Source organism: Nerophis ophidion, linkage group LG04, assembly GCF_033978795.1.
Source record: "Nerophis ophidion isolate RoL-2023_Sa linkage group LG04, RoL_Noph_v1.0, whole genome shotgun sequence".
NCBI classification, from domain to species: Eukaryota; Metazoa; Chordata; class Actinopteri; order Syngnathiformes; family Syngnathidae; genus Nerophis; species Nerophis ophidion.
Window position 1 is genome coordinate 52619100 of NC_084614.1, and position 127019 is coordinate 52746118.

General features: G+C 40.3%; 5 protein-coding genes across 7 annotated transcripts; 2 read left to right on the top strand and 3 right to left on the bottom strand.

Annotated features, from left to right (window-relative positions):
* Positions 1-2746: 2746 nt before the first annotated feature.
* psmg2 (proteasome (prosome, macropain) assembly chaperone 2) lies at positions 2747-13913 on the top strand. The gene is made up of 7 exons (XM_061898348.1): positions 2747-2905; positions 5493-5661; positions 5732-5790; positions 5876-5994; positions 12789-12968; positions 13023-13143; positions 13217-13913. Exons 1-7 carry the CDS (start codon positions 2849-2851, stop codon positions 13295-13297), a joined length of 786 nt encoding a protein of 261 aa, XP_061754332.1. The 5' UTR covers positions 2747-2848; the 3' UTR covers positions 13298-13913.
* On the bottom strand, positions 13687-22165 carry ptpn2b (protein tyrosine phosphatase non-receptor type 2b). Its single transcript, XM_061898338.1, has 10 exons — positions 21895-22165; positions 18990-19080; positions 18809-18909; positions 17544-17642; positions 16465-16602; positions 16186-16395; positions 15323-15481; positions 15029-15249; positions 14880-14966; positions 13687-14744 (listed from the first exon to the last, which is right to left on the bottom strand). The coding sequence occupies exons 1-10, from the start codon at positions 21949-21951 to the stop codon at positions 14720-14722; spliced, it is 1188 nt and encodes a 395-aa protein (XP_061754322.1). The 5' UTR covers positions 21952-22165; the 3' UTR covers positions 13687-14719.
* An 18268-nt stretch (positions 22166-40433) lies between these two features.
* On the top strand, positions 40434-84329 carry rnf19a (ring finger protein 19A, RBR E3 ubiquitin protein ligase). The gene is given in 10 exon segments (XM_061898296.1): positions 40434-40777; positions 68223-68948; positions 71198-71406; positions 71496-71640; positions 71765-71927; positions 71996-72110; positions 77610-77768; positions 77838-78057; positions 78129-78272; positions 81468-84329. Coding segments are annotated over 9 exon segments (2496 nt in total). The 5' UTR covers positions 40434-40777; positions 68223-68340; the 3' UTR covers positions 82201-84329.
* On the bottom strand, positions 81137-113159 carry spag1a (sperm associated antigen 1a). Of its 2 annotated transcripts, none has more exons than XM_061898332.1 (7): positions 112588-113159; positions 107456-107555; positions 107240-107392; positions 107010-107167; positions 103548-103689; positions 90323-90449; positions 81137-90238 (listed from the first exon to the last, which is right to left on the bottom strand). In XM_061898332.1, the coding sequence occupies exons 1-7, from the start codon at positions 112919-112921 to the stop codon at positions 89948-89950; spliced, it is 1305 nt and encodes a 434-aa protein (XP_061754316.1). In that variant the 5' UTR covers positions 112922-113159; the 3' UTR covers positions 81137-89947. The 2 variants fall into 2 exon arrangements, with proteins under 2 accessions (XP_061754316.1, XP_061754317.1); XM_061898333.1 differs by having other exon boundaries at positions 107456-107571; positions 112588-112823.
* A 156-nt stretch (positions 113160-113315) lies between these two features.
* On the bottom strand, positions 113316-121274 carry polr2k (RNA polymerase II, I and III subunit K). 2 transcript variants are annotated; one of them, XM_061898359.1, is made up of 4 exons: positions 121139-121274; positions 120888-120956; positions 120723-120815; positions 113316-113421 (listed from the first exon to the last, which is right to left on the bottom strand). In XM_061898359.1, exons 2-4 carry the CDS (start codon positions 120946-120948, stop codon positions 113399-113401), a joined length of 177 nt encoding a protein of 58 aa, XP_061754343.1. In that variant the 5' UTR covers positions 120949-120956; positions 121139-121274; the 3' UTR covers positions 113316-113398. The 2 variants fall into 2 exon arrangements, with proteins under 2 accessions (XP_061754343.1, XP_061754344.1); XM_061898360.1 differs by having other exon boundaries at positions 120888-120953; positions 121139-121230.
* Between the last annotated feature and the right edge of the window lie 5745 nt (positions 121275-127019).

The following is a 127019-nucleotide window of genomic DNA, read 5'->3' on the forward strand; positions in this document are numbered from 1 at the left end:
AAATGATCAAAAATTTAGGTAGCATCGGCAAAGAAGTGGTCTTGAAATTATATAATAGGATATATGAAGAAGGAAAATTACCAGATGAGTGGAAAACAGCTGTAATAATTCCAATATGCAAGCCAGGGAAAGATCCGGAAGAGGCAGGAAATTATAGGCCGATAGCATTGACCTCAAATTTGGGCAAAGTAATGGAAAAAATGATTAATGAAAGATTAATATATTATTTAGAGTCAAAAGAAATTATAAAAAACTACCAAAGTGGTTTTCGCAAAGCAAGAAGAACAAATGACCCAACAGTGCAGCTGGAAGAGGAAATTAGAAAGGGACAAATAAATAAAGAAAGTATAATTGCGGTATTTTTTGACATAGAGAAAGCGTATGATATGTTGTGGAAACAGGGGTTGCTGATGAAACTAAATAGGATTGGGATTAGAGGAAGAATGTACAGATGGATAAAAGACTTTTTAACAAGTAGAACATTATTAGTAAAAATAGAGAATGAATATAGCAGAGAATACAAAGTGGAAAATGGGATCCCACAAGGGAGTATAATAAGTCCAGTACTATTTTCCATCATGATAAATGAAGTTTTTAGTGAAGTGGAAGGGTTAGTGGAGGTGGCATTGTTTGCTGATGATGGAGTGATGTGGAAGAGAGGTAGAAATACAAATCATATAGAAAAGAAGATTCAAAAAGCGGTAAATAATGTTCAAGACTGGCGGACGGCTTGGGGTTTAAGATTCTCTGTTGGAAAGACAAAAGTCATAAATTTTACGAAGAGGAAAGTACAAAACAAGCTCCAAATAAAACTCTATGGAGAAAACATAGAAGAGGTACAAGTATTTAAATATTTAGGAATATGGTTTGATAAAAATATTAACTGGTCAACCCACATCAGCAAGATAGTGGAGAAAAGTAAAAAGGTGTTAAATATAATGAGGGCTTTAAGGGGTAAAGATTGGGGGGCTGATAGGTTGACATTGAAAACAATATATATCACTTTAATTCGATTTGTTATCGACTACGGATGCATTATTTATCGATCTGCTTCAAAAACTCTACTTGAGGAAATAGACCGGATCCAGTCGCAGGCGTTAAGATTATGTTGTGGAGCTACTAAATCTACTCCAGTGGCAGCATTACAAGTAGAAATGAATGAAAAACCTTTGGACATGAAGAGAGATCAACTCTCAGCAGTGTATTGGGCAAACTTAAAAGGATCCAAGCAAGGACATCCAACCCGTCAAGTGCTAATAAACTGCCAAGAAAAAGGGAAGAAAAAAATAAATAGTTTTGGGTGGATAATAGGAGATATATGTAAAAAAACACAAATTGACAATATTAAAGTGAGCCCTACAGTACCAATTCCTGCAATACCACCGTGGATGTATGAAAACCCAAAGGTAGACATGCAGTTACTGAAGAATAGACATTTAAATAGTTACCAAATAGAACAACGGATTGAGGAAATGTTTTTTGATAATATTATGATATACACAGATGCATCAAAAACTTTAAATAGTAAAGTAGGAGCTGCTGCAGTTATCCCACAGAGAAATATAGTGTTGAATAAAAGAATTAGTGATAAACTATCGGTTTTTACGGGGGAATTGGTAGCAATTTATATGGCAGTTAACTGGATAGAGGAAAACAAAGCTAGGAAAGTAGTCGTGTGCTCGGACTCCAGCAGTGCATTGACGAGCATAAAAAACATAACATCAGAAACAAGACTAGATATAGTTTATGAAATAGTTCAGGCAATCTACAGAATAAATAAAGCGGGAGGTGTGGTAACATTTCTCTGGGTTCCTGCTCATGTAGGAGTTGAGGGAAATGAGTTAGCTGATAGGTACGCAAAACAAGCAACCACTAAAACAGAAGTAAACATGGAGATTAAGCACAGTAAAGAAGAAGTGAAGAGCATAATTAAGATAGAACACAATAAAAAGTGGCAGGATAATTGGAATAAGGAAACAAAAGGTAGAGAGTTTTACAAAGTCCAGAGGAAAGTAGGTGTAATGAGAGGAGGGGGTAGAAATAGGAAAGAAGAAGACATTATTACTAGAATGAGATTAGGCCATACATATCTAAATAGTTCACTAAAATTGATAGGCAAACATACTACAGGGCTGTGTGATTTTTGCCACCAGATAGAAAATGTTGACCATGTCTTAATACAATGTAGGAAATATAATAGAGAAAGAGAAATACTGGAAAATAAGTTAGCAAAAGAAAATATTAGGTTAGAAGTGGGAGGTATATTAGGATTGCATTAAGAAAACATAGGATATAAAGCAATATACACATATTTAAAAAACACTGGGTTAAGTAAAAGAATATAGAGTAGGGATCCACCTCGGTCCACACTCCATTACAGTAGGTGGCGGTAATGCACACCAGAAGGTTGCTTGCCAACCGCCATAAAAATAAAAGAAGAAGAAGAAGAAGCTCAAATATGTGCCTGGTTGAAATCGTTGAGCTTTTGACATTTTAAAAGGTATCCTCGAAAGTGAACCCAATATATTTGATCTTATTGTTTCATTATTTGTATAAACTTTAGTCTGGCACGTTCAGGTATACAGTCCGGATGAGTCGATGCCTGAACTGGAATGATTCTAATCAATGTTCACAATTTCTGTCAAAAGTTTTACAAAAGGGTGGAGGGAATAAACCAACCATTTATTTGCTATTTCATGTTATTCTTTGTTATAAATATATTTTTAATCAGGCACATTCTAGCCTTTAATGACAATGAGTCGACGCCGGGATTTAATAGGACCCCAGCGCCTGCATGAAAACAGAAGAGAAAGTTCTGAGATTGTAGCGTTTTATAACTCAATAAATCATGTTTATCTCTTCACAAAGTTCCGCACCTGTATTTAAAGATGTGACACTCATAATGGTGAGTTTAATATTAGCCTTGTGTTCGTGTCTGCTTGGTAGGAAATACAGTTGGTCGATTGAAACTTTTATCAGTAGTTTTCCCAGTTCAGTACATATTTCTTACAATTGACCACTAAATGGTAAGTTGTTGTAAGCAAAATACCAATGGTGCGAAAATTGTGCAACCGCATTTTGCAAATTTAATGTCAAATCCCCAATCTGAATGTGAGTGTGAATGTTGTCTGTCTATCTGTGTTGGCCCTGCGATTAGGTGGCGACTTGTCCAGGGTGTACACCACCTTCCGCCCGATTGTAGCTGAGATATGCGCCAGCGACTCCCGCGATCCCTAAAGGGAATAAGCGGTAGTAAATGGATGGATAGATAATATCAAATCGAATAAGCGGTAGGAAATGGATGGATAATGTCAAGTCAAATCAAATCAAATGTTTATTGGATTCATCGCTATACAGTGTACATCCACGACTAAACTACTGACTAAACTACTAGCAGGTGTGGATTCAGGCCGGGTGGCCTATTTCAAGTCCCAGGTAACCCTACATTATTATATTTTATAAACAGTAAACCAAGTTGTGGTAGTAGTTTAGTCAGTAGTTCTGTCGTGGATGTACACTGTATAGTGATGAATCCGATAAACATTTTATTTGAATTGATTTTATTTGACATTAAATTTGCAAAATGCGGTTGTGCATTTTGGAAATTGCGCGCCATTGGTATTGTGCTTACAACAACCCGAAAAAGTTTTTCAACTTGTTTAATTAGGGGTCCACGTTAATCAATTCATGGTAATTATGTTAACATGTGAAGAATAGTAATATAAATGTAACATGCCCCCAAAAAGCTAATTTATTTAACGTAACAAATAAACTAATTTTTGGGACCTCGGTAATCCTGTTGTAAGCACAATACCAATGATGCGCAATTTGCAAAATGCGGTTGCGCCTTTTGCAAAATTAATGTCGAATCAAATCAGATGTTTATTGGATTCATCACTATACAGTGTACATCCACAACTAAACTACTGACTAAACTACTACCAAGTGTGGATTCAGGCCGGGTGGCCTATTTCAAGTTCCAGGTAACCCTACTTTATTATATTTTATAAATAGTAAACCAAGTTGTGCTAAAAGTTTAGTCAGTAGTTCTGTCGTGGATGTACACTGTATAGTGATGAATTCAATAAACATTTGATTTGATTTGACATAAAATTCGCAAATTGCGAGCCATTGGTATTGTGCTTACAACAGTAACACCCGAATAAGTTTTTCAACTTGTTTAAGTCGGGGTCCACGTTAATGGAATTCATGGTAATTATGCCAGCATGTTAAGAATAGTAATATAAATGTAACATGCCCCAAAAAAGGTAATTTATGTAACGTACCAAATAAACTTATTTTTGGTACCTCGGTCATCCTGTTGTAAGCACAATACCAATGGCGCGCAATTTTAATGTCAAATCAAATCAAATGTTTATTGGATTCATCACTATACAGTTTACATCCACGACTTAACTACTGACTAAACTACTACCAAGTGTGGATTCAGGCCGGGTGGCCTATTTCAAATTCCAGGTAACCTTACATTATTATATTTTATAAAGAGTAAACAAAGTTGTGGTAGTAGTTTAGTCAGTAGTTTAGTCGTGGATGTACACTGTATAGTGATGAATCCAAATAACATTTGATTTGATTTGACATAAAAGTTGCAAAATGCGGTTGTGCATTTTGCAAATTGGGCGCCATTGGTGTTGTGCTTACAACAGTTTGAAATAGAATTGATTGATTGAAACTTTTATTAGTAGATTGCACAGTTTAGTACATAGTCCGTACAATTGACCACTAAATGGTAACACCCGAATAAGTTTTTCAACTTGTTTAAGTCGGGGTCCACGTTAATCAATTCATGGTTCATGGTAATTATGCCAGCATGTGAAGAATAGTAATATATGTAACATGCCCCAAAAAAGCTAATTTATTTAACGTAGCAAATAAAGTCATTTTTGGGACCTCGGTCATTGTGGGCATTTTACAAACAGAGTCGCAAAATGTTAAAAAAAATAATCCTGGTCCAATTTTGATTATTTACGATCTGTTACCAAAGGCAATGATAAATACAGTAATTTTGTTGTAAGCACAATACCAATGGCGCGCAAATTTAATGTCAAATCAAATCAAATCAAATGTTTATTGGATTCATCACTATACAGTTTACATCCACGACTAAACTACTGACTAAACTACTACCAAGTGTGGATTCAGGCCGGGTGGCCTATTTCAAGTTCCAGGTAACCCAGTTTTTCAACTTGTTTAAGTCAGGGTCCACGTTAATTAATTCATTGTAATTATGCTAGCATGTGAAGAATAGTAATATAAATGTAACATGCCCCAAAAAAGCAAATTTATATAACGTAGCAAATAAACTCATTTTTGGGACCTGGGTCACTGTGGGCATTTTACAAACAGTCGCACAATGTAAAAAAAAAAAAAAAAAAATTGTGGCCCAATTTTAATTATTTACTATCTGTAACCAAAGGCAATGATAAATACAGTAATTTTAAGCATGGGGTATCCATCTTCTCTGACTCTAGCCAGCAGTGGCTGTAGGTAATGTGGGCCAACTAGCAGTGGACCTCATCATTTCAACCTTAAATTTACGCCGAGTGGGTTACCTGCACACGGACTGCCTGATTCCCATGGCGGGGAATAACCCGTTCGCCACCTGCAAGGACCCGGAGGAGTTGCACACAGCTGCAGAAGGTACATGTGTAAAATGTACCTACATAGCTCAAATTAACTGTCACAATCTAATTTTTTTTTTTGCCAACAGTTTACACTGCATCCGATCTCAAACTGGCCGTTCTTCAGATTAGGGCCCCGATTGTGAAGGTGTGTCCACATTTCTTGCTTGACTGCTATAAGATATGTTGTTCATGCATACTGATTATGATTTTGTGGGGGTGGGGGTCTCCAGGCAAAATCCAAAAAGTTTCGTCAGCTGCTACTGTCATGGATCAAAACTAATGGTTTCTCCAAGACTATCGTTCTGTCCAGCAGCCATGACTACCAGAGGGATGACCAGCAGCTGCAAGGGTATGGCCCAATAGGAAGAGCTTATTGCATAGAAAAGAATAGATTAACTTCAACTATGTACTTCAGGGGTCACCAACGCAGTGCCCGCGGGCACCAGGTAGCCCGTAAGGACCAGATGAGTCGCCCGCTGGCCTTTTCTAAAAATAGCTCAAATAGCAGCACTTACCAGTGAGCTGCCTCTAATTTTTCAATTGTATTTATTTACTAGCAAGCTGGTCTCGCTTTGCTCGTCATTTCTAATTCCAAGAGATACAAAACTCAAATAGAATTTGAAAATCCAAGAAAATATTTTAAAGACTTGGTCTTCACTTGTTTAAATAAATTATTTTATTTTTTTACTTTGCTTCTTATAACTTTTAGAAAGACAATTTTAGAGAAAAAATACAACCTTAAAAATGATTTTAGGATTTTTAAACACATATACCTTTTTACCTTTTAAATTCCTGAGAATTTAAATCAATTTTCAAGTAAATTTATTTTTTTATTGTAAAGAATAATAAATACATTTTAATGTAATTCTTCGTTTTAGCTTCTGTTTTTTCAACGAAGAATATTTGTGAAATATTTCTTCAAACTTATGAATAGAATTTAAAAAAATTATTCTGGCGAATCTAAAAAATCTGTAGAATCAAATTTAAATCTTATTTCAAAGTCTTTTGAATTTCTTTTTAAATTTTTGTTCTGGAAAATATAGAAGAAATAATGATTTGTCTTTGTTAGAAATATAGCTTGGTCCAATTTGTTATATATTCTAACAAAGTGCAAATTGGATTTTAACCTATTTAAAACATGTCATCAAAATTCGAAAAATAATGTTTATCAGGAAAAATTCTAATGATGTTCTATAAAATATTTTCAAAAAGATTCGAATTAGCTAGTTTTTTCTCTCCTTTTTTCGGTTGAATTTTGAATTTTTAAGAGACGAAATTGAAGATAAACTATGTCTCAAAATTTATTTTTCATTTTTTTCTCCTCTTTTAAACTGTTCAGTTAAGTTTTTTTTCATCATTTATTCTCTGCAAAAAACCTGTAGAAAAAAAAATGTACGACTGAATGACATACAGAAATACCCTTTTTTTTTTTGACATTTATCTGTTTCTATATATACTTATTGGGAGAAATCATTAAGATGATCAGTGTTTCCACAAATATAAATATCATTCATTATTAACAATAACATAGAGTTAAAGGTAAATTGAGCAAATTATTTCTGGCAATTTATTTAAGTGTGTATCAAACTGGTAGCCCTTCGCATTAATCAGTACCCAAGAAGTAGCTCTTGGTTTCAAAAAGGTTGGTGACCCCTGATGTAGTTGCATAAAGCTGCACATTAAAATATTTTCTTCTGTATGACAAGACCACTCAGTTCTTTTTAAATGGGTAGTTCTTAAAGATGATAGTCAAATATCATTTGTCTAACAGAACCACAATAAGATTTTTATTGGAAAACTGCACTTTTTTAGAATTTTTGCCTATCGTTCACAATCATTACAAAAGACATGATGACGGATGGATTTTTTTAATGCATTCTAAATATTATAATAACAAACGTAAATAAAAGTATGCTTACAGCGGAGCCAAAGGGAGTTCCACTGTTTTTCCCATAAAATCCGATAAATAATTATTAAAAAAACACCAACAATACTCAATTTACATTTCGTGATTTGAATATTAACCAAGTATTAATGATAGTTATTATAAACGCTAACACAGACAAAGTATTTAGAGTAGTGACATGATCACTTCATGTGTGCCGATGTTTTACATCATCGAGTGGTCTGCTGCTTTCTCGCTTCGCTAATCTCTGTATGTATTCTAGATCATCAATCACGCGTCTTACCAGGATAGAAGGTGGCTGGTAATATAATCCGACAAATTGGAACACTTTGACCGCCACTTCGGATGTATAACTGGCGAGAACGACATGAAAAACGATTGCTCAATAATTATATCCAACTTACTTACAGTGTACAATCTATTCAAATGATATGAAACTGTTTCAATCACAAAGATTATTTATTTAACACATAAACTTTAGACTTAGGTCAAGCTTATTTGAAAAACAAGTGTATTAACTAAATACATTGGGGCAAAAAAGTATTTAGTCAGCCACCAATTGTGCAAGTTCTCCCACTTAAAATGATGACAGGTCTGTAATTTTCATCATAGGTACACTTCAACTGTGAGAGACAGAATGTTAAAAAAATACAGGAATTCACATTTTAAGAATTTTAAATAATTTATTGGTAAATCATGGTGGAAAATAAGTATTTGGTCAACCATTCAAAGCTCTCACTGATGGAAGAGGTTTTGGCTCAAAATCTCACGATACATGCCCCCGTTCATTCTTTCCTTAACACGTATTAATCGTCCTGTCCCCTTAGCAGAAAAACAGCTCCAAAGCATGATGTTTCCACCCCCATGCTTCACAGTAGGTGTGGTGTTCTTGGGATGCAACTCAGTATTCTTCTTCCTCCAAACACGACGAGTTGAGTTTATACCAAAAAGTTACATTTTGGTTTCATCTGACCACATGACATTCTTCCAATCCTTTGCTGTATCATCCATGTATCCATTTTGGTAAACTCGTCGTGTTTGGAGGAAGAAGAATACTGAGTTGCATCCCAAGAACACCAAACCTACTGTGAAGCATGGAGGTGGAAACATCATGCTTTGGGGCTGTTTTTCTGCTAAGGGGACAGGACGATTGATCCGTTTTAAGGAAAGAATGAATGGGGCCATGTATCGTGAGATTTTAAGCCAAAACCTCCTTCCATCAGTGAGCGCTTTGAATGGTTGACCAAATACTTATTCTCCACCATAATTTGCAAATAAATTCTTTAAAATTCCTACAATGTGAATTCCTAGATTTTTTTTTCACATTCTGTCCCTCACAGTTGGAAGTGTACCTATAATGAAAATTACAGACCTCTGTCATCATTTTAAGTGGGAGAACTTGCACAATCGGTGGCTGACTAAATACTTTTTTCCCCCACTGTATACTTACTGCATAAGAAGGGACTTAAATACCTGACCAAAAATAAATGTACATACAATCATGTTTTGATTAAAAGGTATATGAATTATTAATTCATATTTGACTGTCAATAAAGTTAAAATGAAAATACAGCTTTACCACTTTAGTCATAATTTTTGCGCTTGATACCGTCATTACTGCCACAAGTTGTGGTAAAGCGTATTACAACAGAGTACTGCGGCCTCTTATAGGGACCACAGCTGAGAAATAAATGTTTTTGGGTGCTCGCGGGCCAACAATGGCAGAGTCATGTATTAGGAGGGTATGGCCAAATCGGTTTTAGACAATCTCCTTAATGATTGGTTAAAAGGCACTTACATGACGACAGGGCACCATGACTACTACCAACTTTGAGCTGATGCTACAGTACGTCTTTGCGGTGCTTCCTTATTAGTTTTTCAACGTGTGAAAAATACCCTGATGTGCAGCATAGAGTTGCTCCACCCACAAGAATTGTGGAAAGCCTTTATATCACTTTCCCATTAATCCGGAAAAAAGACAAGTATGGGTAGTAAATGTTCTCCGTCAAACACTGGAGAGCCACCGATTATAGCGTCTTGTGCCGGCTTAACACATGACACAACATCTGTGTTTTGTTCAGGAGAGAACACACAGAAGCTTATACAAATAATAACATAGGAAAGTAATACATTTAACAGATGGTTTCACAAAAACAGACTATCTTTGAATCTCAGTAAAACTAGAATAATGCAATTTGGTAACAGTAGAAAAGAAAGTCAAACACATAAAAAATATTAATGGATTTTATTTATATAGCGCTTTTCTATACACTAGACCAGGGGTCGGCAACCTTTACCACTCAAAGAGCCATTTTGACCCGTTTCACAAAATAAAGAAGATAATGGGACCCACAAAACTCTTCTGAAATTTAAAATGAAATAACACAGCATAAAGAGTTGTTTTTTTTGCTTTGTGCTATGTGTAAACCAGGGGTCTTAGACACGCGGCCCACACTTTGATGAGAAAATTTAATGTTAGTGCGGCCAGCGACTTTTTTATGAATTCCGCTTGACAGCATTACACTTTTTTTTTTTATTGATTGATACTTTTATTAGTAGATTGCACAGTTCAGTACATATTCCGTACAATAGACCACTAAATGGTAACACCCCAATAAGTTTTTCAACTTGTTTAAGTCGGGGTCAGCGTCAATCAATTCATTGTAAGTCGGGGTCCACGTTAATCAATTCACTTGTCAATCCTCCCAAATTTTCCGTGAGGTTCACAAGTTCTAAAAGCAGCCATTCTCGCGAATATCTGCTGATGGTCACCCACAACTGCCTTGGACGCCTTCTACAAAATGTACAAACAGCTTGACAGTCCAGTAACATGTTGTATGTGACTTCCGCAGATACACGTACACGACTGCAAGGCATAGTTGCCACACCCCGCCCATCTCAACCGACGCACGGAGGGGGGGATTTGGTGCTAGCGGGGTGTATAATATAGCCAGGAAGAGTCATGGATGCATGGTATTGTAGGTAATTGTTGCGTTTATAATGTGTTACAGTGCAGATGTTCTCCCAAAATGTTATTCATTCTTGTTTAGTGTGAGTTCACCGTGTGGCGCATAATAGTAAGAGTGTTAAAGTTGTTTATATCACAACCTTCAGTGTAACCTGTTTGGCTGTTGACCGAGTATACCTTGCAATCTCGTGCGTATGATGATAGAAGCAGCGAAATGCATGCGTCCGGCTGGAACGCAGATAGCATGGTGTAAAGGTGGGCACAATGACATGTAGAGGACGTTAAAAGTAAAGCCATCACTGCACGCCCTCAATATTGTTGTCCGAGTGAAAATCGGAGAATGTTAGCCCCGGGTGATGTCCGGGAGAGGCACCAAAATCCGGAAACCCCCCGAAATAATCGGGGGGGTCGGCGATTATGCAGCTGAGCCACATCAGAGTGGCAAAAAACCCCTGCACTAGACAATCAAAGTGCCTACAAAGAAGTGACAACCATCATTCATTCATTCCACATTTATACTTGGTGGTGGTAAGCTACATTTTTAGCTCCAGCTGCCCTATAAATGGTTTGTCTGCATTAGTGCTTGTAACAACAACATCACTCCTCCTTGGTTAATATTCAAGTCACAAATGGAGTATTTTTGGCTCCGCTGTAAACAACACATATTTACAAGTTAGTATGCATTAAAAAAACTAAAAACATCTGTTGTCATGGCTTTCATGATTGTGAACGGTAGGGAAGATTTCAAAGGAAAGTGAAGCTCCCCTTTAGGTGCCTACTCAGTAGGTCCTAAAAATAATGATATAGAGCAGGGGTCACCAACGCGGTGCCCGCGGCGGGCACCAGGTAGCCTTTAAGGACCAGATGAAAATAGCTCAAATAGCAGCACTTACCAGTGAGCTGCCTCTATTTTTTAAAATTGTATTTATTTACTAGCAAGCTGGTCTCGCTTAGCTCGATGTTTTTAATTCTAAGAAAGACAAAACTCAAATACAATTTGAAAATCCAAGAAAATATTTTAAAGACTTGGTCTTCACTTGTTTAAATAAATTCATTTATTTTTTTACTTTGCTTCTTCTAACTTTCAGAAAGACATTTTAGAGAGAAAAAATACAACCTTAAAAATTATTTTAGGATTTTTAAACACATATACCTTTTAAATTTCTTCCTCTTCTTTCATGACGATTTAAATCAATGTTCAAGTATTTTTTTATTGTAAAAAATAATAAATACATTTTAATTCAATGCTTGATTTTAGCTTGTTTTTTCGACGAATATTTGTGAAATATTTCTTCAAACTTATTATGCTTCAAATTCAAAAAAAAAAATTCTGTTAAATCTAGAAAATCTGTAGAATCAAATTTAAATCTTATTTCAAAGTCTTTTGAATGTCTTTTAAAAAAAATTGTTCTGGAAAATCTAGAAGAAATAATGATTTGTCTGTTAGAAATATTGCTTGGTCCAATTTGTTATATATTCTAACAAAGTGCAGATTGTATTTTAACCTATTTAAAACATGTCATCAAAATTCTAAAAATCTGGAAAAATTACTAATGATGTGGAAAAATTACTAATGTGCCATAAATTATTTTTTTTTTCAAAAAGATTCAAATTAGCTAGTTTTCCTCCATTTTTTTCAGTAGAATTTTTACTTTTAAAGAGTCAAAATTGAAGATAAACTGTGTTTCAAAATTAAATTGTCTTTTTTTGTTGTTTTCTCCTCTTTTAAACCGTTCAATTAAGTGTTTTTTCATCATTTGTTCTCTGCAAAAAACCTCCCGTAAAAGAGAAAAAAATGTACGACGGATTGACACACAGAAATACCCATTTTTTATATCTATGTATAGATTTATTTATTAAAGGTAAATTGAGCAAATTGGCTATTTCTGGCAATTTATTTAAGTGTGTGTCAAACTGGTAGCCCTTCGCATTAATCAGTACCCAAGAAGTAGCACATGGTTTCATAAAGGTTGGTGACCGCTGATAGAGGATATTTGAACAGCATTGTTATGCAGTAGCAGAACCACTGTTTTTATTATGACAATCTGTTTTTTTAAGAATCTGCTGCCAAACTTTGATCAGGACTTGTGGGCCTGTGATGTTATTCCTGGGCCGGATTTGACCCACGGGTCGACGTTTATTATGACAATCTGTTTTTTTAAGAATCTGCTGCCAAATTTTGATCAGGACTTGTGGGCCTGTGATGTTATTCCTGGGCCGGATTTGACCCACGGGTCGACGTTTACAAGTAGTGTGTGTTGTGTTTTAGAACTCCTTTGAGGTACTTGATCACTCCGAGCCTCATGAAAGAGAGTGCAGATGCCCTGAAGGAACTGGGCTGGAAGGAGATGGAAAGGGTGCCAGATAATCAAGGTCGTTCAGACGCCAACACGGAGCCGCAAATTTTTGTCCCCGGTGGGGGTATCACCAAAGGGCTTTACACGGACAGGTAAGTATTTTTAAAGTTGACGGAGATTGTGTGACTGATGTTGTGGTTGTACAGTTGCGCTATGGAGTTCCCGCTGGCCGTGCTGCTCATCTTCTGTTCAGAGGGAGACAACATCCCCGATGCCTTCACGCTCCTCAATCACCTCAATGACTGGCTTCACCTGCTGGACAGCCCTGTAAGCTACGCACCTGCAAGCCCATGAGTGACACCTGCATTTACAAATACTTTGTGATGTCTACCTCTTTTAGAAGCAAGATGCCAATAAATGGAAGATCCCAACATCCTGGAGTCTCCTCTTTGGGGGTGGCATCCCCCCTGCACTCTTCTGAAAAATCGTATGACATTACCCGCCGCTTTGTCATTGAAACATGATGACATGCAGGAACTGACTGTTTTGTGTTTCCATTGGTGGGCGGGGGAAGAGAGCAAAGCTTGTGTGAATTTTTGAGTATTTCCCTGTTGGACATCATTCAGCCCGACTAACTGAAAATGTTTGGCCGGGTGCCATGCGGTGTTCCCAGCATTCCCCCCTGTGTAACAGGACTCTAGCAACAATACGCTGACTAACATTTTTATTGAAAAAAGACTGGCGGGAAAAGTAAAAAATATTTCCTCAAAAACTATAAAGCATTAAAATAACTTTGCTCAAGCACAGGTTTAATCAGAGGCTAACTAAATACCAGTTTTATTAGAAGAAAAAACACCAGATTTTCCAAAATAAGAAATTGTCATCAAATTTTATTCTTGTGTAACAATACTTTTGTTTTTGAGTTGAACAAAAAAAATATATATACACGCCACTGACTTTTGCCGCATCGCTGTGGAAAACTTCAAGTACTCTTATAAAAAATAGAAACATTTTCATTTCCACCCCTGGAAAAATACTCATTTGTAAAACAGCAATGCATAGCAATTGTTTCAGTCTGTATAAATGTAGTAAAACTACGCTGGTGTCTGCTTGAGTAATGTCTGTATGTGTTAACAGTTTGGAGAGTGATGATAAGGAAGTGTGCTGAAGAGCTAAAACCTAATTTTGGATGGATGAGGAACGCTTGTGGAAGTGAGGCCAGCTCGTGTTTTCTGCCGATGTTTTGCTGCCGGCGTTGCCCTTGAATGTAACTTTGGTTGGCATAGAGAGCCGAAGTCAAGAATCGATGGTTTTTGCTCTGGAAGAGACAAAAAAATCACAAGTACCAGATCAGACCAAACGACGCCTCACAGATCTTACATAAAACAAGCATTCAACTAGAAGTGTATACCTGGAGATGACCACAACATATCCCGTTTGCCCAAAGCATTCCATTGAGTACAGTTGTGTTACCTAGTGGAGAGGGTGCTAATTACACCTTCAATCAAAACCTTTTCACAGGCCTGCTTCTCCATCATGGAGATTGCACCCTCTTGTGGCCTAGCGCCTAAAGCATGTGAACAAACTTTTCAGACCACCTCAAGTGAACAAGATAGATGACTTGATAGCCAATGCAAAAAATAATACAGGGGTGGGGCAAAAGCAATCCAATGTAGGTAAAGATATGAGCGCACGTGCATTTCAGCTATCATAAATAAGTATGCAGCCCTGCTCTTACACACCACACACTCATGCCGGAGTGCGTAAAAAAAAAACAAAGTCAAACTGTTGCCTGTAAACTCAGAAAAAACCAACACAGCAGACACACCGCAAATTTGACGTAGTAGACACCGGTGGCTTGAGTATATAAAGTGTGGGGGAGGGGTTGCATACATACGCCGGGTCATGTGCAGCAAATGCAGCCCAAACTGTTCAAGAAGAGAACAGCAGATTGAGCATGGTGATGATGGGAGGACCGACTCGCCTGTGATAAACGGGTCTCGACAAAAATGACGATCCCATTTTTGTTTTCAAACAAGGAGGCGCTGAGAGATCCTAATCACCTTTTCCTCTTCCTCTCGCCGTCGTTTGTCTTTTGGCCTGTTTTGACTGCGGCCGTTACATATAAGCCGTCGTCTCTGCGTCGTTTTCTACGTGAAAAAATAAATTTAAAAAAAGGTTATCGTCGCAATGTGAATGAATGCTGCAAGACCTTGTGTTCACCCACTGTGCTGTTGTGCTGTTGTCCTGATCCCTACAAGGGGACTCTGTTTGGCTCTTGCCGTCCTGCCGGTAATCTTCTTGCTCGTCGGGCGGCGGCGTCTGCTGGCTGCCGTTGCATCGCTCTGTGGGACTGTGGAGTTGAGGCTGGGTGGAGGGAGAGGAGTCAGTTGCGGGTGCCTGGTCTTCTCGGGACAACACTCGCCATTGATTCTGTGTGGAAAGATCTACAATGTAAATACAAATTACAATCTGGCTAATACAGTTTGTGTGTTTTTGTGAACACCTGCACCGTGGAGTCTCCCATGATGCTCTTGGTTCCTTCTAGCACTGCCATAAAGGAAAAGCGCAGCTGGTCAGGAGTCTGAATAAGACCCATGCGGTATTTCCTCATGTCCAGAAGAATCTTTTTTATGTCCACTGACGGCTCTTTTCTCTTGTCCATCTGCGTGGAAACAACTTTTTTATACACATCTATATATATATATCCATCCATTTTCTACCGCTTATTCCCTTTCGGGGTCGCGGGGGGCGCTGGCGCCTATCTCAGCTACAATCGGGCGGAAGGCGGGGTACACCCTGGACAAGTCGCCACCTCATCGCAGGGCCAACAAAGATAGACAGACAACATTCACACTCACATTCACACACTAGGGCCAATTTAGTGTTGCAAATCAACCTATCCCCAGGTGCATGTCTTTGGAATAAATATATATATAAATATATATATATATATACATATATATATATATATATGTATATACACGTATGTGTGTTTACATACATACATATAGATATATAACACCAGCTCAGTGGCCTTGTGGTTAGCGTGTTTGCCCTGAGACTGGGAGGTTGTGAGTTCAAACCCCGGCCAAGTCATACCAAAGACTACAAAAAATGGGACCCATTGCCTCCTTGTTTTGAAACTCGGCATCAAGGATTGGAATTGGGGGCTAAATAACCAAATGATTCCTGAGCGCGGCGCACGCTGCTGCTCACTGCTCCCCCCACCTCCCAGGGGGTGAACATGGGGATGGGTCAAATGCAGTGGACAAATTTTCACCACACCCAGTGGGACTTTAACTTTAATATGTGTGTGTATATGTTTTTTACCGGCCTATGGACAAAGTATAACAGGCAAAAACTCACCAACACCAGGCACGTGTCCACTAGCGAAAAGGTGCCAGAGCGTCCAATTCCGGCGCTGCAGTGCACCACAGCTGGCCCATGGTCCACTCCCAGTGCCCCTGACTCGCGCACCTTGAATAGAAAGTTGAGGAACGACGCAGGGGATTCTGGAACGCCAAAGTCGGGCCACGTGGTGTAATGAAAGTGGTGGATTTCTCTTTTCTCCCCCGTCTGTGACAGAACCATCACTTTTGCAACAAGCAGCATAGATATAAGACTTCATGGTGAAACTAAACCTACGTTGACATTCAGCAGCTCCAGAACTCTGGTGGTGTAGTAAGACTTGATCTCTTCTGACAACAGCGTGACCGAGAAGCGCGTGTCCTTAAAGGCCATCTCTAGGTCTTTGGCCATGGGCCAGTACTGGGCACACTTTTCCTGATGCACAAGGAAAAAAGATGCCATTAATTACTATTTTCTCCTTTATTTGCTCAAGGCAGTGTTGTCCAAAATTTTTCACGGCGGGCCGCACACTGAAAAATGAAAGCTGCGGGGGGCCATTTTGATATTTTTATTCTCAAAACCACTAGGTTTCCACTCAGTTTGGTGAATGTTAAAAGGTCAAGGGGACTCAAAAGACTCTCGGTCATTGAAGTGTTAAAAATAATAATTTATTTTTTACTCTCAACCCCTAAATATCTACATATAAAATTTGGATCTAACCGTTGTCATAATTTTTTTTTTTTTTTTATGTTTCATAACTTTTTTTCTCCACAGAAAATCCTGTTTTTAATGGCAAAAAAACAAAATTTGCAATACCCAAAACATTTTTCAAAATGGAATATTTGATGTGAAGTAACTGGAGCCTTAAATAGATAAATAATTCATAACAGCATTGCTTTTGATTCATTATTATTTTTTGTCGGGAATCAAAAAGGCCTCTTGAGCAATTTCAGATCTATCTACAAATTTTTATTTTTTGAGAAATTACAAAAAAAACTGCCTACCTGGCAGCATTGTGTTATCATAATTAGTGTGCAACATGTTCTCATTACATTACATGTGCTTGCTCTTTTATTCCAATGTTTGTTTTTTTGGTAATTTTTTTATTTTTTTACATAATTAGTTGCGATCTGCAATTGGCCTCTGGGTCGCACTTTGGACAACCTGGTTTAAGCGTTGTCCATATTATTCAAATGTTTTTTGTTTACATACAAAAAAAATAAAAAGTACATGTAGAGCTTTTTGGAGATACTTGTAAGACATAGGAGTGGCGGACAAACACAGCACATCAGCATTAAAAATACACACACATACACGTCAAGGTTCCCAGCAGGGCTGACTAAACACACTTTTAAACATATTAAATTCCAGCTTACCGAGCCTTTCTCGATGACCCTGTTGAGCATGACGATCGCTTTGGTCTTTTGCTCCCAGATCATGAGCCAGAAGTGACCACATGTATTCCTGAGGGGACCCTGAGGACAACAATAAAACTGTTGTTACTGAAGTATACTACAAATGTTGCTGGATTATGCAGACCCTTCTATGTTTTATGCTCTGATGCTCAACAAATAAGATAAACGGTTATAATTCCTTAAAGGCCTACTGAAACCCACTACTACCGACCACGCAGTCTGATAGTTTATATATCAATGATGAAATATTAACATTGCAACACATGCCAATACAGCCTTTTTAGTTTACTACATTGCAATTTTAAATTTCCCGGGAGTTTCTTGTTGAAAATGTCGCGGAATGATGACGTGTACGCGTGACGTCACGGACTGTTAGGAAATATTAGCGCTGCGCACGAACACAGCTAAAAGTCGTCTGCTTTAACGACATAATTACACAGTATTTTGGACATATGTGTTGCTGAATCTTTTGCAATTTGTTCAATTAATAATGGAGAAGTCAAAGTAGAAAGATGGAGTTCGGCAGCTTTAACCTTTAGCCACACAAACACACGGTGATTCCTTGTTTAAAATTCCCGGAGGTGAAGCTTTACTATGGATCAGAGCGGTCAAGCGAACATAGATCCCGACCAAATGTCAACCAGCAGTTTTCGGTGAGAAAATTGTGGTAAAAAGTCGCCACTTACCGGAGATCAGCTGAGCTTGTGCCGTCGACTTCCCAATGCAATCGCGTTTTTTTGTTGTTGTTTTTTTTCTAGTCCGTCGCTATCAATATCCTCAAACACGAAACTTTCATCCTCGCTCAAATGGGGAAATTGTCGTTTTCTCGGTCCGAATAGCTCTTTTTGTTGGAGGCTCCCATTAAAAACAATGTGAGGATGTAAGGAGCCCTCAACGGGTGACGTCATCCTCTGCGACTTCCGGTAAAGGCAAGGCTTTTCTGTTAGCGACCAAAAGTTGCAAACTTTATAGTCGATGTTCTCTACTAAATCCTTTCAGCAAAAATATGGCAATATTGCGAAATGATCAAGTATGACACATAGAATGGATCTGCTATCCCCGTTGATATAAGAAAATCTAATTTCAGTGGGCCTTTAAGCTATGTTGGCTATGTTTTGGCCTGTTTGGGGATTTTTATTTATGTCTACCAATGGTGTCTAACATGGTAGTGTCCTCATGCTTCTCCCAATCTGACATGCTGTCTTTTTATTATGGTCACTCCTTGCCTGAGTCAGTACATAACGTCTCTGAGCGTCTTCCATGACAACCAGGCTGGCGTTGATGTAGTCGTTGTCGGCGTTCTTCAGCTTGACTCGACTGTGATCAACTGCAAGGAAACAAGGAGACATCGAGAATCACGCTTGTTGGTTTCATGATTTTATATGCGGCATTTCAGTGAGTACCTACATGGACTGACGTCTCTGTATCGGTTGCGTATGCGATTTTCTGGATACTTTGCCACCTTGTAGGCGCACTCTTGGGACTGATTCCTGATTTCCTAAAGAAAACACAAAGTACATTAAATGATAACTAGCAATGGGTTAAAGGCCTACTGAAACCCACAACTACCGACCACGCAGTCTGAAAGTTTATACATCAATGATGAAATATTAACATTGCAACACATGCTAATACGGCCGGTTTAGTTTACTAAATTGCAATTTTAAATTTCGCGCCGAAGTATCATGCTGAAACGTCGCGGTATGATGACGCGTGCGCGTGACGTCACGGATTGTAGGGGACATTTTGTTCCAGCACCGTTCCCAGCTATAAGTCGTCTGTTTTCATCGCATTATTACACAGTAATCCGGACATCTGTGTTGCTGAATCTTTTGCAATTTCTTCAATGAATAAAGACGACGTCAAAGAAGAAAGCTGTAGGTGGGAAGCGGTGTATTGCGGCCGCCTTTAGCAACACAGACACAGCCGGAGTTTCCTTGTTTACATTCCCAAAGGTGAAGCTTTTCTATTGAACAGAGCGGTCAAGCGAACGTGGTTCCCGACCACATGTCAACCGGCAGGTTTCGGTGAGAAAATTGTGGTAATAAGACGGCTCTTACCGTAGACATGAGCGGAGCTTGCGTCGTTAATTGTGCACCTGTAAAAGAGGCAGCTTCCCTCAGAGACACTGGCGGTCACTACACCGCTGGCCACACCCCTTCGACTTTCAGGTACGACAGTATAATCTCACTACAACACTAGTAACACAATAAGAAGATAAGGGATTTTCCAGAATTATCCTAGTAAATGTGTAATAACATCTGAATCTGCCCTGCCTTTTATTTTATTTTTTAAAACATTTTCTAGTCCTTCACTCACTATCCTCATCCACAAATCTTTCATCCTCGCTCAAATTAGGGTCGGGTAATGAGTATCAAGTATCAATTGGAGCCGGGACTAACTTTCCGATTCTCCCGGAATCGGAAAGTTTTCATTTCGATTCCTAGTTTCGATACCCAGACCGCCGGCCGGAAGAAAAAAAAAATTCCGCCGACCGGAAGAAGAAGCCGCTGAATACCAACGAAGAAGCGCCCACTGCTAGAAGTGTTAGCATAGCCGAGCTTATGTAGCCGAGCGAGTCAGTCAAGTGGGCGTCGGGGGTCGAAGGTGTGGCTTTATTTTACAAAAAAAAAATTAAATATTGACGAAATGTAACACGTGCAACAGGACTGTTTCGTGCTTAGGAGGGTGACCGTTGAACATGATGAAGCACCTCCGAGTTCATGGAGTACAAATAAATGCGTCTCCTGTCTTTGACGCGCTGCGCCGACCGTCCTCCTCTGCCTCTTCCTCTGGCTCCGGCTCCGACGCCCAGTCTGGCACCTCGGTGACTGCACTGCAGTCCAAATCCGGTAAGTAAAACAATATATATGCAATAAATATTGTGTTTTGCGCCAACGTTGAGGCAGCTAACAAATTAGCCCGCGTATTTTTTCATAGACAATTTACAACCTGCTAGCCAGGCTCCGCGATGTGCTCAGCGTACTCCGTTCACCGTAGCAGCAATGGGGAAGATGTCGGTGCCAGAGGAAGGTCACTGCACACATAGTCAAAAGACTGCATCCCTTTTCAGAGGTGGAATCTCCAACATTTAGGTTAGTTAAGCAATAACGTTAGAGCTAAGCTAATTGATACTGGGCTAAACAGTAACAGCAACATTACATGTTTGTTTATGTTTGCAGGGATATGGTGAAAACTCTCAAACCAAAATACATACCACCTTCCAGGGACTACCTGGCAAACACATTGATCCTGGCATGGTACAAGAAGAATCGGAATTGAGAATCGTCAGGAATCAGAATCGAAACAAAGAATCGGAATCGTTCGAATTCAAACGATACCCAACCCTAGCTCAAATTAATGGGGAAATCATCGCTTACTCGGTCCGAATCGCTCTCGCTGCTGGTGGCCATGATTGTAAACAATGTGAGGAGCTCCACAACCCGTGACGTCACACGCTTATCGTCAGCTACTTCTGGTACAGGCAAGGGTTTTTTATTAGCGACCAAAAGTTGCGAACTTTATCGTGGATGTTCTCTACTAAACCCTTTCAGCAAAAATATGGCAATATCGCGAAATGATCAAGTATGACACATAGAATGGACCTGCTATCCCCGTTTAAATAAGAAAATCTCATTTCAATAGGCCTTTTAAGTGGTAGTAAGTATTAAATAGATAGATAGTACTTTATTGATTCCTTCAGGAGTTCCTTCAGGAAAATTAAAATTCCAGCAGCAGTGTACAGAGTTGAGATTAATTTAAAAAAAGTTAACAAAATAGAGAAATATTACAAAAAGAATAAAAACAATGGGAATAACAATATAACAGTAAAATAAGAATATAACAAGACAAAGTAGGCAGTAGTGACCATGTTATGAAAACGTATTGCACTGTTAATGTTTTGCATCCCCTGTCATCCTAATACCCCCCGTTCCCCGTCCCAGAGAGGAGTTGTACAGTCTAATGGCGTGTGGGACAAAGGAGTTCTTGAGTCCCTGGTCATTTAAATAAACACAGCATTAAGTAAACAAACTTGCTAAAAGTGTTGACTTGGTTGTGTAATTTTAGTCACATGTTTTAGGTCATATTCGCGCTAGGATATACTGAACACGACATATAAGGACGCAGCATGCGTCACAATATGCAAATGAACAAAGTTAAGAATCATAATGTATTTTTATATAAAAATTATCCACAGCATGTGATACAAACAAAAAAAGCTAAAAAAAAATATACAGCTTTACGTTAATAAATCTGCAACTATTGTCGTTTCGCTTCGTGCTAACGACGAGAGCTAGCTAACAAGACTTACCATGTACAGTTTCTGCCACCGGCCCCCGGACTCAATGTCCTCAAACTCCTGCTCCATTTTCACCGAGGCAATGCCAGCTTGGGGAACAAATTCTTAGTGTAGTTGTCCGCTAAACCTCCTATCTACCTCATAACTTTTCGCTGTTAAAAAAAAACCTTACTTGTAGGGGAATTGGGACTTCCCTGTGTGTAAAGCCTACTTTGTTAGTTGACATCTGAGGATGTGCGCGTGCGCCAAGTGGTCGTCCACGCGCTGTCAATGGCACCAAAGATCTTCAATGAACGAAGATGTCGCATAACGATATTGATTTTGCGCCACATTTGGGTGAACAAGCTTTAATCCTTAATATTTAAATCATTTATTAAAGTGTGTTATTATCTGTAATATGCTCGCGTTTGTCGTACCAATAAAGATGACGGGCTGTAAATGGTTAGCGTTGTTTATTGGTGACGTCACACAACGTCACCAAACAGTGGCAACCATTGATTGATTGAAATTTTTATTAGTAGATTGCACAGTTTAGTACATATTCCGTACAATTGACCACTAATTACGGTAACACCCGAATAAGTTAATCAATTCATGGTACATTTTGCAGCCTGTTACGGTTCGGAATAACCCGCAGCACATTCTGGAATTAAAATTAAATTTAAAAAACATTAGGAAAAAAATAAACCTGAAATGTTGATATATAATAACACAATGCTTTTCCTTGTGTCATTTTGCTTTCTCTCAAATCCGTATTTTTTTAGGATAAAAATACTGTGAGAAGACTGAGTACACTCAATAATCGGATTTGTATGAGACAGATTACAGGTGAACAAGGGGTCAAACCAAAATGCATTACCTTACTGTTTATGTGTTGACATATGACGATAATAAAGTATGTAAAGTATAGAAAATACCGTATTTCCTTGAATTGCCGCCGGGGCCCTAATTAATTTAAAACCTCTTCTCACTCCTGCGCTTACCAAAGGCATGCGGTAAAAGTAAGCATGCTCTAATTATTTTAAAACCTCTTCTCACTCCTGCGCTTACCAAAGGCATGCGGTAAAAGTAAGCATGCGCTAATTATTTTAAAACCTCTTCTCACTCCGGCACTTACCATAGGTATGCAGTAAAAATTTGAGTGTGATGTAAGCTTGGACTTTAAATCCTACTGAATAGCTCTTAATCTTCTTCCCTTTATGCGATTTCAAATTACCGGTATTGAAATCAGCCTCCTCCATTTTGAAAATGATGACAGGGGAAGTGTCACTCGTGACGTCACAAGTTTGACCAGGCGGTAATACTAAGCATGCGCTAATTATTTTGGGAAGCGAGTTTGACCCGGCAGTAATTCAAGGCAGGCGCATATTATATGCCCTGCGGCAATTCAAGGAAATACGGTAAATGTTTTTTGGGTCTACTCTAAACATATACACTCTTTAACATACTTTCCCTTCTGTCCAGTATTCATGAGTGATATACTTTACATTCTAGGCCGTATTGGCATGTGTTGCAATGTTAAGATTTCATCATTGATATATAATCAGACTGCGTGGTCGGTAGTAGTGGGTTTCAGTAGGCCTTTAACATTGCAACACATGCCAATACGGCCGTTTAAGTTTACTAAATTGCAATTTTAAATTTCCCGCAAAGTATCCTGTTAAAAACGTCGCGGAATGATGAAGCGTATGATGACGCGTGCGTGTGACGTCACCGGTTGTAGCAGACATGTTTTTCCAGCACCGGTCACGGCTAAAAGTCGTCTGCTTTAATCGCATAATGACACAGTATTCTGGACATCTGTGTTGCTGAATCTTTTGCAATTTGTTCAATTAATAATGGAGAAGTCAAAGAAGAAAAATGCAGGTGGGAAATGGTGTATTGCAGCTGCCTTTGGCAACACAAACACAGCCGGTGTTTCCTTGTTTACATTCCCGAAGGTGAAGCTTTACTATGGAACAGAGCGGTCAAGCGAACATGGTTCCCGTCCACATGTCAACCGGCAGGTTTCGGTGAGAAAATTGTGGCAATAAATCGGCTCTTACTGTAGACATGAGCGGAGCTTGCATCCTCCTGCAGCTGCGGACTGTCTTTCCTCCTCCCACCGGAGACACTGGCGGTCACCACACCCGTGGCCACACCCCTCCGACTTTCAGGTACCATATAATCTCACTAAAACACTAATAACACAATAAACAGATAAGGGATTTTCCAGAATTATCCTAGTAAATGTGTCTAATAACATCTAAATTGCTCCCACTGCCCTCGCCTATTTTTTTTTCTAGTCCTTCATTCTCACTATCCTCATCGACGAATCTTTCATCCTCGATCAAATTAATGGGGAAATAGTCGCTTTCTCAGTCCGAATCGTTCTCGCTGCTGGTGCCAATGATTATAAACAATGTGAGGATAAATAATAACTAAAACAAACTAAACAAATCTGACGTCATAACATGCTTTTTTGCCCAGGAATGAACATAAATACCTTATTTCCTTGAATTGCCACAGGGCATATAGTATGCGCCTGCCTTGAATTACTGCCGAGGCAAACTCGCTTCCCAAAATAATTAGCGCATGCTTAGTATTACCGCCTGTTCGAACTTGTGACGTCACGAGTGATACTTCCCCTGTCATCATTTTCAAAATGGAGGAGGCTGATTTCAATACCGGTAATTTGAAATCACATAACGGGAAGAAGACTAAGAGCTATTCAGTAGGATTTAAGGTCCAAGCTTACATCACACTCAAATTTTTACTGCATATCTTTGGTAAGTGCCGAAGTGAGAAGAGGTTTTAAAATAATTAGCGCATGCTTACTTTTACCGCATGCCTTTGGTAAGCGCAGGAGTGAGAAGAGGTTTTAAATGAATTAGCGCCCCGGTGGCAATTCAAGGAATCACGGTAACTACAATTAAAAAAAATTTTTTTTATATTTTTGTTTTAAGTTTATTTCTGTAAAGCTACATTTGAAAATTCACTCGGAATTAGTGGAAAGTGTATTTAGTTCCATAATTTCATTCAAAATTGTTATACATCCATAGATTGTAGATTCAGGGCCCACAAATTAAAGGATTTTAAGTATTTTGTTGTTTGTTTCACAAAACCCTCAAAAACAGTACTTAAAAAAAGTAGAATACTCATCTTGGTCCGATGACCTTGATGTCTTATTTAAATGTCAGAGTGAATTACAGAACTTAAGTTTCTACGCTCTCAACTCTCACTTTAGATATGAAATTGTGTTTGAATGAAATGGTTCGAATATTGAAACAGATTAAAAATACGACCCCGGGAAAAGACCTGGTGAGTTGAGTTGAGTTTGACTTTATTTCGAACATACAACATGATACATCGCAATTTCCAGTTTATGTATTCAACATGTTCCAAAAGGAGTAGGAAGAAGCAGAGTTTATTTAATGCGGCCCCTTTTCATTTACATAGTAGTTGCTAAAACTTTGGTTCACTTCCTGTTCTCAATTTATTCATAATACACTCCATAAGTAATAACAATAAAAATGAATAAATAAGAATTGGTAAAGTAAGTTATATTTCATATGGTGAGATGGGTAAGATTATCTTGAAAATGAATGGATGGATGAAATAAATTCAGAATGTTTATCATGGTTCTTCTTCTTTGTACTTTGTAAACATAAAGTTTGAAGAGTTTCTTGAAGTGGATCATATTAGTACATTGTTTGATTGCTTTGTGTAATCCATTCCATCATTTAATTCCACATACGGATATACTGAAGGTCTTATTGTACATGCGTACAAATGTTTTATGTTACATTTTTCTCTAGGATTATATTTCTTCTCTTTTGTTGAGTAGAATTGCTGTATATTCTTGGGTAGCATATTGTAATTTGCTTTGTGTATAATTTTAGCTGTTTGCAAATTCACTGTCGTGGAATTTCAGTATTTTTGATTCAATGAATAAATGGTTTGTATGTTCTCTTTATCCAACATTATGTATTATTCTAATTGATCTTTTTTGTAACACTGTTATTGAATGAAGTGTACTTTTGTAGCTATTTCCCCATATTTCTACACAATAACTCAGCTATGGTAACACTAGCGAGCAGTAGAATACGGAGTGATTTTTGGTCTAGAACCTGTTTTGCTTTAGTCATTGACATGTTTCTTGCTACTTTATGTCTTATATATAAGTTGTATACCTGCTCGGTGGCCTTGTGGTTATAGTGTCCGCCCTGAAATCGATGTCGTGAGTTCAATCCCTGGCTGAGTCATATCAAAGATTATAAAATAGGACTCATTACCTCCCTGCTTGGCACTCAGCATCAAGGGTTGGAATTGGGGGTTAAATCACCAATAATGATTTCCGGGTGCGGCCACGGCTGGTGCTCACTGCTCCCCTCGTCTCCCAGGGTGTGAACAAGGGAATGGGTTAAATGCAGAGGACACATTTCACCACACCCAGTGTGTGTGACAATGATTGGTATTTTAACTTTAATATTTTTTACATGCGATTTCCAGTTCAATTTATCATCAATCGTTTTACATAGAAATTTGGTTTCATTTACTCTTTCAATTTCTATTCCGTCTGTTTGTATTTGTGTTTGACTTTCTCTTGTACTGTTACCAAAGAGCAATATTTTTTAGTTTCACTGAGATTCTAAGATATTGTATTGTTACCAAAGAGCATTATTTTTTAGTTTCACTGAGATTCTAAGATAATCTGTTTTTGTCAAACCATCCTTTAAATTTGTTCATTTCTTCTGTTATTATTTGTATTAGCTTCTGTGTGTTCTCCCCTGAACAAAACGCTGTTATATCATCCGCAAATAGTAACTTGAAATTTTTTTTTGTAACTTTACAAATGTCATTGAACAATTTTGGTCCGAGTATTGATCCCTGAGGTACAGCCCAGGATATATTTAGCGTTGTTGACGTGTGTTCACCTAGCTTTACGTATCGTTTCCTGTTAAATAACTTCTGATCCAGCCCTCTGATGCCATACCGTTCCAGTTTTATTATTCAAATATTGTGATTAATTTTGTCAAATGCTTTAGTTAGATTCATCAACAGTGCTGCCGCACATTTTTTACTTTCAATTGCATTGGTGATTTTTTCTGTAATTTCAATTAAAGCCATTGAAGTGAAACATAAGCTCAGTATCCATATGGTTCCAGCGAGTATTCTATTTTTGTTTGTGAAACTGTAATTTGTTATTGAACAGTTTTTCAATATTATTAGAAAATTGTGGAAGTCAAGAAACATGGCTATAATTTCTAAATTGCTTGTGTAGTCTTATAAATTGGTGCAATTTATAAGACAATTTATTTTCATTGTTTGGGAATTTACCTGTTTGAAATGGTAGGTTGCTAATATACGTTAATGAATCCCGAGATCTCTTTTATAACCTTTTTTTTTTGTTTCCATATCAATTTCATTACAATCAGTTGAAGTCTTAGATTTTCATTTTTTCACGATTTTAACCATTTCACATTTTTGAGTTACCAGATGATCAAAAACATAGTGGTTTTGAAATTATATGATATACAAAGGAACATTACCAACTTAGAGGAAAGAAGCTGTAATAATTTCAATATGCAAACCAGGAAAAGACTCGGGAGAGGCAGGTAATTATAGGCTGATAGCATTGACTTCAAATTTGGGCACCGTTATGGAAAAAATTATTAATGAAAGACTAATACAATAGTTAGAGTCAAAAGAAGTAATAAAAATCTACCAAAGTGGATTTCGGAATGCAAGAAACACAAACACCCAGCAGTGCAGCTGGAAGAGGAAATTAGAGAATATATACAAATAAATAAAGTATAATTGCAGTATTTTATGACATAGAGAAAGTTTATGATATGTTGTGGAAACAGGGTGTGGAGGGGGGCCTGGTCGACACGCCTGCTGCAGGCTACGAAACACAGCTGGCAGGTGATTAGATTGCCCAGCTGGGACTGATCATCCAGGTGATTACCTGTTGTTCTTATCAGTAGCGACTGGGGCCATGAGGGTTGGAGTTCTCGCCAGACGCTCCAAATGCATCTGAGACCCTGCTAAGTGACGGAGAGCAGAGCAGCAGAAGACTGAAAAGTAGGTGAGCAGAATGCTGTCCTGGCACGTATGCCCCAAATAAAAACATTGTTAAACAAGACTACCGGGCTCCTGTGACGGTTTATGGTGATCAGAAGAATCCACCTGAAGGCAACCCCCACTCAGGGGTTGCTGATAAAAAATAAATACAATTGGGATTACAGGAAAAATGTAGTGAAGTGAATTATATAGCGCTTTTTCTCAAGTGACTCAAAGCACTTTACATAGTGAAACCCAATATCTAAGTTACATTTAAACCAGTGTGGGTGGCACTGGGAGCAGGTGGGTAAAGTGTCTTGCCCAAGGACACAACGGCAGTAACTAGGATGGCACAAGCGGGAATCGAACCTGCAACCCTCAAGTTGCTGGCACGGCCACTCTACCAACCGAGCTATGCAGCCCAGATGTACTGATGGATAAAATACTTCTTAACAAGTACAACAATTTTAGTAAAAATTGAGAATGAATATAGTAGAATATATTAAGTGGAAAATGGGACCCCACAAGGGAGCATAAAAAGCCCAATACGATTTTGGATAATGATAAATTAAGTGTTTAGTGAAGTGGAAGGGTTAGTGGAGGTAGCACTTTTTGCGGATGATGGAATGATGTGGAAGAGAGGTAGAAATACAAATCATGTAGAAAAGAAGATTCAAAAAGCGGTAGGTAATGTTTAAGATACTATGTTGGGAAAACTAAAGTCAATCAATCAATCAATGTTTATTTATATAGCCCTAGATCACAAGTGTCTCAAAGGGCTGCACAAGCCACGACACCCGCGGTTCAGCGCCCACACAAGGGCAAGGAAAAACTCACAACCCAGAGGGACGTCGATAAGAATGACTATGAGAAACCTTGGAGAGTACACCAAATGTTTGTAACTTAAAAGGGTCCAAGCAAGGACATCCAACTCACCAAGTGCTACTAAACTGCCAAGAAAAAGAAGAAAAAGAGGAATAGTTTCGGGTGGAAAATAGGAGACATATGTGGGAAAAGTTCCAATTGACATAATTAAAGTTAGCCCTACAGTTACAACCCCTGCCGTAGATGTACGATGTCCCAGATGTAGATATGCAGCTATTAAAGGCCTGCTGAAATGAGATTTTCTTATTTAAACGGGGATAGCAGGTCCATTCTATGTGACATACTTAATCATATCGCGATATTGCCATATTTTTGCTGAAAGGATTTAGTAGAGAACATCCACGATAAAGTTCGCAACTGGCGGAAGTCGCAGACAAAGATGTCACACGTGTGGGGGCTCCTCACATATTCACATTGTTTTTAATGGGAGCCTCTAACAAAAAGTGCTATTCGGACAGAGGAAACAACAATTTCCCCATTAATTTGAGCAAGGATGAAAGATTCGTGTCTGAGGATATTGATAGCGACGGACTAGGAAAAACAAAAAAACTATTTAAAAAACAAAAACAAAACGCGATTGCAATCGCGTTGCATTGAGACGGATTCATATGTTTTTAGAGACATTTACTAGGATACTTCCGGGAAATCCCTTATCTTTCTATTGTGTTGCCAGTGTTTTAGTGAGTTTAACAGTACTTGATAGTCGGAAGTGTGCGTCCACGGCCGTGTGTTGACGCGCAGTGCCTCGGCGAAGTCGACGGCAGCTGTACGGGAGGCAGAAGCTCAGCTGATATTCGGTAAAAGGCGATTTTTTTAACTACAATTTTCTCACCGAAACCTGCTGGTTGACAAGTAGTCGGGATCCATGACCGCTCTGATCCATAGGAAAGTTTCAACTCCCTGAAATTTAAACAAGGAATCACCATGTGTTTGTGTGGCTAAAGGCTAAAGCTTCCCAACTCCATCTTGCTACTTTAACTTCTCCAATATTAATTGAACAAATTGCAAAAGATTCAGCAACACAGTTCTCCAAAATACTGTATAATTATGCCGTTAAAGCAGACGACGTTTAGCTGTGTGTGTGCGTAGCGCTCATACTTCCTAAAAACCCGTGATGTCCTGCATACACGTCATCATTACACAACGTTTTCAAGACGAAATTCCCGGGAAATTTAAAATTGCAATTTAGTCAACTAAAAAGGCCGTATTGGCATGTGTTGCAATGTTAACATTTCATCATTGATATATAAACTATCAGACTGCGTGGTGGGTAGTAGTTGGTTTCAGTAGGCCTTTAAAGAAAACACATTTAAATAATTACCAGAGAGAACAATGGATTGAGGAAACGTTTTTAGACAATGTCATAGTACATACAGATGCATCAAAAACTATGAATAATAACGTAGGAGCTGCAGCAGTTATCCCACAAGGAAATGTATTGAATAAAATAATCAGCGATAATGTATCAGTTTTTACGGGGGAATTGGTCGTAATTTATATGTCAGTTAATTGGATAGAGGAAAATAAAGCAAGAAAAGCAGTCGTGTGCTCGGACTCCAGCAGTGCATTTATGAGCATAAAAAACACAGCATCAGAAACAAGACAAGATTTAGTATATAGTTCAGGCAATCTACAGAATAAAGCTGGAAGTGTATTAAAATTTTTATGGGTACCTGCTCATGTAGAAGTTGTGGGGAATGAATTAGCAGATAGGTACGCAAAGCAAGCAACCATTAAAACAGAAGTAAACATGGAGATTAACCACAGTAAAGAAAAAGTGAAGAATAGTTAAGATGGAACACAATAAGTGGCAAGATAATTGGAATAAGGAAAAAAATAGGGACTATATTTTTCGGACTATAAATCGCAGTTTTTTTATAAGTGCGACTTATACTCGGGAGCGACTTATGTGTGAAATTATTAACATGTTATCGTAAAATATCAAATAATATTATTTAGCTCATTCACGTAAGAGACTAGACGAGTAAGATTTCATGGGATTTAACGATTAGGAGTGACAGATTGTTTGGTAAACGTATAGCATGTTCTATATGTTATAGTTATTTGAATGACTCTTACCATAATATGCTACGTTAACATACCAGGCACGATCTCAGTTGGTTATTTATGCGTCATTTAACGTACATTTATTCAGCCTGTTGTTCACTATTCTTTATTTATTTTAAATTGCCTTTCAAATGTCTATTCTTGGTGTTGGGTTTTATCAAATAAATGTCCCCAAAAAATGCGACTTATACTCCAGTGCGGCTTATATGTTATTTTTTTTTCCTTCTTTATTATGCATTTTCGGCAGGTGCGGCTTATACTCCGAGGAATACGGTAGATAGTTTTACTAAGTCCAGATGAGAGTAGGTGTAATGAGAGGAGGCAATAGAAATAGGAAGAAAGAAGACATTATTATTACAATGAGATTAGGACATACATATATATAAATATTCAATCTAAATTGATAGGGAGGCATAAAACAGGGCAGTGTGACTGTTGCCATAAGATAGAAAGTGTAGGACATGTTTTAATTCAATGTAGAAAATACAATAGAGAAAGGGAAATACTGAGAAATAAGTTACCGAAAAAGATTAGGTTAGTAGTGGAAGATATTTTAGGATTGCACTAAGAACACGTAGGATACAAAGAATTATATACATTTAAAAAAAGAATGGGTTAAAAAAAAGAATAGCGAGTAGAGTTCCATCTCGGTCCACACTCCATTTCAGAAGTCAGCGGTAATGCACACCACAAGGTTGCTTGCCGACCGCCAATAAACCAAAATACAAAAAAAATAACTAATATACCTAAACTCAAAGCACCAGGCGTCCTTAAATACCTTCTCTTACAGGGTATGGATGTTTTAGACTGAGTGCTACTTCACTTCCAGGGTATGAATGTTTTCAACTAGTGTCACACTCTTATCATCTACTGATCTCAAAGCACCTGCACAGGTTTTCCCAGGTGACCTTAAAATGCTTCAGTTGTCTCAGTTAGGATCAATATTGGGAAGACTGTAGATTTGACAACTGGCCAGAACCCCAGTGTTGATGGGTAAACAACAAAAGTTCATAGCTCTGGAAGCTGGCTGTTCACAGAGTGCCATGTCTAAGCCTCCATCTATCCATCCATTTTCTACCGCTTTTCCCTTTCAGGCTTGCGGGGGGCTCAACCTGAGCCTGGGATCAATTGAAAAGTCTAGTACAAGGGCAAAATGTGGCAGGAGAAGATGCACCAGCAGAAGAGCTGACTTTGGGCTTCTGCGGATTATCAAACAAAGATTCATGAATCTGGCAGAGATCCAGAAAGAGTGGAATGAGGTGGGAGTGACCGCTTCACAAACCACCACATTCAGACAATATTTTGATTGATGTGATGTGATCCTAATTAGTTTTTTCTGCAAAAACTGAGAATTGAATGGTGATTTCTTCATAATTGTTTTTGTGGGGGTTTTTTTAGTTTGAGTATCAAATCAAACATATAAACAAATACTTGAAATCGTTAAAGATGCGGGCTTTGAATCTACAATCCATGGTAGTTTAACATTTTGAATGGAATTATGGAAATAAATACACTTTTCCACAGTATTTTTTTTGGAAAGGGTCTGTGTGTGTGTGTGTGTGTGTATATATATATATATATATTATATATAAAATCACAAGACTACTTCATCTCTACAGAACTGTTTCATGAGGGGTTCCCTCAATCATCAGGAGATTCAGACAATGTCTAAATCAGGAGAAAAAAAATCTGATGATTGAGGGAACCCCTCATGAAACAGTTCTGTAGAGATGAAGTAGTCTTGTGATTTTTCCCACATACATATTGCGCTCTACCACAGTATCAAGCACTATTCTCTGGATAATCCAATCAAGATATATATATATATATATATATATATGTATGTATACATATATATATATATATATATATTAAGGCTGGGCAACGATTAAATTTTTTAATCGAAGTTAATCGCACTATTTCTCTGATTAATCGCGATTAACTGAGTTGTATACGCAAAGCCCAATAATGAATTCAAAAGTAGTGTGTAGTGCACCTTTATTGGAATATTCCCCCACATGAACAAAAGTGCCAAAACAGTAGCAGTTAAATAGCATATTTTATGAAAATCAACTCAAAAAATGTAAATACAAACATTTAAGCTTATTACTACCACTGCCAGGGTATTTAAGTTATCCTGTTTGTTATGGAAAATAAATATAATCTACATACAAATCTCTGAGCCACAATCATTACATCTGAACAGGCAATTTCTGAGGTAACAGCAGAAACATTTTTTTTTATCAGGGATCTTATGTTTAAAAAGCCTATCTTATAGGTAGTGGGCTGTTTTATGGAATTTTTGATCAAATTATCCGTAGTAGCAATATTAATAATGTTGTGTTTATTCTGCGTAGTGCACTTAAAATAATTATGACCACATCTAGGAATTGATATGATGGGAATTTTCCGATTGTTTGCTTGGTGCTTTGATAAACTGAACGCATATACATGGTACTATATTGTGACGTTATGAGCCAGGGAATAAAAGAACTACCCTACCCAGCATGCAACAGGAGTGAAGAGCATGCGCGGTAGCCCGGTATAGATATATATATATATATATATATATATATATATATATATATATATATATATATATATATATATATATATATATATATATATATATATATATATACATATACATACATACACACACAAAAAATATATATATATATTGTATATGTGTATATATATACATATATATATATATATTATATATATGTATATATATATATATATATATATATATACCCCGCCTTCCGCCCGATTGTAGCTGAGATAGGCGCCAACGCCCCCCGCCACCCCAAAAGGGAATAAGCGGTAGAAAATGGATGGATATATATATATATATATATATATATATATATATATATATATATACACATATACATACAAGCGGTAGAAATGGGTGGATGGATGGATATATGTAACATTGCAAGTCAACATATGCGTGCTATGCTAACTTTGTCTTGTTATCTTTATTTTTAAGGTGGCGCCAAAACTTTGTTACATGTGAAAATAATTGTATTCTTTGAATAAAGTCGCAGGTCAATAATCAATTTTTGCGCCCCTAATAGCTCGCAGGCTTTACTTTAGCTCTGATTGATTGATTGATTGAAACTTTTATTAGTAGATTGCACAGTACAGTACATATTCCGTACAACTGACCGCTAAATGGTAACACCCGAATAAGTTTTTCAACTTGTTTAGGTTGGGGTCCACGTTAATCAATTCATGGTAACTAGAACTAGAACTGTCAAAATGTTAAGGAAGTAGTAAAATAATTTTGAAACTTACCTATGCAAGTGTAAGTTTGATGTGGAAACTGTCTATAAGTTTAATAACGATTGAACAGGCATTCAGTCTAAATCATGGGTGTCAAACTCTGGCCCACGGGCCAATTTTGGCCCGCCGTGTAATTTCATTTGGCCCTTGAGGCAATATCAAATTAACTTTAGAGCTGGCCCGCCGGTATTATACAGCGGCGGTGCAGCTGTGACACCGCAATCACTGCTAATACTCATACTTGCCAACCTTCCCGATTTTCCCGGGAGACTCTCGAAGTTCAGTACCCCCCCCCGAAAATGTCCCGGGGTAACTATTCTCCCAATTTCCACCTGGACAACAATATTGGGGACAGTGCCTTTAGCGTTCTTTACAACCTGTCGTCACATCCGCTTTTCCTCCATTCAAATAGTGTGCCGGCACAGTCACATAATATTTTCGTCTTTTCACACACACATGAGTGAATGCAAAGCATACTTGGTCAACAGCAATACAGGTCACACTGAGGATGGCCGTATAAACAACTTTAACACTGTTACAAATATATGCGCAAACCGCTGTGAACCCACAACGAACAAGAATGACAAACACATTTGATGAGAACATCCACACCGTAACACAACATAAACACAACAGAACAAATACCCAGAATCCCTTGCAGCACTAACTCTTCTGGGATGCTACAATATAGCCCCGCTACCCCACCAAGTTGATTTTGCACTATTAAGTTGTATAAGTGTTGCTTGTTCAATATTCAGTATTAAAGCAAATCAGTGTAGCAAACTGAGCAATAATTAACATGTATTTATTTTATTTGCTACTTCAAGGTTTGAATGTTTGATTCATTCATTATTGTCTTTTATTTTCCAATCTATTATTAGCCTGTTGAAAAAGTTTATTTTGATATTTACCTCAGAAGGCTGCAAATAGAAAAGAGGCATTCAATTTTTATTTAAATGTTATTTGATAAGCCATTTATTTTTTGGATTATTAGTATTATTATTTGAAACTCCATTTTGCATGTCACTATTAAGTTATATAAATATTGCTTCTTCAATATTCAATGCAAAACTTGTTTGGGTCCCTATTAAAAGGTTAATTTGTTTAACTTTGGCCTGCGATGGCAAAGGTTGGAAGCTTCCGGAAGGAGAGACGCGGAACTACCAAACATTTGGAGTGAATTTGGCGGCGGCGAGAGTATCTAAATCTGTTTTGGCGGTTGAGCATAAGCTGTTTTGTGACTGGATCGAGATGGAAGGGGATAGTGACGGGATGTATGAGGATAGTATGGAGATGGATAGGACTAGAGTGGAGAGAGGAAAGAAGGGGAGAGGAGGGAGTGAAGGAAAAGCGAGTACTAAAAGAGTGCATGAAGACGATGAAGAGGTTGATAAGAGGAAAAGGGTTATGATGGATGAATATAAGATAATTTATACATTTAAATCAAACCAAGATATGAATGACATTAGTTTGATGACACTGGTTAAGGGATTAAAGAAGGACATTGGAGAGGTGGAGATAGCGAAGGTGCTCAGGGACGGACGGCTGTTGATTAAATGCAAAAATGGAGAGCAAAAGAACAAAGCAATGCGATTGCAAAAACTGTGCAACAAAATAATAAAGGAAAAAATCGAAGTGGGAGAACGAAAGGGGGAAAGAGGAGTCGTGACAGGAATCCCAAGAGGAGAAAATTTAAATGATCTGAAAAGAGAAATAAAAGGAGGAACTGTCACTATGATGAAAATAATGATGGCATTTAGGAACGGTGAAAAGACTGAGAGCGAATCCATGCTAGTGCAATTTGCAGAGGAGGTCCTACCAGAGGGAATCATGATTGGGTATCTAAGCTTCTATGTTAGAGCTTACGTGCCACCCCCAGTACGTTGTTTCAAGTGCCAACGCTATGGGCACATAGCTAGTGTGTGTCATCCTAAGATGAGATGTGGAAGGTGTGGAGGGGAGCATGAATATGGACAATGTGGAGAAAATGAACAGGTCAAGTGTGTGTGGAGGGGAGCATGAATATGGACAATGTGGAGAAAATGAACAGGTCAAGTGTTGTAATTGTGGCGGGAATCACACAGCAGGTATGGGGGCTGCATCATAAGAAAACAGGCAACAGAAGTACAGCAAATCAGAGTTGAACGAAATATTACATACGCAGAGGCAGTTAAAATAAGAAATCAAGAAAGTGCAGAACAGGACAGAAGTGAAAATAGTTCAATAAATAAAAAACAAGAGGCAGCAAATACAGGAATTTCCATGGACAAACTAGTTGTATTCCTGGCTTATGTAATAAATTGTACAGAACAGGCTAGAAACAAGACTGAGAAAATCAAAATAATTGTCAAAGCAGCAGCAAAGTTTTTAAATTTAAAAGAACTATCCTGGGAACAGGTGCAAGTTGAGCTACAGAGAGTAGACGAGACCGACTCATGTTACCACAATCCAACGCCATGTTAATTGTTCAGTGGAATGCCAGAAGTTTGATAGCAAACGGACAGGAATTAAAGGGATATATTAATAATATGAAAAATAAACCACATATAATATGTATTCAAGAAACATGGCTGAAGCCAAAATTAAACTTTATAATAAAAGGATATATAACGATACGTAAAGATAGGAATGATGGGCAAGGAGGAGGATGTGCCATATTTATCAAGGAAGATATGCACTATTCAATATTAAAAGTAAAACAAGAACTAGAGATAGTAGGAGTAGAAGTATGGAATAATAAAGAAAGATACAAAGTACTAAACTTCTATAATCCATGCAAGAAATTAGAAATTCACCAACTAGAAACAATAATGGAGCACTGGAGTGGCAATATTATTTGGTGTGGTGACTTTAATGCACATAGCACAATGTGGGGTGAAAGGGATGACTGGAATGGGGATACATTGGAAGCACTTTTGGAGGAAAAAGAACTGGTGTGTGTGAATGATGGGTCGGGAACAATGTTAGAGGTCGTCACGGGTAAAGAAACAGCAATAGATTTAACACTAGTGTCACAAGGGTTAGCAGGAAAGGTGGAGTGGGAAGTAAATAAATACAGCACAATGGGAAGTGATCACTATCCAATCTTCATTCACATAAACATAAATCACAGGACAGAAAGCACTAGGATAGAAGGAAGATGGAAGTATAATCATGGTGACTGGGGGAAATTTAGGGAAATTACCGACATAACTTTAAAGGAAGTAGATATAAATCAAGATATTGAACAATTAAATACAGATATTACAAAGTGCATAATAGAAGCAGCCGAACAGAGCATACCAAGGAATAGTATAGGGAGAAGAAGGAAGATAGTGCCGTGGTGGACACAAGAGTGTACAGATGCAATACAAGAACGGAATAGAGCATTTAGAATATTGAGAAGAACACATAATTTCCAAGACATGATCCAATATAAAAGGCATCAAGCTAGAGTAAGGTATGTTATTAAAAAAACAAGAAAACACCATTGGAGAACTTTTTGTGAAACACTAAATAGAACTACTCCTTTAAGCCAGGTGTGGGGAATGATCAAGAGAATGTCAGGGGTCAGAAAAGAACATAAAAATCATGTGATGAAAGATGGAATGCGGAGTGTGGTAGGAAATAAAGAAAAAGCAGAACTTTTAGCAAAAACCTTTGTTAAAGTGCACAGTAATGATAATTTGAGAAATGTAGAAAAACAAAAGAGAGAAGAAACAATTAGTGTAAATATTGAGGAAATGAAGGAAGACAACGATAATAGTTTTATCAACACTATGGATATGACATTTTCTTTGGATGAAATGGTTCGAATTTTAAAAAAAGTAAAAAATACGACGCCAGGGAAAGACCTGGTGAGTTATCAAATGATCAAAAATTTAGGTAACATCGGCAAAGAAGTGGTCTTGAAATTATATAATAGGATATATGAAGAAGGAAAATTACCAGATGAGTGGAAAACAGCTGTAATAATTCCAATATGCAAGCCAGGGAAAGATCCGGAAGAGGCAGGAAATTATAGGCCGATAGCATTGACCTCAAATTTGGGCAAAGTAATGGAAAAAATGATTAATGAAAGATTAATATATTATTTAGAGTCAAAAGAAATTATAAAAAACTACCAAAGTGGTTTTCGCAAAGCAAGAAGAACAAATGACCCAACAGTGAAGCTGGAAGAGGAAATTAGAAAGGGACAAATAAATAAAGAAAGTATAATTGCGGTATTTTTTGACATAGAGAAAGCGTATGATATGTTGTGGAAACAGGGGTTGCTGATGAAACTAAATAGGATTGGGATTAGAGGAAGAATGTACAGATGGATAAAAGACTTTTTAACAAGTAGAACATTATTAGTAAAAGTAGAGAATGAATATAGTAGAGAATACAAAGTGGAAAATGGGACCCCACAAGGGAGTATAATAAGTCCAGTACTATTTTCCATCATGATAAATGAAGTTTTTAGTGAAGTGGAAGGGTTAGTGGAGGTGGCATTGTTTGCTGATGATGGAGTGATGTGGAAGAGAGGTAGAAATACAAATCACATAGAAAAGAAGATTCAAAAAGCGGTAAATAATGTTCAAGACTGGCGGACGGCTTGGGGTTTAAGATTCTCTGTTGGAAAGACAAAAGTCATAAATTTTACGAAGAGGAAAGTACAAAACAAGCTCCAAATAAAACTATGGAGAAAACATAGAAGAGGTACAAGTATTTAAATATTTAGGAATATGGTTTGATAAGAATATTAACTGGTCAACCCACATCAGCAAGATACTGGAGAAAAGTAAAAAGGTGTTAAATATAATGAGGGCTTTGAGGGGTAAAGATTGGGGGGCTGATAGGTTGACATTGAAATCAATATATATCACTTTAATTCGGTCTGTTATCGACTACGGGTGCATTATTTATCGATCTGCTTCAAAAACTCTACTTGAGAAAATAGACCGGATCCAGTCGCAGGCGTTAAGATTATGTTGTGGAGCTACTAAATCTACTCCAGTGGCAGCATTACAAGTAGAAATGAATGAAAAACCTTTGGACATGAGGAGAGATCAACTCTCAGCAGTTTATTGGGCAAACTTAAAAGGATCCAAGCAAGGACATCCAACCCGTCAAGTGCTAATAAATTGCCAAGAAAAAGGGAAGAAAAAAATGAATAGTTTTGGGTGGATAATAGGAGATATATGTAAAAAAACACAAATTGACAATATTAAAGTGAGCCCTACAGTACCAATTCCTGCAATACCACCGTGGATGTATGAAAACCCAAAGGTAGACATGCAGTTACTGAAGAATAGACATTTAAATAGTTACCAAATAGAACAATGGATTGAGGAAATGTTTTTTGATAATATTATGATATACACAGATGCATCAAAAACTATAAATAGTAAAGTAGGAGCTGCTGCAGTTATCCCACAGAGAAATATAGTGTTGAATAAAAGAATTAGTGATAAACTATCTGTTTTTACGGGGGAATTGGTAGCAATTTATATGGCAGTTAACTGGATAGAGGAAAACAAAGCTAGGAAAGTAGTCGTGTGCTCGGACTCCAGCAGTGCATTGACGAGCATAAAAAACATAACATCAAAAACAAGACTAGATATAGTTTATGAAATAGTTCAGGCAATCTACAGAATAAATAAAGCGGGAGGTGTGGTAACATTTCTCTGGGTTCCTGCTCATGTAGGAGTTGAGGGAAATGAGTTAGCTGATAGATACGCAAAACAAGCAACCACTAAAACAGAAGTAAACATGGAGATTAAGCACAGTAAAGAAGAAGTGAAGAGCATAATCAAGATAGAACACAATAAAAAGTGGCAGGATAATTGGAATAAGGAAACAAAAGGTAGAGAGTTTTACAAAGTCCAGAGGAAAGTAGTTGTAATGAGAGGAGGGGGTAGAAATAGGAAAGAAGAAGACATTATTACTAGAATGAGATTAGGCCATACATATCTAAATAGTTCACTAAAATTGATAGGCAAACATACTACAGGGCTGTGTGATTTTTGCCACCAGATAGAAAATGTTGACCATGTCTTAATACAATGTAGGAAATATAATAGAGAAAGAGAAATACTGGAAAATAAGTTAGCAAAAGAAAATATTAGGTTAGAAGTGGGAGGTATATTAGGATTGCATTCAGAAAACATAGGACATAAAGCAATATACACATATTTAAAAAACACTGGGTTAAGTAAAAGAATATAGAGTAGGGATCCACCTCGGTCCACACTCCATTACAGTAGGTGGCGGTAATGCACACCAGAAGGTTGCTTGCCAACCGCCATAAAAACAAAAGAAGAAGAAGAAGAAGAACTTTGGCCTGCGGCTTTGTTCAGTTAGAAATTTTGGCCCACTCTGTATTTGAGTTTGACACCCCTGGTCTAAATGGTTAATTATTTCTCTTTATAACACGTAATCATTGTACTTTTTATTGTGAAAGGCAATATTTCCCAACCGGATGTGCACCTCACTTTCCGTAACTTGACTCACCCAAGGGACGTAACCTGGTTTTCCATGACAAGTTTTTGCTGCTACATTTTCTTTTTAACAACCGTGGTGTATTCTCACATGGAGACGGCGGACAGACACCCGACCTAAACATTCCCCTCAAGGAACCCGAACGGTAAGTTAAGTCCGACTGCTTAACGGTTTCCTTCCTATATATGTGTACGAAGCTAGCCGTTTTGAAGATTAGGTTATAAAAAAAAATCTCCCTTTTTGAGCTCTTGCTCGAAAAAACATACTTTTGCACGAAGTTACACAAAACTCACGATTTTATGTAAAATAAATAACATTGAAAAACCTAACCGTAAAACCACTTGAAAGAGGCCAGTGTCAACAGCAACTCGGTCGGACGGTTAAAGTTGGGCGCTAGCTCATCGCTGCTAGCCGTTTGCAGCTAAGCAGGCTAACAGTTACTAACCTGCAAAAATGTCAACACAATTTTGTTTATATTTTATTTTAGACGAACATGTCTTGTTCACAAATGAACACGCGTCATCCTTATACCGTCACTAGTTGAATTAAGGTGGCATTTTTAGCGTCGATTATTGTGAGGGTAACGCCAGGGTCGTCGTCAAAACTCGCAATTTATGGTGTCACAGCTCCATCTAAACTCTGAACAATCGTCTGTTTAAATTATGGATTTTCAAACATGCGATAATGATAAATGTCACTCTTTTAACATAAATGTTTTGGGCTCTACACACTCAAATGTACTGCTAGGCCATATTTTGTTTTCTGTTTCCATCACATGGTCATCTTGCAATTTAGAAGTTCCATAACTAATAATGAGTCAAAGTGAAAACTGGTTTGACTGGTAGCATAGTTTCCATGCAATGCATTAAAAAAAAAGATTCCGCCTTGCAAATATAGGTTTGACTTGTACAGTCAAGTAGTTACTCATTTTGCTTGTGCATGAAAGGTTGCAATCTTTGCAAAATAAACTTGTTTTTGATGTCAACCATTGCTTTGTATTGTTCAGTGGAGGCTCTTTGCAATGTTTTTATAGTGTCAGTGTTTTAAGCATTTCACCAATCTCGCGCACGTTGCAAATTTGGACGCGATCTAACAAGAAAGGTTGCAATCTTTGCAAAATAAACTTGTTTTTTATGTCAACCATTGCTTTGTATTGTCCAGTGGTGGCTCTTTGCAATGTTTTTATAGTATCCGTGTTTTAAGCATTTCACCAATCTCGCGCACTTTGCAAATTTGGACGCGATCTAACAAGAAAGGTTGCAATCTTTGCAAAATAAACGTGTTTTTGATGTCAACCATTGCTTTGTATTGTTCAGTGGAGGCTCTTTGCAATGTTTTTATAGTGTCAGTCAGTGTTTTAAGCATTTCACCTATCTCGCGCACTTGGCAAATTTGGACGCGATCTAACAGCAAAATAGTCTCCCAACACTGCATAGATGGCATCAAGGCCTATTTATCCAAGCGTGAGGGTTGGGAAACGAAGGTGTTTGGCGAGGGAAGTGTGGATTCAGGCCGGGTGGCCTATTTCAAGTTCTAAGTAACCCTACATTATTATATTTTATAAATAGTAAACCAAGTTGTGGTAGTAGTTTAGTCAGTAATTTAGTCGTGGATGTACACTGTATAGTGATGAATCCAATAAACATTTGATTTGACTTTGATTTGACATTAAATTTGCAAAATGCGGTTGCGCATTTTGCAAATTGCGCCCATTGGTATTGTGCTTTCAACATCATAAGCAATGTTGTCCTGTAAAGATAACGCCTCAATTGCAGGGCACAGTCCTTATTTACTTTTGGGGCATTTATTGGCACCGTGTAAAATCATTCTACCTGGAGTCTTATATTGTGGTCATAAAAACGTGCCTTTCAAATTAGCGATATTGTTTGAACAGGCGGACAAGTCGCCACCTCATCGCAGGGCACAATACATAAAACACTCTAATCTACAAGAAAAAAATGAATAGAACAATTCATGCTGATTTTTAATCAAAATTAAGTCAGTATTAAAGGGGAAGTTTGCCTATCGTTCACAATCATTATGAAAGACATGACAATAGATGTATTATTTTTTGGATGCATTCTAATCCGTAAAGAAACGGAAATTAAAGCCACCCGATTGTAGCTGAGATAGGCGCCAGCGACCCTAAAGGAAATAAGCGGAAGAAATTGGATGTTTGAACATTGGTTTTGCTTGGAAAAAAGTTGATCTACTTTAGATGTTGATATGATGTGCTTCCACTAGACACAATATTGACATTATAGGTAGTTTTAGCACTTATGATCGTACACCATGGTCAAGGAACTGTGACTTGGTTGTTTGGTGATGTCATGTGTAAGATAAGTAATCTTTTCCAACCAGTGATGATAGTTATGATTAGGCATGTAACGATTAGTGATGTGAGATACTGCTGATTTTTCTTTTTGATCCAATTCAGATTAAAATTCAGGCTGGTAACAGTGATACCAATACTTTATGCAAATTAGGGCTGCAGCTAACGACTACTTGGGTTAGTTTTAAATTGGATAAGAAGTTATCTAACGAATAGGAAAGAATACGACAATAGGCGAACACACTTCTACAACACTAAATATAACCTGTGGTCTACCTCAGGGATCAATACTAGGACCTAAATTATTCATCCATCCATCCATTTTCTACCGCTTATTCCCTTTCGGGGTCGTGGGGGGCGCTGGCGCCTATCTCAGCTACAATCGGGCGGAAGGCAGGGTACACCCTGGACAAGTCGCCACCTCATCGCAGGGCCAACACAGATAGACAGACAACATTCACACTCACATTCACACACTAGGGCCAATTTAGTGTTGCCAATCAACCTATCCCCAGGTGCCTGTCTTTGGAAGTGGGAGGAAGCCGGAGTACCCGGAGGGAACCCACGCATTCACGGGGAGAACATGCAAACTCCACACAGAAAGATCCCAAGCCTGGATTTGAACCCAGGACTGCAGGAACTTCGTATTGTGAGGCAGACGCACTAACCCCTCTCCCACCGTGAAGCCCTAAATTATTCAATCTCTATATAAATGACATGTGTAAAGATACAAGAGATTTAAAGTTAGTATTATTTGCGGATGATACAACAGCCTTTTGTTCAGAAGAGAACACACAGAAGATAATACAAATAATAACAGACGAAATGAACAAATTAAAAAAATGGTTTGAGAAAAACAGACTATCATTGATTCTCAGTAAGACTAAAATAATGCTATTTGGTAAAAGTAAAAGAGAAAGTCAAACACAAATACAAATAGACAAAATCGAAATAGAAAGAGTAAATGAAACCATATTCTTAGGTATATGAATTGATGATAAATTGAACTGGAAATCTCATGTAAAAAAATATACAACATAAAGTAGCAAGAAACTTGTCAATAATGAATAAAGCCAAATATGTTCTAGACCAAAAATAACTTCATATTCTCTACTGCTCACTAGTGTTACCATATCTGAGTTACTTTGTAGAAATATGGGGAAATAATTACAAAAGTACACTTCATTCACTAACAGTGTTACAAAAAAGATCAGTTAGAATAATACGTAATGTTGGATATAGAGAACATACAAACCCTTTATTTATTGAATCAAAGATACTGAAATTTCACGACATAGTGAAATTGCAAACAACTAAAATTATACACAAAGCAAATTATAACCTGCTACCCAAGAATATACAACAATTCTTCTCAACAAAAGAGGAGTAATATAATTTTAGAGAAAAATGTAATTTAAAACAGTTGTACGCACGTACAACACTAAAGACCTTCAGTATATCAGTATGTGGAATTAAATTATGGAATAGATTAAACAAAACAGTCAAACAATGTACTAATATGATCCACTTCAAGAAACTCTTCAAACTGGAAGTGTTTACAAAGTACAAAAAAGATGAACCAAGATAAACATTCTGAATTTATTCACCCATTCATTCTTTCATTCTCAAAATAATCTTACTTATCTCATCGTATGGAATAAAACTTACTTCACCAATTATTTATTTATTTATTTTTATTGTGATTACTTATGGAGTATATTGTGATTACATTGAGAACAGGAAGTGAACAAAAAAATTAGCAACTGTTATGTAAAAGAAAAGGGGTAGGATTAAATAAGCTCTGCTTCTTCCTACTCCTTTTCAAACATGTTGAAAAGAGAAATTGGAAATTGTGATATGTTGTATGCATGCATGTTCGAAATAAACTTAAACTCAACTCAACTCAACATTGGTAGTCGACTAGTCATTGACTTTTAACAATTAGTCGACTAGTGGGATTGTAAAGTGTACACATTTATTGGCTCTAATTTTTCCATCAACGTTTAAATGCAGCTTTTGCAGATATCGAATGCATCTGCTTACAAACAACAAATATGACGAATTCATTCATAAATATTTATTCATACAGTAACCATGCTGCTCATTCAGCAGTTATAACATTTAAATGGACTGATAACATGTTAATTTAAAAAAAAAAGGAAAGGTGAAAAATGTTAAACAACTAACCCTGTTTATGTATTAAAAAACAGTTAATATAGCAGCAATAATGACAACCAATAAACCACAAAATTTAACTTCCTCAAAAAGGAAAAAAAGCATTTTGTAATTATAAACAAATATAAAATAGACACACAATAATATCTTCTTGGCAAAAGAAACATTACATATTATTGTGGCTTCTTAAGAGTCATTAATATTTAAGTGTTTACATTTGATTTCAATTTTAGCTTAGTTGCTCTGGCAGTAATGCGTTTATACAAGTTTAGATTGGGGTATGCCAAATCTAAATGGGGAAAAACTATAAATCTCATATTTAATCATTTAGGCTAGCTAGCCAGTCATTAGCACGTTAGGTTGCTTTTTTTGCAGTACCACCAGCCTGTGAGTTAATCCAATTGTGGTTGTCAATTAGGGATGGGCAATATGGCCTAGGATCTGTATTGTAATATATATTGCAGCCTCCTGCAATAACGACATACAGTATATATTGCACTTTATTATTTGGTATATAAATGATACTAGAACCATTTCAAAACGTGTTACAAAGACTTCTATTTAGCTGCTGATGTATGCAGTGACATATCACATCATTTCTGATTTGTATTATTTTCTCAAAAATTATTATTAATCTACTTGCGATTTACTGTTAATATCTGCTTGCTTTTTGTTGTAAGGTGTTTATAGCTACACTTCTGTTAAAATGTACCCTGAATTTATTCTGTTGTTTCAATACTTTACATTAGTTTTGGGGAATACTACGAATTCGGGTATCGATCCAATACCAAGTAGTGATAGGGGCTGCATTGAAAATACCAATGCTGACATTTTGAAGATCATTGAAAGATAACATTTTTGTTCACAATTATAATCAGACAAAGACACGGGATGGTGATTTAACAATCTCAAATTAAATATTACAATTATGTCCTACTATTTGCTCTGATTTAAATCATTTGATTTTTGCAGTGAAAGCCGTATATGTCCAGGGACTTACTTTCCGAGTTTATAAACAAAAACAAATATGACAAAAGATTTTGAGCTAATTAAAAAAAAAAAAAATTTAATACCTGGAGTATTGACAGTACATAGGCCTGGGCGGTATATTTTAGAAAGAGATATGTATTTGAGAAATTATCGTGATACCGATATGTTAGGGCTGGGCGATATATCAAATATACTCGATATATCGCAGGTTTGTCTCTGTGCGATATAGAAAATGACTATATAGTGATATTCAAGTATGTGTTCTCACGCAGTTGCTTTTAGCTGCGGGCATTACACTGCATGCGTTTCTCACTCTTGTCTCCTTCTCACAGAGACATAAAACAAGTGCACCTTCTTACATACGTCACATACTGTCGCGCGTGCAATGTCATACGCCCTCGCGGACCAGAGAGGTAGCAGCATGGATAACGTTAGCTGTGATGCTAGCGGTCCGGTGCGAGTGATAATACAAGGGAGAGAAGCTGTGAATTTAGTAACAAACTACAGATAGTAGCATTACTGCTAATTTATAGCATCATTTGAAAAGTTACCTGCTAGAGAATGAAGAGTGCTTGAAACTCCGCATGTCAACATCTCCGGCCGGTGCCACACCAACACAATGCCCAAGCAGCGATTTCCACATCAACACTGAATAAAAAAAAAATAGTCAACAACAGAAGGTGATAACGTCCGCATTAACCTACCACATAGTGAAGGACATACACTATTTGATTTCCTATTAGGCAGCTAATTTTATTTGACAGTTATTGAAATATCTTGTGTGACATAATGCACAAAAGTGCACTTTGTTTTACTTTAAAACATTGTAGTGGAGTTCAGTACAAAATGTGCACTTTAATTTAGTGTTTTAATATTTCATCATGGTGACATCATGAACAAAAGTGCACTAATAGCTTGTTTTAAAATTTCTCTGACAATCTTGCACATTCTGATTTGGAAATTACATGAATGTTTGTGCCACAGCTTAATAATTTTTTAAATACCGTATTTCCTTGAATAGCCGCCGGGCATGTAATATGCGCCTGCCTTGAATTACGGCCGGGCATAACTCACTGCCCACATTAATAAGCGCATGCTTACTTTTACCGCCGGGTCAAATTTCTGATGTCACAAGTGACCCTTCCCCTGCCGTCATTTCATAAAAAGCGGAGGAGTTTTATGGCTTTTAGTGCGTGTAAACCAGGGCTCTTGTTCCACAGCCATACAGATCACACTAATGGTTGTGATATAAAACAACTTCAACACTCTTAATAACATGCGCCACACTCTGTGAACCCACACCAAACACATTTCTGGAGAACATATGCCCTGCAACACACCACAAACGCAACAAAACACTTACCCACAATGCAATGCATCCACGACTCCTGGCTACACCGTCTATACACCCGCTGGCACCATACCCCCACCCCCCCCCCCACCCCCCCACCCCACCCCCGTGCGTTGGTTGAGGTGGGCGGGGTTGGGGGCGCATGTATAATATATCCAAGAGACACGGATACACGACAATATATCCAAGAGACACGGATACACGACATTATGGGTAATCCCTATGCTGCGTTTAGAATGTGCCACAGAGCCAATGCTCTCCAGAAATGTGCTTGGTGCGGGTTCACAGAGTGTGGCGCGTATTAGTAAGAGTTTTAAAGTTGTTTATATCACAAACATCAGTGTAAAAGGTATGGCTGTTGACCAAGTATGCATTGCAATCTCCTTAAAAAAAGCAGCGAAATGCATGCGTCCGGCCGGCACGCAGACAGCATGGTGTAAAAGCGGCCGCAATGACATGCTTTAGAGCAGTGGTCCCCAACCACCGGGCCATGGACGCAGAATAATTTTTTATTATTTTTATTTTTTATCACACTCAATTTTTTACTGCATGCCATTGGTAAGCGCAGGGGTGAGAAGAGGTTTTGAAATTATAAGCGCCTGCTTAGTTTTACCGCATGCTTTGAATAAGCGCAGGAGTGAGAAGAGGTTTTAAATCAATTAGCGCCCCGGCGGCTATTCAAGGAAATACGGTAAATACAATTTTGGTAAATTGGCTTTGTTGTAATTTCCCTCTCTGCATTAAAGATTAAAATGAGCATATATTAATGCAGTATGAACAACAATGTTTTAATGTAGACAAATAGAATCGTCATACTGGTGTGATTATATGCAGCAAGTGTTAATTCAAGGTTAAGGCAAAATATCGAGATATATATCGTGTGACATAGCCTAAAAATATCGAGATATCAATAAATGGCCACATCGCCTAGCCCTACGATAGATGTAATCCTTAATGTTTAGCTGCAGAGGCCTGCTCATTCTGTCTGCGCTGGGTGCTTCGTCACGCCTCCCCCACGCTCAGAATGAGGCGGGGTAAGAGCTGCTCTCACTTGACCTTATGAGGAGAGTGCAAAGCAAACCTGTCAACCTTCCCGTTTTTGCCCGGGGAAATCCGGTAATTTGTCTTCTTTGTCTTGTTTTTCCACAAATTTTGCTCTCACTGGCAAAGTATACCTCAGCAATATTGCCAGCGATTGAGTCCGTTTGATGCTTGTTCATGACCGCAGCATAGCGAGTTGCAATTTACATGATTCTATACAAAGCGAGAAGGATGGATGCACTTAAAAACTATAGTGAATAAATTTCTTCCAAAATACAAACATCGTGTAAATATATATGTTCCCAGTTGCAACGGTATGAAAAAATAAAAAATGATTTAAAGGCTGCCAGAAATAATAAACCGATGGTGAATACATTGGTGAGGGATCAGACAAAGAGCAGCTGGAAGAACCTTTATGAAGAAGACAAATCATGGACCCACATTTCCCTCGCCCGAACGCGGGTCACCGGGGCGCCCTTCTGGAGCCAGGCTCTGGGTGGGGCATGATGGCGAGCTCCTGGTGGCAGGGCCTGTTGCCATGGGGCCCGGCCCACCACCCATAGCAGGGGCCATAGAGGTCGGGTGCAAGGTGAGCTCGGCGGCAGCCGAAGGCAGGGCAATTGGCGGTCTGATCCTCGGCTACATAAGCTAGCTCTTGGGATGTGGAACGTTACCTCACTGGGGGGGAGGAGCCTGAGCTTGGCGCGAAGTGGAGAAGTTCCGGCTGGCTGTTGTCAAACTTACTTCAACGCACAGCAAGGGCTCTGGAACCAGTTCTCTCGAGAAGGGCTGGACTCTCTTCCACTCTGGCGTTGCCGGCAGTGAGAGGCGATGAGCTGGGGTGGCAATTCTTGTTTCCCCCCGGCTCAAGGCCTGCACGTTGGGAGTTCAACCCAGTGGATGATAGGGTAGCCTCCCTCCGCCTTTGGGTGGGGGGACGGGTCCTGACTGTTGTTTGTGCTTACGCACCAAACAGCAGTTCAGAGTACCCACCCTTTTTGAGTACACTCGAGGGAGTACTGGAAATTGCTCCCCCGGGTGATTCCCTTGTCCTACTGGGGGTCTTCAACGCTCATGTTGGCAACGATTGTGAAACCTGGAAAGGCGTGATTGGGAAGAATGGCGGCCCGGATCTGAACCCGAGTGGTGCTTTGTTATTGGACTTTTGTGCTCTTCACAGATTGTCCATAACAAACACCATGTTCAAACATAAGGGTGTCCATATGTGCACTTGGCACCAGGACACTCTAGGCCGCAGTTCGATGATTGACTTTGTAGTTGTGTCATCGAATTTGCGGCCTCATGTTTCGGACACGCTGGTGAAGAGAGGGGTGGAGCTTTCTACCGATCACCACCTGGTGGTGAGTTGGCTGCGATGGTGGGGGAGGATGCCAGACAGACCTGGCAGGCCCAAACGCATTGTGAGGGTCTGCTGGGAACGTCTAGCAGAGTCTCCTGTCAGAGAATTTCAATTCCCACCTCCGGAAGAACTTTGAACATGTCACGAGGGAGGTGCGGGACATTGAGTCCGAGTGGACCATGTTCCGCACCTCTATTGTTGAGGCAGCTGATTGAGGCTGTGGCCGCAAGGTAGTTGGTGCCTGTCGTGGCGGTAATCCTACAACCCGTTGGTGGCCACCGGCGGTGAGGGATGCCGTCAAGCTGAAGAAAGAGTCCTATCGGGTTCTTTTGGCTCATAGGACTCCGGAGGCAGCGGACAGGTCCCGACAAGCCAAACTGGCTTCAGCGGTCGTGGAAGAAAAAACTCTGACATGGGAGGAGCTCGGAGAAGCCATGGAAAACGACTTCCGGACGTCTTCGAAGCGATTCTGGACCACCATCCGCCGCCTCAGGAAGGGGAAGCAGTGCACTGTCAACACCATTTATGGTGATGATGGTGTTCTGCTGATTTCGACTGCGGACGTTGTGATCGGTGGAGGGAATACTTCGAAGACCTCCTCAATCCCACCAACACGTCTTCCTATGAGGACGCAGTGCCTGGGGAATCTGTGGTGGGCGCTCCTATTTTCTGGGGCTGGAGTAGTTAAAAGCTCCTCGGCGGCAAGGCCCCGGGGGTGGATGAGATCCGCCCGGAGTTCCTTAAGGCACTGGATGCTGTGGGGGACTATCTTGGTTGACAAGACTCTGCAGCATCACGTGGACACTTTGGGGGGCGGTGCCTCTGGATTGGCATACCGGGGTGGTGGTTCCTCTCTTTAAGAAGGGGAACCAGAGGGTGTGTTCCAACTAACGTGGGAATCACACTCCTCACCCTTCCCGGTAAGGTCTATTCAGGTGTACTGGAGAGGAGGCTCCGCCGGATAGTCGAACCTCGGATTCTGGAGGAACAGTGTGGTTTTCGTCCTGGTCGTGGAACTGTGGACCAGCTCTATACTCTCGGGAGTTTGCCCAACAAGTCTACATGTGCTTTGTGGACTTGGAGAAGGCATCCGACCGTGTCCCTCGGGAAGTCCTGTGGGGAGTATTTAGGGAGTATGGGGTATCGGACTGTCTGATTGTGGCGGTCCGCTCCCTGTATGATCAGTGTCAGAGCTTGGTCCGACAGTAAGTTGGACACGTTTCCAGTGAAGGTTGGACTCCGCCAAGGCTGCCCTTTGTCACCGATTCTGTTCATAACTTTTATGGACGGAATTTCTGGGCGCAGACAAGGCGCCTCCAAGTCCGAGTCCATGGTTCTTACCCGGAAAAGGGTGGAGTGCCATCTCCGGATTGGGGAGGAGACCCTGCCCCAAGTAGAGGAGTTCAAGTACCTAGGAGTCTTGTTCACAAGTGAGGGAAGAGTGGATCGTGAGATCGACAGGCGGATCGGTGCGGCGTCTTCAGTAATCCGGACGCTGTATCGTTCCGTTGTGGTGAAGAAGGAGCTGAACCGGAAGGCAAAGCTCTCAATTTACCAGTCGATCTACGTTCACATCCTCACCTATGGTCATGATCTCTGGGTTATGACAGACAGGATGAAATCACGGGTACAAGCGGCCGAAATGAGTTTCCGCCACCGGGTGGCGGGGCTCTACTTTAGAGATAGGGTGAGCAGCTCTGCCATCCGGGAGGAGCTCAAAGTAAAGCCGCTGTTCCTCCACATTGAGAGGAGCCAGATGAGGTGGTTCGGGCATCTGATCAGGATGCCACCCGAACGCCTCCCTAGGGAGGTGTTTCGGGCACGTCCGACCGGTAAGAAGTGTTGTGTTCCGATCCGGTCTTCTGCCGGTCACCCCCCAGATTCGTTAGATAACACATAAGCTGGTTATAAATGAATACCAGGCAGAGTTGCTTATTTTGATATTTTATTACCAAAGCTTTGGGAGACCAATCTAGACACAACAACCTTTCAATCGCATTGCCCAAATTGATCTAATATTCAAACGGGAAGAGATTACTTCTTGAATCCGCAAACATCCCCCACCCTCCTGAACCAATACACATGTCTTTTGTTTCTCCTTAGCCGAGCACAGGATGAGATAAGATTGGGAGTATATCTCTTCCTCACATTCCTAAAGCCAACGTTAACTTGCAGTGTACCAAAGACATGAGATTATAAAATAGAAAAATTACAAATGAAAAACACTAGCTATTTCGAATATGACTAGAGAAAGAAATAACTCTAAAATATGGATATATGTAAATATTTAGTTATCATTGTCAGCGAGGGAAACTAGCAATTCTCGAAAGTCACCACCGTGCTTGACCCCCTTCAGAGACATAGCAAACCCAGAAACAGGGTGGGGTTGACCTTCTACGACTAACAATGATGCGGGTGCAAAGAGACCGAGCCCAAGGGGCGACAAAGCAACCGGATGAGGCTAAAGTGGCCAAGAAAACTGCAAGGGAGACCAGGACAGACTTAATTAGGTCAGTCCACCTGCCAAAGGTGCTTTGAAGCCAATCTTTGAAGGGGTCAGAGACTCTGGACCATTCAGTAAGTTCCCTAGTCAGGGATTGGAGGCTCTCTAAGGCCCTCTGGACCAAGCCATCGGGGGCAGTATTGTTTGGAATGAAGGTACAGCATTGGTCACCAAACATTGCACATACACCTTGTTCCTTGGCTAGGATGCGGTCAAGGGCTATGCGGTTCTGGATAGCCATGAGTGATGTCGGTGCAAGTTGTTCAGCAAGTCCCTCAACAGCGTCACGAGTCAGGTTGGTCAGTCTTAACAGATTATAAAAACATAGTTAATGTGTTCTACATTTTTAGTAGCAGTCACAGGGAAAATAGCACCAATGATGGGAAGGTTCTCAAAACCTGCACAGGATTCACACCACAATTTATGTTGTCCGGGGACCCCCCCTTGGTTGCCCTATTGCATCAAAGTAAACACCATCAGGGTTTCTCATCAAATCAAAGGAGCCCCTTACACTCCTCATAGAAAGAACATGACGGCGTCGGCGGGAAGTTAAAGAGGCCGCTGAAACAGGAGTTCAAAGGGGTGTTAATTTGGTACCCACCAGGGTGAGAGGGGTCACTAGTCTAACCATAGCACAAAGCCCAATGGCTGACGTCAGGATTCTAATGTACAATCTGTGTTCCCCTCCAATTCCAGAATAAGTCAGCCCGTGCCCAAGGGCCTATTTTGGAGCCATCTATCAGTGTGGTGCACCAGAAAAGGGTCAATGTTACCCAATTTGTTGGGGGACGAAGAGGGTCCTGTGAATTGAAAACGCATGTAATTCATCTTTTGGGCCACAAAGGGAAGAAGTCGGGTGGAATTGTCAACAGGAGGGTACACTCTAGCCAACAAATCGTACCCTGGCGGCGTGGGTTGAGAAAACAAGGAGATAAGACAGTTTGAGCCATTTGTGTCAGTCTACTTAAAAGGGGCGGGGTAAGTGTGGGGAAAGGGACGTCCAGCGGAACAAGCAACACAATCACCCATGTTTTGGCTCTTGGCCATGCTAGTCATCTACCTCGGCCACAGGTTGCCTGCACCCGCTCCTATGGTCAAAGCTACCAGGTCTTCTGTGGTGATGTCGTTAGTATATACAGATGTGAGAGCCTTTGAAACGTCACAGCGGTTTAGTGTCATTTTAGGTGCTACAGAGGGGGCAGAGGTATTTAACGGTCTCTCAAGGATATTAATTTTAATAATCCCTTTGGGGTCTGTACCAGTCTGGTCAACCCCCAACACAACATAAAACGGTCTGGGCCAAATGGGCATGACACCCAGGTTGGCAATTGTAAGGGCCCTGTAGGTCCCGTGGGTTCTGTGTACCAGACGACCAACACTATGTCAGAAATCAAGAAGACCAACAAGGATACATGAGGATGACACCCGAACGCCTCCTTAGGGAGGTGTTTGGGGCACTTCCGACCGGTAGGAAGCCACGGGGAAGACCCAGGACACGTTGGGAAGACTATGCCTCCCGGCTGGCCTGGGAACGCCTCGGGATTCCCCGGGAAGAGCTGGACAAAGTGGCTGGGGAGAGGAACGTCTGGGCTTCCCTGCTTAGGCTGCTGCCCACGCAACCCGACCTCGGATAAGCGGAAGAAGATGGGTGGATGGATGAATACATTTTTTTCCAAAGTACAAAATTTGCGTAAATATGTATGTTCACCGTTGCAATGGTATGAAAAACAACCCCGATTTAAAAGCTGCCAGAAATAATAAACCTGTTACGAGTTTGCTTGAGCAACTCCTGTACTTTGCTCAAGGAGCACTGTCACAACAAATGTACACACAATCTGAAATTGTTTTTAGTTGCAGTGACATTATTGTCACCTGCCACACAGCATCATGCAGTTGATCGCTTGTTGTTCCCGGCTTAAAATTTTAAGGGAACATCTTCTCAAAATTTTTAGTTAAACAAACACTGTTATCACAGGTAAATTATGTTTAAAATGTCCTTAAACTAGGGACTTTATTTGATATTGTGTTCTGCAGCAAGGGCAGGGATCAGCCCTCGTACACCAGGCGTCAGGGGTGCAGCTGCCTAGTTTTGAATGGTAGGGTCCCTGCTATCACATGTTGATAAAAATATAACATTTACATAATAACAATCAACTACAGGCTTCCCAAAGGCTGTAATAAATTAAGCATGATGAGTTGAGAATGGTCCTGAGTACAATCCTGGGCTCGGGGTCTTTCTGCGTGGAGTTTGCATGTTCTCCCCGTGACTGCGTGGGTTCCCTGCGGGTACTACGGATTCCTCCCACCTCCAAAGACATGCACCTGGGGATAGGTTGATTGGCAACACTAAATTGGCCCTAGTGTGTGAATGTGACTGTGAATGTTGTCTATCTGTGTTGGCCCTGTGATGAGGTGGGGACTTGTCCGGGGTGTACCCCGCCTTGCGCCTGAATGCAGCTGAGATAGGCTCCAGAGACACGCGTTAGAAAATGGATGGAGTCGAGAATATGTCAGCATGTGGCCCCACTTTTAACTCTATTTTTTCAAACGCTTATTAATTTGACTTAGTAAGTAATTATTTTGTCATTATTTTGACTTAGTAAATTACTAAGTCAAAATATTAATTTACTAAGTCGTAATAATGACATACTTAGTATCTCAGGTAAGTAGGAATGTAGGTAAGTAGGACTGTTTTGTGTTTTGTTTTTACTTTACTGAAAAAATATCGAGATATATATATTGCCATTCAGCAAATGGCTTTCGTGGGCAAAAACGGTGATCAGAAATAATAGAGCCATGCGGACGCTACCTTTGTACTTTGCGACAAGTTCTTGAATTTGATAGTATTTCTCACCTTCTTTGGCACCATGGTAGCCTATTTTGCAGTCATACTCAATAAAAACATGCACACTGTAATGTGCGTAGTATTGCAGTGGCTGTGCAAAAACTGCAACAGGCACTCCATGCGCTGCATGTATTTGATAAACTTTCATTTGCATTAATCAAGATAATAGAATAAAAATGGAAGCTTTTTTTGTAATTGAATTAATCGATTGATTCTTTCGGCCGTTGTCTGTAATTAATGCTATTGTCAGTTTAGTTAAAGAAAAGCTTCCTAGAAAATATAATAATTGTACGAAACAAAAAATAATTCCGCACCATCAGTGTGAGGCAGGAGTTTGTTGATGATATTGGATGTGCGTGTGTGACAGGTGCTGCATCCATATTGCTGTGGCAAGTCTTGTTTTGGTAGTGGTCTGTGCTGAAAATCGAATCTCACACCTGTAATTGGACAGGAATGATGAGAACGTCTTCTTCCATACCATCGTTGATAGTTCCTTTTTAACTTTAATCCAAAATGACGGAACAGGGAATACCTCCGACGCACACAACACATAGATTTAGCACTTGAAACACGGACCAAGGAGTCTGATGCACATGCGAGTCAAAGGGCTCGACACGAAACTCCACGGTGCAATGAAAGTGAAGGCAGTGGCCAAAACCACATTGACTCTTTGTTTATGGCCGGTGGGATATGTTGTGCTCGACTATCACCAAGCATTTTTTTAAGATTTGTCTTACAACTGCATAGTGGGCCAATAGTGTGCTTGTAAATTGCTTTAAGGCTGGCTGGCACTGACAGCAAGATGGCTTCAGCTGATGAGCACAGACCCGTCTAACAATAGCTTTCTTCCCACATTGTGAATTTACAGTACAGAAAAATCTGTCCGCTTGCATAAGTGGTAAACAAACAATTAGAGCAACAATCAGATAGCAATCGAGCATAAAAAGTAACACTATCTCCTCTGGCGCAACCCGGGCCCAGCGCGGTCATAGCCTGCTGCACGCATTGTCGCAATCCGGAAGTCTGTCCTTTTGACTGGAATGTCGGCGGACATCAGCGTACGTGTTGTGCACTTTGAGTGCCCAATTCCCAGCATTGAGGGGTTACTTTGAAGCACTCTGGGGGGTAGAAAAGGGGGGGGCAAAATCGCTGGAAATTTACGTCATCTCGATGAGGTTTTGGAGCCTGTGTGAGGACATGTTTCATAATCATCAACTCAGCAACTTGAGTGGCATCCTTTGGGAAAATGATCATTTGATGGATCAAACTGGGCTTCCATGGCACATTTTAGTGTCTGATGCCTAAAACAAGCTCACTTCAAACAATCTATTATTGTTGTGAAGCAGGCTTGCGTCTCTCTGATCCAATGATGTGGCCCCATTTTACTTGATTACCCTTTTTAGTGGCTGCGATGATCATGTTTTAAGGAAAAGGTCTTGAGCACAAACCAACTTTTGTGTGTTTTAACATTTAAGAGCCGCTTTACCGTCAGTGGCGGCTAGTATTTGGGTTACCGCACCTCTGTTTACTTAGGACATGGACATGAGGAAGCAGTGAGAAAATTCACAAAATGGAACATCTAATTGGAGAGAAGGGGTTATGGTTTATTTACAGCGTATGGCTCGTTAGGGCATTTAGAGAATATAAAATGTCGTAATTTATGGTTAGCAAGCAATGGTAACATCATAGAATGACTGTAATGTGGGCACTACACACCAGTTATGTAATAATGGCAGGCCTGGGCTGAAAAGTAACTCGATAACTTAGCCTGATAAATTGCCATGGCTGGGTATAAGAGGGTTCACTCTGTGCATCACTCTCATCACCTTAGCACATTTATTCAATGTCAGAATTAAATGAACCATCTTGTCAGCCATCCACAATCTTGAGGAGTGAGGAGAGGGGCAGAGCTTTCTACCAATCTCCACTTGGTGGTGAGTTGGCAGCGATAGTGGTGTGGGATGCCGGGGTGAACTTGCAGGCCCAAATGCATTGTGAGGGTCTGCTAAGAACGTCTAGTAGAGTCTCAATTCCTATCTCCGTAATAACTTTGAACTAGGGCTGGGCGGTATATCGAATATACTCAACATATTCTGCGCGATATAGAAAATGACTATATCGTGATATTCGAGTATACGTTCTCACGCAGTTGCTTTTATCTGCGGGCATTACACTACAGGTTTTTATCCCACTTTCTAGTCTCTCAAAGACATAAAAACGAGCGCACATTCTTACATACGTCACATACTGTCGCGCGTGATACGTAACACGCCCTCGCCATCCCGCTACCAGAGACGTAGCGGGATGGGTAACATTAGCTGTGATGTTAGCCCAGTGGTTGCAAGTGGTAATTACGAGACAGAGAAGGTGCGAATCTGGTAACAAACAAAGGAAAAATTCATTCCAAGCGCGAAGATGTCGAGCAGACAACCGTAATATGTCAAGTATGCGGCAAAAACCGTTGCTTCAAAAAGTAGCAGCACTGCTAATGTGTAGCATCATTTTTGAAAAGTCACCCGCTGGAGAATAAGCTCTTGAAACTCTCTGCATGTCAACATCCCCGTTCGGTGCCACCCAACACAATGCCCAAGCAACCTTTTCCAGATCAACACCTGATGAAAAAAATAGTCTCCAACAGAAGGAGATAACGTCAGCAGTAACCTACCGCACAGCGAAGGACATACACTATATCAGGGGTAGGGAACCTTTGGCTCTAGAGCCAGTTGTGGCTCTTTTGATGACTGTATCTGGCTCTCAGATAAATATTATCTGACGTTGCTTAACACGATAAGTAATGAATAATGCCGCTGGTAATCACGATGTTAAAAATAACGTTCAAAATATAAAACATTCTCATGCATTTTAATCCATCCATCCGTTTTTCTACTGCACCTGTTCAAGAAATTCGAAGATTCAAGATTGTTTATCGTCATATGCACAGTTAAACAGACAGTTTGCCCTACAATGAAAATCTTACTTTGTTTCACAATGTTACAATGTTTTTAAAAATAATTAGAGACTTATTATACTCTAAAAATGATGGTTTTACTTAAAAAAATGCACGCATTTAGTTCAGTGTTAAAAAATATGATATGGCTCTCACGAAAATACATTTTAAAATATTTGGCTTTCATGGCTCTCTCAGCCAAAAAGGTTCCCGACCCCTGCACTATATGATTTCCTATTATGCAGCTAATTTTTATTTGACAGTTATTGAAATATCTTGTGTGACATCATGCACAAAAGTGCACTTTATGTGTTTTGAAACTATTGTAGTGGCGTTCTGTACAAAAAGTGCACTTTAATTTAGTGTCGTTTTGATACGTCATCTTAGTGACATTTTGCACAAAAGTGCACTAATCGCTGGTTTTAAAATGTTTCTGACAATCGTCCACTTTGTTTTGTAAATTGCATGAATGTTTGTGCCACTGCTTAATAACTGTTTAATAAATACAGTTTTGGTAAATTGACTTAGTTGTGATTTCCCCCTCTGCATGAAAGTTTAAAATGAGCATATATTAATGCAATATGAAAAAAATGTTTTAACACAGAATCATCATACTGGTGTGATAATATGCATCATGTGTTAATTCAAGGCTAAGGCAAAATATCGAGATATATATCGTGTATCGTGACATGGCCTAAAAATATCATAATATAAATAAAAGGCTGTATCGCCCAGCCCTACTTTGAACATGTCACGAGGGAGGCGCTGGACATTGAGTCCGAGTGGGCCATGTTCTGTACCTCAATTGTTGAGGCGGCTGATCAGAGCTGTTGCTGCAAGGTGGTTGGTGCCTGTCGTGGCGGTAATCCTGGAACCTGCTGGTGTCCACTAGCGGAATGCCGTCAAGCTAAAGAAGGAAGTCCTATCGGGTCCTTTTGGCTCATGAGACCCCCGGAGGCAGCGGACAGGTACCGAAATGCCAAGCGGTGCGCTGCCTTGGCAGTCGCAGAGGACTCGGGCATTGGAGGAGTTCGGCAAAGCCATGAAAATCGACTTCCAAACGGCTTCGAAGCGATTCTGGACCACCATGCCACCTCAGGAGGGGGAAACAGTGCACTGTCAACACCGTGTATGGTGGAGATAGTGTGCTGCTGACCTCGACTTAGGACATTGTGGATCGGTGGAGGGAGTACTTTGAAGACTTCCTCAATCTCACCTATACGTCTTCCTATGAGGAATCCGTTCCTGGGGGAATCTGTGGTGGGCTCTACCATTACTGGATATATGGCTGACAAACGTGTTTCCGGTCGGCGGCCGTACTGTACGCTTTTTATTGTCTTTCCTGACATATTAATATACTTGCTAATTTCTTTTTCTTAGCTGGTTACCCTTTGCTGCAATAGGTTTTCTGTTCTGTTGAAATGTACAAAGCATTTATTTTCTTGTTTCACTACTTCACATTCAAGCTAGTTTAGCTTATCTTCTGTTTCCACTATAACCCAGCTAACTCATAAAGTTAAAAGAATGTCCGCTGAAAATTCTCTTATGGTTATTTATAACCAAACATATAACTAACGTTTAGAGAACATTAGCATTTATGCATTTTAGAACCGTCTGTATTACTCTATTTAACATGCGTGGATAACCGATATTTGAATTTTTGTTAATCATGATGCATTGGAGACTCGATCATTTTTCTCACCTACTACTACTCGCTAGTGGCTTGCATAGCGAAGTAACAAAATTGTGAGGAAAATAATCTGATTGTCCTTTTTTGGAAATATGTCGGCGTTAAACCTCATTAGCAAGATTAGCCTATCAATGTGGACAAATGAATCAGTATGCACAATTTGATGGCAAACAAACGAAAAAACCTGACACAATAACAAAGCAGAGATGACAGAGGATGTTCTGTTTTAGCTTTAGAAAAGAACTGCAATCTTTGGTGCAACAAGTGGTTGATTTCCTTAATGGGAACAACATCAACATTCGTAAAGATGCAATATCTGCTTTCCACACATTGCCACGTAAATCAGGGAACTCTGTACCTGCTGTAGTAATTCAAATTCAGTAGCAGGAAACTAAGGAATGATATACTAATTTTAGCAAGCTAAAAAAAACTGAAAAGAACCAACGTGTATACAAATGAACACCTCACAAAGGAGAACGGAGGCATCGCAAGGATGATAAGGAAACAGAAGAAAATTACTGGGACATGGACACGGGAGGGCAGCACGGTGGTAGAGGGGTTACTGCGTGATGGACACAGAATGGAAACGTGTGGATCAGCGAACAAGATGGTTCAGCAACGCTCATCGAGATAATGAGGGTACTTAAAAAGTATATGACTGGACATTCACAGCGGGAGTGATGGAGTCTCCAGGTTGGGCAGACTGACAATGAAGAAATCGGGTTCGATACACTTGGCCATACATTGAACTGTGGACGCGCATGTAGACACTAACAATGATCAAATTTATGATCTTGAAATTTATATTGAACAAGACTTACAAGACTTACTAACTCCTGAGGAAAATGTATGCAGTTTAAAGGTACGACAATATGTCAAACTCAGTAAAGTTCTTGATGAAGCATTATCCTTTATACTCTATAATAGTCAAAGTTTAAAGTGTAACTTAGTAAAAATTAAATAACTATTCTGTCAATTAGATAAAAACTTTAAAGTGGCTGCTATAACTGAAAACTGGTTGAATGACTCTATCATTGATGTACAGACTGAAGGATATATTATGTTCTATGTAAACAGAGCAAGTAAAAAGGGTGGGTGTGTCGCCCTCTACATTGATTCTCATTTAAAATGTAAACTTATTGAACAAACAACAATTGCTATGGATAATATGATGGAAATGCTTACTGTAGAAATAACAAATGAAAAAACCTAAAACTAATAAATCATCAATTTTGTGTGGTGATTTCAATATAGATCTGGGAAATCCCACAGCATCAAGTGAATTCAAGAATTACATGAACAGCACAGATCTATCCCTAATGATTACTAAACCAACAAGGGTGACTACACAGTGCAACTATCATTCACAATATATTTACAAATGTACATGGGAAATGAATTGGTGGTATCTTAAAGTCAGATGTGAGCAATCATCTCCCTGTATTTGTCTTTTTTTCTAGAAAAAAACATTAGGACATTGTACAAGATTAAATTACAACATTCGTACATGATAAATGTAGCAGGGCTTTAGAGGCTTTCAGAGGAGATCTGAAGAAACAAAGCTGGGATAGAGTGTAAACTGATAATGTCATACTGCCTAAGAGTCTTTCATCCATCCATCCATTTTCTACCGATTGTCCATGACAATTTTAATTAATCTAGAAGATAAGAACTGTAAAATTATCAAAGTAAATGCTCATACCAAGGGAAATACAGTTAACAATCCATGGATGACTAATGAACTGAAAAATGCCTGCAAAAAATAAACAGTACAATACAATACAGATTGTTTTTAAGATCAAGAACCTAATATGCTGAAGGTAAGTATAAAAAATATAAAAATAAATGAGTTGGAATCAGGGCAGCACAGTGGAACAGGGGTCAGTGTATGTGCTTCACAATACGAAGGTCCTAAGTAGTCCTGAGTTCAATCCCAAGCTCATGATCTTTCTGTGTGAGTTTGCATGTTCTCCTCGTGGCTGTGTGGGCTTCCTCCCACCTCCAAAGACATGCACCTGGGGATAGGTTGATTGGTAACACTAAATTGGCCATAGTGTGTGAATGCTGTCTGTCTATCTGTGTTGGCCCTGTGATGAGGTGGCGACTTGTCCTGGGTGTACACCGCCTACCGCCCGAATGCAGCTGAGATAGGCTCCAGCACCCCCCACAACCCCGAAAGGGACAAGCGGTAGAAAATGGATGGATGGCTAGTTGGGATAATAAAAAAACAAAAAAAGAATTACTATCCTAAATTGTTAGACACAAACAAAAATAGTACAAAACAAAAATAGTACAAAAGACACATGGAGTGTTATAAATACTGTCATGCCAAAAGACAAGGTAAAAACAAATTTTCCAAATAATTTCACAAGGAATAATGCTGACATTTACAATAAAACTGAAATTGTAAATTAATTCAATAGTTACTTTGTAAATATTTGCCCTACCTAGTCACAACATATTCCAGATCGATGGAAAAGCAGTACCAGATAATGTTAACAGCATTTTTTTGAAAGCATACAAACGAGTGAGATACTGTTAATTGTCCAGAAGTGTGCCAATAAAAAATCTAATGATTATACTGTCATTATTATGGTATTAATAAAGCAAATTATAAATGTAATCATTGAGCCAAATACATATATCTGTAATTTGTCCTTCAGGAATATTTCCAGACTACATGAAAATAGCGGACAAAATTCCACGCTTTAATAAAGGAAATAAATCTGAATGTTCTAATTATAGACCAATATTATTACTTAATAATAATAATAATAATAATGGATTAGATTTATATCGCGCTTTTCTATTGTTAGATACTCAAAGCGCTCACAGAGAAGTTGGAACCCATCATTCATTCACACCTGGTGGTGGTAAGCTACATAGCCACAGCTGCCCAGGGGTAGACTGACGGAAGCATGGCTGCCAGTCTGCGCCTACGGCCCCTCCGACCACCACCAATCATTCATTCATCATTCATTCACCAGTGTGAGCGGCACCGGGGGCAAGGGTGAAGTGTCTTGCCCAAGGACACAACGGCAGCGATTTGGATGTCAATGGGTGGGAAGCGAACCTGCAACCCTCAGGTTTCTGGCACGGCTGCTCTACCCACTACGCAATGCCGCCCCAAAACTTCCACAGTTTTCTAAAATTCTGAAGAAGTTATTTGCAAATTGATTGAATACATTTCTTAAAAAATATAAGATTTTAAGTAACAGCCAATATAGGGTTTGTCCTAATTCAGCTGCTACAACAATTACGGAACTGACTGCAGAAATTGCCAATGCAATAGACAAAAAGCACTATTTAGTAAGCATGTTTGTAGATCTCAGAGATATCATTGCATAAATTATATAAATATGGTATAAAAGGTGTGGCACAGCAATAGGTTTCAAGGTTTTTAAAAAACAAAAATCGGTTTGTTGAAATCAACAACATCCATCCATCCATCTTCTACCGCTTGTCCCGTTCCGGCGGATGCTGGAGCCTAAAGTTTATAAATTGTAATATAACTTGCAAAGTACTTCAAGTATTGGTCTCAGGACCTATACTTTTTCTTTTTTATGTAAATAACATTGTGACTGTGTCTCATTTACTTAAGTGCATTCTATTTGCCAATGACACCACTTTATTTTTTTCCCGAGAAAATATAAATGAAGTCCTACAAATTGTAGAAAATGAATTCCCGAAAATTATGTGTGGTTCAATGCCAATAAAATGTCCTTAAATATCAGCAATACTAAATGCATGATTTTTTCGTTGTAAAAGGATGCACGTTGATACGTCGGTAGTTTTTAATGGATTAGAAATTGAAAGGACACATGACATGAAGTTTCTAGGTATTATGATTGATTCGGAAGTCACATATTTATAATGTCCAAGTAAAAGTATCCAAAATAATAGTTGTGTTGTATAAAGTAAAAAAAAAGTCTAAATAAGAGTTAATTCTTTTTGCTGTATAACTTATTGATTGTGGCAGAGGGGTTAGTGCGTCTGCCTCACAATACGAAGGTCCTGCAGTCCTGGGTTCAAATCCAGGCTCGGGATCTTTCTGTGTGGAGTTTGCATGTTCTCCCCGTGAATGCGTGGGTTCCCTCCGGGTACTCCGGCTTCCTCCCACTTCCAAAGACATGCACCTGGGGATAGGTTGATTGGCAACACTAAATTGGCCCTAGTGTGTGAATGTGAGTGTGAGTGTTGTCTGTCTATCTGTGTTGGCCCTGCGATGAGGTGGCGACTTGTCCAGGGTGTACCCCGCCTTCCGCCCGATTGTAGCTGAGATAGGCGCCAGCGCCCCCCGCGACCCCGAAAGGGAATAAGCGGTAGAAAATGGATGGATGGATGGATCTGACCTATTGCATTGAAGTATCAGAAATGGGCCTGAAATTAATACATTATTCCAATTTGTCCTTTTCCAGAAAAGGGGGATAAGAGTGTAAATAGATACAGAGAACCAACCAATCCTTTCTTTATACAATTAAAAGCACTGAAATAGAATTAATTAGACTATAACCTTTCTAAAAACTAGGTAAAAAGCTTGTACGGAAAGTTTACCAAACAATTTGCGAAATAGATTTACCAAGAGAAAAAGTAGGTATGAACTAAAAGGGTTTTTACAAAACCCAGGTTTCAGTCAGCTGTAAAAGAAAGATGTGTCTGAATCACATGAGTCAATCTTTTGTTGAAGAAGAATGCAAATGAACAATGTTATAAAAGTATGACACTTTATTAAGGTATTTTGGGTTTTGATGCAGGCGGATCGGTGCGGCATCTTCAGTAATGCGGACTTTGTACCGATCCGTTGTGGTGAATAAGGAGCTGAGCCGGAAGGCAAAGCTCTCAATTTACCGGTCGATCTAGGTTCCCATCCCCACCTATGGTCATAAGCTTTGGGTCATGACCGAAAGGATAAGATCACGGGTACAAGCAGCCGAAATGAGTTTCCTCCGCCGGGTGGCGGGGCTCTCCCTTAGAGATAGGGTGAGAAGCTCTGCCATCCGATAGGAGCTCAAAGTAAAGCTTCTGCTCCTCCACATCAAGAGGAGCCAGATGAGGTGGCTCAGGCATCTGGTCAGGATGCCACCCGAACGCCTCCCTAGGGAGGTGTTTAGGGCACGTCCAACCGGTAGGAGGCCACGGGGAAGAACCAGGACACGTTGGGAAGACTATGTCTCCCGGCTGGCCTGGGAACACCTCGGGATCCCCCGGGAATTGCTAGACGAGGTGGCTGGAGAGAGGGAAGTCTGGGCTTCCCTGCTTAGGCTGCTGCCCCCGCGACCCGACCTGGGATAAGCGGAAGATGATGGATGGATGGATGGAAGAATGGGTTTTGATGCTCTGAAATTGATAAGACGGCTGCATCAGACTGCTCAAATGAACTGCAACTGGATACGACCTTGTGCTAATCGGGAGAAGTTTTACTTCTTTCTGCTCCTTTTTGTTCGCGTTAAATTCTGTTGTTGCATTTGTTTATAAATTAATTAAATAAATAAATGAAAAAGAAGGAACTTCAGGATGTTAAATATTGATTGAAATAATTGTATTGCTAACAGATTGAGGCCATTGTATTTTTAACTTTTTTAGCAAAGTTAAAAGTTCTTACCTTCCAATTACCATCCATTTTCTACCACTTGTCCCTTTCGGGTTTGCGACAGTGCTGGAGCCTATCACAGCTGCATTCGGGCGGTAGGCGGGGTACCCTGGACAAGTCACCACCTCATCCCAGGGCCAACACAGACAGACAGACAACATTCACGCTCACATTCACACACTAGGGCCTATTTTAGGGTTGCCAACCAACCTATCCCCAGGTGCATGTCTTTGGAGGTGGGAGGAAGGCGGAGTACCCAGAGGGTAGTCATGGGGAGAAGATGCAAACTACACACAGAAAGCCCCCTTCCAATTACAATGGTAACAAATACTGATATTTAAGTTTATTACGCTGAAATTAAATATTTTTATTATTATATATTATGATGACATTAGTGCTAAATTTGGTCTCAAAATAATGTTCATAACAATATAATTTATTAGCAATAATGTGTGGGACATTATATCTTCCAGCAAAATTTATCAGCCCACACCTAAATAATAGTTACACTTTATCAAAGAAAATTAATAATCCGGAAAATCGAAAAAAAAAAGGCCTGCGATGTCATCGCTTCACGCCAGTTATATGCCATGTTTTCTCAAAGGAATCAATAGATGCTGTCAATGACGTAACTGGGTTATTCAATTTGATCACTATTAAAAGGTGTAGGTCGGGTCTATGAGAATCCTTGAATCCTTAAAAGGGAACTGCACTTTTTGGAATTTTGCCTATTGTTCACAAACATTATGAAAGACATGACAATGTTTTTTTTTGCATTTTTATTATTAAATAAATATGTTCAAAAGTCCGCTTACAATAGAGCCTATGGGAGCTGCACAATTCTGCCTGCATAACCCTTAAACATCCACACACCTCTATTGAGGTTTTATATACATGATGTGAGTAAATAATATGCAATAACAGGCACATTTATAATATTTCAAATTTACTTATTTCAATTATTTTAAGCATACACGGCGCATTGATCTCAAAAATGCATCACGTTTGCTTTTATTTTTCTTCATCACTGATTATTGCTCACTGGAAATTTTATGACAGCCAACAAACATAATGAATGTCGACTGTTAGGGGGAGGGGGACTTAACGTCTTTTCGTGTCGTTCTGGCCATTTTCAGGTCTTAAATGGCTGTCAAAGTGTACCAATTTGTCAGATTACCTACTCAGACCTATTTTTGTCCAGGTGAGATGCTTGATTTATGATCTACAATAAACTTATAGGGAGCAAGGAAGAAAAAAAGCAGCAGTCCACTCTATGTAAACGTAGGCACTAGAGATGCGCGGATAGGCAATTATATCATCCGCAACCGCATCACCAAAGTCGTCATCCACCCGCTGTTCACCCGAACCAACATTTTATCAGAACCGCAACCGCCACCCGCCCGTTGAATTACATCAGATGTCGGCCACCTTTACCACTCAAAGAGCTATTTAAATCCGTTCCACAGAGTAAAGAAGACAATGGGAGCCGCTAACGTTCTCGCGAATATCCAATGATGTTCATCCTGATGACAAGAATAAGGGCATAATGTGAAACCATTGCCTTTGACACCTTCAACAACATGTACAAACCGATTGTTAGTCCAGCAACATGTTGTATGCAGCTTCCGCAATCACACGTACAAGATTAAAAGGCATACTGGGTGACACGGAGTACACTAATGGTTGTGATACAAACAATTTTAACACTCTTACTAATATGCGCCACGCTGTGAAGCCACACCAAACAAGAATGATAAACACATTTCGGGAGAACATCCTCACTGTAACACAACATAAACGTAACACAACAAATACGCAGAATCCTTTGCATCCGTGACACTTCCTGGATATATTTTACACCCCCGCGCCCCCAACCCCGCCCACCTTACCGACGCACGGGGGTGTGGGGGGGTGTTTGCTGCTAGCGGGGTGTATAAAATAGGAAGTATCATGGATGCAAAGGATTCTGGGTATTTGTTGTGTTGCGTTTATGTTGTGTACAGGGTGCCCCCTAATGGCAAGGGAAAAAGTGGGTTCACTATGGCAGGCATGATGATGTCAGCTGATGCATAGGTTGGAAGCCAATTGGGGATGCTACGGCGGGCTTCGTCCCGGGGATGGAACTGGGACACAAGCACAGCCTGTGCGCTGATAATGCACAAGCAAAAAAAACTGCAATAAATGCATGTGAGAATGCACGCGCTCACACACAGTCACCCTCGCTTTTTTAAACAGTGTGACCACAATCACATGGAAAGTCCCTCTCGTTCTCTTAATGCAGGCCTTTCAGCTCACTTACACTTAGTTGAGCTGCTGAAAGATTGCCTGTTTGCTACACATTGACTTAATTCCGTGACGATAACCTGTGTCACAAATCATTAGAGCATCATGTGAATATTTTTTTTTTTTCTGTTGCCAGCCCTGTGGATGGAAATGTATCAGCAGGACAAGAAGTTTAAAGCGTCACTGTGTTACTTGCTTTTGTGCCGCTCGGCTTTCTCAGAAATGCCTTTTCCCCTTTGGTGATTTTTTTTGTGTTTGCATCCAACAGCTGTCAGTTGCTTCGAAAGTGATTGGTAGTGTGAGGCAGAAGAATGAGGAAGTGCTTCAGGCCAGACTTTGTTAAAGCTTCTATGGAGAAAAAACTGTCCTGAATGCACACTTGAAGGACGCAGCAGTTTGTTTTTTTCAAATAAAAATGCCAGACTGACAACGTTTAAAGTCCTGATTATTTTTGTCTCATGATGATGCTTATTTTCTTTTCAGGTTTGTTTTTTGCCACTCCCCATGTTTTTACTTACATGAGTCCAACCCCAACTGGTTCCCTAATCTCCCTTCTCCCTAACCGTGGTGATCTGTGGCCGCCAACAGCAAGTCGTGCGTGATGAGCACCCTGCACCAGCAGCATCATGGGAGCACAGGCTCAGAGCGGGAACTCAACTCTGCAGCCTCCTCCAACAGCCTGCCCTCTGTCAGGAAGAACACCAAGAAACGCAGCATCTCACTCCAAGCGCTCTTCGGCAGGCGGCGTCGGGCCGACTGGGAGCCCAAGCGCAAGTCCAAAGCTGTGCCCGACGGATCTGTGCCTGACTGCTTGGTCAGTGTAGACAATGTCCCGTCAGAGACTTCGGCTGACAGAACGTCGGCCCACTCCGTCCCAGGGGCCGTGTCGGCGTCCTCAGTGACGGGGTCTACATCGGAGCTGCTGGAGTGCCCGCTGTGCCTGCTGCGCCACGCCCGCGATCGCTTCCCAGACATCATGACCTGCCATCACCGCTCCTGCGCTGACTGCCTGCGACAGTATTTGCGCATCGAGATCTCAGAATCACGGGTCAACATCTGCTGCCCGGAGTGCTCAGAGCGCTTCAACCCCCACGACATCAGCATTATCCTGGCCGACCGTGCCCTCATGGAGAAGTACGAGGAGTTCATGCTGAGGCGGTGGCTGGTCGCCGAACCCGACTGCCGCTGGTGCCCTGCCCCCGACTGTGGGTAAGAAACAAAATTTTAAAATATTCTTCCAAATTCTTGTCTGTGTTTAATTTCTAAATATGCCTGTTTATGTGGCAAATGTGTGTGTGGAGTTTGCATGTTCTCCCCGTGAATGCGTGGGTTCCCTCCGGGTACTCCGGCTTCCTCCCACTTCCAAAGACATGCACCTGGGGATAGGTAGATTGGCAACACTAAATTGGCCCTAGTGTGTGAATGTGAGTGTGAATGTTGTCTGTCTATCTGTGTTGGTCCTGCGACTTGTCCAGGGTGTACCTCGCCTTCCGCCCGATTGTAGCTGAGATAGGCGCCAGCGCCCCCCGCAACCCCAAAAGGGAATAAGCGGTAGAAAATGGATGGATGGATGTGGCAAATGAGGCATTAAGCCAAAAAGCCATTAAATGACTGTCATGATTTTCGAGGAATGACGCAATTGCTAAATTTGCATAATTGGCAATGACGCATTTGTCAAAACTGAGCAAGCAAAAAATGAAAAGCAAAACAAATATGTTAAACACAAATGAGCTTATCTTGTGTCGCTAAACAAACATCATGTAGCCACATTTGAGTGCTATTAGATGACCGGTGGTGTGTCCAAACAATTGTTTCATGTGTGGCACCCATATAACAGTCACTCAAGGAGCAGCTATAGCTACTATAGTAGTTTACCACGGTAAGCAGTGTTTCCCTCAGAAAATTACTCTCGATTACGTTGAACACATATTTATTAAAAAAATAACCAAATAAAAATATCTTATAATAAATAAAAATATTTACCATTTTAAAATAACATCCATTTGCTGAATGGCGATATACGATATATATCTAGTTTTTCCGTAACGTAAAAACAAAACACAAAAACAGTCCTAGTTACCTGAAGTACTAAGTATGTCATTATTATGACTTAGTAAGTCAATATTTTGTCTTGGTAATTTACCAAGTCAAAATAATGACAAAATAGTGACTTACTAAGTCAAATGAATGACTTACTGTAAGTAAGCATTTGCAATAAGCGTTTGGAAAAAAAGAGTAAAAGTGGGGCCACACATGTTGACATATGCTCAACTCATCATGCTTAATTTATTACAGCATTTGGGAAGCCTGTAGTTTGTTTATTATGTAAATGTTATATTTTTATCAACATGTGATAGCAGGGACCCTGCCATTCAAAACTAGGCCGCTACACAACTAAAGATTAATGTAACTATAGCTGAAAAAAATAGTACAATGGCAATACAAGAGACTATTCATCCTTGAACACCATGGAGCTCATGTAGGCTTTATGATGCAGTTACATTATTATATAAACTGTCAGACAGCTTCAGGAAACTCTTAATTTGATATAATGTTGTTTTTTGCTGCTTAAACACAGCCCGATCAACACAGAAAAAGGAGAGAAAGACGAGCATTATTGACCTACAGTTAACAACTAATAGACAGAACTTTGCTGTCCATTTCATGTGGAGCACACACACACACATGCGCGCATGCACACACACCGCACAGTAGGCTAAGGTTACGCTTAAAGCTAATTAGCCTTCACCTCAAGGACTGCGAGCGAGCTGAGCTGCCGCTTATGTTTCTAGAACGTCAAAGGGCTCATAGTGATGTTACTACTAGAGTTGAGTTGTAGAGGACTGGGAGGTGTTTATTGTAATTTGGGGAGAGTGCGCTGCCTTATGCTTATCTGCTAAACACCTTTCTGCTCACCTCACCTGCCTGTGCCGTGAGCACTGACTCCATGCGCTCTGAATACGCATTGCTGATTGGCTACTACCACTCTGCGTGTAACCAATCAGATGGTTCTGTGGGTGGGACAATGCTAACATCTTGTTAAGATGTTAGTTTAGGTGGTGGCTCTTTGTTGTTAAGGCGGCCGCCTTAACAACAAAGCGTTGCCTGTCTGTATGTATGGCTAGTGTTAATGTCTGTTAGTGTGGTGGTCAATGTTGTGAATATTTGTGATTTTTATTATTTTTTTCCAGTTTATTTAAAATACAGATTCAAAATGAAAAATATCAAGTTGTCATTATGGGCTATTGTCTTTAGAATTTGGGGGACAAAAATGTATGTAGTCTATTTTAATATAAGGCTGCAGCATAAAATGTGGAAAAAGTGAAGCGCTGTGAATACTTTCTAAATACAGTCCACATCACACTGTGGATGGGATATATGGACATATTAGCTGCCCTCTAGTGTAGACCTGAGCAACTGCATCCAGTAAACCTTCCTATTTACCTTACCATCCACAGTTACGCAGTCATCGCTTTCGGTTGTGCCAGCTGCCCGAAAATCACATGCGGCCGTGAGGGCTGCGGCACAGAGTTTTGCTACCACTGCAAGCAGCTGTGGCACCCCAACCAGACGTGCGACACGGCGCGGCAACAGCGGGCGCAACACTTCCGCCTACGCAGTTTTAGGTCCTCGTCCCTTAGCTACAGTCAAGAGAGCGGCGCCGCAGGTAACCACGAAAAAAAAAACACTAAACACTGACAGTGAATACATTGATTGCATGTGATAAAGCAGCTCAAATGTGTGCGTGTCCAAAAGGTGACGACATCAAACCGTGCCCCCGCTGTGCTGCTTGCATTATTAAGATGAACGACGGGAGTTGTAATCACATGACCTGCGCCGTCTGCGGCTGCGAGTTCTGCTGGCTCTGCATGAAAGAGATCTCTGACCTGCACTATCTGAGGTAAGCTGCTTTCCAGTACCTGCCGCTTATTTCCTCAAAAGCCTCTGGGGATAAAACTAATTACAGGATGGTGACTTTAGTTTGACTAGTGCCCCTGTATCAAATAATCAACCCCCCTTCTCAGTCCGTCAGGTTGCACCTTCTGGGGAAAGAAGCCCTGGAGCAGAAAGAAGAAGATCCTGTGGCAGCTTGGCACCTTAGTTGGCGCGCCGGTGGGGATTGCACTCATCGCAGGCATCGCCTTTCCTGCTATGATTATCGGCATCCCCGTTTACGTGGGCAGGAAGGTGAGGATTTGCACGATACACTCGCTAGCCGCTGTATACCTAAACTTCAATCATGATGCTGCCACCAGATCCATAATCAATATGAGGGCAAAGACATCTCCAAGCACAAGAGGAACCTGGTCATTGCCGGCGGCGTGACGTTGTCCGTCATTGTGTCTCCCGCTGTGGCAGCTGTCACTGTCGGTAAGAAACCAATAATAGTTTTACTCATGTTAAAGGAAATATGCCCAAATACAGTGAAACCTATTTATGTTGACGCCAATCACACCTAGGCGGTTGTTGACATACCGTATTTCCATGAATTGCCGCCGGGACGCTAATTAATTTAAAACCTCTTCTCACTCCTGCGCTTACCAAAGGCATGCGGTAAAAGTAAGCATGTACTAATTATTTTAAAACCTCTTCTCACTCCGGCACTTACCAAAGGCATGCAGTAAAAAAATTATTGTGATGTAAGGATACCTTAATGAAAAGCACATTTAATAAAAAAAACGTTATTATGGTTTTACCTTTACTTAGAAATGAAATCTATGCCAGCTCCTTCTGATCAAAAGCATCGATAACTTGTTTATAGAAGTCATCCTTATCTTTCTTCAGTTTTTAAAGTCTCTCTGTCTCGATGGAAATTTTCCTTTATTACCTCCTGCTTTGGTTAAAAGTCCAGTTTAGAAAACTGCTATCAGACCGCTGCTATCAGCTAGCTCGGGTGCGGGCAACGACAGAATTATCCTCGCACAACTCCCCCTCCCGTTCTGGTCACTGGGTGATCTCTTTATCCCACCGCTGCCAACATGAAGTCTTATTGTATAAATTATACACTGGGTATTTAGGACTTTATTTCAGCCCGGTTGTTTACATAGCCAGCATAGATGCTAAAAGGTCCGTCGAGCACCTGCCGCTTCATATCCGTCCCAGCACAATCACGTCACTCATTTCACTTCTTCTGCAGCCGAATAGTCGCAAGAAGGATCACTAGCGCCCTCTACCACCAGGAGGCGGGAGTCATTTAATGACTCATATTTGACAGAGGCAGCTACGGTATTGTGACGGTCTCAAGCCGTCGTCTTGCGGGTTCCCAGGACCACCAAGGAAGGACATGGCTTGAGCAGTTTGACTTTATTTTTCAATAAAACCTGAGGCCAGGTCTGTTCTTCCGCTTCTCCTTTCTGCTCGCTCGGCATCTCCTCGCCGCCCTACCTGTCTGTCGGACCATCGGCTCCACAAGTATATTAATAAAACGTAGCTGCTTACTGTTCTTTTTAGCATACCGGTTTTCAATAGCTTGGACCTTAAATCCTACTGAATAGCTCTTAATTTTCTTCCTTTATGCGATTTCAATTATTGAAATCAGCCTCCTCCATTTTGAAAATGATGACAGGCGAAGTGTCACTCGTGACGTCAAGAGTTCGACCCGGTGGTAATACTAAGCATGCGCTAATTATTTTGCGAATCGAGTTTGACCCGGCAGTAATTCAAAGCAGGCGCATACTATATGCCCGGCGGCAATTCAAGGAAATACGGTAGCTAAAATATCAATTGAAACTAGCAGTTCTTGCACATTCATTTGGACGGAGACATAAGCACATTACACCAGTTTTAAAGTTCCTGAATTGGCTCCCCATCCGCTTCTGGGTCAATTTAAATGTTATATTATTAGTTTTCAAATGTACAATGAGTTGGGAAATTGTGTTAGATGTAAATATAAACAGAATGCAATGATTTGCAAATCCTTTTCAAACCATATTTAATTGAATGCACTACAAAGACAACATTTTTGATGTTCAAACTCATAAACTTTATTTTTATTTTGCAAATGATAATTAACTCAGAATTTCATGGCTGCAACATGTGCCAAAGTAGTTGGCACGTAGATGTTCACCACTGTGTTACATCACCTTTTCTTTTAACAACACTCAATAAACGTTTGGGAACTGAGGAAACGTAATTGTTGAAGCTTTGAAAGTGGAATTCTTTCCCATTCTTGTTTTATGTAGAGCTTCAGTCATTCAACAGTCCAGGGTCTCTGCTGTCGTATTTTACGCTTCATAATGTGCCACACATTTTCGATGGGAGACAGATCTGGACTGCAGGCAGGCCAGGAAAGTACCCACACTCTTTTTTTACGAATCCACGCTGTTGTAACATGTGCTTAATGTTGCTTGGCATTGTCTTGCCGAAATAAGACGGCGCTTAGATGGCAGCATATGTTGATCCAAATCCTGTATGTACATTTCAGCATTAATGGTGCCTTCACAGATGTGTAAGTTACCCATGCCTTGGGCAATAATGCACCCCCATACCATCACAGATGCTGGCTTTTAAACTTTGCTTCGATAACAGTCTGGATGGTTCGCTTCCCCTTTGGTCCGGGTGACACGATGTCGAATATTTCCAAAAACATTTTAAATGTGGACTTGTTAGACCACAGAACACTTTTCCACTTTGCATCAGTCCATATTAGATGATCTCGGGCCCAGAGAAGCTGGCGGCGTTTCTGGATGTTGTTGATAAATGGCTTTCGCTTTGCATAATAAAGCTTTAACTTGCACTTACAGATGTAGCAACAAACTGTATTTAGTGACAGTGGTTTTCTGAAGTGTTCCTGAGCCCATGTGATATCCTTTAGAGATTGATGTCGGTTTTTGATACAGTGTCGTCTGAGGGATCGAAGGTCACGGTCATTCAATGTTGGTTTCCGGCCATGCCGCTTACGTGCAGTGATTTTTCCAGATTCTCTGAACCTTTTGATGATATTATGGACCGTAGATGTTGAAATCCCTAAATTTCTTGCAATTGCACTTTGAGAAACGTTGTTCTTAAACTGTTTGACTATTTGCTCACGCAGTTGTGGACAAAGGAGTGTACCTCGCCCCATCATTTCTTGTGAAAGACTGAGCATTTTTTGGGAAGCTGTTTTTATACCCAATCATGACACTCACCTGTTCCCGATTAGCCTGCACACCTGTGGGATGTTCCAAATAAGTGTTTGATGAGCATTCCTACACTTTATCAGTATTTATTACCACCTTTCCCAACTTCTGTTGTTGGCATCAAATTTTAAAGTTAATGTAAATTTGCAGAAAAAAAATGTTTATCAGTTTTAACATCAAATATGTTGTCTTTGTAGCATATTCCACTGAATATGGGTTTAAAATGATTTGCAAATTATTGTATTCCGTTTATATTAACAGCTAACACAATTTCCCAACTCATATGGAAACAGGGTTTGTATATTGCCTTTATACCCATCCAACCTGCTTTTACTGTATCAACCCTTGTGGATCCTGAGGTCCTCTGCTACTGGCCTTTTATTTTTATCAAATGCCAGAAAAAAGACCCACAGTGAGGCGGAATTCAGCCACTATAGCCCTTATCTGTGGAGCAGCCTGCCAGAAAGCCTCAGGACTGCAGAGACTTTTGTATGTTTTTTTTAAACTAAAGATACCTTTTTAATCAGGCTTTTTACTCATCAAGTTAATGACAATTGTTTTTTTTTGTCTTATTTTCCATCTTATTTATTGCTATTATTACTATCATTCTCCTAGTGTTATGTTTTTATTAACTTTTTAATGTATTTATATTTTTTACATAGGACAGACTTATTTATCTCACAATAGGGAAATTACGTTGTTGCAGTGCAGGTTTTTATATACAGTAACAGAAGTAAAATGTAATGAAAAAACAAAAAAAAGTAATAAATACTACATATTGCTCACTATATGTGTAGATGGAAGATAAAATACAACAAAAAAACATTAACATCCGTATTGCACACTAAGAAAAAACATCACGGCGTTGTACAGTCTTATGACTGGGGGCAGAACGGACCTGCGGTAGCGCTCCTTCTTGTACTGTGGATGTAACAGTCTGAAGGAGCTGCTTTGTGCCTCCACAATGTTGTGCATGGGGTGAGAGGAATTGGGCGTTATGGATGTCAACTTGGTCAGCATTCTTCTGTCAGCCACCTCCTCAATGCTGTCTAGGGACAGCCGAGGACAAAGTCAGCTCTCTTACTCTTAATCAGTTTATTAAGTCTATACCTGTCTCTGATCGTGCTGCCCCCACCCCAGCAAACGACAGCATAGATCACCGCAGAAGCCACCACAGTGTTGTAAAAGGTGAGGAGCAGTGACCTGCACACCCTGAAGAACGTCAATCTCCTCAAGAGGTGTACATGACTATGACCCTTCTTGTACAGAGTGTGTAAATTGTGAGTCCAGTCCAGTTTATTGATGGGGTGCACACCCAGGTATTTAAATGAGTCCACTATTTCTGTATCTGATCCCTGGATGTTCATCAGTGTGGATGGTGGAGCTGACCGCCAAAAGGCAATCACAAACTCAATTTTTTTTTTTTTTAACTGGTATTCAAGTGCAGGTGAGTGCATTACAGTGTATGGACTTGTTCTAGGCTGAGGCTCAGGTTTAAAATATAATGGCCCACAACAGTTAACTGGTCCGCACATTCCCTGAGTAGCTTGGAACTGATGCCATCTGGGCCTGGAGCCTTCCTGACCTTGTTCCTTCCCAACTCCCTCCTCACTTGATCAAGACTGATAGAATGAGAAGTGGGTGATAGCTGGGTGCGGTGAACTGGGCTAATGGGTTGTGGGAGGCTTTCTGAGAGGGGGAGGGGGTTGTTGGCTAGTTCGTCTAGCATTGATCACAGCAGAATAAGATAGAAGAACTATAATAAGTTTATTAAATAAGTATGAACAAGAAGAATATGACCTACTGCATTGTCCATTCACTGCCGTTTCACTGAGCGCTTTGTATTACAGCAGGCCCATAATAATAATGAACTGTGAAGGTTGAGCAATAATAATACGGGCTGCTTTCTTCATAGCAGGCCCATAAAAATAAAGGATAAGTCAAAGCATTATTAATATAGGCTGGCTGCATTGCCGCGCCCATTCCCTGCTGCTGTGCAGCATGTGAATGGGTGCTTGCTTTGCAGTAGGCCGTTAATTGTTATAGTCGTAAATTCCTGGCGCCTTGTCAAGTTTCTCTGTTTACATTTCAACACTTTGCAATATTTTGTTAGACTTTATTAGGCATTAATTTTGCTCCTTAATTTTAAGAGGTTATTGTTCAGTGTTTAATGTGATTTTAGAATTTTGTTTAGATTGAGTGTTTTCCATGGTTGTGTTGACATTTTCCTTCCTCTCTGCCTTGATAGCTGAGGGGATTTTAATCAGAGGAAGGTCACAATTCAAATAAAAATGTTTACATTTAGTATAGTTCTAGTTCCTATATTTGATAAGTTATAAAAAATATCCATAAAAGTGATAAAAAATATCAATAATTATGGATATTGCCCGATATAAAACACTTACAGTATATTGCAAAAGTTTTCACCCATATCGCAGAGCCCTAATCCAGGTTAATACCGTCATGCTCTTATTTTTGACAAGAAATCACAGTGTGCACGTTTTGATGCTATATACGAGACAATAGTGGCCATTGTTGCGTTTGCTAAAGATGAAGTTAACAATACTCCAATACATGCCGAGACAAACAGATTTTTCATGTCTCAATTTTGAGACACTGTGTCTCAAATTTCATGTCTTTTTAAGTGAGCACTTTTTTGGTATGAACTAGAACACAGTGGACCAGGGCGATGAGTCGGTCCACATAGACGGCTTGTCGACATAAGCAGGTGCATTGTATTATTTGTTTTCAGGTATTGGCGTCCCCATCATGTTGGCATACGTCTACGGGGTAGTGCCCATCTCGTTGTGCCGGAGCGGCGGATGCGGCGTGTCAACAGGCAACGGCAAAGGGGTGCGCATTGAGTTCGACGATGAGAACGACAACATGGGTGGTGGCGCCGCCGCTACGGGTAAGCCACGATAAACTCTCCTTTATAAGTTTCTCAATCAAGTCTCAGTAAAACCTGATCCCGGAGCAGATACCACTTCAGTGGCAGAGACCAGACTGAACAACCCCAGCCTTTGTGACGGCGCCAGCGTGGGGGGGCTGACAGGATTGAGCCTCAGCGTGAGTGGTAGCCACATGGAGCGTTGCGGCGTCAGCTCGGCCCAGCGGGACAACATGAGCGACAATGTTAGCACCACAGCCCTCGCCGGAACCAGCATCACTGGCAGCCTTTCTGGAAGCTGCTACAACAGGTATTAATTCGCATCAACACCTTCATGACTGTGGCGAACGATCACACCATTGCCCGTTGGATTCTTTCCAGGATGGAAGTGCAGGCTGACGTCCAAAAGGAGCGTTGCAGTCTGAGTGGCGAGTCGGCCACCGTGAGCCTCGGGACCATCAGCGACAACGCCAGCACGAAAGCAATGGCCGGCTCCATCCTAAGTGCCTACATGCCTCTGGAAAGGTCAGCAAGTCAAGTATCCTTACACGTCTTGATTATTTTGGGCTCTCTGTTGATGAAACCTGACAATTAGGGCTGGGTAAAATATTCATTTATCGATCGATATCTTTTAATTCTTAGCAAGGCCTAATAAAGATTATCCCTACAGCCCCAAGTAGTTTTGTGCGTGGGGCAGCAGTAGCAGCTGACTATGCTAACATTAGCTGCCAACAACAAGCCATCCAGAGAAAAACAAGATAAAGTGAGGGACTTACTAACATTATCACCTGATTCTACGCGGACCGTGAAGATAAAAACCGTAAGTGAAACCATTGCAACATCTGTTGGCGAAGTTTTACAGCCGCACTTGCCGGCTTCGGTCCGTGTTTGAAGTAAACCCGACAAACACATTATGATCATTCCATGTAAACATCAGACTGAAATAGTTATTATTATTGATAATATTAGTAATTGAGTCTTGTAAGATCACAGCTGAAAAAATGACAGCTGTCGTTCTCGGAAGGTTCTTTTGTTTACATGTTCATCTATCACAGGGGCGCCTATTTCGTCGATCGTGAGCTACCGGTCAATCACAGAGGGTGTGTGTCAATCGATTGCCAGCCAAGTATCAAGAAAATAGACCTAAAAATTAGCGGTCATCAATCTTCACCAAAACATCCTTTTCGTCACTTGATTGACATTCACGGCACCCAAGGGTCTTCTGAGATGATGCTGGCTTCTGCAAGCTCATTATTAAGAAAAAATGACCAACAGGAAGGCGAGAAACACTTTATTTCTGCACTCGCACTATACCTGCTGTCAAAACTCTAAAAGAGCAACTACACAGTTCCGAGGTCGGGTCCTGGGGGCAGCAGCCTAAGTAGAGAAGACTAGACCTCCCTCTCCCCAGCCACTTAATCCAGCTTCTCGTTCCAAGGCCAGCCAGGAGACATAGTCTTCCCAACGTGTCCTGGGTCCATGGCCTCGTACCGGTCGGACATGCCCTAAACACCTCCCTAGGGAGGCGTTCATGTGATATAAACGTGCTGCTTCATCCTGCCCGCACTAACAAAATAGGAATCTCAGAAAGCTGGCGTGCACAAGCTAGCAAGCTACGGAATTTGCCGCCACTGAATTTCTTGTAAAGTGTAAAAAAAAACTAGTATGAAAGCTGGACAAATAAGATGCCAAAAACCAACCACTTTCATGCGGTATGGACAGAAAGGAGGACTTTTTTTGTCCTCTGTTTGGAAATGCAGAGGTTATCAGCACTTCTGTCTGATTCTAATCAATGCAAGTCATCAGAATCAGGTAATAAACCAATTTATATTCTTGTCTTCAGGAAAGAAAGGAATCTGTTTAACATGCATGTATTTTCATTTAACACCTTGTTAACAAAAATGTTGCTTTAATAAATAAATAAATGTAAATTACATCCATGAATGAGGTAGATCGCCTCGACTGGGTCAATTGAAAAGTAGCTCGCTTGCAGAAAAAGTGTGGGCACCCCTGTTTTAGTACACAAGCAGTGCAAGTATGCCAGAAAAACTTCACGTTGCGTTACATCCTGTCTGACTGCGGTAACAAGAGTCCCAGAAGAATAGCTAACATTTTTACTGTTGTTATAGCGCTTTTCTACCCCTTTTTAAGGAGCCCAAAGCGCTTTGACAGTATTTCCACATTCGCCCATTCACACACTGATGGCAGGAGCTGCCATGCAAGGCGCTCACCAGGACCCATCAGGAGCAAGGGTGAAGTGTCTTACCCAAGGACACAATGGACGTGACTAGGATGGTAGAAGGTGGGGATTGAACCAGCAACCCTCAGATTGCTGGCACAGCCACTCTACCAACTTCGCCACGCCGTCCCCGTTGCACTTGAAGAAACAATACCTTAGTGAAATTTGCAATACAATTCCCGGTACACTTTCACATGCAAATCCTTATTAACATTGTAATTTTGCGACTTGAGGAAGGTAAAATAATCCATACGATTTTTTTTATGGTGAAGAGAAAAAAACTAAGTTGATTTGTATTATGTAGCAGATTTAAGACATTTTCAAAATTTACATGGTTAATGGTTAATAGATTTTGAACATTATGAAGGGATTTGACAAATAATACCCAGCCCCAGTGACGAGTACCGTATTTCTTTGAATAGCCGCCGGGGCGCTAATTATATTAAAACCTCTTCTCACTCCTGCGCTTATTCAAGGCATGCGGTAAAAGTAAGCAGGCGCTAATCATTTTAAAACTTCTTCTCACCCCTGCGCTTACCAATGGCATGCAGTAAAAATTGAGTGTGATGTAAGGATACCATCATGAAAAGCACATTTAATAAAAATGTCATCGCGCCCGCCTTTCCACAATGCTATCTGCATGCCGGCCTGACGCATGCATTTCGCTGCTTCTCGTATGAGATTGCAAGGCATACTTGTTCAACAGCCATACCGGTTACACTGAAGGTTGTGATATAAACAACTTTAACACTCTTACTAATATGCGCCACACTGTGTAAACCATAACCAAACAAGAATAACAAACACATTTCTGGAGAACATCGGCTCTGTAACACATAAGCGCAACACAGCAATTACCCAGAATGCCATGCATCCATGACTCTTACTGGCTATATTATACACCGCCGCGCCCCCAACCCCGCCCACTTCAACTGATGCACGCAGGGGTCGGGGTTGTATAATATAGCCAGTAAGAGTCATGGATGCATGGCATTCTGGGTAATTGTTATATTGCGTTTATAATGTGTTACAGAGCCGATGTTCTCCCGAAATGTGTTTTTCATTCTTGTTTGGTGTGGGTTCACAGAGTGTGGCGCGTATTAGTAAGAGTGTTAAAGTTGTTTTATATCACAACCTTCAGTGTGATCTGTATGGCTGTTTAACAAGACCCCTGGTTTACACATAGTACAAGCAAAAAAAAACTCCGCCATTTTGAAAATGACAACAGGGGAAGCGTCACTAGTGACGTCACGAATTCCACCAGGCGGTAATAGTAAGCATGCGCTAATAATTTTAGGAAACGAGTTTGACCTGGCAGTAATTCAAGGCAGGCGCATATTACATGCCCGGCGGTAATTCAAGAAAATACGGTATATATAACAGGCAAGGAGCAATTGCATTTCAGTTATTCTTTAATTTGACGATTATGTACAAGTTTTCCCTCTTTTTAAAAAATAAAAGTGTGACTGTGTGCTGTACAGAGACAACAGTGTGGAGGGTCAAACAGACGTGGAGTCCAAAGAGGAAAAGGTGAGACACTGCAGCGCTAGCAGCAGCCTGGATGAAGTCAGCTGTAGCAGCAGCGGGACCACGGGCTTCAAAGGGGCGATGGCCGGTCCGTCCGACGATCATGGCCGCCCTCCTTCGCCCTGGTCAAAAGAGGCCTCCGCGGCAGCGTGCAATTAGAGCAAAGGGAAACTGTGGAAGCGAGGCAAGGCGGAATCCAAAATGAACCACACGGACGCTCAGCTGCTGGAGCGCCGCAGCACCAACTCCTCAGAGTTCGACCTGCCTTCGCTGAGCGGCAGCCTGCCGTCGGTGGCCGACTCGCACTGCAGCCACTTGTCGTCGGAGCTCAGCTGCTCCGACCCAGAAACTGTGAGACCAGCTCACCCCCTGTGCTCTGACACGGCGGAGCCTCGTGCAGCCGCCACCACCTCTGTCGTCTTGGGCGAGCTGGCCGTCACGCCCATGCCCGAGGTGGAGCACGATCGCCTGGAGCAGCTTCTGCCTCATAGGAGCCACTCTGCCTTCAGCCACTGCCTCGTGTCTTCATCGCCGCCTGCCTCCCCTACAGATAGTGGTCTGTTCATCACTGAAGAGGGTGAAGGCAACATCGCCGATACCCATGACAACCTGAGCGGACCCACTCGTGACACTGCTGCACCGTCTGTGAGCCCCACAAGTAGGCGCTGCATTCAAACTGAGATCTAACATGTTCACTTACTCACCTTTAAGTTGGGATCTGATTGTGTCTTATTGGCTGTTAATGGCCTACTGAAACCCACTACTACCCACCACGCAGTCTGATAGTTTATATATCAATGATGAAATATTAACATTGCAACACATGCCAATACGGCCTTTTTAGTTTACTAAATTACAATTTTAAATTTCCCGGGAGTTTCGTCTTCGAAACGTCGTGTAATGATGACGTGTACGCAAGACGTCACAGGTTTTTAGAAAGTATGAGCACTGCGCACACACACCTAAATGTCGTCTTCTTTAACGGCATAATTACACAGTATTTTGGAGATCTGTGTTGCTGAATCTTTTGCAATTTGTTCAATTAATATTGGAGAAGTCACAGTAGAAAGATGGAGTTGGGAAGCTTTAGCCACACACAAACACACGGTGTTTCCTTGTTTAAAATTCCTGCCGGTGAAACTTTCCTATGGAACAGAGCGAACATGTTTCCCTACCACATGTCAACCAGCAGGTTTCAGTGAGAAAATTGTGGTTAAAAAGTCGCTTCTTACCGGAGAGAAGCTGAGCTTGTGCCGTCCATAGCTGCCGTCGACTCCCCTGAGACACTGCGAGTCAACACATCCGTGGAGACACCCTTCCGACTATCAGATAATATTAAACTCACTAAAACACTAGCAAAACACAATAGAAAGATAAGGGATTTCCCAGAATTAACCGAGTGAACGTGTCTAAAAACATCGGAATCCGTCCCAATGCAATCGCGTTTTTTTTTTAAACTTTTTTTTTTATTTCTCTAGTCCGTCGCTATCAATATCCTCAAACACAAATCTTTCATCCTCGCTCAAATTAATGGGGAAATTGTTTTCTCGGTCCGAATAGCACTTTTTGTTGGAGGCTCCCGTTAAAAACAATGAATATGTGAGGAGCCATCAAACATGTGACGTCATCGTCTGCGACTTCCGGTAGAGGCAAGGCTTTTCTCTTAGCACCGAAAGTTGCGAACTTTATCGTGGATGTTCTCTACTAAATCCTTTCAGCAAAAATATGGCAATTTCTCGAAATGATCAAGTATGACACATAGAATGGACCTGCCATCCCAATTTAAATAAGAAAATCTCGTTTCAGTAGACCTTTAAGACAGGAACGGAGAATGTCATCGTGGGTTTAAGGGGTCAATGAGTCAAGCGTTTTGTAGCGTGGAAGTTGAGCATAAGGTTTTTTACGGAGGTCGAATTGAATGTGCGTGCGCAGGTTGGTTTTACACATAACTTTAATTTTTTACGTCATTGCTGCATCCACCACCGTGCTACACTTTTCTGAGGGACCATTTAGTAGCACATTTTCAGATCGATTGAAACAGACTGTGGTGATTAGCTTATCACTTGTTTATTTGTGCAAAGTGTCTTGCTTATTTTCCATTTTGGGGAAGTTGTTTTTATTGTATTTGTATGTTGCAGCTCTGTGTTGGGTCCAAAGTTTTTATTTAAAATCGAATGTTGTCACAAGACTTCTTGTGGATCCTACCTACAGTCTTTTAATATTGATTAAAAATGTTGGATCAGCTAAAAATGTATATGTGGTTTTAACCTATGCAAAAAAGCACCTTGAGTTGCTGCAAGTATTTTCTTTTAATTCTCTTTGACTGGTCAAAGTTAAAAGAACAAGCAGAGTAGCAGCTGTACAACTTCACAGCCAGAAAAAAAAGAACAATCAACATGCAAAACTGGTGTCTTTTAGTACATTTGAAATCTTTCATTTGAAATATTCATGCTTGATTCCCCTTTTTAGTAATATTCAAATTGTGCATCTTTTTGTTTTTTACTATTATACCTTTTTTTTTTATGGCAAATGCTAGTAACTGTTTGCCCCTATTAAGTGCCTTTTGGGGATAACACTTTGCAAGGTTATCCTGTTTTTGATCCCCCCAAATAAATCCTGTAAGCCTGAATGCTTTTAAGAGGGTTTTCTTCCTCGTTATTATAATTGTTTGTATAATTCTTTAAAGACTGGGGCCAGACCTTTTTTATCCCCCTATTTTTTAGCATCACACACACTCAAAATATACATTTACTAATTATGGGCTTTGTAACGTGCATTTAAATACATATCTTTAAACAATAAAATTTTCAAATCAAGTTGGTGTGGTTTGATAATTGAGCAAATGATCAGGTACATGTTTATGGTCTAGATCGGAGGTCCCAACCTGGGGCTCTAGAGCCGTATGCGGCCCTTTATCACCACCCTAGTGGCTCCTTGGCGCTTTTTCAAAAATGTATGAAAATGGAAAAGATGGGGTGAAATATATATTGTTTTATTCCGGCTTATGTAGGAGGACAAACATGACACAAACCTTTCTAATTGTTAAAAAGCCCACAGTTTAATATGTTTGTGTTTATGCTTCACTGATGAGTATTTTGCTTGTGCAGATAGGTTGATTGGTAACACTAAATTGGCCCTAGTGTGTGAATGTGAGTGTGAGTGTTGTCTGTCTATTTGTGTTGGCCCTGCGATGAGGTGGCGACTTGTCCAGGGTGTACCCCGCCTTCCGCCCGATTGTAGCTGAGATAGGCGCCAGCGCCCCCCGCGACCCCGAAAGGAAATAAGCGGTAGAAAATGGATGGAGTTTTGTCCTAATTTCGGCGGTTCTTGAACTCACCGTAGTTGTGTAGACTGATGCAGCAGTTTGTTTACGTGTTTTACTACATTGTTTCATTGCTTTGTTGATTTTACTGACTTATGTGGAACGCTGATCAGGCATATTTGGTTAATGCATGGCTGCAAGCTAATCGATGCTAACATGCTATTGGGGATAACATCCTTCACTGCAATGAGGCGGCAACTTGTCCAGGGTGTAGCTGAGATAGGCACCAGCGCCCCCCTCGACGTCAAACAGAATAAGCGGTAAAAAATGGATGGATGGATTGATATCTTTCATTATCATACTTATATTAGGTTTTTACGTATTTGCCGGTCCAGACATACTTATTTCTTGTCTTTCTGGTTTAATATAGCTCTTTCAACATTTTGGGCTGCCGACTGACCCCTGGACTAGACTGATAATACCAGACTGATATTTTGCACTTAAAATGTCATAATCAATAAATAATTTTGTCACCAGTGCAACATGACGAAAATAATGTAAGAAAAACAGATGTTGCGTAAAGAATCATGTTTATGGTTTGTGAAACCTTCAATCTACTAGTAAAATATAATACATTTAGTATAACCCTATTTCAAAGACGTTGACCACATTAGTCCAGGGCAAGATTTAAAACCACTGTATTTAGAGTTCTCAAATCTGGACTAGATCATCCCACAGACCCTGAAGGTTATTAAAAACACAGGTAGTGATTTGTGAAACTTTATCGCATTTTCACAAACAGAATAAAGATACATTTAACCATTCTTAGACATTAGAAGATTACATCAAAAACCTAAAGTTCTTAAATCTGGACTGGATTAACTTATGGAACTTAAACATTCATAAAAACAAAATTTTTGATTTGTGAATGTCATTTAAAACCTGTATTCTACTTGCGCTTCAAGTATTTTGTGTGCATAAACCATAGGGTTCACAAATCTTAACTTTTGTTGTAATGATTCGCAACATAACATTTATATTTCAGTTACATTGTTATTTTGTCATAAATTCGCGCTCATAACCAAATGATTCCACAATGATAAAATTTCAACTCAGAGGTGTCAGTCTATTGAATTGAAACTTCAACGTTGTTATTGTTTGACAGCACTGGTGTGTTTAAGTCTTTAAAATCCGATTAATCACACTGTGGAATTTTGATTAATCACAGTTGCAGCCAAAGCTCTGAGCACTGTTAATATCATTACCATTAGCATAGCTTGTTGTTGATTTACAAATCGCATTCTTGCTCACAGCTGCCTTAAAAATGTGTTTTGCTTTAAAATAGCATTTTGCTTCGGTGAAAAGATAATTAATTTCTACAATATATGCAAATTAGAATTTGTCTCAAGTGCTGGTATTTTAAAGCAAAATTTGCCACCGAACTCACCAGTTGCAGTCTCCTCACTCATTATGTATTGACCTGATCAGACCGTATAATAACCCGTGACAACTTTCAGGTAAGCATCCACCATTAAAGTAAATGGGCAGGTGTCGTCTAAATAAACTGCGTAGTTATTTGTCAATCTGCCTTTTCATATTGGATTCATGCCATCATTTTCTGTAATTAATGATAACTTTTACAGCCAAAGTACACACATGAAATATACACACAATACGATAAAGCCTAATGAAGAGATTGAACAGTGGTGTGGCACAATGCAATAATGGATGAAATGTGCTACTTTTTAGAAAAATCATACAAACCCAAAACCAGATAAATTGGCACATTGTGTAAATCGTAAATAAAACTGAATACAATAATTTGCTAATCCTCTTTAATCTATATTCAATTGAATGGACTGCAAAGATACTTAACGTTCGAACTGGTAAGCATTATTTTTTGCAAATATTAGCTCATTTGGAAGGTCCTGAGTTCAATCAGTTTGCATGTTCTTCCCGTGACTGCGTGGGTTCCCTCCGCGTACACCAGCTTCCTCCCACCTCCAAAGACATGCACCTGGGGATAGGTTGATTGGCAAACACTAAATAGGCCCTAGTGTGTGAATGTGAGTGTGAATGTTGTCTGTCTATCTGTGTTAGCCCTGAAGATGAAGTGGCGACTTGTCCACGGTGTGCCCCGCCTTCCGCCCGAATGCAGCTGAGATAGGCTACAGCACCCCCCGCCACTCCAAAAGGGACAAGCGGCAGAAAACTGATGGATGGAATTTGATGCCTGCAACATGTTTCAAAAAAGAATGAGAATGTTGAGGAATGCTCATTAAACACTTATTTGGAAAATTCCACAGGTAAACAGGCTAATTGGGAACAGGTGGGTGCCTTGGTTGGGTATAAAACTGGCTGTCGTGAAATGCTCAGTCATTCACAAACAAGGATAGGCCGAGGGTCACCACTTTGTCAACAAATGAGTGAGAAAATTGTCGAAGTGAAAGAACAACATTTCTCAACGAGCTATTGCAAGGAATTTAGGGATTTCCCCATCCACGGTCCGCAATACCATCAAAAGGTTCGGAGAATCTGGAGAAATCGCTGTACGCAAGCTGAAACCAACATTAAATGCCCGTGACCTTCGATCCCTGGCAGTACTGCATCAAAAACTGACAGTGTGTAAAGGATATCACTACATGGGCTCAGGAACACTTCCGAAAACCACTGTCAGTAACTACAGTTTATCACTACATCTGTAAGTGCAAGTTAAAACTATTATGCAAAGCAAAAGCCATTTATCAACAACACCCAGAAACACAGCTGGCTTCGCTGGACTTAAGCTCATCTAAGATTAACTGTTGCAAAGTGTAAAAGTGTTCTGTGGTCTGAGGAGTCCACATTTCAAATTGTTTTTGGAAACTGTGGGCGTCATGTCCTTCAGAACAAAGAGGGAAAAGAACCATCCGGATTGTTCTAGGCGCAAAGTTTAAAAGCCAGCATCTGTGATGTTATAGGGGGGTGTATTAGTGGCCAAGGCATGGGTAACTTACACATCTGTGAAGACACCATTAATGCTGAAAGGTACATACAGGTTTTGGAGCAACATATGTTGCCATCCAAGCAACGTTATTATGGATGCCCCTGCTTATTTCAGCAAGACAATGCAAAGCCATGTGTTACAACACCTTGGCTTCAAAGTAAAAGAGTGCAGGTACTTGACTGGCCTGCCTGTAGTCCAGACCTGTCTCCCGTGGAAAATTTGTGGTGCAATATGAAGCCTAAAATACCACAACAGAGACCCCGGACTATTGAACAACTTAAGCTGTACATCAAGCAAGAATGGAACAGAATTCCGCCTCAAAAGCTTCAAAAATTGGTATCCTCCGTTCCTAAATGTTTACTGAGTGTTGTTAAAAGGAAAGGCCATGTAACACAGTGGTAAAAATGCCCCTGTGACAACTTTTTTGCAATGTGTTACTGCCATTAAATTCTAAGTTAATGATTATTTGCAGAAAAAAAAAATTCCCAGTTCGAACATTGAATATTTTGTCTTTGCCTGATGTCTCACGAGCGGCTGCCTAACTCCATGATGGCTGTCACTCTGGTTCCGGTCATCAAAGACAATGCAGGTAAGGTGGGAAGCATGGATAATAACAGGCCTATTGCACTTGCAAGCATACTTTCTAAAGTTATACAGAGAATTTTATTAGACCGCTTAAGCGCTTTTCTTACCACTGCTGACAATCAGTTTGGTTTTAAAACTAAGCATGGTACAGACCTTTGTATCTATGCATTGAAAGAAGTGACTGATATGCATAAAGGTAAGAACTCCTCAGTGTTAGTTGGCTATATTGACGCGTCGAAAACCTTGGATAGAGTCAACCATCAGAAACTATTTTTAAAACTGAAAGAGAGGGTCGTGCCTGTGCCTGATAGTATCATCAGAATTATGTCATATTGGTATGCTAATCAAAGCATGCAGATCAGATGGGGTGATAAATGCTCAGCAACATTTAAGGTTGGGAACGGGGAATGCCAGGGGGGAATTTTCTCCCCTGCCTTTTTCAATCTGTATATGAATGACCTATCTGTCCAGCTCAATACCTGTAGAACAGGATGTGTACTTGGTAATACTGTGGTTAATCATCTGATGTATGCGGATGATTTAGCCATCCTGTCTCCTAGCAGTGCTGGCTTTCAACAGCTGCTGAATATATGTACAGATTATGGTTTAAAATATGATGTGAAATATAATGCAAAGAAGAGTGTCATGATATGTAGAACAAGAGAAGACAAGGATCTATCTTTTCCTTCATTCTATCTGTCAGGACAGGTGCTGAGTGTGTGTGATAAAACTAAGTATCTGGGGCACATCATTACTGATCTATTGGGGGACAATCATGACCTATACAGACAGCGGCTTATGCTGTATGCCCAAGCCAACATGCTGAGAAAGAAATGTTATTATTGTACAAATGATGTAAAGATCAACTTATTCAGAGCCTACTGCACTCCTCTGTATACTGCCCCCCTGTGGGTAAAGTATAAACAGAAAAGCTTTCAGAAGCTGCAGGTTGCTTATATTGATTGTATGAGGCTTCTCCTGGGAGTTCCAAGAAGCGCCAGTGCAAGCCAGATGTTTGTTAGTGTTGGGGTGCCCTATTTCTCAGCGCTGCTATGCAACCGTAGAAGTTTATGTGTAGGGCATCTGAGTCTGAAAATGTCATAATCACTGTGCTAACGGACCCAGGTACTCATCTGGTCTGTGGAACCCTTGGCACACATGTTTGTATGTCCGAAAATGACATTTGGGCTTTATGTTTTATGTTTGTTTTGTTGTTTAATGTTTTGTTTTCTTTTTAATGTTTTGTATTGGGATTTTATGTTTAATGGATCTTAAGGTCTGCAACAAAGATTGATGATTTGCAGTCTATTCAATTGAATATGAGTTGAAAAGGATTTGCAAATCATTGTATTCTGTGTTTATTTGGGAATTACACAAGGTACCAACTTCGCTGGTTTTGGGTTTTGTACATTGCACACAGTAAAATCAGTTTATAACACAAATGTTATCATGCCCACATGAAATGGTCTGTATTCAGAAAACTATTTTTGGGTAATTCTGGAAACAAAGCTCTTTTCACCACAATGAGACTTGGCCTTTTGCATCATAAGAGTGGTTTGAAATCTCAGTAAGGCACACTCAAACCACTTCTTGTTTTTGCACTAGACCTTATGATTTCTGAGCCGGTCTCCACCTTCTGCATGGAAGGGGGGAGGATCTCCGGGATGAAGATCCATCACATTTGATGAGGCTGAACAAACGTGGCAAAAAAAAAGATCAGAAAATTGGATCTGGACACATTTTGGCAAACAAACCAATTTCTTACTGAACCTATCGTCCATAAGGCTCTGTCTCAGCAGGCCGGTCACCACCAGAAGCTCTGCCTCGGCCTCCCTAACGTTGGGGTCCAGCTCTAGGACCTCCTGGAGGTCACTACTGGCTGACAAGTAGTCCTGAAAGACAAAAGATCACATAAAAATTTAAATGAAACATTGATGAGACATTGGGGTGGGGGTGTTAAGGGAGGTTTAGTCGACCTGTAGACCCTTATGAGCCAGAGCTCGTCTGTAGAAGGCCTTCTTGTTAGTTGGCTCCAAGAGGAGGGCAGCGTCACAGTCCTGCTTGGCCTCTTGGAAGCGACTCAGCTTTAGCAGACTAATGGCTCTGGAAGAAGATACAAAACAAAGAGCATATTCAAAAACAATTTTCAGTCATTTCATTCAAAAAGGGAAAGAAATCAAAGTCCTTAAGGTAAATTTTTGTTCACACACGAGACAATTTGGAGTTCCTAATTTGTGTAAAGATGAATGACAATTTAAAGTAGAGTCCCCATTAACCGGATTAATATTTTTGTGGACATAGACTATTTGAGTCTTCAAATAGCTTGTTAGCATCAAGGCCTGAGTAAACCTAACATACATTTTGGTCAACTTGAAGGACAATTTCATGACATTTGAAGCACACGAAGGAATCGAAGCTTACCCTTGGCGGCCAATCTACATAGATATTGTTATTATGTTATATACAAACCCCGTTTCCATATGAGTTGGGAAATTGTGTTAGATGTAAATATAAACGGAATACAATGATTTGCAAATCATTTTTAACCCATATTCAGTTGAATATGCTACAAAGACAACATATTTGATGTTCAAACTGATAAACATTTAGTTTTTGAAAATAATCATTAACTTTTGAATTTGATGCCGGCAACACGTGACAAAGAAGTTGGGAAAGGTGGCAATAAGTACTGATAAAGTTGAGGAATGCCCTTTAAACACTTATTTGGAACATCCCACAGGTGTGCAGGCTAATTGGGAACAGGTGGGTGCCATGATTGGGTATAAAAACAGCTTCCCAAAAAATGCTCAGTCTTTCACAAGAAAGGATGGGGCGAGGTCAGGAGCGTCGCCAGACATATTTCACTGGAGCACGTGCCCCACTGTCATCTGCAGTGCCCCAGTAAAAATTTCACCAATAAAAAAAAACGCTTCAGAGTTTTAAGTCTACATAACATTGACAACAGCGCACATACTACTTAGTATGGTAATTGATTGCTACTGTATTCACTCAACGAAACAGTGAGCACATGGCTAATTAATATGGTAATTTATTCATGTGTGGATCGAGACTTCGGTTGAGAGAGAGAGAGAGAGACAGAGAGAGAGAGAGAGAGGATTCGAATCACTGCGTGAGGTAGGTGACGTTAGCCAACAACAATTTGTTAATTACATTATTTTGATTTTGATTTGACTCAAACTGTAACTCCATCCATCCATCCATTTTCTACCGCTTATTCCCTTTCGGGGTCGCGGGGGGCGCTGGCGCCTATCTCAGCTACAATCGGGCGGAAGGCGGGGTACACCCTGGACAAGTCGCCACCTCATCGCAGGGCCAACACAGATAGACAGACAACATTCACACTCACATTCACACACTAGGGCCAATTTAGTAACTCCTAGATGGATTTAAGAAAGCTATTTGCCCGCAGCAGAGAAGAAGCGAGGAATGAGAGATGTAAGTGAAGTCCTAGCTAGCTAGGCAACATCATTGTCTTAAGTTGATGCTAAGTTAGCTAACATTATTCCTTGTATCAAGACAAACATATTCATTTGCTGTACGAGCTGTCGGGGGAATTTCCAATGAACATGAAACATAATGTTGGTTATTGTCTGCTAGTTCTGCATCAATGATGATTTGGAGTAAGCATGTGTGAGTTGAGTGCTTCTCAAATGGTTTATCTTCAGGAAGAAAAACATTTTCCATATCATCAAGTCGTGAGCCAAATTTTCAAATCATTCAAGTTTATTTCACAGAAAAATAGCACAGTAGACTTGTCTTGTTAATCGGTGTGACTTTGACTAAAATAATCTTGTTTTGTCACCGGAAAAATGGCTACAGCTAAAGCATCTGGTTTTGTTTCCAGAAAAAATAGTAACATTCCTGTATTTGTTTTCAGAAAGATGGCTGAAAATATCGGGTTTTGTTGCCCCATTTAGATTTTTAAAAAATATATTTCCATGTCTGTCCTGAGTCCTCCTCCAACTTGTTAGTCGGTTTGCCTTTTGCTAAAATACTCACTAATAGTCACTAGAAAAATGGCTAAAAATATCTGGTTTTGTTGCCACAATTTGATTTTTTTCTCCCTAAACTTTTTTTTTTTATGCACACATCTGACTGCGACTCACTGAAAATGACACACAATCCACTTTTATGTCACGACCCACCAGTTGGGAACCACTGGTCAACTGTATAACAGTTACTGTAATATTTCCATGTCTGTCCAGAGTGATTGACCATTTTGCAAAAATGAAAACGAGACGTTACAGTTTACTTCTCAGAAAATGATTCCCTGAACAGACACACAACAGTTGTTCATTTATTCTACTACTGTGGCTTTATTGTTTTGTGTATATTTTATAGTTTTGTGTATCTGAAATAGGATTAGCCACATTGCCATAAATGGAAATAAATAATAATATAAAAGAACCCAGAGATGTAGGGGTGCTTTATTTTTTGTTTTACTTTTGTAGATGTTAAATTTGCAGATGATTACTGCAATATATATTTCAAAAAGATTCATTGCTCTTCCTTTTTGCTTTTACCAGTAGCAGTTTAGAAGTCTGGTGCACAAGTAGGTCAAATGCATTAGTTAATTTCAGGTGGTTAATCAAAGATCCATACAACATAATCTGAAATGATTTCATAGTTTAAAGCATTATTTATGTATTTTTTATGATAAATAAGTGCTAAAAATGTTTTTGCTTGCGCGCTTTGCACGCTCACATGAATTATTTGTGCCCCAGGTGTGCCCCAGTACAGTATTAGGTCTAGTGACGCCCCTGGGCGAGGTACACCCCTTTGTCCACAACTGCGTGAGCAAATAGTCAAACAGTTTAAGAACAAACTTTCTCATAGTGCAATTGCAAGAAATTTAGGGATTTCAACATCTACGGTCCGTAATATCATCAAAAGTTAAGAGAATTTGGAGAAATGGCCGGAAACCAACATTGAATGACCGTGACCTTCGATCACTCAGACGGCACTGTATCAAAAACAGACATCAATCTCTAAAGGATATCACATGGGCTCAGGAACACTTCAGAAAACCACTGTCACTAAATACAGTTCGTCGCTACATCTGTAAGTGCAAGATAAAGCTCTACTATGCAAAGCGAAAGCCATTTATCAACAACATCCAGAAACGCCGCCGGCTTCTCTGGGCCCGACATCATCTAAGATGGACTGATGCAAAGTGGAAAAGTGTTCTGTGGTCTGACTAGTCCACATTTCAAATTGTTTTTGGAAATATTCGACATCGTGTCATCCGGACCAAAAGGGTAGCAAACCATCCAGACTATTATTGACGCAAAGTTCAAAAGCCAGCATCTGTGATGGTATGGGGGTGCATTAGTGCCCAAGGCATGGGTAACTTACACATCTGTGAAGGCCCCATTAATGCTGAAAGGTGCATACAGGTTTTGGAACAACATATGTTGCCATCTAAACGCCGTCTTTTTCATGGACGCCCCTGCTTATTTCAGCAAGACAATGCCAAGCCACATTCAGCACTTGTTACAACAGCATGGCTTCGTAAAAAAAAAAAAAGAGTGCGGGTACTTTACTGGCCCTCCTGCAGTCCAGACATGTCTCCCGTCGAAAATGTGTGGCACATTATGAAGCGTAAAATACGACAGCGGTGACTGTTGAACGACTGAAGCTCTACATAAAACAAGAATGGGATAGAATTCCACTTTCAAAGCTTCAAAAATTTGTTTCCTCAGTTCCCAAACGTTTATTGAGTTTTGTTAAAAGAAAAAGTGATGTAACGCAGTGGTAAACATGCCCCTTCCCAACTACTTTGGCATGTGTTGCAGCTATGAAATTCTAAGTTAATTATTATTGGCAAAATAAAAAAAATAAAGTTTATGAGTTTGAACATCAAATATGTTGTCTTTGTAGTGCATTCAATTGAATATGGGTTGAAAAGGATTTGCAATTCATTGTATTGTGTTTATGTTTACATCTAACACAATTTCCCAACTCATATGGAAACAGGAACCAGAAAAACCTCCTTCCATCAGTGAGAGCTATGAATGGTTGACCAAATACGTATTTTCCACCATAATTTACAAATAAATTATTTAAAATTCCTACAATGTGAATTCCTGGATTTATTTTTCAAATTCTGTCTCTCACAGTTGAAGTGTACCTATGATGAAAATTACAGACCTCTGTCATCATTTTAAGTGGGAGAACTTGCACAATCGGTGGCTGACTAAATACTTTTTTGACCCACTGTATCAACTCTTTATTGAGCAAACTGCACATTTGTCATCCTCTCGCGTAGCTCAGACCTACTTCCGGTTCCTGTCTACAGCGCAAAGCCTTCTGGGTAATGAAGAAAATACACTAAGCAATGTTTGTTATTTTAATCATTTTTAAAATACACTAAATTGACAAAAAGCTCAGAGTATGTGTCCAGTGTCTACTTTTAAGTCTGTGCGGTATAAAATGAATAAATCTACACAAAATTCCATCCATCCATCCATTTTCTTACGCTTATCCGAAGTCGGGTCGCGGGGAGGCAGCCTAAGCAAGGAAGCCCAGACTTCCCTCTCCCCAGCCACTTATTCCCTGTGGCCTCCTACCGGTCGGACTTGCCTGAAACACCTCCCTAGGGAGGCGTTCAGGTGGCATCCTGACCAGATGCCCGAACCACATCACCTGGCTCCTCTCGATGTAGAGAAGCAGCGGCTTTACTTTGAGCTTCTTCCGGATGACAAATCTTCTCACCCTATCTCTGAGGGAGAGCCCCGCCACCCGGCGGATGGTGCTCATTTCAGCCGCTTGTACCCGTGATCTTATCCTTTCGGTCATGACCCAAAGCTCATGACCAAAGGTTAGGATGGGAACGTAGATGGACCGGTAAATTGAGAGCTTTGCCTTCTGGCTCAGCTCCTTCTTCACCACAATGGATCGATACAGGGTGCGCATTACTGAAGATTCCGCACCGATCCGCCGGTCAATCTCTTCCCTCACTCGTGAACAAGACTCCGAGGTACTTTAACTCCTCCACTTGAGGCAAGATCTCCCCCCCAACCCGGAGATGGCACTCCACCCTTTTCCAGGCGAGAACCACAGACTCGGACTTGAAGGTGCTGATTCCCATCCCAGTTGCTTCACACTTGGCTGCTAACCGATCCAGTGAGAGCTGAAGATCCCGGCCAGATGAAACCATCAGGACCACAAAATCTGCAAAAAGCAGAGACCTAATCCTGCAGCCACCAAACCAGTTACCCTCAACGCCCTGACTGCGCTTAGAAATTCTGTCCATCAAAGTTATGAACAGAATCGGTGACAAAGGGCAGCCTTGGCGGAGTCCAATCCTCACTGGAGACGGTCCGACTTACTGCCGGCAATGCGGACCAAGCTCTCACACTGATCATACGGGGAGCGGACCGCCGCAATCAGACAGTCAGTTACCCCATACTCACTGAGCACTCCCCATAGGACTTCCTGGGGTACACGGTCAAATGCCTTCTCCCAGTCCACAAAGCACATGTAGACTGGTTGGGCAAACTCCCATGCACCCTTAAGGACCCTGCCGAGAGTATAGAGCTGATCCACAGTTTCACGACCAGGATGTAAACCACACCGTTCCTCCTGAATCCGAGGTTCGACTATCCAGCGTAGCCTCCCCTCCAGTACACCTGTATAGACCTTACCGGGAAGGCTGAGGAGTGTGATCCCACGATAGTTGGAACAAACCCTCCGTTTCCCCTTTTTAAAAAGAGGAACCACCACCCCGGTCTGCCAATCCAGAGGTACCACCCCCTATGTCCACGCGATTTTGCAAAGTCTTGTCAACCAAGACAACCCCACAGCATCCAGGGCCTTAAGGAACTCCAAGCGGATCCCATCCACCCCCGGGGCCTTGCCACCGAGGACCTTTTTAACTAACTCGGCAACCTCATCCCCAGAAATAGAAGAACCCACCACAGATTCCCCAGGCACTGCTTCCTCATAGGAAGACATGTTGGTAGGATTGAGGAGGTCTTCAAAGTATTCCCTCCACCGATCCACAACATCCGCAGTCGAGGTCAGCAGAACACCATCCCAACCATACACGGTGTTGACATTGCACTGCTTCCCCTTCCTGAAGCGGCGGATGTTGGTCCAGAACCGCTTTGAAGCCATCTGGAAGTCGTTTTCTATTGCTTATCCGAATTCCTCCCATGTCCGAGTTTTTGCCTCCGCGACCGCTGAAGCCGCACACCACTTGGCTTGTCGGTACCTGACGGTTGCCTCCGGAGTCTTATGAGCCAAAAGAACCCGATAGGACTCTTTTTTCAGCTTGACAGCATCCCTCACCGTGGGACACCAGCGGGTTCTAGGATTACCGCCACGACAGGCACCAACCACCTTGCAGCCACAGCTCCAATCGGCCGCCTCGACAATAGAGGTGTGGAACATGGTCCACTCGCACCTCCCTTGTGACATGAAAAAAAAGTTATTTTGGAGGTGGGAATTGAAACTCTTTCTGACAGGAGACTCTGCTAGGCATTCCCAGCAGATCCTCAAAATGTGTTTGGGCCTACCAGGTCTGTCCAGCATCCTCCCCCACCATCGCAGCCAACTCAACATCAGGTGGTGATCGGTAGAAAGCTCCGCCTCTCTCTTCACCCGAGTGTCCAAAACATGAGACCGCAAATCCGATGACACAACTACAAAGTTGATCATGGAACTGCGGCATACGGTGTCCTGGTGGCAAGTGCACATATGGACACCCTTACGTTTGAACTTGGTGTTTGTTATGGACAATCCGTGACGAGCACAAAAGTCCAATAACAAAGCACCACTTGGGTTCAGATCCTGGTGTCCATTCTTCCCAATCACGCCTCTCCAGGTTTCACTGTCGTTGCCAATATGAGCGTTGAAGTCCCCCAGTAGAACAAGGGAATCACCCTGGGGAGCAATCTCAAATACACCCTCGAGTGAATCCAGAAAGAGTGGGTACTCTGAGCTGCCGTTCGGCGCGTAGTGGAAAACAACAGTCAGGACCTGTCCCCCCCAACCAAAGGCGGACGAAAGCTACCCTCTCGTTTACTAGGTTGAACTCCAATGTGCAGGCTTTGAGCCGGGGCGCAACAAGAATTGCCACCCCATCCCGTCGCCTCTCACTGCTGGCAACGCCAGAGGGGAAGAGAGTCCAACCCCTCTCAAGAGAACTGGTTCCATAGCCCTTTCTGTGCGTCGAAGTGAGTCCAAATATATCTAGCCAGAACTTATCCACCTTGCGCACTAGCTCAGGCTCCTTCTCCCCCAGCGAGGTGAAGTTCCACGTCACAAGAGCTAGCTTATGTAGCCGAGGATCGGACCGCCAAGTGCCCTGCCCTTCGGCTTCCGCCCAGCTCACATTGCACTTGACCTCTATGGCCCCTGTTATGGGTGGTGAGCCCATTGGAGGGGGGTCCCACATTGCCTCTTAGGGCTGTGCCCGGCCACCAGGCGCTTGCCATCGTGCCTCACGAGGAAAATCTGGGTCCTTCGTTTTTATTTTTTATAGAGGTCTTCGAGCTGCTCTTTGTCTGATCCTTCTTCAAGGACCAGTTAGTCTTGGGAGACCCTACAAGGGGGCATAAAACCCCTGGACAGCATAGCTCCTAGGATCATTGGGACACGCAAACTCCTCTACCACGATAAGGTGGCAGCTCAGAGAGGAGAACACTAAATTAGTTTTTAATTTTTTGTTGCAGACGGAAAATCTACGCAGCGCACAAAATCCAAATCAAACCTAAAATCTCAACAAAATAAACATAACATCTTTCTGTACCATTTTTTTTAACAAGTGTCACAACAGAAAACAATGACGTCAGCTAAGATCGTTTTAAGGAGGAGGTGCATTGCATCAACAATCATTCTGTTTATCATGATGTGTTCAGAGCGGTCATGTAAAAAGTGTTTAGTGTGACATTTAATAGCCTAGATACAAAAAAGTTAAATGTTTAAAGATTTGTTTTCAAAGCAGTATAAATAAAGACACCTTAATACAGGGTTAGGGAACCTTTGGCTTTTTTCATGACTGCATCTGGCTCTCAGATAAATCTTAGCTGACATTGCTTAACACGATAAGTAATGAATCATTTCACTGGTAATCACAGTTTTAAAAATAACCACACATAAACCAGACTACAAAGCCATCAGCAAAAACCGTGCGGCACCAGTAGTCGTATTAATGGTTTTGATTGATTGATTGATTGAAACTTTTATTTGTGGATTGCACAGTACAGTACACATTCCGTACAATTGACCACTAAATGGTAACACCCCAGTAAGTTTTTCAACTTGTTTAAGTCGGTGTCCACGTTAATCAATTCATGGTACCAATATATACTATCAGTATAATACAGTCATCACACAAGTTAATCATCAGAGTATATACATTGAATTATTTACATTATTTACAATCCGGGGGGTGGGATGAGGAGCTTTGGGTGATATCAGTACTTCAGTCATCAACAATTGCATCAACAGCGAAATGGACATTGAAACAGTGTAGGTCGTACTTAGTAGGATATGTACAGCGAGCAGAGAACATAGTGAGTTCAGATAGCATAAGAACAAGTAATAGAAATACATTTGATTATTTACATTAGGTTATTCACAATCCGGGGAGATGGGATGTGAATGGAGGAGGGTATTAGTAAAGGGTTGAAGTTGCCTGGAGGTGTTGTTTTAGAGCGGTTTTGAAGGAGGATAGAGATGCACTTACTTTAACACCTGTTGGGAGTAAGTATTGTAAGAAGTATTTTATATATTATTGGTTAGTTTAAGAATAACAATGTTAGTAAAAATATAAGAGACTTACTATACTCTAAGAATTTTGGTCTTACTTAAAAACGCACACATTTAGTTGTATTCAGTATTAAAAAAATCTTACATGGTTCTCACGGAAATACATTTTAAAATATTTGACTTTCATGGGTCTCTCAAGCAAAAAGGTTCCCAAACCCTCCCATAACAGCTGAGAAAAAGCAAAAAAAAAAAAATACTTTTTAGAATTGTGGATAGTTTTTACTGACTTTTGAATGGTTTAAAATGTTTGTCTGGAAAAGTGAACCTCTCCACCTAGAGCTACCGTGCTAAGAAGCCAATTACATTTTGTCCAAGAATATGATAGTTCTGCAACAGTTTTTCCATGAAAAATAATGTTTACAATACAGTGGTTACAAAAAGTATTCAAACCTCTTCTTTCATTGCATTCATTTGCTAAAATCCAAATTTGTTATTTCTCATTAATGTACACTCATCTTGAAAGAAAATTTAAATGTAGAATTGTTTTGCCAATTTATTAAAAATAAAAAAAACTCAACCCCTTTGCTCAATACTTCTTTGACACCCCTCTGGCAGAAATTAGAGCCTCAAACCTTTTTGAATTGACAAGCTTGGCACACCTATCTTTGGGCAATTTCGCCCATTCCTCTTTGTTGCGCCTCTCAAGCTCCATCAGATTGAACAGGAAGCGTTGGTTTTCATTCAGGATGTCTCTGTACATTGCTGCATTCATCTTAGTCCAGTTAGGGGGGTGACCAAGAACCCGATGGTCACTCTGTCATAATCTACGGCATTCCAGAAGGACAACCGTCTCTGCAGCAAACGACCCATCAGGACTCTTTGGTAACGGACGCCAATTCTTAATAAAAAGTTTGTCAAACTGTACCTGAAAGACTCTCAGACCATGAAAAAACAAATTATCTGGTCTAATGAGACAAAGCTTGAAGTCTATGGCGTGAATGCCAGACATCATATTTGGATGAAACCAAGCATGGCTCACCACCAGTCCAATACCATCATTCTTACAGTGAAGCATGGTGGTGGTAGCATCATGCTGTGGGGATGCTTTTCAGTGGCAGGAACTGGGAGACCTGCCAGGATAGTGGCACTATCTCTGGCACTCATCGAGGGTGGACGCTCCCCTTTCCTCTCCCTTATCACTCCTGCTTGCTTCTTTGTTTTGTCTTGTCTTAACTTTCTTGTTGCCTCTTTTTGCACTGCTCTCCAAATCTAAACATTGGAACTATTTAACTGGCCTCAACAAAATTGACAAGATCTTGGGTTTGGGGGAACCTGCTGTCGTGACGAAGCGGTTGTTGCTGGACCCACGACGGACTCTTGGGAGAAGAAGGAGGGCCGCGTGCCTGGTGACCCTTTTCTGTCGAGGACGTAAAGATATCCACCTATTCGGAATTATGACAACAGGACATCCGCTGATTGGAGTAAGCGTTGCTCTGGTTTGTCGACAAATTGGAAGTTGCTGGCAGTCTTCAAAGTACCCCAAAGCTGCCACAAATGATTGGAGGATGCGGGAAGAACTGTGGATTACATCGGACTGTCTACCCCGCAGTTTTGAGGACCAGTCATAGACAATTTAGAGTGAAAAGCAAATTTTATTTTCACTCGCATACAAATCATTTTAACTTGAATTGTTTCCCTGGCTTCGAGACTCTCCTGAAGGTCACTGCAGCGAAGACACAACAAACTCCCTTTTTGTCTCTCATGGACGCACACTGCGGGCTTACACACACATCCACAAAAAAATATATACGCCACACATACAACCCCCCCAACGCCCTCGATGCAAATCCCTAGATATCTCGAGATGTATGTTGTAATATGTATATGTGCTTTGCTATGGAGGTTTTTTCCAACTCCAGACTGGGCCCCCTTAGGAGCACAGTCTAGATTGTATTTTTTTTTACTCATCCTTCCCCAGCGTTTACCTTTTTACCATCTTTTACGGGGCGCTTTATGGCGACCCATCAGCGTTCTTGTTCTGTAACCCTGTACACTGTTTGTTTGTCTAATCTTGAACAGGTTTGGGCTGAAAACAATCTATCTTATCCTAAGATAAATGCTGCAATATACAGAGACATCTTGGATGAAAACCAACGCTTCCCATCCAATTTGATGGAGTTGAACAGGTACTGCAAAGCGGAATTGGCAAAACTGCCCAAACCTGTGGCATCGTATTCAGAAATACTAGAAGCTGTAATTGCTCTCAAAGGTGCATCAACAAAGTAATGAGCAAAGAGTCTGATATTTATGTACATGTAATTTACGTGTTTTTTATTTTTAATACATTTGTAAAAATGTTTACATTTCTGTTGTTTTTTTTTGTCAAGAAGGGATGCTGCGTGTACATTAATCAGAAATTAAATTAACTTTTTGGATTTTAGCAAATGGCTGCAATAAACCAAAGAGTGAAACATTTTAAATGGGTCTGAATACTTTCCGTACCCACTGTATATATAATGGAACAATAACCTTCATGCTCTGCTGCACCAGAGTCAGCAGTGGACTGCTGTACCACTGGCAGTGACATTAATCAGCGCCTTGGCTATTTCAATCATATAATAGCAAAATATATGCTTCATTTTTATCATTCAATTTAAACTTTGAGCTCAGATGAGCCTTGTTGTTGATTTTTTATATTTGTTTTATAACAACGTATTACATGTGCTCTTTGTTTTTCTTGCACATTTAAGTTAAATGCTACATATTTACCTGTGGGCTATCTTGAGCCAGGACATTTTATTATTATTTTTTTGCATATCAGTGTTTGATTGTTAAATACAATAAAATACCAGCTATGCCTATTTGTTGAATGGTTAATTGAACATGCATTTGCAATCAGGGGTGTAATAACTTGTTGCAAATAAGTTAAATGAGAATAAGACAAAATTACATAATTGATATACAAAACCAGTGAAGTTGGCACGTTGTGTAATTCATAAATAAAAACAGAATACAGTGATTTGCAAATGCTTTTCAACTCAAATTGAATAGACTGCAAAGACAAGATTTTAATGTTCGAACTGGGAAACCTTTTTTTTTTTGGCAAATATTCATTAACTTAGAATTTAATGGCAGCAACACATTGCAACATTGTTAACACAGGGACATCTTTACCACTGTGTTACATGGCCTTTGCTTTTAAAAACACTCAATAAACGTTTGGGTACTGAGGACACCAATTTTTGAAGCTTTTTAGGTGGAATTATTTCCCATTCTTGTTTGATGTACAGCTCAAGTTGTTCAACAGTCTGTTGTGGTGTTTTACGCTTCATAACGCACCACATATTTTCAATGGGAGACAGGTCTGGACTACAGGCAGGCCAGTCTAGTACCCACACTCTTTTACTATGAAGCCACGCTGTTGTAGCACAATGGCTTGGCATTGTCTTGCTGAAATAAGCAGGGGCGTCCATTATAACGTTGCTTGGATGGCAACATATGTTGCTCCAAAACCTGTATGTACCTTTCAGCATTAATGATGCCTTCACAGATGTGTAAGTTACCCATGCCTTGGACACTAATACACCCCCATACCATCATTTATGCTGGCTTTTAAACTTTGCTCCAATAACAATTGGGATGGTTCTTTTCCTCTTTGTTCCAGAGGACACAATGTCCACAGTTTCCAAAAACAATTTGAAATGTGGACTCGTCAGACCACATAACACCTTTACACTTTGCATCAGTCCATCTTAAATTAGCTTAGGCCCAGTTTTAACTTGCATTTACAGAGGTAGCGACCAACTGTAGTTACTGACAGTGGTTTTCCTGAGCCCATGTGGTGATATCCTTTACACACTGATGTCGGTTATTGATGCAGTACCGCCTGAGGGATCCAAGGTCACGGACATTCAATTTAACGTGCAGTCATTTCTTCAGATTCTCTGAACCTTTTGATGATATTACAGACCTTCGATGGTGCAATTCTTAAATTCCTTGCAATAGCCTGTTGAGAAATGTCCTTGAACATAATTCTGAGCAACGGCCCTACATCCAGGTTACAGAATTGTTCAGTGACCTCCCTGAAATGGATTACTATTGAGAACTTGATCATTTTTTATAAAATGTTCTATACAATACATTGTGTAATTCAAATTATTTATATATGTTGCTGACGACAGTTCCAATTGTTTTTCTATCCCTTTAACAAACTCCATCACTTCCCCTATGCACTTATTACTTCTACTGGATAGGATTAGATTGAGCACTTTTGCCACCTGAGGTATCATTCTAACATGAATACTATAGTGTAAACATAATGATGAAAATCTCTCCTGCTGCTCATGACCCACCTATGGTACCCCAAACTAATATTTCAGGAACCCCTTATGTTTTATGGTACATGCTATGCTATGTTATGTTAGTAAAGTAGATTTTGAAACATGTACTGTATATTTTGTGTACCTGTTTGTGTAGAGGGCGCAGTCATCGGGTTTGATGGCGATACATTCGGTGTACTTGTGCATTGCGTCGTGGAAGTGACCCCTCTTGATCAGGTCGTTGCCTTCCTGTTTGAGGAGACTGACGCGGGCCTCCTTTCGTCTGACTGTAGATGGGAGACCATTCGATGGCAATACTGTTATTATTATTATCAATGATATACATACCGTATTTCCTTGAATTGCCGCAGGGCATATAGTATGCGCCTGCCTTGAATTACTGCCGGGTCAAACTCGCGTCCCAAAATAATTAGCGCATGCTTAGTATTACCGCCTGGTCAAACTCGTGACGTCACGAGTGACACTTCCCCGTCATCATTTTCAAAATGGAGGAGGCTGATTTCAATACAGGTAATTTTAAATCGCTTAAAGGGAATAAGATTAAGAGCTATTCAGAAGGATTTAAGGTCCAAGCTTACATCATACTCAAATTTTTACTGCATACCTTTGGTAAGTGCCGGAGTGAGAAGAGGTTTTAATATAATTAGCGCATGCTTACTTTTACCGCATGCCTTTGGTAAGCACAGGAGTGAGAAGAGGTTTTAAGTTAATTAGCGCCCAGGCGGCAAATCAAGGAAATACGGTACACACATTCCGGTACATATAAACATTCTTACATACACACATATTCATTAATAGTCAAAAGGTTACATACAGATGTGAAAGACATAATGTAATAGCTTTCTTGAGTTCCCAATAATTTCTGCAACTCTTATTTTTTTTGTGATAGAGTAATTGGAGCACATACTTGTTTGTCACAAAAAAAATAATGAAGTTTGGTTCTTTTATAAATTTACTATGGGTCTACTTAAAATGTGACCAAATCTGCTGGGTCAAAAGTATACATATACAGTACAAACATACATTATCCATTTTGGTGTTGTAAAAAAGTTACAATCAAATCAAATTAGGTTCATAGAATGGCATCTTAACTCCATGTGAGTGATTATTATTGACGACATCTGTTGACATCTCTGAGCCCATTTAAATAGGGCTCATGTGATACATTCATTAGACTCAGTTACAAACGCGACAATGCGAAAGTCGAAGGAACTCAGCACAGATCTGAAAAAACAAATTATTGACTTAAACAAGTCAGGGAAGTCACTTGGAGCCCTTTCAAAGCAGCTTAAGGTTCCAAGAGCAACTGTGCAGGCAAGTGTTTGTAAGTTTAAAGTGCATGGCACAGTTTTGTCACTGCCACGATCAGGAAGAAAACTTAAGCTATCACCTGCTGCTGAGTGAAAATTGGTCAGAATGCTCAAGAGTCAACTGAGAACCACCAAAAAGCAGGTCTGCAATGAATTGGAAGTTGCTGGAACACAGGTGTCAGTGTCCACAGCTAAGCTTGTTTTGCATCGCCATTGACTGAGAGACTACCATGCAAGAAGGAAGCCATTGCTATAGAAGTGACAACCTAAGGCTCGTCTAAAGTTTGCTGCTAATCACATGGACAAAGATAAGACCTTCTGGAGGAAAATGCTGTGGTTGAATGAAACAATTTTTTTGCTTTTTGGCCACAATACCCAGCAATATGTTTTGAGGAAAACAGGTGAGGCCTTTGATCCCAGGAACACCATTCCAACAGTCACGCATGGTGGTGGTAGTATTATGCTCTGGGCCTGTTTTGCTGCCAATGGAACTGGTGCTTTACAGAGAATAAATGAGACAGTGAAAAATTAGGATTACCTCCAAATTTTTTCAGGACAACCTAATATCATCAGCCTGAAGGTTGGGTCTTGGGCGCATGGGTGTTCCAACAGGACAATGACCCAAACACACGCCAAAAGTGGTAAAGGAATTGCTAAATGAGGCTAGAATAAAAGATTTTAGTATGGCCTTTCCAAAGTCTTGACTTAAACCCCATTGAGAACGTGGACAATGCTGAAGAAACAAGTCCATGTCAGAAAACCAACAAATTTAGCTGAACTGCACCAATTTCGTCAAGAGGAGTGGTCAAAAATTCAACCAGAAGTTTGCCAGAAGCTTGTGGATGGCTACCAAAAGCACCATATTGCAGTGAAACTTGCAAAGAGACTTGTAACCAAATATAGACATTGCTGTATGTATACTTTTGACCCAGCAGATTTGGTCACATTTTCAGTAGACCCATAATAAATTCATGAAAAAACAAAACATCATGAATGTTTTTTAAGTTATCAACAAGTATGTAAGTATGTTCTCCAATCACTCTAGATAGATAGATAGATAGATAGATAGATAGATAGATAGATAGATAGATAGATAGATAGATAGATAGATAGATAGATAGATAGATAGATAGATAGATAGATAGATAGATAGATAGATACAGTGGGGCAAAAAAGTATTTAGTCAGCCACCGATTGTGCAAGTTCTCCCACTTAAAATGATGACAGAGGTCTGTAATTTTCATCATAGGTACACTTCAACTGTGAGAGACAGAATGTGAAAAAAAAAATCCAGGAATTCACATTGTAGGAATTTTAAATAATTTATTTGTAAATTATGGTGGAAAATAAGTATTTGGTCAACCATTCAAAGCTCTCACTGATGGAAGGAGGTTCTGGCTCAAAATCTCACGATACATGGCCCCATTCATTCTTTCCTAAACACGGATCAATCGTCCTGTCCCCTTAGCAGAAAAACAGCCCCAAAGCATGATGTTTCCACCCCCATGCTTCACAGTAGGTATGGTGTTCTTGGGATGCAACTCAGTATTCTTCTTCCTCCAAACACGACAAGTTGAGTTTATACGAAAAAGTTCTATTTTGGTTTCATCTGACCACATGATATTCTCCCAATCCTCTGCTGTATCATCCATGTATCCATTTTGGTATAAACTCAACTCGTCGTGTTTGGAGGAAGAAGAATACCGAGTTGCATCCCAAGAACACCACACCTACTGTGAAGCATGGGGGTGGAAACATCATGCTTTGGGGCTGTTTTTCTGCTAAGGGGACAGGACGATTGATCTGTGTTAAGGAAAGAATTAATGGTGCCATGTATCGTGAGATTTTGAGCCAAGACCTCCTTCCATCAGTGAGCGCTTTGAATGGTTGACCAAATACTTATTTTTTACTATAATTTACAAAAAAATTCTTTAAAAATCCTACAATGTAAATTCCTTGGTTTTTTTTCCACATTCTGTCTCTCACAGTTCAAGTGTACCTATGATGAAAACTACAGACCTCTGTCATCATTTTAAGTGGGAGAACTTGCACAATCGGTGGCTGACTAAATACTTTTTAGCCCCACTGTAGATAGATAGATGAACCTTCAGGAAACATGACCTGGATTGTTCCATTACGACAGCACAATGTGGCTCCTTTCCAATGCATTATTGATGCCACGCATGCACACTATTACACACCACGCAGCGTTTTACTCGCTGACTTGTGCCGTGCGTTACTCACAATGTACGTCACTGTGAGGTCACCTACTGTACCTTCATCCTGTGCCACCCTGGCCGCCCGTGCCCGCGCCTGCTCCATGCTGACGGGCTTCTCCCAATGTTCCTGCTGCACCGACAACGGCACCACAGGAATCTCGGGAAGCTTCTCCCTCCACACCATCCCGTCCTGCTCAATTAACATCCTTGTGATCCTAAATGGAGCACACACACACACACTACTAATTATATTACCTGTTAGATTCACCTCCTGACCTTGTCCTGACCTGTGCACGCTGTCGTGGGCCGCCTGCACCCCAGTGTCTATCTGCAGCACGGTCTTATAATCCACGTAAGCATTTCTGTAGCGCTCCAACAACTCATACGCCATGGCTCTACGCAGCAGGGGCTTCAAGGAGTAAGGCTGCAGATTCAAGGCCCTAGGAGAATAAGACAAACACCGTTTTGAGTCTCATACATCAGCCATTCGCTCCCAGACGTACTTGGTGCAGTCTTGGATGCAGTCGGTGCTGTTGCCCTCCTTAAGGTAGCAGGCGGCTCGGTTGGAGTAGAGGATGCACAAGTCCTGCGGGCTGCTGATACCTGCAAGACGTCTCCACTTTTTTAGAGACATTAGCAAACAACCATGAAGCTGTTAGCTATAGCGATTGTCTTGTGCGAATCACCAATTTGAACAGAACTCGTTTCACATACATGTTTTTTTTTTTTTTAAGTACTTGTTAGCATGGAAGACAGTCTCTCCTGTGCAAAGGCAAAACCCAGTAACTCAATGTTGGTCAAAACTGAGCTGATAATAATTTTGGAGTTCCTAGGTGATATGCTTTACATTAGTGTATGCGATATTGTAATTTGTTCCGTAAGTGAGCTGTTACGCGCATGGCAGGACCTAGCAACTACCACATAACCGCGTAGATACAACAGAAAAAACCTAGTCTCTCAAGGGACCAATCGGCGCTTCTTTGTCAGTCGCCTTATTGTCTTTAATGAGACATTTGCACGAATGGGGGCCGACGTTCAACCTGATTATGTGATATTATGGCACAAAGGGATATTTGGAAGATTGGCCCAGGACGTTGCAAGCACCTTCATTAAATGTATTGTTCTTGATTCTACCCCTTGCATACTCTTTTGGGCAGATAACTGTGGTGGTCAAAATAAAAACTGGACGGTGTACACGGCTCTTGCCCAATGTGCAAACGCAGAATGGGGCCCACCCGAGATTGTGATAAAATATCTGGAGAAAGGGCACACGTTCATGAGAGCAGATTCAATCCATGGCTCAATCGGCAAGAAAATGAAAGCTCAAGAAAACATCTATACGTTTGATGACTTTGTAGATCTTTGTAAGACAGCATCAAGATAGATTGGTTTTCCTTTGTTTTCTCAAAATCAGCTAGAATTGAGTTATTAGGTTTTGCCTCTGGACGGGAGATCTAGTCCAGCGGTGTCAAACTCCTTTTAGATCGAGGACCACATGGAGAAAAATCTACTCCCAAGTGGGCCGGACTGGGAAAATTACAGCACGATATCATGAAAATATAGACAAACATCCGATTGTTTTCTTTGTTTAAAAACAGAACAAGAGTGCACATTCTGAAAATGTACAAATTATAATGTTTTTTTTTTACACTTACATGTTGTGGTTAATAGTATTCTACCTTTATTTGTGTTTTTTCATACGATCGGATTTAATAAAAGGGGACCCATTACCTCCCTGCTTGGCACTCAGCATCAAGGGTTGGAATTAGGGTTTAAATCACAAAAAATGATTCCCGGGCGCGGCACTGCACCCCTCACCTCTCCCGTCCAAAGGCAAAACCTAGTAACTCACTTCTAGCTGATTTTGCGAGAACAAAGGAAAACCAATCTATCTTGATGCTGTCTTACAAAGATTTACAAAGTCATCAAACGTATAGATATTTTCTTGAGCTTTCATTTTCTTGCCGATTGAGCCATGGATTGAATCTGCTCTCATGAATGTGTGCCCTGTCTCCAGATATTTTATCACAATCTCGGGTGGGCCCCATTCTGCGTTTGCACATTGGGCAAGAGCCGTGTACAGCGTCCAGTTTTTATTTTGACCTCCACAGTTATCTGCCCAAAAGAGTATGCAAGGGGAAGAATCAAGAACAATACTTATAATGAAGGTGCTTGCAACGTCCTGGGTCAATCTTCCAAGTATCCCCTCGTGCCATAATATCACATAATCAGGTTGACCGTCGCCCCCCATTCGTGCAAATGTCTCATTAAAAACAATAAGGCGACTGACAAAGAAGCGCCGATTGGTCCCTTGAGATACTAGGTATTTCTGTTGTATCTACGCGGTTATGTAGTAGTTGCTAGGTCCTGCCATGCGCGTAACAGCTTACTTACGGAACAAATTACAATATTGCATACACTAATGTAAAGCATATCACCTAGGAACTCCAAAATTATTATCAGCTCAGTTTTGACCAAAATTGAGTTACTGGGTTTTGCCTTCGGACGGGAGACCTCCCAGGGGGTGAACAAGGGAATGGGTCAAATGCAGAGGACAAATTTCACCACACCTCGTGTGTGTGTGTGTGTGTGTGTGTGACAATAAACGGTACTTTAACTTTAACTTGGCGTAGTGGGTAGAGCGGCCGGCCAGAAACCTGAGGGTTGCAGGTTCGCTTCCCGCCTATTGACATCCCAAAAAATCGCTGCCGTTGTGTCCTTGGGCAGGACACTTCACCCTTGACCCCGGTGCCACTCACACTGGTGAATGAATGATAGGTGGTGGTCGGAGGGGTTGTAGGCGCAAACTGGCAGCCACACTTCTGTCAGTCTACCCCAGGGCAGCTGTGGCTACTGATGTAGCTTACCACCACCATGTGTAAATGTATGTCGAGTCCTACTTCTCTGTGAGCGCTTTGAGTGTTTAGAAAAGTTTTTTTTATTTTTTTTATGTGATCATGTTCATCAGTCAACTCATTGGTGTTAATTTTCAATCTACAAATATAAAAAAAATTATATCAAAATCAAATAACAGGATGTTTTTTAGGTAGTTTGCTCATTTTCAATATTTCATATTTGTAGCTCATCTGCAAAGATACGAAGAATTGCCATTGCAACATCTAGTAGACACATTTAGAACAGCGGTTTAGTTCATTAAAAATGTTTGGCTCATTGTTGTACTTGGCAAACTCATCCAGCAGGCCCTGTTTGCGGGCCTGATCTGGCCGGCGGGCCGTACGTTTGACACCCCTGATCTAGTCCCTAATTAACTTTACAGTTTGGTTTAAAAAAAAAATAGAACATGCATATTTTTTGTAGAGAATGAAAAGTATGTTTTTGTGAGCATTTAGTTATTCAAAAACCATTCATACAGTATGTGATTTCAAAACAATGACAAATTTAGTCAGCTACATTATGTTCATAATAAATAATGTACAGTCGCCCCTCGTTTATCGCTTTTAATTGGTTCCGGACATGACCGAGAAATGAATTTTCAAGTAGTAGGAATCAATGGAATATTCATAGATAGAAGACAAAAACCTGTTTATGACCATGCAAAAAACATTTTTAAACATTACGAGACCCCTGTAGACATGAAACAACACCCTTTAGTTATATTTACACTCTTTCAATCCTATACAACAATGCTGTCTCAGACTAAGCTAATCGGTGGCCTATTTTTAATTTAGGGCAAAAATTTGTTTTAAAAAATATCAAAAAACGCGATTTGATGAAACAGCAATATTTGAAGTTTGATGTGGCGAGGGACAACCGTACATAGTTTTGTGATTGTTTAAAATTCTGAATGAGTGCATTTATGTTGGCACTCATGGAAGAGGGGTTAGTGCATCTGCCTCACAATACGAAGGTCCTGAGTAGTCAGGGTTCAATCCCGGGCTCGGGATCTTTCTGTGTGGAGTTTGCATGTCCTCCCCATGACTGCATGGGCTTCCTCCCACTTCCAAAAACATGCACCTGGGAATAGGTTGATTGGCCCTAGTGTGTGAATGTGAGTGTGAATGTTGTCTATCTGTGTTGGCCCCGCGATGTGGTGGCGACTTGTCCAGGGTGTACACCGCCTTCCGCCCGATTGTAGCTGAGATAGGCACCAGCGCCCCCCGCGACCCCAAAGGTAATAAGCGGTAGAAAATGGATGGATGGAGGAACAGAACATGCATGTTTTTGTGGAAAGCCAGGTATAGATGATTCTAAAGTACTAGTTCCTCTGAGCCTTAAAGACAATGTTCATCAGTCTGGTTTTTTTAAACATGGACTCTTTAAGGCCTACTGAAATGAGATTTTCTTATTTAAACGGGAAAAGCAGGTCCATTCTATGTGTCATACTTGATCATTTCGCGATATTGCCATATTTTTGCTTAAAGGATTTAGTAGAGAACATCGACGATAAAGTTCGCAACTTTTGGTCGCTAATAAAAAAGCCCCGCCTTTACCGGAAGTATGTGCGTGTGACGTCACGAGTTGCAGGGCTCCACACATATTCACATTGTTTTTAATGGGAGCCACCACCAGTAGGAGCTATTCAGACCGAGAAAACGACCATTTCCCCATTAATTTGAGCGAAGATGAAAGATTCGTGTTTGAGGATATTGATAGCGAAGGACTAGAAAAAAAAAAAATCAAGTTGAAAAAAGAAAAGGTGATTGCATTGGGACGGATACAGATGTTTTTAGACACATTTACTAGGATAATTCTGGGAAATCCCTTATCTTTCTATTGTGTTGCTAGTGTTTTAGTGAGTTTAATAGTACCTGATATTTGGAGGAGTGTGGCCACGGGTGTCTTGAGGCCAGTGTCTGAGGGAAGTCGACGGCAGCTTTATGGACGGCGCAAGCTCAGCTGATCTCCGGTAAGAGGCGACCTTTTACCACAATTTTGTCACCGAAAACTGCTGGTTGACATTTGGTCGGGATCCACATTCGCATGACCGCTCTGATCCATAGTAAAGTTTCACCTCCCTGAATTTTAAACAAGGAATCACCGTGTGTTTGTGTGGCTAAAGGCTAAAGCTTCCCAACTCCATCTTCCTACTTTAACTTCTCCATCATTAAACAAATTGCAAAAGATTCAGCAACACAGATGTCCAAAACACTGTGTAATTATGCAGTTAAAGCAGACGACTTTTAGCCGCGAGTCGTTCAGCGCTAATATTTCCTTACAGTCCGTGACGTCAAGTGCATGCGTCATCATTCCGCGACATTTTCAACAATAAACTCAGCGGGAAAATTAAAATTGCAATTTAGTAAACTAAACCATCCGTATTGGCATGTGTTGCAATGTTAATATTTCATCACTGATATATAAACTATCAGACTGTGTGGTTGGTAGTAGTGGGTTTCAGTAGGCCTTTTAGTCTAATAAACATGATGCATTTTTGTTTGTATTAAAGACTACATTTACAGTCTTTTGTAAGTCATGTTTGTCATTGAAATTAAATATTTTTCAAACATTTAATAATTATTTCTTGTTTAAGAAACATTGTTTTTGAAGACAGCGTTTATTTGATGAATCAGAAACACAAGCTTTTTTATACCATATAATAATCGTGACATGAAACACATGTTCAATTATGTAATTCAACACAGAACATTGACAATAGTGAAGTAAGTGTTCCCACCTGCTTCAGCACAACCCTCAATTGCCTGGCTGTACTTGTCCAACGCATAACCAAACTGGCCGTGCTTGAAGAGTTGATTGCCCTCATTCTTAATCCTTGCCAGGTGGGGCGGGAGAGACCCGGCAGGGTGGTCCAGATAACTTGTGTCCACTATGGGGCAGCGGGGCTCCTCTCCTACCGCGGCTTGGATGCTCCCAGTCCCATTGGCCACCGCTTTGCCTGGGTCGCTTTGATCCTTCCATTCCGTGCATTTGCTCCTGTTCTCGGCTGCAGTCCCATCTAGTCTGGATTCCCCTCCCCCACTAAAGAGGGATTTCTCCTGCGTGTTCCCCATCGCTAAACTGCCTCTGCAGTGTATCCTGGCACTTCCTCCCTCTCTGCCAGCCTCTACCGCTCTTAAAGCCGCAGCAGCTCCATCTGGATGGGAGTTTCTGCTAGGACGTGCCCCTTGTGGGGGAGGGACAACTGCATGCAGCTCTGTTTAATGGAAGAGATTGGATTATTTAATAGTGTTCCACATATTGGATTTAAAAATATATTTTCCGTCACATTTGAATATATTGCTAGTTTCATTCATGTAAGGCTATAGATTTACTGGTATGTGAAAACATTAAGAATCATGGTGCAAAACCAAGAAAAAAATACAATAAGTTCCTCAAAGATTCACTCAGAAATGGAAAAACTGTACATTTGTGGGGCAATTTGCACTCAAAACACGCACAAAAGGGTCAGTGAAAATTATGTTTTAATAAATCCCAAAAGCAAATTCCAACAACAAAAGACAAAGACAGCACAAAAACATTCCTCCGCTTCATCGGGCATCAAAAACAACCACTGTAATAATGAGTCAAGGAAAGAGGCTTATACGACATGTTAACGTATATAAATGACAGTTTAAGCATACAGTTTACTGTTAACCAGGCCAAATATGGCGAGCTTAGTACAAACTATTTTTGAAGCAGATTCCTAAATTACAACGGCACTCCTGTCATAAAGCGGATTGTTGTGCATAAACAGCCAGTGTTTCCCCTACATGTAATTGAAGAATAAGATTTTTTTTGTAAAAAAAATAAATAAATAAATAAATAAAACAAACATGTACAACAACACTAAGTAAGTTTTCAACCTTCATAAAATATTTTCTTAACTTTTGTCATGGCCTGAGGGTGTCGATCACTTTTACTGGCATTTAGCAACTTTGGAGGGTGGCAGGAACCCTGCCACACAAAAAACTACAAATGTGCTGAATTGCTTTACAGCATACGTCCCTACTCCTTTTCTTATTAGTCACAAAGATAGTAGTTGATGTGAACATTTGCGTGCCACCAGAAAACAAAAAGAAGAATGCCTATGTGCATTTATCATGGTCGACGCACCAAAACAACCAAAGAAACAAAAAGTTTTGCTTGAGACAAAAAAATAGAAATGAAATCTATCCGAATAAAAAGGACTGTCAGGATCAAATTTGAACCAGCTTTCACTCGCTGGCGTGAGCTCAAAGATGAGGGATTTTAGCCAATGCTGCCTTGGCTCTGTTCATGCTAAACAAGGAAGTTAATTTCAATGCTCAAATCAAAATGATAATGCTAATGTTAGCTATCGGAAATTTGCGTGGTAGCAGCCACTACCTTGATACAGTTGTGATCAAAATTATTCAACCCCCACACGATTTTGGTGTTTTAGCAAGTTGGACATTTATTCCGTATTTTGTTTATAGTCATATCAAATTAAGATGCATTAAATAGACAAATGCAACTTGAATTACAACATTATATTTTGTAACATACCAAACAGTGTAATTTCTCTTAATATCTCATTGACAAAATTATTCAACACCTTAAAGATCATAACTCTTAAGAACAGAATTTGAATAAGGTATTTTCAATCAGGTGTTGAAAACACCTGTAGATGTGATTAGAACCATAACGAGCAACAATTAAACTGATTGAAAAAGACTGTGACGCTTAGCTTCTTGTAGATGGTCAATGGTGTATTTGCAACATGGTGAAGTCCAGGAAGTGGTCAAAGAAGTCAAGAGAGGAGGTCATTTCTCTTCATAAGAAAGGATATGGAAAATAGAAAATAGCAAAGACATTACACATTCCAAGAGACACAGTTGGGAGCATAATTCGAAAGTTTAAAGCTAAAAGGTACAGTGGAAACACTACCTGGGCGTGGTAGAAAGAGGATGTTGTGTGCAACTGCTGTCCGGTATTTGAAACGTACAGTGGTGAAAAACCCCCGGGTAACAGCTGAGGAACTACAACAGAACATTGCAGAGGGGGGAACGCAGGTTTCGTCCCAGACAATAAGGCGCGCACTACGAGATGAAGGCCTCCATGCCAGAACTCCCAGGCGCACCCCACTTCTGACTTCCAGGCACTAGAAAAATAGACTCCTGTATGCCAAAAATCATCTGGACAAACCCCAAAGGTTTTGGGAAACTGTTTTATGGAGTGATGAGACAAAACTGGAACTCTTTGGGCCTATGAATCAACGTTATGTCTGAAGGTGAAAAAAAATGAAGCTTACAAAGAGAAGAACACCTTTCCTACTTTTAAGCATGGTGGGGGGTCAATCATGCTCTTGGGCTGTTTCTCTGCCTCAGGTACCGGGAATCTCCAGCACGTTCAAGGCATTATGAATTCTATTTCCTACCAGGATATATTAGCTGTAAATCTCATGAAGTCAGTGACGAAGCTGAGGCTTGGGAGACGTTGGATCTTCCAACAGGACAACGATCCCAAGCATACCTCCAAATCAACATCAGAGTGGTTGCAGAAGAAGGGCTGGAAGACTCTGGAGTGGCCTTCACAGTCGCCAGACCTAAATCCTATAGAAAACCTGTGGTGGGACTTGAAGAAGGCAGTTGCAGCACGCAAGCCCAAGAATATGAATAACTGGAGGCCTTTGCCCAAGTGGAATGGGCTAAAATACCTGTAGGTCGTTGCAAGAAGCTTGTGTCCGGTTATGTATCACGTTTAAGGATGTAATTACTGCCAAAGGGTGTTCTACTAAGTACTAAAGATGCATGTAACTAGGGGGTTGAATAATTTTGTCAATGAGATATTAAGAAAAATGTTCTTTTTTGGTATTTTGTAAAATACAGTGTTACAATTTAAGTGGCATTTGTCTATTTGACACATCTTTATTTGATATGTTGATATATAAACAAAATACGGAATAAATGTCCAACTTGCTAAAACACTAAAATTGTGTGGGGGTTGAATAATTTTGATCACAACTGTATGCAGTTGAGATAAGTTTCATACAGAAGATTTGAATAAAAACTCTTCCTGACTACTGATCACAGTTTGCTAACATTTGACTTCAAACTCTGCCCGGCGAGAGGCACAAATCTGCTAAAGTAAGCCAACGGAAGGTGCCGAAAAGCCGGGGGCTAACTAGCTCAATGCTAGGTCAAATTCGTTGCCTAGTAACCCAAAGCTAAACAACAAAACCAAAAGAGTTGGACATATTTTAAATGCTTCTGACCGCATAATCGAGCTACAAGAAAGGATGAGACAGCCCTGGCTGGTGCAAGGTACGTGACAAACACAGCAGAAGTTAACCCCAACGGCTTCACTTTGCTGCCGAACAAACATGAGAAGTGGTCAACAGGGCAATACAGGTAAAACCAAACTTAAAAAGCGTTATATGTTTAGCCTACTGATGTGTATATATAAATGGTTGATTTATATAGGCTAGTAAGGTAAAGTTTTGTACTTGACAAGTTTCAGGTACCTTGCTTCTGCACCCTTCAGAGGTGTCACGTGATCCATATAACACGTCACAGACGACGTCACGCTAACATCATGCGACACCTCTGATGAAGGCTGCAGAAGCAAGGTAGCCGAAACTTGTCAGGTACAAAACTTTACCTATACTAGCCTTTATAAATCAACCATTTATATATTTAAAAAGCATCAGTCGGAACTCTACAAAACAATGTAAATGAGACATAAAGCAATGTCGACAATCTCCAGGAACAGATTATCAATGGTGGATAAAAAGATGTCGCAGATCTCCAAGAGCAGATTTTTAAAGACAAAAAATAGTGTAATGATATGATGGAATTTAGAAAGTTCAGAGAGGAAATGAAAATTCTCACTGAAGACAACACGATACTAAAACGGAAGGTAGAGAAGCTGAAAAAGGAGAATGCTATGTTGTGGCGACAGTCGGATGCCAAACAGCAAAACAACATCCATTGGGACAACAGCAGTGTTGTGGAGAACATTAATATAGAGATAATAGCATCGTGGCAAAAGTTGCAACTAAATGACACTGATTTGAAGAACTTCAGGGAGGAGATGGCTGCATTGAGACAACAGTTCAATGCCAGACAAGATATCACCAATTTGGGGAAATACAGTTTTTTGGAAAACATCAAAGAGGAGGTGGATCAGTTTACACAACAGAATGACATTATTAAAGGGCTACGCAGCAATCCTCGATCCAATGCAAGTGCAGTTGACAACAGAGGAGAACCAGACGACATGGACGCTGCTTCAACAGAGCAACAAGTGGTCAAGTTTCTGCAATCAAAGGGAATTGATGCCGATATTACATCATTGATGCATGCATCTCACTGAGTAGAAGAGGCAATACCACCACGCGAGTCACCATCATTAAGCTTGCCAACAGGAAATCCACAATAGCCTTGCTGACACAGGCTGAAAGGGCACAAAAGTGTACATGAACCAGCACCTGACTAGACGCAATGCTGAAATGCACACGACTTGAGGAAACAGGAGAAAATTCAGGGAACTTGAAGCGTCAACTGCAAAATCTACATCAAACTGAATGGGGTTTCAGAAGCAAGAGTCCTACTTGTCAAAGACATCAAGGATCTGGACAAGATCAACAATTCTCAGCGGAGCAGACAACAACATCTTCCCTACTTAATTTTTTAAACCAGCCCATTTTACAGCTTAAGGGACTTTTATCATTTTAAGAGTGTAGAAAGCTATAACCACTTTTTATGGATGCATTCGTGACTCTGTGTTTATCTCTATAAACCCAGTGGACATTGTGTTGTCAAGGCTAGAGTAAAGCACTTTCAAAAAAGATCTGATCCAAGTTAGGACAATGATGTACTCATGTTGCTTATTTTTTTTTGTATGTGGTGGCCACAGTCCGAATAAGAGAAGAGAGTACTGTTTTTTTATCAATACAACTACTATTAACGTTCTTAGACCAAGCCCATCAAGTTAATGCAAAGTGGGGCTGTCATTTTTGAAAATTCCTTTCTACTTACAAAGTGTTCTTTTTGCCCTGAAATCAAATCATCCGAACAAACACAACGTTGACATGACACATCACATAATATTTTTTTTATTGTAAATACAAATAAATACATTTCAATTTAATTTTTCATTTTAGCTTCTGTTTTTTCGACGAAAAATATTTGTGAAATATTTCCTCAAACTTATGATTAAAATTCGAAAAAAATATTCTGGCAAATCTAGAAAATCTGTAGAATAAAATTTTAATCTTATTTCAAAGTCTTTTGAATTTCTTTTAAAATTTTTGCTCTGGAAAATCTAGAAGAAATAATGATTTGTCTTTGATATAAGTATAGCTTGGTCCAATTTTTTATTCCTAACAAAGTGCAGATTGGATTTTAACCTATTTAAAACATGTAATCAAAATAATATATATTTATTGTGCGAAATCATCAAGATGATCAGTGTTTTCACAAAGATATGTATCATTAATTATTAATAATAACATAGAGTTAAAGGTAAATTGAGTAAATTGGCTATTTCTGGCAATTTATTTAAGTGTGTATCAAACTGGTAGCCCTTTGCATTAAAGGGGAACATTATCACAATTTCAAAAGGGTTAAAAACAATAAAAATTAGTTCCCAGTGGCCTGTTGTATTTTTTGATGTTTTTTTCAAAATGTTACCGGTCTCGGAATATCCCTAAATAAAGCTTTAAAGTGCCTTATTTTCACTATCTTCGAAACCACTATCCATTTTCCTGTACCCAAGAAGTAGGTCTTGGTTTTGTTGTAAGCATTTCACCAATCTCGCGCACTTTGCAAATTATACGTCATTTCCATTGTGCGCAAGCAATTTGCATATCGCAAGACGAGATTTAAGACAAGATTTTGTGGATGGTTTAGTCAGTAACCTTACATTATTATATTTTATAAATAGTAAACCAAGTTGTGGTAGTAGTTTAGTCAGTAGTTTAGTCGTGGATGTACACTGTATAGTGGTTAGGGTTAGACTGATTTGAGGGCAATCCTCAGTTATATTGTCCCGACTACAAATGAATAGATTTACATAAGTATTTAATCAATTATTTTGACACCAAAAACATGTATTTGCGCCCATTGATTTGCAACATGTTCACCACACATTATTCAAATATATAGGTGGAAGTAATTTGCAAAAAGATTGCGCATTATACAAATTTGCAAAATGCGCATTTTGCAAATTGCTCACATTGGTATTGTGCCTACAACAGTTTCAAAAAGGTTGGTGACCCCTGTTCTACATCAAAACACTAAAAGGAGGTCAAAAAAATAGTCCTACCTTTTTAATATCGTGCACGCTAATTGTGTCATGATTTTATCATTTAAATATATTTTTTATGTAAACAATAATTATTTGTTTTAAAAGTCTCCATGTTACCAGGAATAGATTAACGTGGACCCCGACTTAAACAAGTTGAAAAACTTATTCAGGTGTTACCATTTAGTGGTCAATTGTTTGGAATATATATATATATCAGTTGATTGCAGCAATCCATGCTCGCCTATGCCGTTAATTGATCGTTCCAGCCGCTTCGGTTTGTCCAGAAAAACACTTAGAAATGCAATAAAAGCTAGCGACATTTCTCCCACCTCGACTGTGGCAGTTGACAAAAAAATAAGCCTTTTAATATGGCCAACAGCAATGCATTGTGCGAAATTTATAAAAATCCAAACCCCTCTATAGATGTAAGTACAATACCAATGGGCGCAATTTGCAAAATACGCAACCGCATTTTGCAAATTTAATGTCAAATCAAATCAAATGTTTATCGGATTCAATTGCAATTTTAAATTTCCCGCGAGTTTCTTGTTGAAAATGTCGCGGAATGATGACGCGTACGCGTGACGTCACGGACTGTTAGGAAATATTAGCGCTGCACCACTCGCGGCTAAAAGTAGTCTGCTTTAACCGCATAATTACACAGTATTTTGGACATCTGTGTTGCTGAATCTTTTGCAATTTGTTCATTTAATAATGGAGACTATAAAGAACAATGCTGTTGGTGGAAAGCGGTGGATTGCAGCTGTCTTTAGCACCGAGACACAGCCGGTGTTTCTTTGTTTGTTGTGAAGCTTTAACACAGATCGGTCAAACAAACATGTTTCTCTACGTCAACCAGCATGTTTTTGGATGGGGAGATTGTGATATATATTATACCGGAGACATCAGTGGATTATTCGTCGTCCTGCAGCAGCTGTCAAAAACGGCAGCTGTGAGCTTGGCTCCTCGGCTTCTCTCTGAGACATTGTGTGTTCAACGCAGCCACCCGACCTCGAGGTATGTCTTTACAATCTTTAAAATCTCACAAAAACACTATTAAAACAAGCAGATAAGGGATCTTCCGGAATTATCCTAGTAAATCTGTCTAATTACATCTGAAATGCTCACACTGCTTTTTTTTTTTCTCTAGTCCTTCACTATCAATATCCTAATTCACAAATCTTTCATCTTCGCTCAAATTAATAGGGAAATTGTCGCTTTCTCCGTCCGAATTGCTCTTACTGCTGATGGCTCCCATTAAACTACTGACTAAACTACTACCACAACTTGGTTTACTATTTATAAAATATAATAATGTAGGGTTACCTGGAACTTGAAATACTTTCACACTTCCCTCGCCAAACACCTTCGTTTCCCAGCCCTCACGCTTGGATAAATAGGCCTTGATGCCATCTACGCAGTGTTGGGAGACTGATTTGCTGTTAGATCGCGTCCAAATGTGCAAAGTGCGTGAGATTGGTGAAATGCTTACAACATATACAACACAAAAATAGCGGTGCAAAGGGCTGTCGACCGCCCCACCTGTCTTCTGAAAATATGCCCCCTTCAACAAACGAAAAATTGTTCAATAACGTAAAAGGATACATCTATTTGTTCTCTTCTTGTACATGATCCTGTAGCCGCACTCTCTGCACCGGATGGGATCACGGGCTTTGATTTCGATTTCCTTGTGGCACTCTGCAGGTAAACACATGATACATTACTGCACCTTAAAGAAGAAATAAAAGCAACGGTTAATTGGTCTATTACCGCCACATATGTAGAACATTGGCTGCTGCTTTGGCGGCTGTACATCTCTTGGTGTTTCCATCGTATCTACTAAAAGAGACACAATTAGCATGACAAGTATGTAGCATCACAACAGCTACATACGAAAACAGCATGGCACAATCAACGTGATGCGCAACAGCTGTAGTCAAAGCATATTGTAGGACAGACGATTAAATGTGGCATGATAAAAATACACATTCAAATACTACAAACATGTAAAATAAGCTCACCGTGGTTATTAACCAAATAAGCTGTTTCAGTCCACTCGTCAAACACACGCCACTTCTTTTGCACATGCGCAGTAAATTCATCACTCGCCTCAGTAAAGTGCTTTGTGATTGGCTAAAAAGGGATTGCATGTACACTTGCATGTTCTCGCCCGGAAAAGGGTGGAGTGCCATCTCCGGGTTGGGGAGGAGACCCTGCCCCAAGTGGAGGAGTTCAAGTACCTAGGAGTCTTGTTCACGAGTGAGGGAAGAGTGGATCGTGAGATCGACAGGCGGATCGGTGCGGCGTCTTCAGTAATGCGGACGTTGTACCGATCCGTTGTGGTGAAGAAGGAGCTGAGCCGGAAGGCAAAGCTCTCAATTTACCGGTCGATCTACGTTCCCATCCTCACCTATGGTCATGAGCTTTGGGTCATGACCGAAAGGATAAGATCACGGGTACAAGCGGCCGAAATGAGTTTCCTCCGCCGTGTGGCGGGGCTCTCCCTTAGAGATAGGGTGAGAAGCTCTGCCATCCGGGAGGAACTCAAAGTAAAGCCGCTGCTCCTCCACATGGAGAGGAGCCAGATGAGGTGGTTCGGGCATCTGGTCAGGATGCCACCCGAACGCCTCCCTAGGGAGGTGTTTAGGGCACGTCCAACCGGTAGGAGGCCACGGGGAAGACCCAGGACACGTTGGGAAGACTATGTCTCCCGGCTGGCCTGGGAACGCCTCGGGATCCCCCGGGAAGAGCTAGACGAAGTGGCTGGGGAGAGGGAAGTCTGGGCTTCCCTGCTTAGGCTGTTGCCCCCGCGACCCGACCTCGGATAAGCGGAAGATGATGGATGGATGGATGGATGTACACTCCGGTTCAACAGGTGGTTTGAAAATATGGGAGTGCATTGCACACGTATCTGTATATTAGTGGTTCTCAAATGGTGGTACGCGTACCCCTGGAGGTACTTGAAGGTATGCCAAGGGGTACGTGAGATATTTTTTTTAAATATTCTAAAAATAGAAAAAATTCAAAAATCCTTTATAAATATATTTATTGAATAATACTTCAACAAAATATGAACATAAGTTCATAAACTGTGAAAAAAAAATACAACGATGCAAAATTCAGTGTTGAGAGCTAGATTTTTTGTGGACATGTTCCATAAATATTGATGTTAAAGATTTATTTTTTGTGAAGAAATGTTTATCCAGCTGGATCTCAATTACAATCCCCAAAAAGGGCATTTTAAGTTGATGATAACTTCTATGTGTAGACATCTTTATTTATAATTGAATCACTTGTTTATTTTTAAACAAGTTTTTAGTTATTTTTATATCGTTTTTTCCAAATAGTTCAAGAAAGACCACTACAAATGAGCAATATTTTGCACTGTTATAAAATTTAATAAATCAGAAACTGATGACATAGTGCTGTATGGGGGTACGCGTACCCCTGGTGGTACTTGAAGGTATGCCAAGGGGTACGTGAGATTTATAAGAAATATTCTAAAAATAGCAACAATTCAAAAATCCTTCATAAATATGTTTATTGAATAATACTTCAACAAAATATAAACGTAAGTTCATAAACTGTGAAAAAAAAAATACAATGATGCAAAATTCAGTGTTGAGAGCTAGATTTTTTGTGGACATGTTCCATAAATATTGATGTTAGAGATTTTTTTTTTTGTGAAGAAATGTTTATCCAGATGGATCTCTATTACAGTCCCCAAAGAGGGCACTTTAAGTTGATGATTACTTCTATGTGTAGAAATCTTTATTTATAATCGAATCACTTGTTTATTTTTAAACAATTTTTTAGTTATTTTTATATCTTTTTTTTCCAAATAGTTCAAGAAAGACCACTACAAATGAGCAATATTTTGCACTGTTATAAAATTTAATAAATCAGAAACTGATGACATAGTGCTGTATGGGGGTACGCGTACCCCTGGTGGTACTTGAAGTTATGCCATGGGGTACGTGAGATTTATAAATAATATTCTAAAAATAGCAACAATTCAAAAATCCTTTATAAATATATTTATTGAATAATACTTCAACAAAATATGAAGGTAAGTTCATAGACTGTGAAAAAAAATAATATGATGTGAAATTCAGTTTTGAGAGATAGATTTTTTTGTGGACATGTTCCATAAATATTGATGTTAAAGATGTCTTTTTTGTGAAGAAATGTTTAGAATGAACTTCATGAATCCAGATGGATGTCTATTACAATCCCCAAAGAGGGCACTTTAAGTTGATGATTACTTCTATGTGTAGAAATCTTTATTTATAATTGAATCACTTGTTTATTTTTCAACAAATTTTTTGTTATTTTGATATCTTTTTTTCCAAATAGTTCAAGAAAGACCACTACAAAAGAGCAATATTTTGCACTGTTATAAAATGTAATAAATCAGAAACTGATGACATAGTGCTGTATTTTACTTCTTTATCTCTTTTTTTCCAACCAAGAATGCTTTGCTCTGATTAGGGGATACTTGAATTGACCAGCTCTATACTCTCCGCAGGATCCTGAAGGTTGCATGGGAGTTTGCCCAACCAGTCTACATGGGCTTTGTGGACTTGGAGAAGGCATTCGACCATGTCCCTCGGGAAATCCTGTGGGGAGTGCTAAGAGAGTATCGAAATGTCTGATTGTGGCGGTCCGCTCTCTGTACAAACAGCGTCAGAGCTTGGTCCGCATTGCTGGCAGTAAGTCAAACACGTTTCTAGTGAGGGTTGAACTACGCCAAGGATGCCCTTTGTCACCGATTCTGTTCATAACTTTTATGGACAGATTTTTTAGACGCAGTCAGGGCGCCGAGGGAATCTGTTTTGGTGGCTGCAGACTTAGGTCTCTGCTTTTTGCGGATGATGTGGTCCTGATGGCTTAATTTGGCCAGGTTCTTTAAAGGCCTACTGAAATGCGATATTCTTATTCAAACGGGGATAGCATGTCAATTCTTTGTGTCATACTTGATCATTTCACGATATTGCCATATTTTTGCTGAAAGGATTTAGTAGAGAACATCGACGATAAGTCCCGTTACTTTTGGTGCTGATAAAAAAACCTTGCCTTTACCGGATGTAGCAGACGATATGCGCGTGACGCCACGGGTTGTGGAGCTCCTCACATCTGAACATTGTTTACAATCATGGCCACCAGCAGCGAGAGCGATTCGGACCGAGAAAGCGACGATTTCCCCATTAATTTGAGTGAGGATGAAAGATTCGTGGATGAGGAGAGTGAGAGTGAAGGACTAGGAAAAAAAAAAGAGGGCAGTGGGAGCGATTCAGATAGGGAATATGCTGTGAGAGGCGCCGTGGCAGCCATGAGTGAGTCAGGACCACTCGGCCAGGCCAAACCGCAACAAGGGATAGAGCCATACAGCTTTGAACCCGACGCTGACGGTGACGGTCAAGAGGACGCATATTGATGCTGGAGTAGCACACGACATTAATCGCCTTCAGAATACAGAATATTGCAGCCGTGGGGGAGGCAGGACCACTCCGCCAGGCCCAACCGCAGCAAGGGATAGAGCCATACTGCTTTGAACCCGACGCTGACGGTGAGGGTCAGGAGGACGCATATTGATGCTGGAGTAGCACACAACATAGATCGCCTTCAGAATACAGAATGGTAAAATGTTTTTTATTACTACACAGAATACACTGTACTTTGTGTGTGTGTTCCAATCCAACCGTGTTCCCTTGACATCTCTGTTCCATAGTAAAGCTTGACTGTCATCTTTCGGGAATGTAAACAATGAAACACCGGCTGTGTTTGTGTTGCTATAGGCGGCCGCAATACACCGCTTCCCACCTATAGCTTTCTTCTTTTATGTCTCCATTGTTCATTGAAGAAATTGCAAAAGATTAACCAACACAGATGTCCAGAATACTATGGAATTATGCGATGAAAAGAGACGACTTATAGCTGTGAACGGTGCTGGAAAAAATTTACTTCTACAATGCGTGACGTCACGCGCACGAGTTATCATACCGCGACGTTTTAGCATGATACTTCTGCGCGAAATGTAAAATTTAGTAAACTAAACCGGCCGTATTGGCATGTGTTGCAATATTAAGATTTCATCATTGATATAGAAACTATTAGACTGCGTGGTCGGTAGTAGTGGGTTTCAGTAGGCCTTTAGCTCTCACTAGATTGGTTCGCAGACGAGTGTGAAGCGACTGGGATGAGAATCAGCACCTATGGTCATGAGCTTTGGGTTATGACCGAAAGGACAAGATCACGGGTACAAGCGGCCAAAATGAGTTTCCTCCGCCGGGTGGCGGGGCTCTTGCTTAGAGGGAGGATCTCAAAGTAAAGCCGCTGCTCCTCCACATTGAGAGAAGCCAGATGAGCTGGTTTGGGCATCTGGTCAGGATGCCACCCTAGGGAGGTGTTTGGTTGCATTCTGTGTTTGGGGCGTGTCCCAAACACCTAGGGAGGTGTTTGGGGCACGCCCGACCGGTAGGAGGCCACGGGGAAGACCCAGGACACATGGGGTAGACCACGAGTCACCAACCTTTTTGAAACAAAGAACTACTTTTTGGGTACTGATTAATGCGAAGGGCTACCAGTTTTCTACACAGTTAAATAAATTGCCAGAAACAGCCAATTTGCTCAATTTCCCTTTAATATATGAATCTATATATGTCAAAAAATGGGTATTCCTGTCTGTCATTCCATTGTATATATTTTTTAATTTTATGGAAGGTTTTTTGTAGAGAATAAATGATGAAGAAAACACTTAATTTAACGGTTTAAAAGAGGAGAAAAAACGAAAAAAATAAAAATTAAATTTTTGAAACATAGTTTATCTTCAATTTTGACTCTTTAAAATTCAAAATTCAACCGAAAAATATGAAAAGAAAAACTAGCTAATTTGAATCTTTTTGAAAAAATTTAAAAAAGAATTTATGGAACATCATTTGTAATTTTCCTGATTAAAATTATTTTTAAAATTTTGATGACATGTTTTAAATAAGTTAAAATCCAATCTGCACTATGTTAGAATATACAACAAATTGGACCAAGCTATATTTCTAACGAAGACAAATCATTATTTCTTCTAGATTTTCCAGAACAAAAATTTAAAAAAGAAATTCAAAAGACTTTGAAATAAGATTTAAATTTGATTCTAAAGATTTTCTAGATTTGCCAAAATATTTTTTTTGAATTTTAATCATAATAAGTTTGAAGAGATATTTCACAAATATTCTTCGTCGAAAAAAACAGAAGCTAAAATGAAGAATTAAATTAAAATGTATTTATTATTCTTTACAATAAAAATAAAATAAAAATACTTGAACATTGATTTACATTGTCAGGAAAGAAGAGGAAGGAATTCAAAAGGTAAAAGTAAAAATAGTAAAAATAATTTTTAAGGCTTTATTTTTTCTCTAAAATTGTCTTTCTGAAATGTATAAGAAGCCAAGTAAAAAAATAAATGAATTTCTTTAAACAAGTGAAGTCTTTAAAATATTTTCTTGGATTTTCAAATTTTATTCGAGTTTTGTCTCTCTTAGAATTAAAAATGTCGAGCAAAGCGGGCATATTTATTTACTAGCAAGCTGCAGCTTGCTAGTAGATAAATACAATTTAAAAAATAGAGGCAGCTCACTGGTAAGTGCTGCTATTTGAGCTATTTTTAGAACACGTCAGCGGCTGGCCTGGGAATGCCTCAGGATCCATTGGGAAGAGCTGGGCGGAGTGGCTGGGGAGACGAAAGTGTGGGCTTCCCTGCTTAGGCTGCTGCCCCCGTGACCCGACCTCGGATAAGCGGAAGAAAATGGATGGGTGCTGGAAGCTGTGGCTGCTTTTTCCAGGTTCCTGATTGTACAAAGTGTGCATGACGGCAGGTGTATGTGTTTGTGTGTAGTCACAGATAGTTTT

What these genes read in the sequence shown, in the direction of transcription:
- ptpn2b (XM_061898338.1), bottom strand. Translation starts at nt 21,951, where the DNA reads ATGGAGCAGGAGTTTGAGGACATTGAGTCCGGGGGCCGGTGGCAGAAA. An exon ending in TGGACACGTGCCTGGTGTTG is followed by an intron (nt 15,482 to 16,185) that starts GTGAGTTTTTGC and finishes GTTTCCACGCAG; the next exon opens with ATGGACAAGAGAAAAGAGCC. An exon ending in GCACAGTGGGTGAACACAAG is followed by an intron (nt 14,967 to 15,028) that starts GTCTTGCAGCAT and finishes TTTTTCACGTAG; the next exon opens with AAAACGACGCAGAGACGACG.
- psmg2 (XM_061898348.1), top strand. Translation starts at nt 2,849, where the DNA reads ATGTTTATCTCTTCACAAAGTTCCGCACCTGTATTTAAAGATGTGACA. An exon ending in TTAGGGCCCCGATTGTGAAG is followed by an intron (nt 5,791 to 5,875) that starts GTGTGTCCACAT and finishes GGGGGTCTCCAG; the next exon opens with GCAAAATCCAAAAAGTTTCG. An exon ending in AAAGGGCTTTACACGGACAG is followed by an intron (nt 12,969 to 13,022) that starts GTAAGTATTTTT and finishes GTGGTTGTACAG; the next exon opens with TTGCGCTATGGAGTTCCCGC.
- spag1a (XM_061898332.1), bottom strand. Translation starts at nt 112,921, where the DNA reads ATGGGGAACACGCAGGAGAAATCCCTCTTTAGTGGGGGAGGGGAATCC. An exon ending in CAGGGTGGCACAGGATGAAG is followed by an intron (nt 103,690 to 107,009) that starts GTACAGTAGGTG and finishes TCCCATCTACAG; the next exon opens with TCAGACGAAAGGAGGCCCGC. An exon ending in TGGCTCATAAGGGTCTACAG is followed by an intron (nt 90,239 to 90,322) that starts GTCGACTAAACC and finishes TTTGTCTTTCAG; the next exon opens with GACTACTTGTCAGCCAGTAG.
- polr2k (XM_061898359.1), bottom strand. Translation starts at nt 120,948, where the DNA reads ATGGAAACACCAAGAGATGTACAGCCGCCAAAGCAGCAGCCAATGTTC. An exon ending in AATGTTCTACATATGTGGCG is followed by an intron (nt 120,816 to 120,887) that starts GTAATAGACCAA and finishes GTTTACCTGCAG; the next exon opens with AGTGCCACAAGGAAATCGAA. An exon ending in CAAGAAGAGAACAAATAGAT is followed by an intron (nt 113,422 to 120,722) that starts GTATCCTTTTAC and finishes TCATTATTACAG; the next exon opens with TGGTTGTTTTTGATGCCCGA.